This window comes from Acipenser ruthenus, chromosome 13 (assembly GCF_902713425.1).
Source record: "Acipenser ruthenus chromosome 13, fAciRut3.2 maternal haplotype, whole genome shotgun sequence".
NCBI lineage: Eukaryota > Metazoa > Chordata > Actinopteri > Acipenseriformes > Acipenseridae > Acipenser > Acipenser ruthenus.
Genome location: NC_081201.1, coordinates 35000041 through 35144219, shown reverse-complemented (window position 1 = coordinate 35144219; position 144179 = coordinate 35000041). Strand labels below are relative to the sequence as shown.

At 37.4% G+C, this 144179-nt stretch overlaps 4 protein-coding genes across 12 annotated transcripts; 1 reads left to right on the top strand and 3 right to left on the bottom strand.

Annotated features, from left to right (window-relative positions):
- Positions 1-36466: 36466 nt before the first annotated feature.
- Positions 36467-54881, bottom strand: LOC117417648 (proliferation marker protein Ki-67-like). 4 transcript variants are annotated; one of them, XM_034029804.3, is made up of 16 exons: positions 54502-54881; positions 53232-53348; positions 52852-52933; positions 52452-52567; positions 52237-52309; positions 51407-51485; positions 49746-51281; positions 47936-48189; positions 46559-47717; positions 45931-46058; positions 44033-44207; positions 43381-43518; positions 42232-42935; positions 41399-41459; positions 37410-41164; positions 36467-36935 (listed from the first exon to the last, which is right to left on the bottom strand). In XM_034029804.3, the coding sequence occupies exons 2-15, from the start codon at positions 53321-53323 to the stop codon at positions 38100-38102; spliced, it is 7662 nt and encodes a 2553-aa protein (XP_033885695.3). In that variant the 5' UTR covers positions 53324-53348; positions 54502-54881; the 3' UTR covers positions 36467-36935; positions 37410-38099. The 4 variants fall into 4 exon arrangements, with proteins under 4 accessions (XP_033885695.3, XP_058841190.1, XP_058841191.1 ...); XM_058985207.1 differs by having other exon boundaries at positions 51407-51470; XM_058985208.1 differs by lacking the exon at positions 49746-51281 and having other exon boundaries at positions 54502-54880.
- A 1841-nt stretch (positions 54882-56722) lies between these two features.
- Positions 56723-58953, bottom strand: gnrh3 (gonadotropin-releasing hormone 3). The gene is made up of 4 exons (XM_058985206.1): positions 58944-58953; positions 58518-58660; positions 57045-57128; positions 56723-56842 (listed from the first exon to the last, which is right to left on the bottom strand). Exons 2-4 carry the CDS (start codon positions 58653-58655, stop codon positions 56780-56782), a joined length of 285 nt encoding a protein of 94 aa, XP_058841189.1. The 5' UTR covers positions 58656-58660; positions 58944-58953; the 3' UTR covers positions 56723-56779.
- Positions 58954-59612: 659 nt separating this feature from the next.
- Positions 59613-115118, bottom strand: LOC117418159 (receptor-type tyrosine-protein phosphatase epsilon-like). 6 transcript variants are annotated; one of them, XM_034030798.3, is made up of 22 exons: positions 114821-115118; positions 91100-91359; positions 79287-79399; positions 77141-77255; positions 76700-76773; positions 75194-75250; positions 74085-74221; positions 72982-73072; positions 71952-72028; positions 71798-71834; positions 71599-71696; positions 70654-70773; positions 70126-70289; positions 69205-69340; positions 67534-67683; positions 66832-66925; positions 66610-66686; positions 64687-64821; positions 64267-64392; positions 63362-63513; positions 62297-62432; positions 59613-61932 (listed from the first exon to the last, which is right to left on the bottom strand). In XM_034030798.3, the coding sequence occupies exons 3-22, from the start codon at positions 79393-79395 to the stop codon at positions 61858-61860; spliced, it is 2160 nt and encodes a 719-aa protein (XP_033886689.2). In that variant the 5' UTR covers positions 79396-79399; positions 91100-91359; positions 114821-115118; the 3' UTR covers positions 59613-61857. The 6 variants fall into 6 exon arrangements, with proteins under 6 accessions (XP_033886689.2, XP_033886690.2, XP_058841188.1 ...); XM_034030799.3 differs by lacking the exon at positions 114821-115118 and adding an exon at positions 104148-104344; XM_058985205.1 differs by lacking the exon at positions 91100-91359.
- Positions 115119-118142: 3024 nt separating this feature from the next.
- On the top strand, positions 118143-125257 carry LOC117417844 (clarin-3-like). Its single transcript, XM_034030221.3, has 3 exons — positions 118143-118525; positions 120591-120773; positions 122747-125257. Exons 1-3 carry the CDS (start codon positions 118294-118296, stop codon positions 123022-123024), a joined length of 693 nt encoding a protein of 230 aa, XP_033886112.3. The 5' UTR covers positions 118143-118293; the 3' UTR covers positions 123025-125257.
- Positions 125258-144179: the final 18922 nt, after the last annotated feature.

The window sequence follows — 144179 nt, the reverse complement described above, 5'->3', positions numbered from 1 at the left end:
AACAACAAAAAAAAAAAAAACTGTCCCCATAATCTAAAGTGCTACCATCTCACATTTGTTTTTATATCTGGTAGCACTACTGTAGAGTGCGGAATTCACTTCATCCCTTCACTGCCTTCGTGTATAATCAGCTAGCTGCTTCCCCTAATGACTGACATGCTTTGCAACCAGAGACATGCTTTGGCCCCAAATACATGTTGCAAAAGTAAAATAGCCTAGAAAGTGAAACAGCAACAGACTACCTGAAAGCAAGGCATGCAAACTGATGACTTTCTTTAACCTAGACTGTCAATAGCTGTCTTTTTTTTAGATACAAAGTTTGCTTTAAGATGTTTTTTTTTCAAAACTGCACTGATATCTACATAGTGAATAGACATGCATGACTGGGGAGCTGCAATTATTTGATTAGTTATAACCACTTTCAGCATCCCTACTGTTATCCCAAGGATGGAAGCCCTCCAGATGAAGGGTGGATTGTCTTCTGTGATGTCTGTGCTGTGACTGAGAGAACCAAACACTTCCTCACTGACCATCAATCTGCTCTGAGATTATACATGCTTACTGTAGCAACCATAGCAACATGCTCCCGATGTAGCCTTAGAAGAAGATGTATATTCACCTGAGTCAATTGCCATCTAATCAGATTGATATTTTCCTTGCCAAGAAGTCTAGCAATGTTGCATAATGTTGTATAGCAAAGCCAATAAGCATGTAATAGCAATGCATACTGTATAAGAAAGTACTGGGCCCTGTGTTAAATTTAAATAGTATACTGTCCTCAAACTGTTCTGTAATGTCCCAGTGGTAGCCCATATCATTCTTGATGCTATGAAGAGTCTTTTGACTGTGTGGACTGGTGTTAAAACCCAAGCTGGAGAGCAGACCCCCCAGGGATGCAGTGACCTTCCTAATTGGGCCGGGTCAGTCTCGAGGAGTCCCTATAGACACTGCAGACACTTTTAGGGTTAACCGTGGCAAATAAATAGCATCCTTCACCTCTGAGAAGCACCTTTGTTAGATGTCATGGGACATTGATGTTTCCTGCCAGAGCAACACTTGTATTCACTATCCAACTGATCTTCGGACTGTATTTTGTTGTTTTGTGTGTGTGTTTATGAAGGAAAGAGCTGGTTTATGAAGTTGCAGAACTGTAGATAGAAGACACTGTATTTAAACAAACAAAAGAACACTATACGACTGCCCTGCAAATGCATGTTGGAGCTTCATCCGGGTGAAAGAACTTCCACACTTCCAGGAGCATCTGAACATAAACCTGGTACTAACCTTCATTCATAATTTAAAAAGTCAGAATCGGAATGCAAAATTGTTTTTTAGTCTCCCAACGGGGCGATATGGTATTCAAAGCCTGGATGCTCCATACTATATTTAATACTGGAGGAATCTACAACCTACCTTGCAAATGCAATTTAACAGCAATATAATTGGAATTTGAAAGCAAATGTGCATTCGGCACTGCTTAACTGGAGTCTTACTACAATTTGCAGTTAAATTGATGTTTTTCTTACAGGTCAAGTCCAAATTAAAATGTTACTGATGTATAATTACATATTAATTAACCTCAAGTTCAAGCTGACTCCCAGATGAGGCATGAAGCCGAGGTCCTGTCTGCTTTGTTGGTTATCACAGATCCCATGACACTTGTTGAGGAGCAGAGGTTCTGACATCACTGTCCACGTCACTTCTTCAAGCCATCGAAAGGACAGAGCTCCCTTTGAAACGAGTAGGCTGACTCAAACCCTGTATAAATACATTCAAATGATACTACATACCATATTGCATTTCTGAAGATATTTTTTTCGTGGAGTCTGATTGCAGAAGTCATTGAGTGTATACTAATGTTGGGATAGGAAAGTTAGGCCTATTTTGCAGTTATCCAAAACCTTATCATCCAAATACATTCCACGCCACTGTGCACCGTATGAGAATATCCAATGCACTCAATTATCTGAGGTCAAAAATGCTGAGAGTTTAGACATATTAATCTCCACCTTTGGAAAATGGATCTGCACACCCATAGACTCATGAGAGTACTGTATGCCTGGGAAAAAGGTCAAGTCTAAATTCTCTAAATTCTAAAATGTGTCCATATTAGCATCTTGTTTAAGAACAACCTGGATTGAATATTGTATCATTGCTCACATTTGGCAGCTGTTTTCATTTTTTCTCTATCCATTTAAAAAAACAAAACAAAGCACAGTGTAGTATTGTGAAAGCATGTCACAACAGTTGCCCCTCAGTGGTGGAACGACCTACCCACGGATATTAGGACCACCTTCCGGCACCTACTCAAGACACACCTCTTCAGACAGCATCTGTAAACCTCACTACACTGGACTATATGGCACCCAATTGTACCAGTACGTGCATCAGCTTGTACTTGCACTGAACTGCTCCATACCTTGCCGTATTATACTACTGCTCTTAACTGTAACTACTTCCTGTATCTTGTATTTGATTTTACTCTTCTGGGTATATTGCACTTATTTGAAATCATTCTCATCCATTTATCGTAACTTACTACGTGCTCTTACTGGACTTGACTCATCTAAGCAAATATTTTTAGTGTAAGTTAACAATTCTTAGTTGAACCCGCTCTTAAATGTAATTATTTACTGTATTCTTTATTTTGCTCTTATTTGAATTTGATCTTATTTGCTACTGATTTTATTGTACTTTATAACTGCTTTTATCTGTAATGTGATATTCTGTAATGTGATATTTTATAATGTGATATTTTGTGATGCAATATTTTGTAATGTGATATTGTGTAACAGTCGCCCTGGATAAGGGTGTCTGCTAAGAAATAATAATAATAATAATAATAATAATAATAATAATAATAATAATAATAATAATAATAATACAGATAGGCAGGCATGGTGCATGTTACACTAAAAAAAGTATTATCATGATCAAATTGTACTACAATATATGTTCACACTACAATATATGTTCACAAACCTGGATTAAATCAAAATTGGGGGTCTGCTTTATCAATTATAAAGTATGGCCATGACAGCGCCACGAACTTTGATTTTACACAGGCCTAATTGGTATAAACTAAAGTACTGAAATAAACACATAACCTTTATCCCTTTCTTTACTCTTGAACGGTACAGAAGTAAACAAAAAAATTAAAAAATCGGTGGAGAATATAACAAACTTCTTTCTGGTTTATTTCAATCCCAAAGTGAGGATTTATCAAACATTCTTTAATACATTGTGGTTTTACAACTTTATACCCAAAGGAGATTTAAAAAAAATATTTCGGTTGTAATTACTAGAACAAGTTATTGTGTGATAAATTAGCTTTATAGGGGAACAGCAGGAGTCTTAGTACAATAAAACTGAATACCTGTGTTCAAAAACCTTCACAGATATGCATTTGCAGTTTGAACCATTGGTGCAGTGATGATGTCTTCCTGCTCTGAAACATGGCTGAATCTACACGTCAGCCAGGTGAGCATAAGAACCAAACCTGTGACTTTTGATCACAGGACAAGAATAGCCAACAGTGTTGTTGCAGATTTGATTTACAAACAGTGTTTCCAAAAACAAGATTTTCTGTATCTGACTTTTTTCCATCACTGTCTATGTGAACATCAAAGAACAAAATGTGTATCTTTGCCAAACTATGATGGAGAGAATATGCTGGGTTTGCTCTGTGTAAATTACCATAAGCAGTCAACAGAACTGAGATAAATATTACTGACACATACATACATACATACATACATACATACATACATACATACGTACCATACTGTACCTACATACATGCATAGAAGTCATGTCTTGTTTTAACTTCAATACCAAATGTAATTTCATATGAAGTAAACTTTTAATTATAAATTCAACACATGGTAATATTATTTTGTGTTTGCCTGTTCATGTTCAGATTTGGAGTTTAATGTTAATTAGTGTGAAATATATTGCAGTTTACTAAATTCAAATGTGATTAGTAAGTAGCTTTGGCCAGTTTCTTGTAAAACTAAAACAACAAAACAATAAAATAAAATAAAATAAAATAAAATAAAATAAGCAAGTGCATTTTTGTTCTTCTGGCAGAAGAAGGCAGAGCAGGCTTTCTTCATTTGATACAGTGACCTCTCAAGTGCATCATTGCCCTGAGGGCTTAATGCAGTCTAACCACTATGAAGCCCCTTGGGTTTATAATCTTCTCCCACATTTTCCGTCAACACCAGACACAACACCATTAGATACAGCTCCACTGGTGCTCATTAGAACCGATCAATACGGGCAACCACAGGGAATGCTGCTACTACACCTTCTGTTATTATTCTTCAGCGTTATTATATAAGGGTCTCTTAAACTTCAAGGATTCTGCTGTTTTCAGAATTCTGCAACTTGAAGCGTTAAACCTTGGCGTTTGAGATCACTTCACTGATCAAATTGGCTTGACTTTCCTTTTTTTTTAAGAAAAATGAAATCAGTACCCTATAATAATGACTACATTGTTAACCCAGTTCTCAAGCCCTGCTGAACATGTGATACTGCAGATGTGCAGTACAGGGTAGTGCATAAGTGAAACAAAGGATCAAAGCAAATTGCTGTAGTAAAAAAAAAAACTAAAGTCTGCTCTATAGAATACATTCCAGTCATAATATTATCAGATCATTAAACTAGTTAAATGATATAACATAAACATTGTATATGTAGTGTAATATATACTGTACTGTATTGCATTGTTCAATAAATAACAGCTTTGATATTTTGTCAGACTATCTTATGCATGTTTTTTTCACTTGTTTAAAGTCTTGTTTTTTCTCAGGAGACATTCATTATAACATCACAATGATCACCACTGTTAAAATGGTATCAACTATGTGATATATACTTTATATAACCTCTTATTATGTTCATTGGAAGTCATTCCCTTTCGAACTATTGATAACTGAAACCTAAAGAGGTGAACTCTTTTTAGAAAACAGTGATAACCAATGGAAAACCATGCACATTATAATGCACACAGGGTCACAAGAGGAGTTAACATAATTTAACACAAAATATATTTAATAGGTCACTTTAGTATTTATTTTTATGTAATTATTTGTTTGTTTGTTTTTTTGTACATTTCTGTTGCAAGAGAGTATAATTTTTGTAGGCAGATGAAGCTTGATAAATAGGTTTGGAATAACTGTGACAACCTGAATTAAAAATGCAGTCTTATTCAGCCAGACCCTATTTTTGTTTATCATACAACTGTTATTGTTTTTTTATGTAAATTGATTCTATCCAGCACACCAAAGGTTAAATTGTTAAGTTGTTGCCTGTTAAAAGAGAGAGAGATAAAGAGTTATACTGTATAGCAGTAATGTAAGCATTCTTCTCTTTTTAAGGGAGTCTTTTAATCTCTGCAGAACAAAATGAAAAGCGGATCGTTTCCCAATTTATTTGCTTTTAAATTGGTGCTTTGGAGAAATCAGAAAGAAAGAAAAAAAACCCCGACCTGGTGTTGCATGAGTTTGTAGCTGGAAGGTAAGTCCTTGCTTATATTGAAGCAAAGTTCTGAAAATAAGCAAAGAACAGATTTATTGATTTTTGGTGGAGTCTGGGTGTAGAAAAGAGAAAGAATAAAGAAGTGCTCTTTGCCCGCTATGTCCAAATGACATCCCAAGAGGCCTGCTTAATGGTGGGGGAGGGGAGGGGGGCAGGTGCCTACCCCATCTCATGGATAGAACTGCCCTTAGGCTAAGGCTAATGGTATTGGCTGAGTCTGCTGTAAGAAGCTCTTTTCTAATAGCCAACTTTGTGTGTGCCAGAAGACAGACAGATATTGATTGGTCCAAATGCCCTTGAGTTGACAACATCTGAAATGAAAATCCACCAGGCTAGCACAAACTTTCTGCAAGTTATGTTCGTAGAATGCGATAGAGACTGTGCTCGTGTTGGTGTTGGGGCGGGGGGGGGGGGGGGGGGTGTGCGAGACATTGCTGTGGTTTATTAATGGTCAATTAGCACATGCGCCCTTCCGTGACTTCTGAGGAATCAATAATGACTGGTTTACGTAGATTTTATTCCAGGCTCATTGGAGGTAATATTGTAATTTCTGACTCAAACCGAACAGGAAGGTTAGTTACACTGTAATTACCGTTTCCTAATATTGTGTGCACTTCTGTGACTGTGTGGATGGAACGCTGCACAGTAACAACATGTATTTAACATCATGTATTTAACAATATTAAAAACAGTGCTGCTGGCCAATCTGTACTACTGTTACACAATAACAACACCATGAATGAAATTTGTAAATTATCGAATCCTGAAATGACAAGGGAGCACTGTAGAGTGTAGTAAAGTGTACTTCTGAAGTGAATCTAGTATCTTTTTTTTTATCCGTATCAGTAGCTTTCTTACCACATCATTTGAAACACTCGTGGCAATTCTAAATTAAATTAACCAGAGGATTTATAAAAAGCGTTGGCAGAGATGATAGCAAGGATCTACTGCTGATACAAAGCTGGCTTGTACTTTATGTCCATAAGAGACATCGTTATTAGATGCATGAAAGGTTTGAAAGGTTTTCCAAGTCAACAGTTCAATTCAAATGTTTTATTTTTTTTCATGCTTGCTCATTTGGTAGTTCACCCAATATATGGGGAGACATACGTCAGTATATATAATAGTATCATTTGTAAATATTGTAGGGAAATACATGTTCCAATATCATTCTATTTATATATATATATATATATATATATATATATATATATATATATATATATATATATATATATATATGTTGTATTACTTCAATCAGCTAGTAACTAAGTTGTGTGAGACATCAACAGTTCACATTAATGCACACTCTAATATTGTATTGAAGCAAAAAAAAAATCCCATACAAATACATGGCTTGCAAACAGGTATTTTCAATACATTTTCTAGAATTCGTACTGTTATTTGTGTCTCAAAAGTTAAATTATTTGTAGAATAGCTTTTTATTGATTTAGGTACATTATGTTTGAAATGACAGCATCAGACAGAAAGAGACAGCAAAGGAGAACACTATTGTCCACACTCCCCTCCAACAATTATTGAGGGTGTGCTTTTAAGAACTGCCACTGTGTAGACAATTAAGATATTACCCCAGTTTCTAATAATTCCCTTTTTGATCCACTGGTGAAGTAGAGATTAAAGCATTGCAGTTATACAGATACTGAAGGGGGAAGATTGTTAAAAGAATGAAGTACAAGTACTGTTAATACTAAAATACTAGGAACGCAGGCTACAAAAGTTTGAAAATACATCAAAATGTATTTTTATTTTCCTAAGACTAGAATCAGAAATGCCTTGTGCTTTGAGGGTGTCTTGCATCCTGTGACCATCTGTGTGACAAAGAAGCAGCTTCTGGTAATCTATAAATCACTTTACAAATGAACATATTCAAAGAAACATGTCTTTAAATCACAAGGGGATGCATTCAGAAACAGTTACAGGGTTATAAATTGAGTCCTCTCACAATGTCAAAAAAAGTTAAAAAAAAAAAAAAAAAAGAAAAATTTAAAAATCAAACATTGTTGGTTTTACTTTGGTCCCACAGTCTGCCCTTGCAAGTTCAGTGCAAGGCCCGTGCTGTCTCTCGTTCCACATTTCTTAATGGAATTCCCTTGTTCTGTAAGTCCAGCCACTAAGGACTTCCCATGGCACCCTCTGCTGGCCAGTCTGTACTACTGTTAAACAATAACAACAACAACAAATAAACAGGCTAAATATAACCACACACAATTACAGGTTCCATGTATGCTCCAGGTGGTTTGCAGTTCAATTGTGTCCTCCGACCCAGCAGGTGAGGTCACAACCCTCTTGGTTCCTAAGCAAACACTTTACCACTTTGGCTTAAGGAGTGTTTCCACCAGCTGAATAGTAAAAAATAATTTAAATATACTTTCACAGACAGAATCATTTTAGACACCTGGTTTTGAGAGGCTTAAATATACATCAATAAACAGGATAAATGCTAACTTCTCAGGAGACTGGACAAAAGAAAATATCTTTTTGCCAAGATTATTCAGAAAGTATGAATAATGTATCATTCTAAAAACAGCAAATTCTGATCAATATGGTAAAAAGCAAACACACAATTACTGTTCCATTTTTATTGGAGTTTAAATAGAAAAGTATTTATTTAGCCATTAAATAAGGGCAGGTTATGTTACTGTACATTCCACATGTGTCTGCTGTTCCACTTGCAATGGCTCTAGCGTTACAAGAGAACCTTTTTTAGCAGTTCTCTTGGGCAGTTTGTGTTTTTCATGGCAAAGTTCCATGTTACTTGTTTTTTCGTGGCGCTGTAGTCAGCAGGAATTGAGCATGGACCGTTACAGCAGCAAGCTTATCTTGAGTCTGTTGTAATTATGTGGTTTGCCAGGTCTCAGGAATCATTTTTTATTATTATTGTTATTTTTTTTAGCCTTGACAAACAATCAGAACATATTGCTTGAACAAAAGGAGTACAGAATGGTGTGCCGCAGCAACCAGTCATGTGAGGATTCGAAAGCCAGACCTCTTATAGTGTGTATAAAAGACACAACTCCATGCTGAAAGCACAGTAATGACCAACAGTTTAATGAAACTATCTGTATCTGCTTGGTGCCACCCATGGCCGTCACAGCTACATCTCAATTTGATGCTGTTGAGATAAATTAAACTAGGTTGACGGATTGTAATTTTCTGAAGCAGAGATTTACAGTACAGGGTTTCCCATGGCACAGTAACCCATCACTCTTGCCTGTCTCAAGTAGAGGGGAAGCATCTTCATGCCTATTTTGTCGGGGGGGGGGGGGGTCTTGAGTCACACATTTTCTTTTCTAGCCCTCAGAAACGTTTACTGTAAAATATTTGTACTTCCTGTAAAAGCAAAGCAGATTTCTAGAAGGGAAATCAGAAACAGGAAAAGTGCAGAGCAAATTTGTGATGGTTAGGGTGAGGCCTAGTATGTCATGTACATTATCCAGGTAAATAGATACAAGCTGCTATTGATTGTTAATTGGTCTGTGGATAAGGTGTACAACTGTATGGCTTCATCACAGAGCACACTAAACTGGTGGTCTCAGTGCCCCTGTATTGAAAGCATGAACAAACACATGCATGTTGTGGTGTTTTAATTAAGACACGTAGGCTTCATTGCATTTTTAAATGTTTTATTTTGATACAGATATTTTAACACAGTGCTCTCTATACACTCCTGAAGGTTTCTGAATGAAATATTGGATACGTTTGGACAGAGCAGAGATGTCATTGCTGTGGGGTGTTACAGGGAGGCTGATGGAGATCAAAGTCTAGACGTTCATTTTTTTGAACTGATGCAGACTAGCCTTGTGCATGGTAAATTTGCACTGTAATTTTGCAGTTTATCATAGTATGCATTTGTCATGCTTTACCATACTCCTCTGGCTTACTATGCTAATCCACTGTAGTATCAAATTGTACACATCAAGTACAGGTCTTGTATTCATTTTTTATGTTATATAAAGATGAGGTACTAATCAGACACAGTGTTAAAAGTTCCACTTGCAGCCTATGTCTGGCAGGCTACAATATTCACTTACATCTAGCTGCCATAACTTATTACCACACTGCTAGTCCCTGCCGTGTGAAAAAATGAAAAGTAATTAAGAGTGTGGGAAAGAAAATGAGTCTATGATTCTCAGTGCTGCTTCACAACTCTCCTTCTATTAAATAGCAAACTCAATGTGTATGTCAAATACAACAGATTTACTGTCAAGATCTATAAGTCCCTTGTATGCTATCAATATTATACAATCAGATGAGGTTTGCAGTCTGCTACAACTGTGCAACCCTAATTCTGCCTATTGAGACGTGATGTGTATAAAACACATGTGCATGATGTTTGGGTTACATACGATAAAGCAGCCTACCCTGAACTGCGAAAGAAGCAGCTTTTCAAGTATTATGTATTAAATATGCCTTAATGAAGAAGTCCATAAAATTATAATGACAACTAGCCAGTCCCTGGAAGTGAAATGTTTCCGTGATTGCTGTATTTTATAAAGAAAACAATTAACAAGGTAGAACAAATAACAATGTGTGTCTGAACTTGTTTCGGATTTAATTAAATGTTTACACATGAAAATATAAGCTAATTCAACTCTTCTTACTTCAAACATTATATGTTTTTCTTTACTTTTTAAAATGTTTTAATTCCCATTTAATTATCTGTTTTTTGTGTTTTTGCAGATGATAAAATGCCTAAAAAATGCTTTACATGTCTATTTTCACTATCACAATAGCCTGCTTGGTGAACAGATTCTGTAATGTTTCTGTCACTGTCTTTCCAAGCACATTTCTACACATTTAGCTGTGCATATTGCTCTGCTATGAGTTCATAATGGGAACTATATATGCAAGAGTAATGGTGTTTGGCATATCACTTGGAACAGTTTCCAACTGTTCATGGAAAACAAATGGTTCTCTCCTAAAGATAATTAATGCTTAAAATAGTTTTTACAAAATAATTCACAGAGGTACCCTTAAGACCAGCTCTTGCCAAGATGTTAAATGATAAATGTTTATTTCTATGTTTAGATGTCTGAAACTCAGTCCTGACTTTAGATTGCTTGGTAACCGTAGAAAAAACTCACAGCTGCAGTTCTCTTCTCACAACTAACGTGGGTGTGAGACTCCATTCTTGCCAACTGTTCTGCACTGTTTATCTTTTATTTAAATGGCAACACATTTCCACATCAAAAGTGGAGTACAAATGGTATTTATAAGAGATGTTGGTGTTTTCTACAATAAAAACAAGTTAATGAACCTTTCATCTAACAATATTAAATTGTAACTAACAGATTTCCCTTGAGTCACGATTTCTACTTGTTCCTTCTGTGCTTTTTAGCACAGCACATCCTTTAGAACATATTACAATGGCTTTGAAAAATAGCGGCACTCCCTTTTTCTACAGCATAGATCTCTCAAACAATCTGTATAATAAAAAAAAAATACATGTTGCAGCAAACATTTTTCATTTTTCAAATTCATATTTTTTAATGTATTTATACTAGGTTAAATAAATTCATGTTTGCAAACCTTTCTTTCACATCATTGATGATTTCACCTGGAGAGTGAAATTGTGTTCCCTTGAACGGCTTCTTTGCTTTTACACACCAACCAAATGATTCCCCCGTTGACTGCCATGCTTTGCAGCCAATATCTTGCTTTGAACTTGAAGACATTGCTAGCGTGAAATGAACTAGGAAGTGGAACAAACTACCTAAAAGCATCAATACATTTCACAAATACCCTCTCAGAACTATAAGTACCAGAATGCATTGCAATGTGAGTTAAGAACCAAGGTAACTCAAGAATCCTGGAGCCATGTGGTCATCCTAAGACTTGGTCTTCGTGACACAGTGGAATTTATGCAGGTTCAAATGTAGTTCAATCTGAATGAGTTTTGTAGGTTTAACTTCAGTGGGCTGTAGTCCACACCACAACAAAAGTTGGCACAATTTAAAGAGAGAGAGAGACACAGAGATATATGGGCATCCTCACCCCAAGAGGATGGTCCCTTCAGGGCAGACTGAGGCGTGCTCACAGGCAACGAGCAGAGGAGCTCAAAATGCTACTGATTGTGCTATCTGCTTGGTATTCCTGTTCTGTGAATAGAGTTGACTTCTGTATATAAATCATCAAATGAATAGAGTGTATAAGTAAGTAAGGTTTTGATAAGCAATGCACCAGCAGATAAAATGTTTCCTTTCCCATTGTTCCTGCTTGCAACGCAACATGTCAGTGCAAAAGGCGTCACACACGTTGTGACCAGACTGTAGGATACATGAAGAGGGAGCCTATGATCCATGTTGGTGCCCACAGAATACAACACATCCTACTTCTGTGCTGTATAAGAAAAGGTAGGTTTGTATAGCACAGTCATTCCTTTCAAGATCCCTTGCCTTGTAATGATTGATGTCTACAGGTTCTCAACTTAATGAGAGTACTAGCTGTTTTAAAATAGTGCCCTACTGCTGAGAAAACAACACATTTTGCAGATACATTTTTGAAAAATGTTCTTGAAGGAGACAGGAACATCAAATACATTTCAGCTTCAAGCTTCTTCTTTTTACCCTTTGGACCAATTCGGCCTAAGATTGATAAAAAATGAACCACTGTAGTGTATAAGTTACATTTAGCCTGCAACCGAAGCCATATATTTTTATATACATACAGATGGATAGTTAATTGGAAACAAATAGATTTGAATTCTGCCACCCTTCCTTTATAAACATTTTAGTGCACCACTGGGCTTTCTAAAAACTTTTAATGCTGAAAAGGAAAAAGCCATGCAAACCCACAGTTTAAAATTAAAAATTCAAGGCAATTTTCAGTGAGCATTTTCATCTAGGACCCAAATGTTGTTTAATTACGTTATTGATGAGTTGAGAGGTGTACCACTCCAGGCAAATTATTTATAGAGATGGTGTATGTAGTATAAAATAAACAGCATCTCTTTACGATAAAGAACAAATAATAACAGGCTTGTAAAAACTGCACTGTCTGGTGAAATTGAAAAGAAAAAAGAATTCTCAAGATAATTTAGAGATGTAAAATCCTTAAATTGTAAAAATAGCAATACATCACTTAAATGCAGGTGTGTTCAGCCATTTACTGTACCCGGATTTTGTTTGCACTAAGATGTTACACAGTACTTCATATGCCTTTGGGGAAGGGATTTTTCCGCTTAAAATCATTTTACAATACTTAGCATTTAAACACAACTGGCACAAGTCAGAATCCTGATCAGATATTGGACATCTTTCTTCTTGAAGAAGCAAAGTAGAGAAATATGCTTTCTCCCAAGCCATAAGCGTATATTTCTGAATCTAACAGGCGCGCAAAGGCCCAGTGTGAGTTATCTTAAAAGTAGTCAACTCTGTTTGGTCTAATCAAGTTGGAGTATGAACTGGAGCACCAAGGGATTGGCAAGAGAGCCAGGAACAGCATTTAGCACTTTACTGACCTTGAGTCCACCTTTTCAAAAAGTCCTTACGGAGCTAAGATTTTTTCCAGTCATTTTCAAGTGATTTTTCCCCCTCTTTCTCTGGAGGATAAAATACTTGATTGACCAGCACTCTTAGGCCAAATTCCCTCTGAGGAAAGGAGCTGACAGCCATGGCTATGTGAAGAGAAGATATTTAAGATTTCCGTATTGACACAGAAATGCTGAGGCTCTGAACTCCAGCTGGCAAAGTTAGTGTGTTACTTAACCACTGTAACGCAGGGGCCATTTTGATCCAAATGCTAATGTATACAAAATGAAGACTTTCTAGTCTAGCTTTGCAAGCGCAGTCTTGCCCATTTACTCATGAAAATGTTTGAAAAATAGAAAGTTATTTTTTTTGTTGTCATTCATTTTTTTCTCCCTGTGTTTTCTTTTCATGCTGTGTAGGGATATTACTTTTAGCTTCTCTGCAGTCACTTGTTGGGTAACTAAGGGATTAAAGAGTGGTGTTCAGTCAATCTGATTTCTAGTTTTCAAGCCATTTAATTTATGATAATGACTGCTTGTGCTTAGCCCCTTTCCTTCTGGAGATGCTGCTACAAAAGAGAATGCACAGCCGCTTACCCCTGAATTACAGCAAATAACCAACAGGTAGTGGAGATTAGTGTCCTTTTCATTGCCATCTGGTATCTAAAAAAGCAGGGGAGAGTACCTATCTATCTACATGCAACAAGCAATAGAATTATTTATTTAGGCTCTTTTACATGTTGCTTTGCTGCAAAATAAAATGCATTTCATCCCTTGTTGTGTTCATACAATAAAAGTCCTACTATAAAATAAGTATCACTCAGCCTAATAATGAGGAATAATACATTCCCTTGGTAGCCCACAGTTTAGCAATATTAGTATTCCAATTCTAAACCGCTAGTGGAAGTGGCTTGTAAACTGTAGTTTAGTGGACCCAGTTTATGCAAATTCTAACAATTTTATACAATACTTTAGAGGACAGGCTGTGAATATTATTACGTTATTTAGGTAGGGGTTTGGGGGCTTGCCCCTAATAGAAACTGTAACTTACTACAAAAAAGTGCCTCGTTTTTCATTGCTGGCTACGGCCTATATATATATATATATATATATATATATATATATATATATATATATATATCTCCTCCTAAGGAGATATCTCTGAACTGGGCAGATTTATTTTCTCTCTGAGAATATTGTGTTTGGGGATTTTCTAACCTCTCAAAAAACAGCTTGTATAATTAGTATTTAGAAGGAGTTTGTGATCTTCAACAGAAAACAAATGTTAGGGGCAAGAAAAGCACCAAAGGAGCCCTCTCGTCTCTCCAAGGTGCCTGTGCTGTTCTTTGTGACTGGGTTTCAGACGGTATTGCAGTTTGGCCCGATTAGGACTAAATGTTTTTTTTTCTAGATCTGTAGACGCTGTTGCTATTTTCACTGCTGGGGCCTCTGGGCTCACACAGCAATAGGAGTAAATTGGTGTGCACCTGTTCCAACACTCAGATAATACATCTCCAGAGATTTGCTTTAGAGTAAAATAAAATGTACAAAGAATAAACAGAATATTACAGCATTACTAGTGCGAGAGGAAGTTTCTCACACTCATGGGAAAAGCATTATTTTGAACAACAACCACCGCAATATCCTTTTAAGCTTAGCCAAAAACGACCTACTGCATTGCTCTCATACTGGTGTGTTTCTCCTACACACGTTGCAGCTACAGTATATACTGTGAGGGGAACCTTGCTGCTTTAAAGGGTTCATTTCAAAGCATTTGCAATAATAAACAAAAACTATTTTTTTCTTTGTTTACTATAAATGATCTAGGTCTGTAGTAACCATGGAAACTTGACTGGAATCAGCAAGACAAATAGAAAAAAGAAAGACATCTTTAATGCTTCCATGAGCAGTGGGATTTTTGTTTTAAAGTACACATAGAAAGGACATTCATATAAAATATTATGAATATTAATTTATAGATTATATGAATGTATGTACTATATAAATAACAAGGCTTTATTTATTGATAAAATCAATATAAATTAATTTGTTATGAAGCCTAAAATTCTAAGAAGCAAATTAAAAGGAATTGTTTCCCACAGTTTATTAAAACATTAAGGGGTTGTTCTACTTGAACCCTGAGGTACTGAGTAAATTAAAAGAAATTAGAATGACACAAAATACATTTGAAAGGCTGTGTAAGGGTATAGGTTCACCTAATTTAATTAAGCTAATTAAAAAATAACACAGAGGGAGTTTTGGTGCCATTTTCTATTGATTGCACACTCACAGCAGTGCACTAACAAAAGTCTCGCGTTCTGTTTTTTTTTTTTCATTCTTTAGGCTGTTAATGCTTTATGATAAACTCCTGTCCTTTACCACAATGTAGTCCTGAAATTTAAAGTCATATAAAAATAAACCCCAGATAAAAAAACATTTGATCTAGTGTAGAATTTACTTTAATTGATCTATATATACAGTATATGACTTAACATATACATAAAACATATATTTTCTAAGCACAATGTAGTATATATGTAGTATATATACCTAACAGTTTCATTCAGTTCTGCATTGTTGTAAGAGATAAGAAAACAGAAAGGCATAAACTGGTGCAACACGAACAGTCGTTTACGTCAGCCTTGGTGAAGGCGGTGGCCTATATTGTGCTTTCCTGAATATACATTCAAGCGAATGGCTTGCCTTTCCCCTTAGGCCAGGTTTAAAATGGGCTTGTACTTATCGAAATAGTATCAGCAGCACATACACTGGAAAACGACAAAATCAGCCATGAAGCTCCTGCTTCCATGTAAAAAGGGTATCCTGATAAGATCTGAGGTCAGATCCGTTTTTAATAGACAGGTCAAGATGTACAGACCACTTTCCCCCATCGCCATACCCACGTACCTGGCTTCTCTCAATAGCAAAGCCTGCCTTAGCCCCGCCTCTAGTACCTTACTGGTACTTTCTGGTTATTCCATATCTGAGAGGATTATACAGATAATTGTTTTTAATCTCTCATGCTCTAAAACAGGATAAACCCCCATTATGAAATCATATTTAAGAGCATTTCACACCTTCCTTTCCCATTCTTACTGAATACAGAAAGCAGTGTTTTGCTCATACTGTATTGCCACTGCCAAGTGCTGAGAGAGAGATTGGTTTTATTAAATAGGCTGAATGGATTACTATCTCTAATACTAATAATTTTACTCATTGCATTGTATTTCCAATTCAGAAGCAATCTTTTAGGCTGTTGTTGGATCATCCAAACCCATTGACATATACTGTAATTGACTGCTTTTTTGGATCCCTTCTAAATGTTTACTTTAACCATACTTCTTGTGAGTTACAGTTGCTTTGTATTGCTTCCCTATATCTTACCACACATTTACCACACTTCCCTATGCAGAAGTGTTCATTTTTGTAAAAATGTTCTATATCTTAATTTCTGTAATACATAGGCATCCATGTCCAATTTGCATTAGGGTTTTAGGATTAGGGTTAGGATTAGGATTAGGGTTAGGGTTAGGATTAGGGTTAGGGTAATGGATGGTAAATTGACCAGTGTGTGCGCTTTTGCATAATCAAACAATAGTTAACAGAATTTTTAAAAGATCTAAAAGCTCTGGAAAACAAACCAATGTAGACTACATTATCTCCTTTAGATATATATATATATATATATATATATATATATATATATATATATATATATATATATATATATATATATATATATATATACTGTATATATATATATATATATATATATATATATATATATATATATATATATATATATATATATATATATTGTTTGTTTTGTATTTTTCCTCATCATTCTTAGACCAAAGGCATTCATTAGCCTCACAAGATCAATTTGAAATTCCTCTAAATTGCCTTTTCTTTCTTCTCTGCAGCGGAACTGCGTGAACTATTTCCAAATTATTTAATTCTGGAAACGCTAGTGTGACATCTTAAGATCACTTGTGAGACAGGTCTTGCGTGCAGAAACCGCTCAGCTGGTCCACAGATAAAACTGATTGATAACTAGTTGCAAAATGTACCAATCTTTATCTTTGTCTTATATGCAGTGCATATTTCCAAACCTCCTCCTCTACCTTTGTTCTTTACACTCATTCCTTGCTTTTAATTAAACTGGCCAGTTATGTGCCCTGCCTTGGAGCCCTGCTGTAGATCAGGGGCAGAATGTAATGTACCGAGGTAATCTGTCTTCCCCACAGTCATGCACCATCACTGGCTACTGCCAGGCCTGCTGCTTGTATTAACTAGGTTAAAACCAGCCTGATCAAAAGTAGCCAACATAGAGCATGGAGAGAGTGAGGGCAAGGGGAGAGGTGTGTATGCGTATGTATGTAGGGGGTGTGGGGGGCTTCACACTGCTGGATAGTCTGAATGATCCCGGCCAACTTGTGCAGTTGGGGCCCACTGTTTCCAAGACTTGTCTCAAAGCAGAAGGTGGCCCCACCATGGCGATCCCCCACTGACTCCAGGTTTCTAATTAACTGATAAAAACGCACTGTCCCTCCTGCTGTTAGAATCAAGCCAGGGAGATCAAGCAATCAGGTTGTAATGTCCCTGCATTAAACCTCCGACTCCCCATGTAGAGCAACAGCTCAGCCTTTTGATGTGTCTGATTATGTTGTTGCTAAATCCCCCAAGTGGAGGGGCTAAAGGGTGAGGAAGGACTGTGTGTCTCACTGAAAGTGTGGCTTCCCTCTGAGACAGCGTGCTTTAAACGGCAAAGGAGTGGCTGGAAACGCAACTGAAAGGGCCGGCGGCACTGCTGGAGTTGATCCCTGCTGGCAGCACCAAAACTAAAACCATTCCACATTTCCCTTTATATTCGTATATGAAAAAAGAAAAAAAATACTCAGTTGAATTGGTCCAAAGTGATGTAGTTTAACTTGTCTTACTGTCACACCTTAAATACACTCTGTTGAAGTCTCTACCACTTTATTGATAAGGATTCCATATGGTTTTATGTCAACATTTTGGGCTGACTATAGCTCAAAGTAAATAATTTGCTCAAAGAATTCTGAGTTACAAACAGCGTTCCCTTCTTAGAGAATAACGAATGGCTAATAACGTCCAAATCTGATCACACAAAGCAATTTCCCAGCAGAATACATTCAGATTTCAAACTGGTTATAAGTCAAGGTTATGGTAATTTGTTTTTGCTCCTGTGGTTGCTTTAGGGTTTCTGGTGGATATCAGGATAGACTTCTCTCCTCAGATGACATTGAGAGGCCACAGACTGACAACACAACTTGTGTGAACTGATTGGGGTCTGCGTGGCTCAGTGGTTCGGCAATGGGATTATGAAACCTTTCCCCTCTGGGTCACAAGTTCAATTCCAGCCAAGGTTGACAGTGATCAATCATTTGAATGCGGTGGCTGTCAGGGTGAAATGGTTTTGTGGCAGTCTTAGCACAGTTCCCAGTGGACAGGTGTTCACATCCCAAAACCATTGTCACAAGCTGGCACTGAAAATGTACAGCCATACAGGCAGCTTCTCAGAGATGCCCTTAGAAGGGCAGCTCCTCCAGGGTAAGACCGAATCACAATGCCACAGCAATGGGGAAAATGTACATTTAAAGTTAAGGAAGTGTATATCGTTTATTTAAAAATATGCAACTTTTCATTTGTTAAATCTATACCGAAACACTCAACCTGAGTTTCTAACTGCTACCACTGAGGGTTTTTTTCTTTGGGTAGCTAAGTGTAAAATGGAAGCCCAAGTCTAAGATTTTAATTTGCCCAGTTTTTGGAAGAAAGAAGCCACACACTAGATGGGACCAAAATTCTGTCTACAATATGTAGCATGTCACTCCCTGTATTCACAAAGCAATTAATGATCAAGTGCATGTTGGAATTCTGAACATGAGAATTGTGAATGCAGAAATCAGTAGGGTTGACTTAAAAAAAAGCTACCAACCTGATAATGGCTGTTGCTCACTTCAGAACTTGAGAAGAAAAACAGAAAAATCAGGTCCACCATAAACCCCTTGCCCACCCGAGCCTTCGAACTGGAGGAGTGTCAGAAAGAAAATGTATGTTTAAATCTTGAAGACATAATAAAAAAATATACATTCTTAAATCATGAATTTGAAAAGCAATCATGTTCTGTTGTGGTGCCCAGTGTTCAGTGGTTTAAGATAACTGGAACTCAGGTGTGCCTAAACGCTGGGTCCACTCTGAAGTTACATCAATCTAGATCAGATCCGAACAGCTCAATCGCATGGAAAAACCCCTCAAAGGCACAAAGCAAGCCTGAGGCAGCCACTACGGGGGCTCACAAATATGTTCCCATGTTTCAATGTGCAAAATAATTCATTTTACTATTGCTTAATCTGTGTAACCCTCAGCCAGGTGATCAGATAAACAGGAGCTTCATTCTTAACACCTTTTTTGACTTTGCACACAATGGAGATCCCCCTTGGTTTTTCAGCTCAGAAAGAGGGGAGTCAGAGGATCCATGCCCCAGTGGGAACCTTCAGTTCAGAGCTTGAAATTGAGTACCAAAGTAAGGTTTAAACACCACCTAGTTTTATTTTATCTTCAGCAGATGCCAGTACACTTGATTTGTCATCAGCTTTCATACTTCTTTTATATCACCTTTTGCTTTGTTTTTCACTTCATAAACAATGAGGTTCAGACGAATATGTCCAAAGGCAAGACAAATCTGTCATTTAAGAGGATTGTTTAGGGGTATTATTGAATGTCTTTACTTAACCTCAATATTAACATATATGCCATAGAAAATCTGTCTATAATTCATATCTGTGTATAAGTTGTAACCCCCTTTGGTCTACTGGATCATGCCTTGATTGAGAAGTCAAATCAGTCCATAAACTGCATTGCCATATACAATGCATTGCTCTGTAAATTGCTCATCCTTTTCCAGGACCTCAAAACTGCATAAAAAAAGATAATAAATACAAATATATTTTCTAAAACATATCTTTGTTTTGTTTTATGTTTCTGATATTTCATCAAACATCAGCAATAACAACCCTTTGAATAAAGCAAACAAGGACAGCTGTAAATGTTTTACACACTCATCACAGAATTATGATTTTGAAGTTTGATTTCTCCAGTTGCTATCTGCAGGCATTTCATTCTGATGGGATTAGAGGTCAGTTTGGACTAGCAGTGTTTGGATCAGCGAGGGTCTACTGTATACATGAATCAGATATTTTGAGGTATTTGCTCCAGATTGATAGAGTAATTTATTTCCGGTGTACAGTGTCCAGTTGCTGCATTGTGATTTGGTTTGGCGATTGAAATATTAATGAATTTGCAGGGATTCTACAGCACTAACAACATTGTGTGGGTGAAACACACAGACCTGATAGCAGAGATACATTTCAGATATCTGTTCCACAGTCAGTAAGCCAAGTGCTACTCCTTTTCCGCGAACAGACCAATCTAATACTCAGACGAGCGTCACAGACAGGCAGCAGAGATGAGCACTGAACAAGGCTGGCTCTGTACAAAGTCAATGAAGAACCCAGTATGTGTTGCAAAAACTATTGAGGATAGTAAGAAGATGCCTTTAGACAGGAAATAGCTGTAGCAAGATACCTGCCACAATAAAACTAAAAAAGCAACAAGATTGGTTGATTTTACTTACTCTATGCATACCATCACCTGAAAAAAGCAATCTTGATATCAAGAAACAAGGACAACACCATGCTGCATAACATGCTTTTTTTTATTATTTCTTAAAACTCAATTTAAGACATTTCAGAGTAACTCATTGTGTTTTGTTTTCAGGATTTACCTGTATTGACTGACACATTAATATAAATATTCTCTCAATAGCTTGTTGAGGAGTGGTGTGGGGCACAATGTTTGTACGCCGGGGGCAAAAAACGTGACTTCAGCACTGCTTGCTTGCCCCCTCCTACACAAGACTTAAAGCTCTATTTAACTGTTCAGTAACTCCAAGTCCTAACCCTAGAACTAATGCCACCATCCCTTTGTTGTGTAGCCATCCACAGCCCTCCTCACCTGGGCTGGAAACAGTGTGAGCTCACAGGGGAACGCTTCAGAGCTATCTTCAGTGCTGACCGAGCCTCTAACTGGGGGTGCTTGAATCACTTGCATGTTAAAGTCAGGTTGTGTCAAGATCTCCGGAGCAATTCCAATCTGAGGTATCCCGTTTCATATATCGAAAATTGAGATGAAAGAGGATTTTGAGAAGCCTGGAAATGTTTTAATAATATTGAACTTGGTCCTCAATGGAAGCTTGCCAGTCTCTTCTTGGGAGGGTCCAATGATTTAATAGCAAAGACTGTTGTTTTTGTGAGGAAGCCAGATCATGTGTTTATATCTCACAAGAATATTTGATAAAAAAGGGTGATTTTACCTGTGTAAAAGATACATGGAATTTGAACATACATCAGTTTATTTGAAGCATGATTGTAGTTGTTAGATGCTATTTAATCAAAATAGATCCACTGAGATGTGATATTGTGTTTAATTGGATGGAAACAGACAAGGGGATCAGGCATTGAAATTGTACTGACATATACTGGAAGGGTTAACCCATGCGCTTCTTTGAAAGATGTCAAATGTTACGAGACCTCGCCATGACTACTAATAATATAGCAAACCCACTTTGTTGTTTTTCACATTACAGAAACTGTCCATGCACCTCAATCTCAGTTAGAGATCATTTTGGTAATTCTGCATGATCAAATCAAATGCTTATAAGTCATTGTGTTACTTGGTAGACTTGGTAGGGTAATGTTTTTGTGACTGCTCAGAAAACTCCTAAGACTCTTGCATTATTAGTGTCAAGCTGTTACATTGAAAAATAGCCTTTATAACTCTTACAAGTACAATTATACCCTTGTTATCCTTTTTTTTTTTCTTTTTTTTTTTTTAGACAAGGGCGAGTTCATAAAATATTTAATCTAATTGGGTGCTTACTGTAAAATTGCAGAGCGTACAGTAGGGGCTACTGCATTTTCTCTGCTAATGGAGCAGATTATGAGCACTGCACCAACAGGACAGTACCAGGAACCTGTTCAGAAAAAAAGGTCTTAGTGAACTTTAAATTGGGATCCCCAAGGTTTTACTGTAATACCAAATATGGGCTCACATTTTTGTTAACCCTTTTTTCATTGTTTATGAATTAAGGCTTGCACATTTGCATATCATCTATCTAAAGTCACATTAAAGATTTCTTGTGCAATACAATTAAAAACACAGTTGTTACATATAAAACGTTTGTGGTAAGGTAATGCTAACCCGGATTTCCATTACAATTGAGGTGATAATAGAATAATATAACAGTGTCAATGGACCATATTAATGCATAGAGGAATTCAGGTCTACTACTTAACAACTGTTGTCTTTAAAAATAACAGGAGCACACAGGAAACAAATCAAAAGTTTAAAATAAAAAACATGTAACTGATGCACAGCACTACAATGTCTCATTAAATCGTATGTTTTATACTTTAGTCCTGTTTATTATTTTTGTTCAGTCCCTTCAAATTTCACCCAAACAAATATTCTATAGCTAAAGAGTGCCACCTAGTGGGCAAAGGAAATATTGCACTTAAAGCTATAATGCTCTTAACAAAATAACTTTGAACTCTATACCCCGGGCACATATGTTGCTTGAGGATATTATCTACTTGAATTTTAATTTGTTATTATAATACCGGGGTAGGGCCAGAAAGTGTTACATCGTCAGAATGTGTTACACGTACGAAAACTTCACTTGTGTACCGCCAGAAAATGGTACCCTATCAATGCTGTGATTGATTACTGTACAGATCACTACAAAACAAGACAAACTGTAGATCACCCACAAAATCATATATATTTCCAATTTTAGATAACCCAATATGTTGCTCATTAGTTAAAGTCACATACATCCTGCTGAACTGTGAACATTTTTTTATAAAAAAATAAATTTAAGGGCCAAATTCAGTACATTGTACCCCGTTCAGATGGGCGTTTCCTTGTTTTCTGAGCTGAAATCATTTGCAAATGCCCAGGCAAGCGCAGTACACAGTGTACCACTTTTTAATGCTTACCACAAAATAACACCACACCGGTTCCCTAGTAGAATTTGCTTCCTTTTAAAATGTTTGAAATGTTGTTTTACGCATTCTGTTGTAAGCATATGTTTTGTTTTTCATCCCATTTATTTTGTACTTTTGGCTATTTTTCAAAACATGTTTTCTGAAGTAAAAGAAGACAGATGAAGATGCAGTGCCATGGTTTTAAATAAGAGTAAGAGTGCCAAGATAAGTAGCTTCTAATATTGAGAAATATGTCAAGTTAGGAGAAGTTATTTTTTGTTGAAGATAAAAAAACATGTTTATGATATATTCATGAAGTTATTTGTAGTATTTAGTATTTATTCTGTTTCTGTTTACTTTAAAACAAAAAAGAAATATGTAGCATCACTATTTTTTTTTAAATTTTTGGCAGAATTTGTATACTGACATTTGGAAAGCGTTTTTGCTATAACCATTATGTAGGCCTGCATTTATATTTAGGTGTAGACTGCAATGTAATGGTTTACTATGCCGTACAGTAAATACCTAATAATAATAATGGAAAATATGTATTGTTATAGCTTCTTATCATTTTTTTAACACACATGCTACTTTTAGCAATATTACATTTTAAAACAAACTATTAATAAAGTTTTTTTTTTTTTTTGTCCATTAAATAAAATCTGGGTCGAGACAAAATTGAATGAAATTGTTTTTAATGCAGAAGTCTTGGAGATTGAGTTTTGAAACTTGACCACTCTTGAAGCTGTTAATGGACATTGATGACACTGGAATACAGAACTGCAGGACTTCCAGAACAGAGAAAACACATCTCCCATGATTAGAGGTGCAAATCAATCATTAGAATATTTAGGTCCTTGATATCTTCATTTCCCTTGGAGCTTTCTGCTTGTGCCAATGGTTTAAAATGTACCCCCCTTTAGGCGTTTTAGGAAAATCCTATTAAAAATGAACCACGTATTTTACGTAAATAACAATTGCCTTATTACTTTGTAATCCTTGTTGAATTGTTTTTTTTGTTTTGTTTTGTTTTTGCATGATGCCTTATGAAATATGAAGAAACTATTACAACAGCAGGGAATGCTTTCTGTCTGTTTTTTTTTTGTTTGTTTGTTTTAGAATACTAGAATATCAAGCAAAATATTTGAAAATATATGGTTAAAAACTATCCAACATATATATAGCAGATCATTGGTCATGTCAGACAAAAATATATCGAATAAATATGTTTCTTTCAAAGTGATAGAGCATATGGAGTTTACTATAAAAACTGGTCTGATTATGTCATTGTCAGTGGCACAGGAGTAATTGACCTTCACATTGAAAGCTTTTTCTTTTTTGACAAGACAGAAAAGTCTGTTTGAAGTTTGAAATGCTGAATTATTTTAAGCAGTCGTTTCGTTTGCGAGCATTTAGATGAGATAAGTTTGCAATTATGTGTGGATTTTATAACAAACATTACTTTTCATTACAATCCCGAATTCTGACCTATTTTAAAATATATATATATATATATATATATATATATATATATATATATATATATATATATATATATATATAGAGTAATGTCTTTTTGTTCAATAGTTTTAGAAATTGTAACTAACAAATTACAACAGCTTTTTTTTTTTTTTTCTTGGCATCTTTGAATTATTAGTGTTCATTTATACAGTATATTAAATTGGGTTTGTGTATTCCTGTGTGTGTATTAAATGTGCATGAGTCACATTTATTGAAGGGGAAAAATATCTTCAAATCAAATCTAAAATGTCTGCATCTCCCTTCGACAAGGGTAAAGGAATGGTTTAAAGATCACCTGCCTGCATTGTTCAAGTTAAAAAGTCCAGACTGAAAGCCACTCCAGACATGTTTAAATTAGCTACCTCCCTGGTGGACCAAAATCAAATAAAACAGAACAGTTAGAGTCTAAACAAGTTAAAAGAGCGTCCTTGTGGGTTTTATCCACTAAAGCAATAGTAACCAGAACAACCTTCTCAAAGGCTAAAACGTCCCTGTGGCCCAACACTCAATAAAGATTTGGCTACTTAAGAAGGTCGAAACAGCAAGCCAGTTAGGGTCTGACACGAGCCCGACAAACATGCAGCTCATAGACTGCTGGTTTTGCCATCATTCATATTGGGGTAATACGATTTTTTTGATACTTTTCCTAATGCTAGCCGAATGATTTTCTTAGGCTAATGCGAGATGCAAATGTGGACCAATGTGGATCAATACATCTTCATCACCTGAGCTTGTGCTTGAGTCCCTCCTCTCCCCAGAGCTGCCTTTATTCACTTTTACATTGTTTTGCCCACTGTTGAAAGAGTAGCTGATTTCTATTAAGTGAAGTATCAAACAGGCTCAAGATGTAAAAATTGCATCTGGGTGTTCTATTGATTTTAAAGCAGAACTTCTTATTAACCAAGTATTTTGTCCTTTCAGCCTTGTTTTGGTGAATATTTGAAATGAATGGGTCCTTGGTGCCCATCCAGGTTTAGGATTAGATACCCCAAACTGCATAGATTTTGAAAAGGAGATTGCATTCTTAATGTTGTACCATTAGTTTGCTTTACATTCTCATAGAAAACATACTGCAGTCGTCTCTTTGCAATTTCAACTCACCATTCATTTGATGTATGTAAATGATGTCTTTAAAACGACCCAGTTGATTTTTATATTCTGTTTGTTTGGCTTTACATAATGCAGGTAATTGAAAGCTATTGTGAAACACATACCACCACTATGAGAAATACCTTTGTTCAAAGTGTTTATTTAACATTAAAATAACAAACACTGTCTAATATTTTGCTTGGCATGGACAATAAAACAATATTCCAGCACAGTATTAAAGCAAGCGCTCAAAATCGTAAACATTATGAAGGAAGAAGCAAATCTTCCCCCAGTGCTTTGAGATGCCAAGTCGTAATTCAATAACGGGTTTTAAATTTGGGTTTTATGTCTCACATGTCAGTTCACTTATTAGACTATCTCTTATTTTTTCATATATTAGACCCTGACTAGTGGAGTACAGTACAGCAAGTTGCCAGAAGCAATGAAAACCTTCAGTGTTTCTTGAACATTTGACTTTTTTTTCTCTTTTTAACTCAATGAATGTTTTTACTGTGTAGAAATACACCAGACTACCTCTCTTGTATAACAAGGTACAAAAACGTCCCTGTCACTCTTAAATACAAGTAGTTTCATATCAACGATGAATCCTTGCATGTGTACACATGTAAAGTAAGTACAGTGCGCTGTTTGAGCAAGATTGTTTACCCTGTTCCATTTCAGCCTTTGAAACATTTCAAACTTCAGAATAGTTGTGTTGGGCAGCCTAAAACATCCAGATAACCCAAGTTTAGGCATTTTATGTGTGCATTTTACCTGCAAAGTTAGAACAATTGTCAACAATTGTTACTTTCTATTTGGTTCAAATATTTTCAAAACTGTTTCAAAATCATATTACAAGTAGAACATTTTATCTAGTATTATGGACCAGTGTTGCTTGATAAACCCCATATGCCCCACAGTCTTGTGTGATTTATCCTCCTCTTTTACATCAAAGTTCCTCTAAACATACTTTATGCCCTCTATAAGCGGACCTTAACCTCCCCCTTTGGAAATGTCTGCTATAATAAAAGATGTCCCTTAAAAAATGACAGATGTTTAGTTTCAGAACAGGAGCACACTGACACCCTCTTTCTAAGTGGTCCGCTTGATGGTTTGATGCACTTTGGTTGCTGAGAACAAACAGCGATCTAGAAATTTAAAAAAATGTGGTGTTTCTTTAGTTCATTTTGAGTAAAACATAAATTTGCACAATAAAAGATGAATGAAATGAATGTGGGGCAACATGTCTATTTTGAATTGATGATGTGTTCATTTGATCCACTTCAATTCTGCTCCACATTCAGCCCCCACTAAAAAAATGTGTGTGTGTGTGTGTGTGCCAACAGGAACAGATCCTGATCTGTGAATGAAATGGAATGAACTTCTGAACAGCTAATGACTAAAAACATCTTTGTAACTGTCGGACACCTTATCTACCTATCTGCACAATTTTCTGTATTCTATTTTCCTCAAAAAAAAAAAAAAAATAATTCCGCCACTGATTCCTAGCTACGTGTCATTAGTTAATATGTATTGGCTCTGTGTAGTATTTTTTAGATGTATTTAGAAAAGTGTTGCAGGGGGACAGATTACTGGTAATACTCTTGTGATGACTGATACAAAACCAAGCATAAGAATACATTAGTTAACATTACATAGACATTTCACACCAATAAAAAGTTACTCTTTAAAAATCAAATACACACCTGCACTGTTAGAAATGTTAGTTTTCATATAATGGCAAAGGATATTTTAGTGATCTAAATGGCTCTGATTTATATTGATCTACCACTAAAGTAAATGACTTAGATAAATGAAGCTATCTATGCATTGTGTACAAGAATCAGGGGTATGCAGGAAGAATATTACATTCCCCTTAAATTCATGGATACATGAAAGATCCAATTGTCAGATGATTTATAATTAATTCATTTAATTATTATATATATATTAGCTCAAAGACAGATGCCCTACACACACACACACACACATATATATATATATATATATATATATATATATATATGTATATCTATATATATGAGAACATAAGAACATTAGAGGTCTTCTTATGTTCTTATATATATATATACACACACACACACAAAGAAAAACTAGATATGAACAAAAATTGGATGTTAAAAGTTGCATTTGTGTAGTGGGGGTTTATACTGTATCTAGCTATGTTAAAACAAAACTTTCCCATTGTCCAGATATCTGACATCCTTGCATGTTCATTAAAATTGCCTTTAATCACAAACAATAATTTACACCCATGAAATGAATTTATATTGTGCACACATCTATTGTTTATTAATAGTATAACTCTTGATAATAACAAGAATAATAATAATATACTTTAGATAGGACAACTGAAGGAAACCGTTCACCTAATTACAGAGTAGACTTTTTTTTTTTTGGGCAACTGTCTCCAAAGTATAACTGGCTTTCCTTTCACTGTCTCTTCAGATCTCATTTGAATGTTAATTATTTTGGTCACTTTATAAACTATATATCAACCTCATGTTTTTTTTAAGACCCTCCAGTAGCCCCCTTCCCTTCGAGGATTTAAATCACCTTGCTTTTCCAACTTGTCTACTGTTCTTTCATTATACAACAGATGACTTATCAGATATTCCTCTTCTTCTCCAACTGATTTCTTGTTGCCAGCCATCAGCAAAAAAAAAAGCATGCAGTCCTTTTTATCTTCATTCTGCTGCTGTTTCTGTCCTTTTTTCTAAAGATCGTTTGCCAATTGCTTTCTCTGCTTTACCCAGTGGAACAAGCAGCGTCTTCAGAACTGACAATTCAGACTTTTTTTCTGCTTTTTTTTTTTTTAAAGCAATGAAAACCTCTTGCATAAAGACATTGTAAACCTTTTCAGACAAGCTTCAAACAAGGAGGCTTTTTGAAATGAAATACAAGGACTCACTGCCATGCCTTTAAGGATAAGCTGTTGTTGGTACTATAGGTGTGTGCTATTATCTCTCTCATTGATAGATTATATATCTATCTATCAACCGGATTCTAGCAAGTCAACACCTGGGGGGCATAAAGTTGGTATTAAGAAAAGAGGGTGTTTTAATTTAAGCAATGCCATAGCCTGCTCATTGGGTACAATGGGCCAGTATTTGGCATAACATACAGCTGAACCATGTTTTTATAAATAACTAGACAGCAGTATTTCATTTCAGTCCCCTGTAACTATTAAACACAGTCTAACATGTCGAACTTTGCTCATGTGTATTTTTCTGGCAGTGTTTAATACTATTATTATTATTATTATTTATTTCTTAGCAGACGCCCTTATCCAGGGCGACTTACAATCGTAAGCAAATACATTTCAAGTATCACAGCACAAGTAATAATACAATTAAGAGCAAGATAAATACAATGACTTTGGTTCAAGCAACTACTAGTGTGACAAAATACAATTCAATAATACAGCAGATAACAGTGTCAGTGATAGTTACATCAGGATATGATTAAATACAAAATACTACAGATTAAACACTTGACAGATTACAGTACTCTGAAGTACAGGATTAAATGCAGTAAAATAGGGGGCAGATAAGAGCAAATAAACCGCATTTAAGGAAGGGTGATAAGTGTCCCAGGGGAAAAACAGAGGAGTTCTACAGGTGCTGTCTGAAGAGGTGAGTCTTATACTGATGCTTTTGTTTGTTTCCAAAGGATCTTATCTTCTTGGGAGAAAACATGTTGGGATCTATTATTACACTAAATAGAAGCATAGCCTTTCTTTCCCTACTTGTTTGCGAGCACCAGGGTAGCAGAGCAAATTTAAAATCGAGGGCTGCAGTTCTGGCCATTCTTCCGAGACTCTTCCTTTTATCCTAATGCTGTTATCTTCCCTTCCTTGTGTCTAGGATGCCTAAATATCACAAAAAAAAGTCATTCTAAGTACATTGTTCACGATAATTATTGTCAGACTCGAAGATAAGTGTACTTATCCCTCAATGTAAATCCAATGGCATTCGTAAACCTGAACAATAGAAGCCCAAGACACCAGAACTTGGCATTTTGCCAGACACAAGAGCTTTGATTTTTTTGTATTATGATAAGGCACAATCTGGATGCTTTTATCAGGGCTGTAATATTTAAAGATGACATTCTAGCCTGGAAGCCTTGCCTATTGTTTTGACCCTGATTGTCTGCAAATGTTGTTTAGCCCGAGTCGAAGGTTTTTAATGATAGGTCTACTCCCTATTTAAAGGTATGTATCTAAATGCAGTGTCTCATACGCTGCAGTGTGAAAAAAACAAACAACAACAAAAAAAAACGAACAAGCTGGTTAATCAAAAGTTAATTGTATAATTTTCATGCAGATGAGGGTCACTTGCATATGAATCCCTGCCTTCAATTAAAAAAAGAAGAAAAAAAAAACTATAGAAATGCACTGGGGCTCCGAGTCTGGTAAACAATCAGCTAAAGTTTAATTTGTGGTAAACAAAGTGAAAATACACAAGGGGTCTCCAAAGGAGAAAACTACGGCTAAATTAAATTTAGAAACAAAGATACATGATGTTTTTGTGTTGGAGCCATGCAATTATCCAAACCCTTAATGAAGAAAATACCAGTTGAGGTTAATATGGCTGGAAACACTGCTGTGCCATAATAAAAATATTATCGGATAGCATCCATTTGGGGAAAAATTACACAGGTTTGTAAGTGGGGTTAATGCCTGGGCCAAGAAGCATGGGGCCTCCAGTAAAAGTACTGGCACAGTTATTTGTGTTTATTAGAAACCAAACTGTTCAGTTCATCTGGGGACACAAGCATGCCTGGACACCAAGCAGCTGTGGAATACTTCTTCTGCTATGTTTTATTATATACATTACTAGGGGTGGGTATTAGGACTGAGGATCTGTATTGCAATATATTGCAATACTGAAGACAATATTGCGATACATACTAGAATTCAATGCCGAATGATGACGATGTTGATTTTTGGCTACCAAAATAAATCTACATATAAATAGGGCTTGTTTTTTGGGTTTTATTAATTGTATTTTTCAGTGCTTATTTTTAGCTATTTTCTAGTTTTATGTAAATCGTTTTTTTTTCGGGGCTTTCGTTTTTGATATACTGTATGAAAATAGTGTTTTCGGTTACTTTCCAAAATGCTTGAGCGTTTCTTTTTCTGTCAAAATATGGATAGTTAGTAGCAACTTGGTAGTACTTGCACGCTTAAATTGTACCTTCTTTCCTTTGCTGTCTTCCACAACGAAATCGCTATGGTCACGGGCACATTCTTCTGGGGTTTTTGTGTGTAGGCATTTTTGTACATTTCGCCACAACTTTGTTTTAAATCCTCCATATCTTAACTGTAAAACATCTTTAAATCCAGCTAACAAGCCTCGATCCTGATTGTAATCTCGTTTTAAATTTCGCAAGTGGAGTCTCCAATAGAAATGTAGGAATGTGCTGTCACTCAGTAGTTGGGGCGGGTTTAAAGTCTTCAGAACGAATCAATGACAGATGCAAGTCAGGAAGGCGGGACATTGCCCAGCAGCACTGAGAAATATATTTATTATTATTTTTGTAGGTTTTATTTTTTAATTGGAAAAGGGTAAAGTCAACGTGGATTGATTAACCATTTCCAGCTTTTCAAGTGTTTGTTGGCTATCCACCGATTTCATTTTTTTTTTGTATCGGGGGTGTTTTATCAGGTTTTATCGGTTAAAACTGAAAACACTATGTAACACAATTTTTGTTCCTGGGTAGTAAGTGTTATTTCCTAATTGCTTATGCCTCAAAAGTATAGAAAATGGCTATTATTCCCCACAAACTTTGCTTTTGTGACCAGGAGTGCTATTTTGAAATTTACCTATTTCCAATGAGAAAACGGGCGAATTTGTGTCTTTTCGTTCACATAAAGTCAGAAAAAAACAACATATGAATCCAAATTAACATGTATTTATACTAAAGTAATACAAAAATGACTACAAAAGATTTAGAAGTGAGTAGTTTTTCGAGATTTACGATTATACTGTAAATCACTTTCACGAATCAGCCCCCAAATGTAGTCTCCCATCATGTTCTCGTTATACTGTCCTTCATTGACAGCTCATCCAGAAGCCTCAAAGCCGTGCTACTCCATAATGGTAACAAGTACCCGTCTCTTCCCCTGGCTCACTCGGTGCACCTCAAAGAGGATTACAACAGCATCAAGACCTTGCTGGACGCCTTGAAGTATGATGAGTACGGCTGGGACCCCCGGAAGGTGCTGATGCCACCACTGCACATCAAATTGGGCCTTATGAAACAGATAAGGATAAGGAGTCGGCAGCCTTCAAGTACCTTCAGGACTTCTTCCCTAAGCTGTCTGAGGCAAAGGTCAAAGCCGCTGTCGTCGGACCACAGATAAAGAAGATCCTGGAGTGCAATGAATTCCCCTAGAAGCTCACTAGTAAGGAGAAAGCGGCTTGGAACAGCTTTGTCGCAGTGGTTCGGGGCTTCCTGGGCAATCACAAGGCCGAAAACTATGTGGAGCTGGTTGAGACTCTGGTGAAGTAGGATGTCCCTCAAAGTCCATATCCTTGATGCTCATCTTGATAAATTCAAGGAGAACATGGGAGCGTACTCGGAGGAGCAAGGCGAGCGCTTCCACCAGGATATACTGGACTTTGAACGCCGCTACCAAGGACAGTGTAATGAGAACATGATGGGAGACTACATTTGGGGGCTGATTCGTGAAAGTGATTTACAGTATAATCGTAAATCTCGAAGAACTACTCACTTCTAAATCTTTTGTAGTCATTTTTGTATTACTTTAGTATAAATACATGTTAACTTGGATTCATATGTTGTTTTTTTCTGACTTTATGTGAACGAAAAGACGCAAATTCGCCCGTTTTCTCATTGGAAATAGGTAAATTTCAAAATATCACTGTCCTGGTCACAAAAGCGAAGTTTGTGGGGAATAATAGCCATTTTCTATACTTTTGAGGCATAAGCAATTAGGAAATAACACTTACTACCCAGGAACCAAAAAAAAAATAAAAAATTGTTACACGGTGAAATCAGAAGCCCTACATATAAACTGTGCTTTGACATGTTTATGGAATTTCAAGTAATAATATGTAATATCACAAATTAAACTCTCATATGAAATGCCTATTATTTTTTTTGGATCCTCTGAAGTATGTGCATGTGCTCCCAATTTGAAAATTAGGAATGTCATTTTTAAATGTATTTTAATACATTTTCATTTTATATTAAATGTTTTTTTTTTTTTTTTTTTTTTTTAAAGTGCATCCTATGACTGTGGCCATAAACACAGGTTTAAAGCTGCTTTATATATTGGTCAGTGCAGAGACCAAGGGTTTGGAATAAACGACTGACCTTCCTTTTAAGATTTAATATATACTGAGCATCAAAGAAACTTCTCACTTATATTTGAGCATCAAAAGAAACTTATCACTTATATTTGGATAAAATTCACCAGATGCGATCGAAAAATCACAAACCGGTTTAGAGCCGGTGCAGACTTTTTATTGCGTGGATTCACACTTTACATTACGAAGATGCTGCAAAATGATCTGTCGATCTTGGGCAGGTGGTCTTTCAGTTATACCGTCTCACCAGGTTTGAAATTGCTGGCTGTGAGAACCCAAGACAGCAAGCCACAGTACGCTGCCCTAATCCAGCCTCCAACATGCTAATTGCACAAAGGCGCTGCTCTCTTGACAGATGTGGCATATTGTTTTTTTTCTGTGCTTTTCTTTATTGCTTTTATTCAACAGCTGAAACCACTCCATATCCAGTATTTAATCAACTGTCTCACCAATTAGGTGATTAAGTATTACTTGTATTGTAACACTTGAAATGTATTTGCTTACGATTGTAAGTCGCCCTGGCTAAGGGCGTCTGCTAAGAAATAAATAATAATAATAATAATAATAATAATTAAGTGCATATGCTCCAGTCATAATCACTCAAGCATGTCATGGTCAAGGATGAAAAGGAACCAAAAATGTCCATCATTCATATACCTTATTTCTAATAAAAAGTAAATGTGTTATAATAGTGATACGTTTCTTTTGATGCTCGGTATATATTACAAAAGCATAAATCAGTGTTAAACATTAAAAAAATAAATAAATAAATAAATACATAAATAAATAAAAATAAATTTTATACACTACTTATGTATCTGCTTTTTTCTCAGAACTTAACAGTACCAGAACCACTTTTTTTTTTTTGGTTATCTGATGAAATCAAATGCGGTAGGTCCAGGGGGGAAAAAAGAAAGAAAGAAAAAGTAAATAATTTAAATTACACTGATACAGTTCTTAAATTGGTGACTCACAGGGCAGAAGAAAAGCCCTGCATGCAAATAGGGGGAAGGGCAAAGCCCTGCTAAAAATATATTGTTTTAGTTTTAGAACGGGTGAATTGGAGTGCATTTAGAAGCATTGTGTGGGGTTGAAAACACAGGTGATTGCATTGTAAAATAAATGTACTATATTTAAATGTATGGTTTGGGACTATTTATGGGGGAAATACTTGTTTAAATGTGGTCTGGTAGGGGCAGTGGTAGCAGCTCATCTGTCAGACAGCTCGTGAGACTGTGGGGTCAGCCACACAGATATTAAACGTGTACAGAATGTGACCATCTCCAGTTTGATTGATTCATTTATTTATTGCTTATCTGGAGATGGTCACCTGTATAACAAACAGCTTTTGCTGGTCAGGGATGGTGTGTTTGGAAGGAGGTATGCGAGAGCGCGGGGAAAAACAAAACAACTGCTGATGCCGGAGGGACCAGCACAGTGCTTATTTTGTGTGTGAGACTTTGTTTTGTTTAAAGCTTTTATTTTGCTCTGTGAGCAGTGTTTTTGTACCTTTTTATTTTGAAAAACACGCCCCGGCGCTTTACTTTATAGCATATTTTACTTCAGCTTTGCATAAACATACCGCAGTGTTTGATGCTATAAAACCATCCTTTTTACTTTTTTTTTTTTTTTTATTAGGAAATTATTCTACATGTGTCTTTGTTTTACAGAATTTAAGCAGCTCAAAATCTGTGTGCTTCTGCCCTATTTTCTTTTGTGTTGGCACTGCTTGCATTACAAATTCTTGCTGGAATTGATTCTCACGAGGCCGCCATTTTACTGTAGACGTTTCTCTTAATCAGTTTAACCAAAAATACCGGTATTGTACTGCCTGATCAATATCACAATATACCAGTATATATGTATTATCGCACACCCCTATACATTACATACAAACTTAGCTACAATGGACAATGCACATAAAACATGCTGCAAAATACCTACCAACCCTAATTCACATATGCACATCATTATGTTTATAATTAGGACTTGTGTTTCTGAATTACATTTTTTGGTGCTTACTTTCAGCCGTTTGAGTTATATGTAAATCATTTTCTCGAGGCTTTCGCTTTTTATATACTGTATGAAATGATGTTTTATCATGATGTTTTTTTCTGTTTTATCGGTTAAAAACAAAAATCAGAAGCCCTAATTAATGCTGCCAGCATACTGTTCAGTTCAGGTTGCCAGAAATGCCATAGTGCTTCCCCATTTAAATTGTGAAAGCAAATTCTTTGGTCAACACTATAGGTGCACTTGCAACGCAAAATAGACATTGCATTCTGTCAACCAGTACAAGCAGAGAAATAAAAACCATGATTACACTACCTACAAGAGTTCATGAACTACTAGCTATTCACACTGCTGCTACTTTCACTTTCCAGTAAAGATAAATAAATAAAACACTTACTAAGAAATACACTGAGCAATATCCAACAGGTAGGGAGAAATTAATTAAAAAAAAAAGCACATTCAAACAAATTAGAAAGAAAAAACTCTAGTTGTCTCTCATCATTGAAAACTGATTTAGTTATGTAAATTACAGCTATGAATATTAAACCACTGATGAAAGGTTTTTAATGAAGGAATCTTTTGTTGAGGAAATGCAAGAGTACATGCTTTAATATCTTGCTAATTTACTGTTCTTTGATAATGTTCACATTTTCCCCAAAGTGACTTCACCGATGGGTTTAATACTGTGAATACAACTACAGACTAACAATACTGGTTTTGACAAGCCTTCCCCTGTGTGAATATAGATCATGCTTTGCAGCACCTAATGCACAATTCTATTAGGGTGAATTTTGTCTACAGGGCTTTCCCTGAAATTAATTCTCATTTTAATGTTAGCCTCCTGCAGTTTTTAATCTCGAATATGAAATTGCAAATTTTACAAACATAATTTGAGAAAGCCACTAGGACAGAACTGAATGCCAAAGTTTACATATAGTCTAATTAGAACATTGAGAACATCTCGTCAATGTCAAGCTAAAGATCGTGAAAAATCCAATTACTAATCTGAAACACATATTTGCATCATGTTATGTTAACAATGGTGAGAGAAACCTGTTATTGAAAGTAAATATTGCTTATATTTTATTGCATCAGCTGCTGCAATTATATAGGTCCATAACCAAAAATGTACTCTAAAGATGTGTCATGTAGATTGTACATTGCTATACGTCAACACAGTATAGGTAAAGCAATCCATTCAAATAATTGCAAATGTCTTAACCGCTTCAGTAAACACATCTTTACCTGTTTAAGGTAATAAATTCAGTAACAACGAAGCACAGAAATTTCACAAATTTTATTCTGCTAATTGCTACAGAAAACAGCAACTTATTTTTTATTGTATATATATATATATATATATATATATATATATATATATATATATATATATATATATGAACACTTTACCAGCATAAAATTATAAAATTATCACACAACATAAAATAAACTAATGCATATTGGTTGACTTAATATTAAAAAGACACAAGTCTTTGCAAAAATATACAAGTCTTACCACTCAGAAATTGAGTATTACTCAGCTGTATAAAACGGGGGGTATTTAAAATATATATATCAAATGAATTTACAGCGCAGTATGTATTTAAGATAGAAAAGATACAAGCATAATTAAGCTGCAGTGCCTCACATTTAAAAAAAAATATTTGACAGACAGAATACAAATAAGCTACCAATTTTTATAAAAACGCAACCGTTTACATGTCTATCTCCGTCTCGTACTTCTGACTGGTTTCCCTTCTGTTTTTGTGGCTGCAGTTTTCTTATCTGATGCTGCTGCTGCTGCTCCTCTTCTTCTAGATACTTTTCCCTGAGTTACATTATCATCAGCTGCAGCTAAAAAATAAAAAAAAGTACAGTAGGATCCAAAAATGTTGTGTCACATTGGCTAATTAGAAACAATTTAAACTGGTTTAAAACATGTATTTAAATAAATTTATAAAGGATACATGGACCACGGTTTCCATTTACCCTAAATGCACGCAACCATACATACCTCATCTCATACGTTTTACTTCATGTATGAACTACTATACCAATTGTAAATCATTACTATCTATTACATTTTTGAAAGGAAACATCTGAATATTTATATATTTGCCATGTTTGCCATATGTACCAATTTGCCATATTGAGTGATGGGGGGTGGGGGTCTTATTGTACAAGATGTGATCTTGTATAATAAAATCGGCGAGAGAAGGGCAAACTGCAAAATGACTTCTTACAATAAGACATCTGGTACACAATGTCAACGCATTATTCAAATCTGAAAAAAAGTGGTGGTAAACCCTAGAATTGTGCAACACTTACTTTTCAATGTTCTGCTTTCAGCTTCATTTGTTAGATTAGCACGCTTTCCTCTGGTTGACTTTAAAGGACTTAGGAAAGACACATCAGCCTCAGTTTCTGCTTCCAGCTCAAGCTTTCTTTTGCCCCTTCCAATGGGCTTCTTTAATTGAACTGGTTTCCCAGCCTGGGATGCACTCTCATCAATAATGTGATCTTCATTAGTTTCTTTTGGCAGATCCAGTTTCTGCTGTGATGATGCTTTTGCTCTCCCTGCCCTCTTGATTGATCTAGGTTTCACAGTTTCTACTACTGGTACAGCTTTAATTTCAACTGTAGAAGCACTGGGACCTGTGGAGCTCTGTGCTTCCTCATCAACAGTTGTCTTTGCTTTTCCATGCCTACCTCTTTTTGGAGCTACTTCTATTAACACATTTTCTTGCTCTTCAAAATTTGCATTAGCAGACTCTTTACAGATCATTTTTCTTTTGCTTCCACTTTTGCCACAAAGTCCTTCCTTTTCAATTGCAGTTACATTGTTTGAAATAATCTCTAAAGAGGCTTCCCTTTTAGAACTGACCCCAACAGCCTGTTTGCTTCCCTTTTTAGAACTTGACTCATCAGCAACCTGTTCCTGGACCATCTCTGCTTCAGTCATTTTTGGTTTCCTTCCAGGTCGTCCTCTACAAGGTTTTGCTGGTTGCACTGGTACCTCTATGTCCAAAGATGTTCTACAGCATTGTTCTCAGATGTATTATTTTCCATTGTTAGCCCAATACTCCATTTTACTTTTTTTTTGGAAAGATTTTTAATTTCATCCATAATCATTGAATTTTTAGAGGTCTCAAGTTCTTCTGTTTCTGCATCCTTTGCATTTTTCTTTGTGGTTCCTCTTTTTTCTCTCACAGGTGATACTTTCTTTCCACATCTAGTTTTCTGCATAGTAGTATCCTCGATGGTACACCGACGTGAACTTTTGGACAGAGGGGACTTTTTTACACTTTCAGCTCGGCTTTCTTCAGGTACTTCTGTAGAGGTATGTTCTATTTCCTCAAGGTGTTTTACATTCCTCCCTCTTCCAGATTTCTTAATAGGAGCAGCAGATATAGTTTCCGCTTCTGCAGCACCTTTGATTGTGCCTCTTTGTGATCTCTTTATTGAAGGAGAAGGCATTACACTTTCAGGACAGCTTTTCTCAGCTGCAGTTACTTCTATAGACATCTCTTGTGTGTCATTTGAGTTTTGTTTTGCCGTCCTGCCCCTTCCAGATTTCTTGATCAGACCAAGTGATGCAGTCGTCTCCTTCTCTGCAATATCTTTGATTGCACCCCGTCGTGCTCCCTTTGTTGTAGGGGAAGGCAATGCGCTTTCAGTTGCATCAACATCAGCAGATGACTTAAGTGTGTCATCTGAATTTTGTTTAGTCTTTCTGCCCCTTCCAAATTTCTTAGTATCAGCAGGTGATGCAGTTATCGTCACTTCTGCAGCGTGATTGACTACACCTTGACGTGATCTCTTTGTTGTAGGGGAAAGCATTAAACTTTCAGGACAGCTTTTCTCAACTGCAACTACTACTAAAGACGTTTCATGTGGGTCTTCTGTATTTTGTTTTGCCTTCCTACCCCTTCCAGATGTCTTGGTTGGAGCAGAGAATATAGTTGTCTCCACTTCAGCAGTATCTCTGTTGGCACCTCGTCGTGATCTCTTTGTTGAAGGTGAAGACATTACACTTTCAGCTGCAACTGCTTCTACAGGTGTCTCATGTGTGCCATCTAAATTGGGTTTTGGCTTTCTACCCCTTCCAGATTTCATGGTAGGAGCTGGCGATGCAGTTGTCTCCACTCCTACAGTACCTTTGACTGCACCTTGTTGCAATCTTTTTGTTGTAGGGGAAAGCATTACACTTCCAGGGCAGCTTTCCTCAGCTGCAACTACTTTTGTAAACATCTCAGGTTTGTCTTTTGAATTTTGTTTTGCCTTCCTACCCCTTCCAGATTTCTTGGTAGTAGCTGGTGATGCAGTGGTCTCTAATTCTGCTGTATCTTTGACTGCACCTTGTTGTGATCTCTTTGTTCTAGGGCTACATATTACACTTTCAGGAAGGCTTTCTTCAGCTGAAACTACTTTGATAGATGTCTCTTGTGTGTCATCTGAATTGGGTTTTGCCTTTCTACCCCTTCCAGATTTTCTGATAGGAGCTGGTGATGCAGTGGTCTCTAATTCTGCTGTATCTTTGACTGCACCTTGTTGTGATCTCTTTGTTCTAGGGCTACATATTACACTTTCAGGAAGGCTTTCTTCAGCTGAAACTACTTTGATAGATGTCTCTTGTGTGTCATCTGAATTGGGTTTTGCCTTTCTACCCCTTCCAGATTTTCTGATAGGAGCTGGTGATGCAGTGGTCTCCAATTCTGCAGTATCTTTGACTGCACCCTGTTCTGATCTCTTTGCCGTAGAGAAAGGCATTACACTTTCCAGACTACTTTCTTCAGCTACAACTACTTCTGCAGATGTCTCTTGTGTGTCAACTGAATTGGGTCTTGCCTTTCTACCCCTTCCAGATTTCTTTGTAGGAGCTAGTGGTCCAGTCATTTCCTCTTTTACAATATCTTTGACTGCACCTTGTCGTGATCTCTTTGGTTTAGGCATTACACTTTCCGGACAGCTTTCCTCAGCTACTACTTCTGTAGATGTCTCATGCTTGTCTTCTGAATTTTGTTTTGCCTTCCTACCCCTTCCAGATTTCTTAGTAGGAGCTGGTGATGAAGTTATCACCTCTTCCGCAAAATCTTTGACAGCACCTCGTCGTGACCTCTTCAGCATAGGCAAAGACATTACACTTTCAGCAGCAACTACTTCTGTAGATGTCTCCTGTGTTTCATCTGAATGATGTCGTGCCTTCCTACCTCTTAAAGATTTCTTCATAGGAGCAGGCGAGGCAGTTGTGTCCAATTCAGTAACATCCTTGATGGCACCATGTGATCTCTTAGCTGTAGGCGATGACACACTTTGAGAGACGCTTTCCTCAGCAGTAGCTACTTCATTCAACATATGATCAACTTCCTCTATTTTTTGTTTTGTTTCAGGAGGCAAAGCAGGTGTCTCAACTTCTTTAATTTGACCACTGTGTGTCCATTTTGCAGAGACAGCAGAAGCTTTAACAATTTCAACAGTTAAATCAGTGAGTTCTGTAGATGCATGATTTTGTTCTACATTCTGCATTAGTTTGTTTCCTCTTGGAGTTTTATTCACAGGTAGGGATGATATTGAGCTTTCATTTTGCACAGTGTCCTTTTCATTCTCATGTTGTGACCTCCTGGGTGGTGTGGACAATTTTACAGAATCTATGGAAGATTCTTTAACTAAAGCAATTTCGAAGGCAGGTGGTGCCAGAGTATCGCTTCTAGAAGTAACCTTATTTTCAGTTCCATGTGTTGCTCTCTTTGGGATAGGTGATAATTTGACACACACTGTTGTAGGTTTGGAAATGTTATCACTTTTAACTTGGCAAACTTCAACTGAAATTGCTTCCAGAGATGACAATTCAACATCTGATGCTTTACTACCTCTTCCAGACTTTCTAGTAGAAGCAGTTTGGGCTGTGGAAGCTTTAACACACTCAATTGGAGTGTCACTTGAACTTTGTACGGCTGAATGCTCTGCAATATCCATTGTCAGTTTCACCTGCTCTGTTCTTCCACAATTATTTAAGGGTCTAGGCAATACAGATATTTCACAATCTCCCCGACAAGATCTCCTTGAAGGTGGTTGTTGAGCTGCTGTAAAAATAAAAGTGCATACTATATTTAACTTAATTAGGTCACATGCATAGTAGGGATATTAAATAGTTTAATTTAAACCTGAGGAATAAACACATTTACCTTATTTGGAACATGTGTAAAATTGAACAGTTAATTAACTAGGAGATGAGTTACTTTAATATAGTTACTGTGATTTCTGGCAATCAGAGTAAAACAGCAAAGATTTAGATATTTAAGTAATCCGACACTTACCTATACTGGACTGTGCCAGGATGGCCAATGTTCTAACACTTTCATGTTTTTTCGATTCTCTCTACAAAACAAAATGTTCAAATAATCTCAGTAATTTGCACTACAGTATTAAAACTGAAAATCTGATTTTTTTTTTTTATTTAGTGTGCTCCAATCATTTTTGCCCCTCAGCAGAGTAATTCCTCACACATCTCAGGAGAACGGAAGGTTCAGCGAGTGTCCTCCGATCCCACAACAAACCAGCTTCCTGTTTTACACCCTGGAACTTGAGCGCGGATGTCAAGAGAGCTACCAACCTCTGGAGGACAAAGGTTAGCCCTACAGGTGTCCGCTGTTGAGCTCACTGGGTGCCTGGCCAGCAGGGTTCACTGTAGCACGTTGAGGAGAAACAGTCCCTGTTGGATTTGCCTCCCTAACCCACGGGAACGCCACAGCCAATGCAACGCTCCCTTCGGAATCCCCACCGAAGACCAGCGACTTTGCACAGCTAGGACGTGAACCTGCGCTGTATGACCCTGCACACCACCCGGCTGTGCTTTTAACATTAAATGAGATACAGTATAAAATACATAAAAATACACACAAGTAAATTAAATTCAGCACCATTACACCATCTAAATGTATTTTTTACTATTTAAATTCCGGTACAAAAATATTTATAAATGTATCATGGTGTTTGCATGCACCCCTCCCCTCGTGCAATAAACAGTAAACTAAAGCTCTAACCCAATATCAAAATACAAAAGTATTCAGATTGACAAGAGTGTAATGGTTGTCCCAAAAAGTCTTCGTATCCGACTAAGATGGATTTGTTTCACCAATATGGTTATTACCTTGGTCTCTGAAGCAGCAAATGTTTCTATGATTAGTTTTGATTCATGGTTTTGCTTTTTTTCCTCGGGCTGTTCCATAAGTTCTTGCAAAACTGCAAAGCCTTCTACAGGAGCAATCTTTAGTTTTGGAGACTTCATTGTTCTGCTAATGCCAGACATATCTTCAACAGACTCTCCCTTATGTTTAGGGGTCTGCATTAATCTTTTTATTCCGACCATGTCTTCCACTGGTGATGCTTTCTGTTTTGGAGTTGTCATTATTCTCTTTACCCCAACAAGATCCTCTATTATCTGTACTTTAGGTTTTTTGGGTGTTCTCATGAGTCTTTTGAGCCCTCTGAAGTCTTCTATTTGTTTTGACTTCTGTTTTGGTGTTTTCATAAGCCTTTTAACTCCTGTAAGGGCCACCAGTGGCTCAGCCTTTTGTTTAGGGGTCCTCATTAATTTTTTACAACCTTCATCTGTTTCAGCTGCTGTCTTCTCAACAAGTGTTTGCTCACTTGTATCTACCACCTTTTCTGACGGTTGAACTCTTACTTGACTCCCACCAGAGAGATCGATTGGTGCAATAATTTCTTTAGTAGGAGTCTTTACGACACTATAACTGGATTCCTTCTCTTGAAGAAGACGGGTCACTGCATCCTTATTATACCTTCCACGTCTTGTAGTACTGGGTGCGCTTAATGGGGATACAACCATTTCACCTATTAAATGGAGAAAAAAATTAGGTTTAACAAGTGTATTCTGGAGAGTTTAATCACACGACAAGTTAAACTGACCTTTACTACAGGTGGTCTTTTTGTTTATATGTGCCCAACAAACAGTATAATAAGATCAGACAAAAAAATACAAGAATATAGCAAACTATAAAAAGAGGTGCAACACCATAACACTAAACCATACATTTTTTTTAGGACTGCTGGAAATCATCTTTCAGTGCTGGGCGGCACCCTCTACCACATGCAAATCCTTGCTTAGGAATAAAATGTTTGTCTGGTGGAAACAATGAAGTCCTACTCTAACCAAGACCGAGTAAGTTATGGATAGTATATACACTTTGGCTTTGCAGTTAGTGTTTCAGGGAGGGAGAAAATGTACAATCTAAAATTTCAGAGGGAAACCAATAAAGGAGTTGTACATATTACTGACCAGTTTCCTCTGGGGTGTTCAGTACAGAGGCATCAGTTAAAGAAACAGGAGTAGAGCAGACAACCTCAGTGCTGGCAGAGGAGCGCCTTGTTCTCCTTGGTTTCTCATTTACAGGGGTACTAAACATTTCAGCAATTCCTGTAATGACAATTTCAACACATAGGTTTAACTTAAGAAAGAGTAGCTTGATTGAGTTACACGAAACATTACATCCAAAAATCATTACATCTAATAGGATGTGCATGTCACACAAAGGACTAAATCATTTCAAAAGTATCTTGGTCAAAATTATGTAACTACATAAAGACCTGTCTCTAAATACCACTTTAAATAATAAATGTTATAGGCCATTTGACAAACTGACCCGCATCATGAAGATGCACAGTAGCACTGAGGTGGGTGGGCAATGGCTAATTTGAAATGTACGTGCTGTGAGAGACAAAAAAGTTACAACATCCTTTTGCTTAACATACTATGTTCTTACTTGTATATACTAGATAACAAAGAATACACAATGCTCAAGTTAAACCCTATTTGAAATATTAAATATATGTGCTGGTTCATGCACATATCTCAATCAAATGTTACTTTTTCCAATTCAACTACAACCTGCCCCCCCCAAATTGTCAATATTTAAAATCCATTAGTTTACCTGTAAAACTTTCATTCATTTCCATGCTTCTTTTCATTAACGCCAAATTTCTAACCAGCTTTGGAACTTGCCCTGCTGGCTTGACAGCTCTAGCATGGGCTCTGCCTACAACAATGGTCATGGGAGAATCTGCATGTCCAGTACTGAAATGGCCTTTGATTTTCTGAGCAGGGGTCTGTTAAAAGAAATGCAATTGCAATGGTACTTCACTGACAGCCTCCCACCCATGCATTTTTACATAAAACATTTCTAGCACTTAAAAAAAAAAAAATACAATAATAATTAATACAAACATATACATTATTTTATTTTTTATATACACACAGTGGAGTCTATTTGTCAAATTTCATGGTACCTCTAAAAAAAGTTTGACTTATCAGAAATTCAACTCATCCAGAGCTCATTTCTACAAGCAGTTACCAAAATAGTATATTCCTGCTGTAATTTAGTAATATTGCTCAGTTTTATATAGCATTTTCACCTTTGACCGTAAAACACAGGCCAATGTTAAAAAAAGGAAATGGTTTTTACCACGGTTTTCTCCCTAACTTGGATTGCCCAATTATTATTGTCATCCCGGTTCACCGCTACAACTCCCACACTGACTCAAAACGGTGGCAGACACACGTGTCCTCCGAAATGTCTTTGTCGCGCTGCAGGTCTACTGCGAAGCCACCAGACCCATAGTGCCGGAGGACAACACAGATCTCCGAGTGGCTTCTACAGCAGATCCACAGGCACCCTATTGGCCACAGGAATCACTGGTGTGCGGTGAACCGAGGACTACCCTGTTGAATCAACCCCACCAGGGCAACGCTCTGTCAATTGTGCGCTGCCCCTGGGAACTCCCGGACACAATTGGTGATAGGATAACCTGGACCTGAACTAGCGATCCCCAGGCTATAAGGCGCATTCTGCACTCCACGCGGATCGCCTTTACTGGATGCGCTACTCGGGGGGGGGGGGGGGGGGGGGGGGAAATATGCAGAAATATTTTTTATAAGAATATTTTTAAAAGCCGGAGAAAAAAAAAAACAACAACATTACGCAGCGGTACTGTAATTTGTGTTTATTTTTCCATCACAAGAAAATACTGTAAAACAAAAAGTTTGTTTATGCTTTTCTTAACAGTACTTGTACTACTATTGTTATTGTATACATAAGTTGTTTTAAATCCTAACTTATTACATCTTATCTTGTATTGTATTTAATAATACAAACTTGCACTTACTGTAAACGTTTTGTATTTAAATATTGTTCTTGCATTGTAACTTTGTATTGCCCTGTATCACTTGTAAGTCACCATGGATAAAGGCATCTGCTAAATAAACAGTACGGTAAGAAAAAAATGAAAATTTTAGGGCACTCACATTTCGCCAATGCAGACACATCCCCTTACATTTTAGACTAAAAGTCTAGGACAGAGGTTTGCACAACTCTGTGAAATGCAGTTTTCAACAAGTTTTTCAAGTCTTCTCATGAAAGTGACATTTGGTGTTCTCTGAATCACATTCATGTTGCATCATTCCTCCCCCCCCAATTTAACACGCTAACAAACAACTCGCTTTGCACGTAGTGTGTTTTCATTTTACTTTTAAGTATATACCTAAAACTTGAGTTATCAGATAAACTACTATGATGGAAGGTAAGGGGACGCCGACTGCCTTCGAGACATCACAAGATTCGAGGTAAAAGAAGTTGAGTTATCCCTTATAAAAGTAATACACGTGTCAGACTTGGGGATGGGGCCAAAAAGAATTTTGAGGAATGAGTAAAGTTTGACTTGTGGACTCCACTGCATGCATGTATAAATAAATGTTTTACACAAGAAGAAATCTACATAATCCAATTTATAAAGTTAACAAAAAGCTCCTTTATGAATGTTTGAAAAGATTTACCTTCGGCATTTTTGATGTAACCTTCTTAATAGTAACCTTCTTTGCCTTCGTGGCCTGCTTCTTTGCAAAAACCATTCTCTGTGTTTTGGCAGCCCCGAGTTTCACAATATCAGCCCAGGATCTTGCAACTAAAAAATAAATATTAAAAAAATAAATAAAACCACATAGTACAGTATTACACTAATCCTGAAAGACACCTTTAAAATAGCCTTTACCATTGTATGGTCAAAAGTATTTCCCTATTGAATTATGTAAACACCTAAATACATGCTCCTTGACTCAAATAGGAGGCTGTGTGGTCCAGTGGTTAAAGAAAAGGGCTTGTAACCCCGGTTCAAATCCCACCTCAGCCACTGACTCATTGTGTGACCCTAAGCAAGTCACTTCACCTCCTTGTGCTCCGTCTTTCGGGTGAGACGTTGTTGTAAATGACACTGCAGCTGATGCACAGTTCACACACCCTAGTCTCTGTAAGTCGCCTTGGATAAAGGCGTCTGCTAAATAAACAAATAATAATAATAATAAAATAATTACTGTCCAGTAGTGAAGGTTTGAGTCAACGTGAAATATAGCTAACAGTTTAAAAAAGCATCTGATTATTTGTAATAATTTCAAAGTCTAAACCCACCTAGCAAGTTCGCTTTAGATGCCCCACTTCTTGAATGAACTGCATCAAGAACAGAACTCTTTCTCCTAGAAGGGGTTTTCTTTGCTGCAGACTGAATGCTTTTCCTTCTATGGGATGGTTTAGGTGTGACAGCATCACAATGTATTTCTTCAGCAACAGGTTCTGCTTTAGATACAACAGTGCTTTGTTCAGGAATAGGTGAAGGTGTGCTGATGTGGGAAACAGAGAAGCGCCCACTAACATAAGGTGTACCACTTTTTGGTGTTGTAGTTAATACTACAGGTGTGGTATTGGCATTGGTACCAAGAGACTTCCTACCAGTAGAGGGTGTCTTGGTTACAGATTTATTTGGAGAGGGCATCTCGGCAGCACCAGCAAGTGACCGCCTACTAGGAAGGGACATCTTGGCAGCACCAGATGAAGAGGGCGTTTTGGCAGCACCAGTGAGCGACTTTGTGCCCGGAGATGGTGTCTTAGAAAGAGACATAGCTGGAGAGGGTGTCTTGGTAGTACTTGATAAAGACTTCCTGTTGGAAGAGGGCATCCTGGCAGCAGACCTAGCTGGGGAGGGCGTCCTGGCAGCGGACCTAGCTGGGGAGGGCGTCCTGGCAGCGGACCTAGCTGGGGAGGGCGTCCTGGCAGCGGACCTAGCTGGGGAGGGCGTCCTGGCAGCGGACCTAGCTGGGGAGGGCGTCTTGGCAGCGGACCTAGCTGGGGAGGGCATCTTGGCAGAGGACCTAGCTGGGGACTTCCTACCAGGAGGGGGTGTCTTAGTAGTGGCAGTAGCTGGGGAGGGCATCTTGGAAACACTAGCAGGCAACTCTCTACCAGGGGAGGTGGTCTTGGCTACAGACCTAGCCAGTGAGGGTGTCTTGGCAGCACTTATAGGAGATTTCCAGCCAGGAGAGGGTTCTACATCAGCAACATTTGGGGACTTCCTGTCTGATGAAGCAGTTAAGCTTGTCAGAGTAGGGGTCTTGGCAGCGCCAGAGAGGGATTTTCTGCCAGGGGAGGGGGTTTTGGTCACAGACTTAGCTGGAGAGAGAGTCTTGGCAATCAGCTTCTGGGACTTCTTGTCAGGTGATAGAGTATTTGGTTTAGAGGGTGTTTTTTTAGGAGATGCCTTCTTATTGGGACTTGGCTTATCTTCAGAAAATTCCTGCAATGAAAATACAGAATTTATCATTTTTCTGAAGTACATTTCTACAGATTACATTTTAAAATAAAATAGTCTGTGTACATTTTGCAAAAAAAACGAATTACCTCCTTTAGGTGACTGTAGTACACAAAATATTTAAATTGAAATGCTAAACTGACATACATATTTATTACTGCACCGATAACGATACCAAATGTAATTAAAAAAATTAAGTTCACCTTTATCAAGGAATACTTGATTCCTATTGTCGACACCCTCCGTAATACTGAGGGTCCTTTGCTCCCAACTGACAGACTCAATCTGGTTGGCATAGCTCCTTTCCGCAGAGGAGAATCGGGTGGCAAGCGTTTGTCAAACAGCTCAGGGCTCAAGTGACCAGCAAAGGAAACTCTCTTTCTTTTTAAAGGTGGTTCCACTAATTTCTCTTGCAGTTCCCCGCTTCTGCGCTTCTTGCAGGAAGTCTTTTTAGTACCTAAAATTAAGACAAAGAAAGAAAGAAAGAATGATAAAAATGTGTAGTAGTTAAATGCCTGAAATACAAGCCTTTTTTTTTTTTTTTAGTAGTATCTTGTAATTAATTCAGTTCCTACATTCTTAACACATTTTTATCCAAAATACACACAGACACAGTGCTTGGATGAACACAGGATTTTCATGTTCGGATATTTGCTCAATTTAAATATTCATTCGTTTTCAAAAAGTAATAAAAGCCATTATATTGCTCACAATGCAGGCAGAGTCAGCAAGCAGCAGGAGCAGGGGGGTGTGGCTCGTGTGTACCTTTATTTTACAGCTAGACTTTACACTATGTAACACGTTAAAAGTAAAATATTCCAGAAGTAAAAAATAAATTGTGTAGGCCTTACTTTATCCCAGTGAATTAACTACAAAGGATGCCAAATAGCAGTTCAAGTTAAACGTTGTTTTGTTTATTCCCAAAATAAATAGTACATAAAGTTGACACCGCATTTTATTCATTTTTTCTTCCCCATTCCTTGCCATTTACTTGTGCCTTTTTGTAGCTGAACAAGCAAACAAAAACTGAAATTTAACTTTAAACACTTCAAATAAAATGAACGTGGAAATTTTGCAACAAAAAAAATATAAATAATATATACAATCTATACACATTTCCAGCAAGTTGGGCACTGTTTAACCGAGGCATTTCAGAATGATGTACTTGCTTTTTTTTCTGTCCCACACTTGACCGAGAAGGCTTTCCAGAGATCACTATGCATGCACACTCAATCTGGTTTACTTTTGGCTGTCAAACTTTTAAACAAACCACTCCCTAATCCATGTGCATGTGTTTCCTTGAATCCCTACTGTGTTCAGTTTGAGAATTTATCTTATATAGGACTTTGTCAAAAGCTTTCTGGAAATCTAAATAAACCGTGTCATATGCTTTGCAGTTATCCATTGTCGATGCTGCATCCTCAAAAAAAAAAAAATCAAGCAGGTTAGACACGATCTCCCTTTCCTAAAACCATAATTAATTATTTCTTAGCAGATGCCCTTATCCAGGGCGACTTACAAGATATCACATTATTTTTTACATACAATTACCCATTTATACAGTTGGGTTTTTACTGGAGCAATCTAGGTAATGTACCTTGCTCAAGGGTACAGCAGCAGTGTCCCCCATCTGGGACTGAACCCACGACCCTCCGGTCAAGAGTCCAGAGCCCTAACCACTATTCCACACTGCTGCCCTATGAAAACCATGCTGACTGTATCCCAGGATACTGTTAATAATAATACAGTGCAATTAACATTCGTTAAAAAAAATTAATCTCCCAAACAATTAACGTGTTAATCGCAGAAGTTAACTGCAATTGACAGGCCTAATTATATATATATAATCCCCCCAAAACAGACAAATTTAAAAAACAGCTTGATTTTAGTTTTTTTATTTATAATATTAATTTGTCTTTGTGTACTTCCTTTAAATTAATTTGAGTTAAGATAAAAAGCTTTGGTTTTGGTAAAATATGTAACTAATCAGTACATTCTGCTGCAGTACTGTACCTGTTTCCACAGCACCATTTTCTCCACTAGGTGGTGCCAATGACTCAATTTCTGAAAGTACTTCTTCCGCTTTCAGCATTGCTTTTCCAGAGTGCCTTCTTGGAGAGCTATTAGGAGTCTTCTGTTTGGGCGAAACTTCATTTGTTAGAGGACTTTCCTGTGTTTTTGGTGTCACCACTTTTTCTTCTTGTGGCGTTATGATGCCATTAACATTTTTCTTGACTGGATCCTGAGTTTCAAGACTGCCAGGTGAAAGTGATCTACTTCGCCACCTTGGTGAAGAGGAAACTTTCTTAGGAGTAAGCTCTGCTTCAGAAGCTGGTGTTTCAGATTCTATACTTTTCCTGCCTTTTTTAGGTGTTTTTGTTTTTTTTCCTCCCGATGCCATTTCCTCTGCCGAAGACGGAAGTTCTTGGATTTCTTTTAGCACTTCATCTGCACTAATGGATCTTTGCAGTGTAAACTGCCTGCCATTTCTTTTAGACTTTGGAGTTTCTTTAGCTTTGGAAAAACTGTCTTGTTTGTGTTGTGCTTCCTCCCCAGATTCATTCTTTTCTTCTGCCGATTTCACAGGTGGTGTTTGGGAAGACCGGCGACGTCTCTTAGGAGTTTCTTGGTCAGTGCCTATTACATTCTCCACCACTGTGGGTATTTCTTTCGCACTTTCACAAACAGAATTCCCTCCTGCATAGTCACCTTTTAATGGGGACTTTCTTGGTCGACCTTTTCCTTTAGACTTTGGAGTACCATTTACAGAGCTGGCCTCGTTATCTGAAACACTAGGTTCAACAAATCCATCATCTTCATTATCTGCCGACATAACTATACGTATTGAGGACCTACCACGTGATGCTGAACGACGATCATCTTTGGGGGTTAGAATAATATCTGTCATATTGCTTATTTGGGAGGTTTCACCATTTACAGCATCAGACTGTAAATCATTCACTACTTTGCTCCTTCTCCTAAACCTTGGCAAGTCAATTATCTCTTTGTTCAATTCATCTTCTAAAGTATTTTTCTCCTCTGAAGAAACACTGGAAACTAGATTTTGTGACGTTGCCTCTTCAGCTGATTTTTCACAAATGACAAAGGACTTTCTGCCTCTGTTTGGAGTTATTCTGGAAACAGGGACTTGTGGTAATGGTATACTTTTAACTTCCAGTGGCAGCTCATGATTAGCTTTGGATTTATCCTCATTTATCTGAACTTCAACAGCCTGGGTTGGACTAATTTTGTCAGATTTACGCCTTGATAAAGGTGTCTGAGGAGCTGCATCTCCTGATGCTTTCCTTGGTGTTTTCCCATCTTTGCTAAAGGCTTGGTGGTCATTTGTCTGGAATTGGCGTTTAAGCGTTTTATAAAGTTGACTGAAAGGAGACAAACCCTCCAATAACTTCTCCTGATTTCCCCTATGGTTATGGGCAAATTCTGTATCAGATGCATTCTTTTTTCCAGGTGTAGCATTTTTGATGTGTGCCTCACTTAACAGTTCAGTTGCAATAGCCTTTGCTTCTTTTAGATCATATGATGCATCTAATATAAAAAATAGACAGAAACAATACATATGCTCAGCATCAAGATAATATTGTTAATTAGTGTTTAATTATATCTGTATGCAATACATCATAGAAAAAAGGCTTATCCTAAATGTTACCAACCTGAAGTCAAGGTGGTGGATTGCCTTTGATTTCCAGGAGACAAACACACCGTGTCCTTCACCTGCTGAAGATGAAGCACCTGTGAATTTATACAGCATTATGTAAGATCAACAATACATTATTCAAGTAAAGAAACATGTACATTGGACACAGTATTCCAGATTTGTAAAATTGTAGCAGTGTGCATGAGTGTTTGCTGGGGACACACCGTTTTTACACTATTTACTGTATAGATCTTTGTTTCTATGACAGTTTGTGACTCAAATTCCTAAGACTTATGGTGGGTGGAAGGAAGCACACACTTTCTGCTTGGTAACGTTACCACAAAACAACTAATCACTTGACATTAATAGATCTACTGCATCCTTAGGGTTGAGTAATCATTTTACATTATATAATTGTGTATTGTATATGTGAACTTTTTTTCTTCAAAACCAACATAGGGGAAAGAAATCATATAAGCAGTTAAATGTTTTCTATGTGACTGACAAAGGTCTAAAGGTTCCTTTTAGATAAAACTGGTATAGCGTGCATGTAATTATAGATAATTAGTCTGTATATGCATTACTAATTGTATTATTACTTGAACTGTGATTCTTGAAATGTATTTTTGTTTACGACTGTAAGTCGCCCTGGATAAGGGCGTCTGCTAAGAAAGAAATAAATAAATAAATAAATAATAATAATAATTACAGGTTGTTCTCCACAAATGCTACTGCATGAGGATCAAGGAGCCGCACAGCATCCGTGAGTCTTTTAGAAAATACACTTACTCATGTAATGCCATTGGTTCAGTTCCTAGTCTAAGAGGGTCTTTTAAAATGATGTACCTGCAGGGTTTCATTTTTTGCAGATGCAGATAGTCTTCTTTTCTTTGGGGTCAATTCAGGAGGATACTCAAACCTGAAACAGTGCATTAGTCAAGTTAGATTAATGTTATATTTATAACTGGGCAAAAAGATAAAGCAATTTCAGTTTACATTTAAGCTAAAATGTACAATCCCCCAGTACTCTCTTTAATGCTTTTCCTAAAGGGGTCACTTACCTGAAAGAACGATCAATAATAGTGATCACATCTCTGTCCTTCAAAGATTCAGACTGGTGTACAATTTTACCATTCAAACGAGTAGGATTAACTGTACTCAAATTTGTTACAATCACCTAGAGAGAACACAGTAAATTAAAACGTTTTCAAACTACCAACATCAAATACAAACGAGTGATATACCAAAAGCTAAACAAAAACAAAGCACCCTAATGGACATCTAGGAATGGCATTTCTAAAAATGGATTACAATTTACAAATTGTAAATATGCAGTACAATGGATGTGATAACTCATGTGATTTGTATCAATCATGTTCCTGGCTACAATGCTCTGCCACACAGCTATACAGAATTCCTGGGAAGAACCCCGTTAGATATTAGCTACCCTTAAACACTTACCTCTTTATTTTCATTCACTTCAATTTTACAGTGCTCTTTGGAAACATGAGGGAGCTGGATGCGAATGTCACAATCAGGTTTCCTAAATAAATAGATAAGACACCAAATATACACTGTGTATAAGATACTTCTGTCCCCTGCTCTAATGTTGAAAAAGTAATGCTCCCAACTAGAGAATTGTAACCTATTAAATAAGAAAACTCAGAATTATTGTAACAAATTAGCAATCTAAATGTATATTTTAGCAATATTAATATAGCCAAAAAGTAACTAGATGTATCCAGCTACTGTTTAACAATCCACAATACCCAGGCCATCACACAAATAAGCAGTAGGTGCATTTAGGAAAATAAATGCTATGAATAAAACGAAAAACCTACCTTCCAAACAAGCATGATTGTGCAGTTAGAGGGAATTCTGTTCCATCAGCTCCACTCCTTTTGATAACAACTATCTTTCCATGCAACGGCATTTTCTAAAACAAAAAATCTTCTTCCCTATAAACAAAGTTTTAACTTAAGTGTCAAATGTCTAAACTTCTGTACCACGCTCCCCTTATTCTGAGTATCAGCACAGCAGTACTATTTACAAAATGTAACTATTAAACCGGTATATACCATTGAACATAATGGCCATTTACAGGTATGCCACCATTTGCAGCGGTTTATTATTGCTCTAAAAAGTTTTGAGTCACTGCTCAATGCCCGGGTCATGGAGTAATGCGGGCTTGGAATTTATCCAACTACTCAATGACATTCAGACCGACACATTGCAGGAAATGTCAAAACTAAATGTACACAAAAGCAAAAAAGTGTCTGGAATCAGCTAAAATGAGCATGTTGTTGCCTTTTTAGATTTTGCTTTATTATTTTAAAAAAGTACCTAGCTCTACGGTTCACCTTGCTGTTCGTTAACACCAGTTGTATGTATTTAATATAAAACTATTTATTATACTATTATTACATGGAGTAAAATTGTACAACGTAGAAACATCTGATAGTATAAATAGACATGACACTCGTAATACTAATTCCTCACTATGGTTTATAAGTTGTACTTTGAAAAGAGGCTTTACAAAATCTATTTTCTTGAATGTTGTGTAGGTGACGTATGACGATTTTCTTCGTTAAGTCGTACATTTAATAATATACCATAAGATGGTGAAAGATTATTTTTTTTCATTATGTATTACAATACTTAAATAATCGATTGATGTCTTCAATGGCACAGTTGTAACCAACGTGTTCAAAAAAGGGTAACCATACACGAGCACATAGTGACATATATATATATTCTCCACGTCCTTTAAAAAATAAACCAAACACATTTTCACAGCAAAGTTTACACAATTCCTGGCACTACCACGCAACGGTAATGTCTGAATAGACAACATAATTTTACTTTGCATTCAGTACAGTATTACTATCGGTATATCAAAACAAATGTCACAGAAGAGTGCGTGAAAACAAATCATTTTCAATTTTGACATTTCTGTATCCAGGCGACAAGTAGTTAGATGTTGAAACAAAAACATTACAGAGCCATTATTTTTCCTAATGGTATAATAAAATTGGCGGGCGATTGCAGGATAAAAAGATATCGTGATTGTAACATCAGCAACTAATTAAACTTTTTTTTTCAGACACTTACCGGTCAACCTTTAAGGACTTTGACGACGCCTTTAATCCATTGAAAGCCAGAAAAAAAGATATATCTTCTTTAAAATTAAAATACTAAAAGCAACACAAGTCTCCGGACCTGCTCGTCCCCGATACCTGGATCTCATACAAACTTACCGAGCGCAACTGCAACCCTGATTGTAACTCACAATGTGGAGTATCCCTCCGCGTAATGTATCATGTATTATGTTTACAAATCAAAGCAAACCAACATGTTCCTAAAACGTCTTTAACGTGTAGCAACATTTGGCGATACGAATTATTTTCATTCTATTTTCCTGAAGAGTACAGTACTGATAATAACGTGAACTAGTTATGGGGAAAGGCGTAGTAGCCGAATTACCGACTGTGATTCGGAAACTATTTGAAATTCCGCGCGAACGGTTTCTATTGGCAGTCGATGTGCGCGGGCCAAATTGAGGACGGCAGGGTTTGAGTTTAACGAACAGTCAGCCTCTCCTATGAATAACTTAGGAAGGAGGGGTTATTTTTTAATTTCGGTTGAACAAAAACAAAGAACTCGGGCATGAAAATGAAAAAAGACAGAACAGTAAATTGAATCTACTGCATACTAAAACGAAGTAGTATTTGGTGTGTTTCATTTACTGTCTCATTTTTTAAAAAATACCGGTAAATATTACAGTATAGCTTCATGGATGTATTCCTTTGGCAACTTAATATTGTGTTAAACATTTATTAATTTGTGAACACGTGTTACATTTCTGTTTTCCATTGTCCTCCACAGTTTAGCCTTTCGTGCATTTACTTTATCAGAAAGTAGAAATTGGTAGAAGGCGTGGTTGGTAGTTTAGTTATACTTTCCTCTAACAAAAGTTGCACCTGTCCCCTAAATTAAAACCAGCAACACCATGGCAATGAAAATAGCTTTCCAACTTAACAGTAGGTAAACACAGTGGGCGCGTTAAGTAAGTGTAAAATATTTTCAATGTTGTTGTTTATCGTTAAGATAGCTGAATTTAATAAATCAATAGACATCAATCTCTTGACATTTCGTCCACAATTACATCACAAATTGCTAATAAGGCAGCCATTTTTAAAAAGTCGCTCAAAGTCGCTTAAATCTGCTCAGTGTGATTTCTGAGCGGCTCGCTTACTTAACGCGCCCAGTGTTTAGCTAGCGTGATCCCGGTGCAAGTGCATTGGATTTTAAACTGCAAAATAGCATTTTGTATTTATGTATTTATTTTAACCTGGGTTGCGGGCCACCTCGGCAGTTCAGGGCCCTGGACAAATGTCCCGATTCCCCCCCTTAAATCCAGCCCTACATGTATGTATGTAAATACTGTCGAAAAATATAAAAAATATCCAGTTAAAAATTAATGAAGAGTCAGTTTCACAAAACGACGGGTGATACCAACTAAAATGAGGGAAATAAAACTGAATATCTGACAATTGGATCCGACCGAACTTAGGGAAAATGACTGGTATGTACTACAAATAAAATACCAAAACAACGTCTTGTTTAAAATTGCAAATTGATTCGTAGTGCACATTAATATAAACTGGAAGTTATGACAAAACACCTTGATGTCTTCAGTATCTTACATGACAGCAGGTGTTTTCTTTGATTTTGGTGGCACAAAAGACAGTGTAGCACCAATTTTCAAAACAATATTCACCTCTGTGTTTGCTGTATAATCCAGTACGCTGACTTCAAAATGGGGTTTTGGTCAGACCTTTGCTTTACTAACCACTGAAGCTTGTGATCAAAATCAGTCACTTAACCAGATAACAAGATTACAAATGTGCATGCAAATACATGGTCTCAGCAGGGGCTAACTGTTTCTAGTGTGTCACTTTTCAAGTTTCAGATGGATCTTCTCATCCTTAACCTAGCAGTGGTGTGCAATACTTTATAACCTATTCTTTTTTAATAGGACCCCTTGTAGTTCTTTGTAGTTTCTACAGTATACCTACAAATGCATTGCAAACTATGCAGTAAATCTTTAAGCAGACCAAGCAGCACTGTATGTGATGTTAATTGGAAAACTTTGCATTTGTTTTTATTACTTTGTTTCTTGGTAATGATACTGAATCAAGCAAATATACAATTGATTTTAGGGTAAAGAAAAGTGTATTAAGGTACAATACTAGTTATGTTTCAATTGACAAATCAGACACACACTAATTTGTGTGATTCCTGCTGTATTGAAATGTACCAACAACATACATTACATTAATACTTTATTGTACATTTCTATGAAAGTTAAAATCATTTGATTTTCCAGTCATTTCTCTTTGTAAAACACCGATCTCTTCTTTTTGGGAAATTCTCTTACCCCTGTATCTGACTGACAAAAAAAAAAAAAAAAAGTTAATTAACAATCTTATCAATTTGCATGTCACTCAAATATCACGTAAAAGCCAATATTCATAATACATTTGTATTTTTATAATAACATTTTACAAATTATTCAGTGTTTTTGTGTCAATGTTACAAAATGAGAACTAAACAACAGAGAAATTTGATCACAAAACATGCACAGTACTTACTAACTCATATGTGTTCAGTTTTTCAAATATGTAGTGAGGATTGGGTTCTTCGGAGCAGCTGACCGAATCCCCATTATCCATCATCTACGGGAGAGATTTGTGTAATAAATAAACCTATTTTCATTACTGTTCAACTGGAAATAATAATTAAAAAAAAAAGCTTTGTATTTTTCATAAAGGAGTTCCTTAAAGATCTTTACATGCCATTTTCAATGTTGTCTTTAATCAGTTCATTCAACCAAATTAGACGCCTACTGTAGATTTCCAGTTTTACATGACTAAGAAGAAAGTCAGGCAATGTTTAAAAGCAGATTTAAAAATATATACTGTATATATATATATATATATATATATATATATATATATATATATATATATATATATATATATATATATATAGTGTGTGTGTGTGTGTGTGTGTGTAAGAATTAAAGCAACTACACATCATAGCTCTCCATTGAGTCAATTGGTTTTAGTTTAATTTTGTCATTCATTCAAATGCTCTTTCACTAAAAGTTACTGTAACATTTCTGTAAACAATACAATATTATAGTGGTAGATACTTTTTAATAGTTCACAGTCTAATCTGAGTTTTAGCTTCTCTTTTTTAACGTGTGCTAGATGGTTCCTAGTTCTTAAATATAACCAATTTTGCTGACGTATCTGATTTTATTTGCTGCACAGGCCAATAGCCTCCAATAACTTGTCACAGTTGTCGCTAAAGCTACTGTAGTGTTTTCACATGCCTTGTAAAACTACATATCTGCTGTGGTATGTAGTACTAGTACCTCTAGACAAGGATGGAACACATTTAACAAGAAAAAAACTAAAAACTAAAATAAAACAGAAATAACCTTTTCAACTAGATAGCCAAAGCTTGATCACAAACATGACTGGCTGACATTCACGATAGTGATCTAAGCAGCGAATGAAGACGTGTGGTTTTCTACACTTGCACACAATAGAGAAAGTAAAATAAACCTTATTTCACACTAGAACCCTGACAGGTAATTAACTCAACTGTTTCTTTTCAAACGTTACAGTTGTGAGTTAAAATATTTAAGGCGATGCAAACAACTTAAATGACTTTTTGAAGCTGATTCGTTCATCCTTCGAAAAGCAAGATTGTAATCAGTGATCATGTTGTTGAGGCAGGATTCTCAGGATTAATTTGGTTTAAACACTCTGAAGTGAAGGTGGAATTATTTACTGAAACTGCTAAGTGATGTTGCTTTAACCCGTAATTTACAAAGTGGTGACAGGTTTTGATACAATGGTTATTTATTAAGTCAAGTAACAAGTTTTGTGTACTTGTAAACATCTGACACTTCTATTTCCATGTATTCTCCATGAAAAAAGGAGCTCACTCAGAGTTACAGCTTTTCTTTAAGTGGTAAAAAACAGTCTCAAAGCCTTGATTACTATACGCAGCGACAAAGCATGGTTTTCACAGATACCTACACAAGTGCATACCTCTAAAGATGCTTGTAACTCATTAATGCTTCTTTTCCCACCTGGAAGCCAGCCATAAGACCAGTGCTGAGAAGTACAGATCTGAGCGACTAATGCAAGCACTGCAAGGTGCAGAACGCTTTTTCTTGCCAGCGCCATTGGAACTAAAAACAAAAGAAGGTACAGTACCAGTACATCTCTACTCTCTCTCTCTCTCTCTCTCTCTCTCTCTCTCTCTCTCTCTCTCTCTCTCAAAATGGTCATCAATCAACTACAAACTACTTCTAGGTGGTATTTCATTTCACAAAACATCCCCTTAATTTCACATATGTCAAGATTTCCTTAAAATGCAATATACTTTAAGTCTCAATACAACTATCTTAAAACATGTTAACATTAGGCATCAGTAAATCTTTAAATAAAAGGTAAGTATACTAAACAACTTACTGTGCAAGGTCAGCCTCTTCACAAGAAGTGAAGCATTAGTGTTCGCTTACACTTTTATACATCAGTATAGCTGTGTCACTGTGGGACCATACAGGGCCTTCACCATCCACTGCCATTAGAACATAATCCCCTTTAAACAAATCGTTGAAAACATAATTGCCCCCAGGTACATATCCTTCCTATTTGTGAATACCTGAGGGGCATATTCATTTTCAGAAAATAATACCCAAAGTGAAGTGTAATGTTCAGTGCTCAAAATGTATGTATCATGTGTAGAGATAATTAATTTGACATTTCGCAGACTTAAAAATGACTGTTTTTCTAAAATTACATCTGTTGTGCTCTCTGTCGGTTTTAATGCATCCTACTTCTTAATTAACCAGCCATATATTTTCCATTATGGCCGGTCACTGAAGATCCTTATATACCCCAGTCATTCGTTTATATATTAATGATAAATATTTCTAGAACTCAACCACTGACTTTGAGGGGTAATCAATACAAAGGCTTTTCGACTACTTACTATTTATTTTACCTTTTTCGTGCTACTTGGCCTGTTGAATTGTTTATCTTTCCATTATAACAGACTGTGTCCTTCTCACACATAGAGTTTTCATAAACAAATAGCAAAACAATGCTTTAGTCACACAGACTGATGTCAATACAATATGAAATTTCAAATAAATCATTTTAATACTGAAATTTAAATATGCAACATTCTGGTATTTCCATGAAAAAAAAGGCTGAATATAGTTGTGTTTTTTTCTAAATGTAGTTGATATTGCATTCTGCATATACAAAGACACCATAAACTTCCTCAAGACACCAGTTTACAAAAAATAAACAATGGTGCAAGCTACAGTATGATTGTAGAGTAGCAAATATCAAGCCCAATCCACACTCTTATGCGCAATGATAATAATTGCATTTACATATTACCATTTTCAATATAACATTTCAAATAAAGCATTTGTTAATTCACCATCACAAATGCAACACATTTTTTTTTTGTTAGAGGAGTCATAACATACACAAAGCTATGCCTTTTACATGATTTTGGTCTTTTAAAATCTTTTTTTTTTTTTTTTTAAGTTACAAAGAAGACACATTTAAAGTTTTCAAGTTTCAGTCACTCAGTGACCATTGCAAATAAATGCTGATCAGAAATAATCTTTTCTAATCACAATATGGCGCTGCTCCATGCAACATACAAATGTTAAAATAAGTACGAACAATTCTAAAAATATATCTGCAGTTTGGGACCTTAGAACTAGGGCTCTGCTGCTGTAGCATATTAAGAAAAAGTATATACAAATGAACACATCTTTGCAGTAATATATTACACACACAACATGCTTGCTTCACTAGGAAGATTGCCAGCCTTATTACATGGCAGTGTACATCAAGCACTGTGCTTCAGCCTTCATATCTTTAAAAAATGGGTAGAATACAGTACAGTACCAAATAATATGAACATACTTCTTAATTATGTTTCAGATTTACTTTTAAGTACACATCTACACACATGAACAGCCCTGGATATGTGGAATATAACAGTTAACTTGATGTGACTCATTGTAATAACATTCTTTAAAAAAAAAAATTGTATAATAATGTAGCAACACTGGTTTTCAGCATTTGGTTAGGCGTAAAGATAGATGCTTTAAAATGGAATACATGTGCATTGCATCACTTGATACTTGATGGCTAGAGTATTAGGTTTATGATTGGGCTGTTGAAGACAGTGGCTGCATTGAGAGGGACAATAAGATGCATCTCAAGGGCTACCTCAGGTACAGTACTAGCCTAGGGTCCATTTTTAAAAATCTTAAGTACACCAAAAGATGGTATATTAACTGTCTCTTGTTAACATTTGCAATCTTTTTTCTTGTTTGAAACATCAGAGCTCATAGACCCATAAAGACACTGTGATACCATTCTGCTCTATAAATAAATACACACTTTTCCAGTTAAATATTCTGCAATAGTATACATCCCTCTAAGAATTTCCAAGTCTAACTGACAACTTATATATACATATTTAAATGCTGCTGTAATGTACAGTGCGGGGTGGAGTGGTGAAGCAAACAAACACAAGTACATAAACTAATATAAATATTACATAGAAGTGCTTAAAATGTATGAGCACTATTTTAACTTTCTAAAAATAATGGCTTTTTATCTCAGTTGGCAGAACACAGTAGTGTGCAAATAAAAAGTAGCATACATTTAAAACAAACAATGTATTATACAAAATAATGTAAGAGCAACTACTACTGCTACAGCGCTGGCCAAAAGATTTGCATCACCCTGTAGAATGAACTCATTTTGCTTCATAAAGTCGAATGAAACCTGCTGAATAATGCTACGTTAACATATTGAATTACATACCACTTTGTAGTTTCCCATATACTTAATGAAAAACTGACAAATTGAAAAATGTGACATTTCAAAATCCAACATGAAATACTGTACAACTATTCTGGCTTCCAGTGGACTTTTCCAATATAATTTTGTAGTTTCTTTGATTACATGATGTTAAATAAATCTATATTATGTAAAATCATATAATTTTATGTTTAATTATGTCTTAATCCGAAAATTCTAGGTGATGCAAAACTTTTCGCCATAGCTGAATACCCAATTTCATATACATTTAATACTGTCAAATTTCATGACCTAAAATAATTAATTTACATCAGTATCATTTACATCAGCAATTGTTTTTGGCATTTACACAGAAAACATAGGTATAAGACAATATAATACAGCTTTTAGCATTTTTTTTTGTTACATTAAGGACAAGTGCATAGCAAAATATAATTATTTAATACAGTTATAAAAAAAAAAAAACAACAACACACAGATCCTGGCCAATCGGCATTTAAAAATAATATGGTTAAGGCAGAGTTATTCATTTAAAGTTGGCATAATCTGAGAAAATATCGACAAAGTCCTGTACCACTCTATAGCAAAAGTCGTACTGTTCCTGGAAAAGAAATATTCACCATTAGTGGATTCTGTCATCAACACAAGTATCAATAATCTAAAATTCCAAGTTGTATTGTAATGCATTGTGTGTACCTTGAAAGGGAGACATAATCATAATTTTAAAAAGGAAGAAGAAATGGGTGTTTGCCATTTATACTGGCCAGATTTAAGCATTTAAATTAAGCCTGATCTTTTTCCATTTGTGTTTTTTATACACTAAAAGGTAGATTTGAGGGTTCAACCCTTCCAATCCCATTTTCATCTTAATTATTATTATTATTATTATTATTATTATTATTATTATTATTATTATTGGTAGTAGTTGTAGTAGTAGTCGTAGTAGTAGTCATAGTCGTACATACCAGTGTTTGCACCATATGGGGTCTCTGCATGCGTAAACTTTTCACAGTTTGAAACACGTCTAAAAGACCTTCAGCCTTCACTCGCTCAAGGATGTTACTGAGTGCAACAAATGTACCCGTCCGTCCAGCTCCGGCGCTGTAACAAACACACATAGCTGCTCTGGCATTGAAAGATAACAATGTTTCAACACAATATAAAATGTTGTTCAGCAAAGCAACTTAAACAAAACACAATACAAGCCAAGCCAGTAAAAATAAAATATTTCTATCAGAGTTTATATTCTGGCGCTGCATACAGTACTAGCAAAGTATTCTCCAATCCTTGTCTTGCGTGAGGATGAGTCACACAGCAAAGCAGGAGACCCTAAAGGATGGTAGATGTGAATAGGTTTGATCCCAGCAGACATGAGAAAGCCTTAAATGCGACTTAAATGAACAGGTAAGCCTGGGTAACTGCTGTTCCTGCTGTCGGCTGATTTTATCAGATTAAGGAAAACGCTGAACTGCACAACATTTCACATTTATTTGTCTCTAATTGATTCTGGATCACATAATCTTCCAAATCAATCCCAGAGGTACCCTTTTCATTAAAAAAATACTTAACCCAGTGCAACTTTGCAAATAAAGGTACTAAAAATATACCAGCAGCTTTAACATAATGAGAAATAACACTTATTTGATTCAATTTACTTTGCTTCTGTTAGAATTTGAGCAATGCCAACACAAGCAATTTAACAAAAGTTTATTAATTCATCCCACATCTGAAAATGACTACTTAAAGACACTTGACCCTGCTGCAACCCTGTGAGCTACTGCAGGTATGAGAGGTGACTGCAGCTCAGGGTTTTTGTATTTCTGTCTGTAGAAAATAAGTAAAACAGCACAGAGTTATCGTTTTAATTGTTGAAGCATCATCAGTATTTAGAACCCCAATAGACTGAACGTTATTAACCATATTATCCTCTGCCCTTCTCCAATAAAATACATTGTGCTGCAGCAGTATTTGCAGCGACCTGGCTGTGGGGTTACCTGCACTGCACTATGATTGGGTGGCTGTGGTGTTACCTGCAGTGCACTATGATGGGGTGGTTCCCAGACTGCTGTTGTTGTTTCTGCACAGCTGCTATGATGTCGATCATCCCTTTCCCGTCGGCTGGGATCCCGATTTCAGGCCAGCCGTGGAAGTGGAACTGGCGGACCAGCCTCGTCTGTTTCTCCTGGAGAGAAAACACTTCACATCAGATCATAAGCATCAAGCGCCTCCACATTCCATGCATGTATTTATAAACCGAGCAATACATGAATGTATCTCTTACTGTGTTCATTTAGCTGTTTACTGTGTATTCACTTTAGTTTGCAGTATACTAAAAACAAGTACACTGGTAAATACAAAGTTAGAACTACCAGTATCATGAAAATGTAATTCACCACGACCCCTCTATGTGGATGTAAAAATATAAATATAAAATACATATGTAAATAACAACAGATGTCCTAATATCCCCAGATTCTCTCAATAAGTTGTATTTCATTTCCTAAGTTTCATCACAATTTATCGTATAATAATAAGACGTTCTCTTGATAAACTACTTGTGTAGATGTGACATATGTATGTACATAAAGACCGACAGTCAGTATATCCCTAGATAAATGCCCAAACATCTCCAGATAAATGAAAAACTAAATAAGTAATTTGTAAAGCACCACATATGCATGGACGTTCGTATGGGTACCTCCACTATAGCCCTGTCACCAGGAAAATGCACAAGGTCATTTATCACACAAATAGAAAATTGTATTCAAATCTGAATGATCACAGACTCAAAACCACCATACCCCATTAGAGGGCACTGTTAAGGTCTTGCTTTCTGAATAAACTGGGTATTCCAGCTCTGAAAACGACCCAAAAAACATAAACACAAATAAAAAATGCATGCACGCACACGGACACATTTTAAAAGATAACTTACTGGGCTGAATGACAGCATAAAATCTCTCACACTGCAAGTGTCACAGCGAGCATCCCCCTTTATCTCTACTGTCCAGTCTCCATGTGTTACAGAGCCCTCTGACGGCCAGTACTGGAAGCACTTGTCCTGTAAAACGAGAAGGATACATTATATAATTAAAACTTATTCAGTTATGCATATTTCATTTTTTTTCTAGCTGAAACCACACATTGTTTCCTTTCTCTATATGCTTCTAATTTCCACTTGCTTTCCTACTCGGCACATTATGAACAGCTGACAATGTGCATGCTGAAAGGGTTTTCATACTAGCTCTTTTTTTAGTCAAAATGTCAGTAAATAAAGTTTAGAAAGACAGTAAGCTTTTTATGACAGCCTGGAATTTGACTACTGGTCACTAACTAATTCCTTTATAAAACACACCTGTTCTCTTTCTTGTAGCTCTGTGAGCATTACAATAGAATGAGACTTCCATTCCCACACCATTCGCCAGAAATCATCCACTGTCTGTGACAGAGGGCCCTGGGTTGCAATGAAGTAATCCTTCTGTCGATAGCCCTGAACAAACCAAAAAAACAAATTTACAAGCCATACTCTAGAGAAATATTAATTCATATTACAAAATGTTTGTTTACAGAAAATGGCACATCTGCATTTTTTAAAAACACTTCTTCATAAACTCTTAGGGACCATAAAACTGTAAGTTGTAAAACCAAACATTTTATCTAATGTTTTTATCAATGATGTGACCAAACATTCAGGGCTTTTTTAATTTAATCTTTAGCTCAGTTTGTGCGCTTAATCTACTCTCCAACCCACAATAATAATAAAAAAAATAAAATAAATGAATGGGCTTGCACTATAGAATCACATGCACTATAAAATCTGCACACATATTATGTTTGGCCTTGTGACAGGGAGACCCTGTTGCTGGTTCTTGAGTGCATGTGTGCCTTTATGGAAGCAGCTGGGACACGCAACAGGAGAAGCGTTGCTAAGGAACTAATTGAGCTGGTAGGCTTGCCTGTCGCTGAGCTGATCGGGAGGTCCTGATTGGCTGGGGGGCGTGCCCGGTGAGGCTGCGCGCAACTCAAAAGGCATCTGAGCCTCAGCTCGAGGAAACTGCACTGCCATGCTACACAGAGGGGTGCTTTGTTGACATCAAGGAGGAGAATGTCTGCTCCGCAGGATTAACTACACAAAACCCTTCCACTGCAAGATGGTGGTCGTGAAGGCATTGCCCAGCCAAGGCCGTTTGAAGAGGCCGGAGTCACCGTAAGGATGCCGGGAGCTCAGAAGTAGGTCAATTTAGGGGATGTTGATGCCACAGTATAGAGAGTGTTTGCATAGAGAAGTAGGTTCCTGGAGCAGGATGTTCCTTTTAGTGAGACTAGCGCTTGCCTTGTGTGGCACACTTATTTTTAGCTTTGTTTTGTTTTCTTTGCTTTATTAAATGTGACACTAGGGGTACTACTGCTGGTACCCTTGTGTCAGCACTAGTGTTGATTAAATCTGCACACCTGTGCGGCGTGTCAACACTCAATTCTGTGTCTGCCTCTGTTATTCACTGATCACCCTCACACGTAACAAAACCTCCTGTTACAGGCCTGCTTCCACATGATGAAGATAACAGTAACTATGTGTGGGCTTGAAAACAACTAGCAAACAAGCAGCAACTTGTCTTTCTTCGTCAACTAAACAGCAGTTTCACCCATAGCCAACAGGAACAAGAGCACAGTGGCAACCCTTACACTCCAGAGTTAGATTTCCTGTAGAATTCAAGACTCAAATCTGCTAAGAGTTTTAATGGTACCTTCCTGTTGCCTTCCTAAAATGACACCACTGCTTGTCTGCTCACTGTTGATGTGGCTCGCCCTTATGTGCTACATCTCTTTTATTTGTGTAACAATTCTGTATTTTAGATATGTAATCTTTAGCCTAAGCCATTTGAAAGATTTGAATTTTTTTGATTGCACTTTAAAAGCTGCATTGTCCCAATCATGTTCAAATATAGAGAAATAGAATGGCTTGGTGTCATCACAACATTCTACCGCACAGGACTGTATTATTTACAGTTTAGTTTGTTAACAGTTCCTCGTTTTAACTGTAGGGACACAGGCTTCTTCCATCCTTTTAACTATGCTTCCCACTAAGTGACTGTGCAATCCTAACATGTGAGTTCCTGTTAATACAATACCTGCAGCAGTACAGGGTTAGAAGTGAAGAAAAAAAAAAAAAAAAAACTGCAATAAATATGCAAAATAATTACAAATAATACACTTTCCAATATGCACTCCAAAAACACATGTGGGCACTTCGCACTCAGCATAGAAACAATGCACTTACATCTATAAATGATGCATTGATGTAATCTGTATTTTCCTGGCCCCTTTTCATCGAGAGAATCACTCTGTTGAAGTCATCTGTGCACGGAAGTAAAAATAATTAACATTTTGAAAATATATTGAAAATATAAAATGAGCATCAGTAAAGTAAAGCATTCCTTAATGTGTAAAAAAAAATAATAATAACAAAAAAAACTAATATGGCAAGACAGTTATATCTTACATGGAATGATCTGAAGTACCCTGTTTTTCTTCATATTTGCCGGCAGGTTACCCATCCTCATGTTCTCCTTCATTATTCGAACATTAGTTAATTTCTGCAAACAGTAACAATGTAAAAGTATTTTTACTTTGGTCTTCTCTTCCGATATGGAGGTTGATAGATGTGTGTTCCAGGGGCAGCACACAGAGATGCATTCATTTGTTCCCATACCAAATCAAACCATAGATGTTAAATTACTGCAACGTGAACATGAGGTTAACCAAACTGGAGCACATTTGAATACTGAATGTTTATAGCAACAAAGGAAGTCATAAAAAGTGTCTGAGGTTTTGGTATACCTGATATGTTCATTGCTTTATCACTTTACATGTGCATAATGCTTTTCCTATAAAGTTAACAATGCTTGACTACACTTAACCAAGCTTTTAAAACACTGAATAAGACACAATCGTATATTAATAGTATAGAAAACAATAGTTGTCAACATACTTCTGCATTTGTACTGTGATGGTAAGAATTTATTACAGCCATAATCACAGTATACAAGGAACATACTACTTCAAAGTGTTTTGTTTAAAGCAGCATGCTATACTTGAGTAAGGCAGCATTTTATTACAGTATCATGCACACAGTAAGAAATACTACAAACATGTGACATGCTGCTCAAGCTGAGCTGCTAACGGCCCCAAAAGTTGTACTTACTTTAAATTCCTCTTCTAGCCCAATTCTGTCAAATGGAGCCATGGTATTGTGCAGCTTCTGTAAGTGTCCCTCCAAGGAGGAGACATCAAGTTCTGTGTCACCATACAGGTAGTATTCCAGAAGAGCTTGATATATGAAGGAGTACTGCATCTGTGGTTAAAATAAAATCTGCTCACATTGGTAACACAGGAAGACAATAAGCAACTGGTACTGTACAAGGTGTTATTTGTGATATATGTAAGGTATAAACCACGACAGGCTGTGCAGTTCCCATGATATATATCACACCTGGGGAGGTGATATTAACGACCCCAGAAGTGGTATATATCATCGGAACCGCACGGTTTATACAGCTTATAACATGGCTAACTGTCATTTGGGGGGATGAAAAATAATTAAAATAATTAAAACACATTTTAAATTAAGAGAAAACTAGAAACTTTTATTGTGTATACATCCATGCCGGTAATTCGGGGGATGGTTTGTGGACTTGTCTTTATCTGCTTTTCTAAAACTTTTCATGACTGACAGGAATACATTCTTGTTGGTTTTAAACTCGCTGTCAGCAGAGATGTTAAAACTTCTACTGTTAAAATATCTATTTGGTCCAGCTCAGCGTTATAAAACTGGAGACTGAATACTGGTCCTCAGTTGAACTTCTTGCACTAGCATAAAACTCCCTTATGTTGTTGAGATTTTTTTTTACTTATTTCCTTAAAATGAATGTCCATATTTTTTTCTTTAAACCAGTCTTTAAGTACATTAACAGCCCATGCTGTAGTTTTTTTGTGTTTTTTTAAATCTTTGTTTTCTTCTATTTCATTTAGTTATGTGTCTACTCTTCACAGTTGCTGGTGCACTTATTTTATTTGTATTTATTTTATTTTTTCAGGTGGACTGCTGTCTTCACCCAGTCGGTGTACCAGTTACATCCCCAAATATATTAAAGGAAATAGGTGGGATGTCACTCATTTTTGGCAGTGGTTTTGCAACTAATAACAAATAAAACGGCAGTTTGTCATAGAATTTAGAATGCATTGGTACGTAGTGATTTATTCAGTGTGAAGCGGCTCATTGGTATGCAAGCCATGGTATACGCTATATATATACACATGGTATATATAGGGCAGCAGTGTGGCGAAGTGGTTAGGGCTCTGGACTCTTGACCGGAGGGTCGTGGGTTCAATTCCCGGTGGGGACACTGCTGCTGTACCCTTGAACAAGGTACGTTACCTAGATTGCTCCAGTAAAAACCCAGCTGTATAAATGGGTAATTGCATGTAAAAATAATGTGATATCTTGTAACAATTGTAAGTCGCCCTGGATAAGGGCGTCAGCTCAGAAATAAATAATAATAATAATAACACGGTCCTGTGATGCTGTTTAACCAATTAGAGGCTGGTATTTTTCCAAGCTGTTTTTATATATATATAAGAACACATATCATAGTTGGCAGCATGTATCACAATCTCTTAGCTGTCTCTCAACAACAGCATTACCATTATGGTGCCCCGCATTAAGCTTCATGAAGTTATCTATCTGAAGTTCCTGTTGTTACACTGTTTTGCGGGTACATTTGTATGCAGAGGCTCAGTGGTTAGTGCTAAGGCTGTGAAGGACAAATTTATTCCTATACTGTATGATTGTTTTCAATGAGATGTATCTGCTTACATCAGTCTGAACAAGCTGTGAACGCTGCTCTCGTATTCTTGACACTAATGCAAACACGTCCACTTTCTGCTCTGCGTGCATCATGTCAATCATAGCGTCAATCACGATAAAGGTCCCTGTCCTGCCCACGCCAGCACTAGCAGAGGAAGAAGAGTGGAAAGAAATGAATGTATGATATAACACAACTACATCAATATACAATGAATGATCTATACAAAGTATACTGTTATTACAAAGCAAATAACATATAAAACACATGATTATATTAATTATGCTGCTTTGGCTATTTGCATTCACAACCTTGGTATTATTTAGAAAAAAAAAAAACATAATTTGAATTGCCAATGTTGGCCAACGTACATCATATGCTGTGGGTTACTACAAATTAAAAAAAAAAAAAAAATTATAAACCTAAATTAAATCCATCTTTAACAAACATACAATTGAAATTGCTTTTGGTGTATGCATATGTTATCTATTAAAGCATACCATCCAATGTTTGCAGTCTTGTATTTCTTTTCCATGTCAATCACAAGTACTGTTAGATCAATATTGGAGCTTGGAATTGATCAATATGTGCAGGTGAAGCAGTAAAGACAATTCTGGATGCTATATCAGAATGCAACAGAAGATGGTGCTGTTGAGTAACATGCAAGGTTTAGCTGTTTATCCACTGGCTCCATTCAATAAGCACCTGCTAGTTTTTAAAAGCAAAGCGCAATTCAGCCAGACAGCTACCTAATGCTGCAGATTATCTATGTGTAAGTTTACCCTTCCTTATCTTTTTTACACTCTCATTCTATTACAAAACAGTGTTGCAAGTGTGAAGAAGTACATTGTGACAGGTGGGAATAGTTGGGAGACACACCTCCCATTCAGAGAAAATGTAGGCTATACTGGAGCTGGTAACTGTTACTGTACCTGCAGTGAACCACAATGGGGCCGGCAAAGGAGGGGTTGACTGTCTTTACTTTCTTTAGAAACTTGAGCATTCCGATGGGTGTGAAAGGCACTCCAAAATCAGGCCAGCTGGTGAAGTGAAGCTGCGTTATCAATCTGGGGGCTTTGGAGCCCTCACTGGTCTGCTGTATGAAAGAACGTATGAGAGAGAGAGTATGAGGAACAAAGGGATCTCTCTCGAATCTCCAGCAACAAAGCCCTGCATAACCTACACAACATGCTTCTAGTAACACTGCAGAAAAACTGCTTTCAGGCATTGAAAAACAAACGAATGGAAACATGCCGTCAACTTACGTCAGCATTGCAATGTATTGCTATATGTGTATTTATCTCAATGGTGCCTTCATTTCAATGGTGTTAAGAAACTCTTCTTAGAGAGAGCTACTATTTTGAATAATTACTTACTTACGTCTACACAAGATCTGACTACATTAAAGAAGTCATTCTGTTTCTTTGACTGGCTTCACCTCATGTAAGCTCTCTACTTACATACTGTACACAAAACTTGCGTATGGTGTAGTCCACGAGGATTGTGAAATCTTCCACTACAACACGAACATTTCCATACGTCCAGCAGCCTTGGTCAGGCCAGTACTGATCACATTTATCCTGCAGCAATGAAATATATGTTACAGTATGGATTCGTGCTCTGCTGTCATCAGTGGGACCTCCGTGTGAATGACATATTTGGGGAGAGTCAAACTGTTTTGTTTCTAAAACAAGATAGTACTTTTTTTTTGATACATTGAATAGTCTTATTCTAACATGTTCAAACATCCTTAAATTGATCTTTCGGCTATAAATAGTTTTATCGACTGTTACTTAAAAATAAAATACCATCTTTGTTTAAACAACCATGTGCTAAATAATGGAACAAACAGGACCAATTTACAGTATAAGTAAGTCATGTAATATTAAAAGTATATTTTCAGCAGTACAACCCAAAGTATGCATATGCCTTGATGTGATCTTACACAGTACAATACAGACTACAATGTCATTGCAATAATATATACAGCCAACCCTATGGCCAGTCACTGATTTTTATTACATGAGAGAACTGTGGCTGTTTTTTTTAATTCATATTAATATTGGGCTTGGCTGTCGCCAAGATAAAATGAGATAGTAGTGGTGGGGACCAACCAAGAACTACAGAACTGCATTCCATAAAACTGAAGGAGAAATTACTATAAGGAGAGGCTCACTTTTAGTTAGTGTTATACCCTATGTGAGCTGTATTAACCTTTACTTTATGATTGATTTCAAGTCTCCTCTAAGACATTATTAATCTAATCTATATTCATTTTTGCTTACTCGAGCCGTTTGACAAATGCTTTTCTTTAAAAATATATACATATTAGAAAATGTATATATATATATATATATATATATATATATATATATATACACACACACACACACACACATATATACCTCTTTTCTTTCTTTTAAATTTGTTAACATAACAATAGTTGCAGATTTCTGTTCCCAGATCATTCTCCAGAAATCTGCAATGGTTTCTTGCTTCGGACCTGAAATCAGCAAGGAGTTTTACAGGTAGGTGACACATACACAGTAGAAATTGAGACATATCTTTAATTTCTTTTTGGGCAGAATAAATCAAATAAAATACCTTGTGCAGCTATAAATCTGTTCTTTTCCTTGTATCCCTGGTTAATAAAAAATATATATTAATAATCATGACAGAAATTGGCAAATCTTAATCCGATTTCCTTGAGTGAGTAACAAACAACAGATAAGTAACAAACAACAGATCAAGGACTTACATCGATGTAAGAGGCATTTATATAGTCTGAACAAGGATTGCCATCAATCTGCGTCAGAATCACCCTGGAATGGTCATCTGCGAAAATAAAAATAATGTAATAATGTAATGTATTCCAGTTTTCAATGTGAAGCTTCTTGCAGGACTATGGGATCTATTCCCAAAGTTTTAAGGAATGTTTTTTAATAAAATCAAGTTCTGGTTTGTTGATGGTTTCATTAACAACAGTAAAGAACAGTTTCACAAATATCTAATTTATTTCATTCATAAAAACAGACTTTGAAATAAATAAAAAAAAATAAACAACTCATGAGTTAATGCTTTGTGACTAGCGCCCTTTATGTCCTTAGGTAACATTTGATTTATAGTGATATGCCACATCTGTGAAACTAAACGTAAGTCAATAAAAAAGTAAAAGCAACAATAATTAACTTTCTGTAAAATGGATGGCATTTAAAATTACAGGGAAGTAATATTATCCAGAAAAAAGCTTCCTTTGTACATTTAGAAGATTTACTTAAGTTCACACCTAAAACCTGCATTTTCAAACAAGTTATTGTGTACACCCAGATCAAAAAAAATAAAATAAAAAAGCCCCAGGCATGAAAACAGCCTTATGGTTTCTGCATTAGCCATGACGTAACACATTTCTGTTGTGCAACGAAGTCAGAAGGGCTCCAGTGAGTCTTCAGCTGCTGACACTATTGCAGTCCCCGCTAGCCAGCGGATCACCAACACTGAATAGCATTACGAGTTTGAAACAGGGCACAGTATGAATAACAGCGACCACAATCTTGCTGGAAAGAATGATCCTAGAAATGGCATCCTATACCACTGTAGTAAACCAAAGAGTTGATTGGTATAACAACGGTTGTTTGTTCCAGCTCGTAAAACAGGCTGTTTTGAATGGAACAGGTTTTATTTGTGTCAGTTTAAGCTTTGTGTTGATCTGTGGTTAAACCACATGCGTGTGCCTCAGCTGCCTTTTCCTGTATCATTTCTTTTCTAATTTTTTTAATGAAACAACTCACATGGAAGGATGTTTGGATATCTGTTTTTTTCTTTGTTGTCTTCTCTGTTGGCCTCCTCACATGTGCCTTGTGTGTACCCATTTGGCAAAGACTGCAAAGGAACATTAACAAGTGTGTCAGTAAAATACATCCCGCGCCACAGCTATGAATACCAAATTAGAGCTGTTGGCATGGTAGGAAAAAGTAGATAGCTCATTACTGTGGAGTGCCAATGCTGTGAAAAAGAGGGTCGCTAGGTTTAAGGTACTTGGAGTAAAATGTACATACAAATTAAAGTATGTAATTATAGATGTATGCTTGGGCACCTCCACTATACAGTATTCTATTCAACAACAGTACAACTGCCATGCCGATGTCAAATTGGCCAACAAATTCCCGCAAGTAACCAAAGTAAAGAGGTCTAATGCAATTTCTCCAGATTGGGTGCGAGGAAGTATTGGTTGTACTGAATGAAACAGTCATTACCTTATTAGGTAAGGCATTATTAGTGTTCTGTTGCCTTTCCAGGATTCAGATACACTATGGCACAGACCACAGTTTGCGGTAACAATCCAGGTCAAATCAAAGGAAATGCAGATTATTTAAACACAAGTTCTTGGTTATTAATATTACCTCAATACAGTTAAGACAATAGACAAAGTTTCTGATATTTTTCCTCAAATTAAGGCTATTTATACCTATCTCCCTTTAAAAACCCTATCAATAATTTCCAGTAATATGTTTGCATGTTCCACTCTTGCGCCCATAGACAAGCCACTGTCATCCACTGGCAGTCCCTGATTCATGCCATCATTGTAAATTAACCACAGATGTATAATACCATGGACTATGAACACTATTCTTGTTCCTCTACATACAGAGTTTACTTCTCCAAACTAACTTTCAAAGAGGGAAGTTAGCATGTGTAATTCATTGGAAAACTGAAAACCCATAGAATGTCTACTGTAGAAGTCTTTCGAAATCCGGGTAACAGTTTCCTTGTTTTGTCTCTTATCTCCATGACTAAATTATCCTTCGTAAAAGGTATCATCAAGTCAGGTCTACTGAGGTGGACCTGACTTGATGATACCTTTGGTGAAAAGCAATCATTTTAAAACACATACGTTGAACTCCTCCCGGAAGAGTTTTCCGTCATCGGCAGAGTGTATCCTGTACTCCTCCTCCAAGCAGTCAACAGGAATGGGGAAGTATTTCTTAGAAGCAGACGGTGATCTTGTGAGGAGCATGACAGTCTGTTGTTCTGCGATACGGAAATACTGTTATTAGCATTCACGGTAACAAGTGTATGACAAATATAGTAAACACTGTAAAAAAAAAAAAAAAAAAAAAAACAACAACACACTTTATATGATTTCTGGATTTAGCACAAATGAGTGCTTCCTCATTATAACTGAATTGTCTATTATATTATAGCACCCATTAATCCCATAATAACAAGCACCACCTCTGACTACAGGCCAATGAGTTATAAAGGGAGCACTGTTTGCATGAACCCGCAAGCGCTGGATTCATAAAACTTACCATGGGTTTCACAGCAACCTTTTTTTTTTTTTTTTTACTTGAATATAACAAACACACAGTTCCATATAATGTAGGACTCGCAATTTCAAGAATTTCAGCATAAAACCATTCCGCCCTATGGAATTTCTGAAATTAATAGACACCGTTGTTGAGTTGAATACAGTTTAATACAGAAAACCCATAAAACACATAAACCCCCTTTCTTTAAACAGCTGCCAATGAAGTTGAAGTCCTGTATAGCATTTAAGTAAGTAAAGGTTGTTATAAAAGATACTTTGCAGAAAGAATACTTGAAAAAAGTATGTTTTATGCTCATGCTTGTTGCTGTTATCAAGCATACAGTATTAGGTGTATGTCCCCTGTGGATATGAGTAGCTGCAGAGACTGCCTGTGGGTTGCCCTTTTTGTAAGAACTACCTACCTGCCTCTTCAGGAGACTGGGAGGGCAGTTAACCCAGTGACCAGCGAGTCATTCTCTTCTAAAGCTGGCCCAGGGTTCATGTAGAATCGGTCCTGAGAAGCCCAGCCCAGTTAGTACTGAACACGATCCTAAACACCACCTCCCAATGACCGGCTACTACAGCAGTTAGAATGTGGTGAGTGAAGAATGTGAGTGTGAGGCAGCAGAAGGTGTTTTACACAGGCCGAGATGTATTGGTGGCACAGAGAAGGAGCATTGTTTATACCTGACCTTGAGAGCACGGTGTGCTCAGCTCTCCAGCATTGTCCTCCTGAGCTTTAATGAGGTCTAAAACATAACAGCAATTAGAGGAAAAAAATACAGGCAACTAAGGAGCCCTTATCAACTTCAAATCAAGCAACAGGAACACAGTAACACACAGGGGTGTTCAAATATAATATCTCCACACCTTAGGGGGATTGTACGGCACTAGGCCAAGTAGACAAACAGAAGTACATATTTTTGGAATGAAGACCCTAAAAAGAGGAAATTTCAACATGGTATGAGGTCCATCTTCATGACTAATGCTGCAGTAGCAAAGTTTATTATTGGAACTGGTACCATGTGGAGGCAGAAAACGGAAGCAGTGGACGTGCTTAATGTGAACAAGCTCTTCTTTACTGCTGCTGTTGCTGCTGCTGCTTGCAACTGTGGTGGTAATGTCAAAACTCAAGCCGTGGACAGTGATACACACACAGGCTTATTTATATGGTTCTCAAAGTCATCTCAAAGCATCCTCCCGTAATCCAGTAGATACATGGATGTTGAATGTGCAAAAAACATGTACCTCGTAACACTCTAGTTACTGTTATCAGATCTGAAGATAATATAACAGAATTAATCAATCACTGCTAATATCTAACCCTGTCCTGATCAATTTGCACAAAAGTTTGCACAAAAATATACTATTTGTCAATATGTATTGCTAGTTTGAAGTATGAATTCAAATCTTTTTTTTCTTTTTCCTGAATGAAGAGGTGGCTCTAGTCATGGCTGCAGTAGGCTGAGAACCTTGTGATGAGGAGTACAGTACTATCCTAGATATTATCAGTATTTCAAATGAAAAAAGCAGAACCTGTCAAACTGAACCTACATTAAACAAGCAAACAGCAAACAAAATATAATAAATATGGTGAAAAAGAGGTTCCTGTACCTTGTGTACTTTATTTACCTAATTGAATCAAATTAGCTTTATTACCTCATATATATATATATATATATATATATATATATATATATATATATATATATATATATATATATATATACACACACATACTAGTGCTGTCAGTTAAGCTTCCAAATAGCAATCAATTAATTGGGCACACAAAATACAATTGTTCAAAAAATGATCGATGATTGTACCGCCCACAGAAATTTTCGCTCCCCTCTATATACACACACACACACACACACACACACACACACACACACACACACAAATATAAAACACAACCTTTCATATTATGCTCCAGCAGACTTTATTTACTTTGTCTGTGTCTATGTGCGACTTCTGACTAAGCCTCCCCATATAAAACAAGTGTCAATTTCAGTCAGATACAAAGCTACAGAACAAGCTACACCCCACAGGAAACACTATACTTATCTCCTAGATTAAAACATACCACATAAATAACCTGTTTTGTACATCAACCAAACAAACCTTACTTTAAGAGCTCTTTCCTTGTGAAGTGTACAGCTAACCAAACTACTAAATAATTAAGCTTGTAAATCTACCTTGTTCTTCTAAAATGCCATTTGGTATCTTCTTGTCCACAGTAGTGACATCTGCCTTCCTCTGTTTTCTAAACCTACAAGGTAAATAAATCAGAAACAAATATTAACAGACTACATTTCTAACTTGCACAAGGTTAACAGGTCTTACTATAAAATATATGTATATATATATATATATATATATATATATATATCCAACAAACCATCTAAAACTTGAAAGCTTGCTTCTTCTCATCAGAAATCCAGAGTTAGTTGGCTACATACAGTATGTTGTTAACCAGTTGACAGGCTTCAGCTCAGAAAATGCCCTTCCTGGAAGTTGGTTTCAGTTTGTCTCAGAGAGGCTTACTGAGTAATCTGGGCCTCGCCTAGGGGGCGGATACAGGAACAGCACTTGTCTCAGCTAGCAATCCCCATAGCTCTCTGAGAACGCCCTCTTACCTGAGAAAATAGACAGCTGAAAGAATGCAGATTAGAAGCAGCAGGAGCAGCACCAGGAGTGGCATGACAATGTTTGTGTTCGAACCTGTGTTCGAATCTGTGTTCGTTCCAGGATCTAAACACAAAATGCTGATATTAGTATACCAGGAAGAAAAGAACTAGTTTCAGCCACCACTAGCAAGTCAGATTTGAGTCTGGCACTACTCTCCTGGCCTATAAATTGTGCAGCATGCCGGGTTTAAGCTGACACCTGGTTTAATTAGCTGCTACAACAATGTGAAGTTTAGATCCGATACACCTATCATGCCTTAGTTTACATTTACAATCAAACCCCTTTAATATCACTCGTATTAATGTCACCCTCCACTTGTTATGAACAGATTGAAATGTCCTGGCCAGAATATAATGGGAGTCGATGGGGACAAGCAAACAGTTCTACAGATGACTTTGGTTATTCTCAGACTCCCACACCATGTGAATATAAAGTAGTGTAGCACAATATTACCACAATGTGTACGCCTATGTTAACAGCTTTCTGGCTTTGATTATTCCAATGTGTTGTACATGTACAATGTTCCTGTTTTTGTATATTTTGTCAGGTTGTTGGTGAATGTCAACCACGTATTCGGAGTCTAGAAATTATATTAAAACTGTACTTTTTTGCAGACGTTCCTACACTTCCTGTTCTGCTATTTTTCTTTAGCTGTAACCTTCCTCTCATAACCACTCAGACTCGGGAAGGAAACCACGCTGTTCTCAAGAGATTCTAATGATTGGTCCTGCTTCTTTTTTGATGGCTGTTTGCATTCATGGATCTAGTTCTGCACCAGACATTGGCAACTCCATACTAGATCCAGCTGCTGCACATTTTGGTTTATTTTTAATATGCCAAATATGGTAGATCATGCATTACCAATTTGAGCAATCTGAGATATGAATATGTTCCCACATGGGTCAAATGTGCCCTGTTTATGAAACTCTTTGTTAACTTTAACCTATGTTATTTCCAAGTTCTCTGGAGTGCTGTGGCACTTTTTATGCCTATTTTTATTAATTACATTGTTCGTTTTAGAGTGGTTTTCTTAATTTATTCTAATTTTCAAAGCACTTCTTAACCTAACCAGGCCTAATGGTTTGTGTATACTACAATACACTGTGCTAGTATACATGCCAGTTTCTGTTATGCAAGTATTGGCTAACACTGCTGCTGCTGCTACTGCTGCTGTTGTTAGTTCAAAACTGAAGAACTTCAGCAGGGAACATCTGGTTAGAATGCCATGTACTGTAATATATATCTATTATGTATAGTGGGAATTCTCCTCTATCTACGAAAGGGACTGGAGAGCGTCAGAGAATCCTGTCATGTCATGATTTGGAGCTGGTCACAAGGGGAGAGTTTAGTGTACATGCTTTCGGTGCTCTTCTGGGATTTTATGACTAGCTCTTTACCAACACATTCCAAACAGAATATTCCATGGTTCACATATACACATCAGGCTAGGGAATATGCTGTGATGCATATGGATAATTGGTGGGAATAACTACTGTCTCACATGGTGCGGTTTCGTGATGATGTTTCTTGGTATTTCTGCATACTTTCAATGTGCATCATCAGATTTTAAATGGAGCCGACTCAATATGAAGTGTCTGTATTCCCATCATTATTTACTTTGACTCGGATATGGAAGATTATAACCACTTGATAACATTCATTTTAGTTTTACAAAACAAGCATGGAACAAAATGGCAACTGCCCTTCAATTTTGAGAGACTGGAAGTTTGAGTATTTCTTGATGTTTTATTCATGTTACTATAAAGCAGCGATGCACAACTCGGTCCTGGAGAGCCGGTGTCCCTGCAGGTTTTCATACCAACTGCATGGTATGGTTAGAACAAAAACCAGGAGGGACACCGGCCCTCCATGACTGGAGTTATGCAACACTGCTGTAAATGAACTATGTAAATAATGAGATACACTGAACTTAAACTGTATTACGCATGTAGGACTGATACAACTGGTTAGCATTTCCCCTGCACGCATAGCTGAGTCACCTAAATCTCAAGCGTTCATGCTCGTCTGCTATGGTTATGTATGCTACAGTCACGCTGTGTAGTATTTTGAGACAGTCTGAACAGATCTACTCACTGTTGCTGGTGCTGTTTGAGCCTGTGTTGTTTTGGGCCAGTGTCATGGTGGTCAAGGCAGACAGAAAAAGACTCGAAGCCAGCAGTGGCACATGAAACGGGTCCATCATAACTCTGCAGAGAATTACATAAAATGATTAAGCTCCTCCAATTCAAGATTGATTGAGGAAACCATTACGCAAAATAAAGAAACCACTTTTGTAAACACCCTGAATTTACAGTAAACAGGTTTGCAATATTGTACATACATTACTTTTTTATTCCCAAGAACTATATAAGCAATACAAAGACATCACTTAAAACTCTGCTTTCACCAGATATGCTAACAACCTGCATCACCACTACGATTTTATACTTGACATGCTTTTCCTCACCAATTACACTTTTGCACAGTATTTGCAATGCAACTGATAATTCATCCTTACTGTCTTTTCCCCTAATTTTTCTTTCCTGATTTCAAAAGACTTTTTTTTTTTTTTTTAAAAAACAAAGTCTACTATAGCTTAAAAAATGTTGGAGAAATGCAATGCTTTATGGGTGGAAATTGTTGTAAAGTAAAGACAGAGTTCAGGTGGAGAGATATTTTTTCTGAAGTGTGCAATTTCTATGCAGACCCCCAGAGGGCGCACTTAGTGTGTATTAGTTTTAGAACTGTACATGACGTTGATTTATTTAGCTTCTAATGGTGTGTGTGTGTATGTGTATATATATATATATATGTATATATATATATATATATGTATATATATATATATATATATATATATATATATATATATATGGTGATGAACTCCAGTTAGTGAAATGGATGCAAAAGGTTTGATTACTAACTTACACAACAGCCTTTTCTAAGCCGTGTCATTTGCAGAGAAAAGCAATCAGTGCATTCCAAGAAATATTAACATATTGTGCACACAGCCCAGTGCAGTACTACCACGCTTTCTCTGGAAGACATGACACTAGCCAGGAAACAGAAGGGAAAAAACATAATATGCAGCAAGGAATGTTACAACAATACAGGATGTTCCTTACGTCTGTGTACAATAGGGTGACATGAATGTGTGCCAGATATCACTCTGAATGCTTGATATCATCATGATTCATGCATAAAAACCAAATGCAACCAACAAGAACAAAGGGAATCAATTCATAAAATACTGCAGCTCAGATAATTGGGCTACACTTGTTTTAAGCAGGCTGTATGTCCTTGGCATAAACAGGAAGTTTGTGAATTGCAATCTGTTTGCAAACAGGCATTATGCCAGGGTCTGAATCACAACCACTGCTTACACACAAGGCTGTTCTAAAGAAGTCAATAATAAATATATACTCTCCCCTGCAAAATAAACGGATAACAGCTTGTTCACACTGATTGCATGCTGTTTTTGCTCTGTGCTGTATAACGAAGCGATCTACTGTGGTTATATTTAGGAAAAGATCAGAAATGTTGGCAACGAGCTGAGGCTGTGCGACCTCAAAGCTCTTCCTTTTTTTAGGGCAGCATTTCTCCAAGGATATTATCTAACAGAGTCTTGAATGACCCAAATGCTTTATCCTTTACAACCTCATCTCAACACTGTTCCGCGCATTTACAGTTCCTTGAAAAAACTTAACTTACCACTTGCTTTTAATTCACAAAAAAAACACGAATCCCTTTACAAAAGAAAACAGCTGTTAAGAAACTACACAGTAGAACAGATTTGTTAAGCTTTTGTAGTTCTGGTTAACATACTGAATTATATATTTTATTTTTGATAGAAAGAAACACCTGATACCTGCACTTGCATAATCCTAATAAATCCGTCAGTTGCACATTTAACAGTGAGAACTTTCCCATAACCCTTGTTCCAGTAAACCAATAATTCCTTCATGTGTGCATCACATACCACACAGCTGCGGGACTCATGGAATGCAGAAGTGTACGTAGGAAGGAAATCCTGTTAGAATAAAATTAGCTTTCAAGACATCAGATACCAAATATCCTAATGTTACAAGATCTACAACTTATTCCCTGTCTTTTTTATTCTGTTACCGTGACAACAAATGAAATGCTTCAAGATTGTCCCAGGTGTTCTGGTAACATAACCAGAACCCTCGATAAAGTTAGAGTGTTGTTATGTACTGCTGAGTGTACATGAGCTCTTATTTTATTGCTACAACTGTGGTAATTATTTATTCTGCTGCTTAAAGTCATTTAAAGATGACTGCTAAGATGAAGAAAATATACTGGGTTGCATTTTTTAACATGCACCCTCTGTAATACATGCACATAAGAGCTACCTCAGGCTGCATGTTTTATATAAAAATATAAAAAAACACCATATTATATACTGCACTATGTAGGGTGCCTTGTATATAACACACAAGCAGAATACATAACTTTGCTAAAATGGATTGTACTGTGTAAATATTGTGAATATGTAACCCCACTCAAACCTGTAGCAATCTTTGTGCTTTCCATCACCACTGCTAGCTCAATTGAATAATATGTTCTGGGGCTGTTATTAAATTTCCTCTTGCTGGTTCTTCACCAGAACGGTGATTTGAACTGTAATTAGATCCGCTCTTCCTCTGAAATGCCACACTCTCACTCAGATATCTGTCTGGGGCTATATGGATGTTTTGAGGTTATTAGGGGGACTGACTATATTCTGCATTTTAAACTAAAATACATGCAAATAGTGGGACACATCATAAATAAAGAATACAGGAGTTCAATAACACCATTAGATGACTGGGAATTTCACATTAACTTCTTTTCATTCTGAATCAGAAATGAAAAAGCAAGGGTATGTTATACAACAAAAACACCACAGTATACTATAAGGAATACTCCGACACACAGAAATTCTCCTCAAAGGTGTAAAACAATGACAACATACTACTAAAATTACAAATGTGACTTTTCTTAAGAAAACACATGGCTACAGATAGGCCATGGTGTTAGAATGGACAGTACAGGAACCCATGTTAGTGATCTCAGTGGAGCTCACCACACATACAGCTATAGTATAGATACTTTGCAGTGCATATGCTTTGTATACGTTGTGCAGCCTTGTAGCCTTTTCAGCCGTGACCCACATCAGAGCTAGTATTCACTTCTGAAGTACTGGATCATCATTACACTGTGCTTATAGGGCAGGCTTTAAAATGCTGTCGCTTATAACAATGTTACTGCAGCTTTTAGAAACCCTCTAGTAATTATCAATTCATTTTGTGAGAAGCTGTTAAAGTGAACATGGCCCTGGCGGAGCTCAGTGATGTGCATTAACAACTTACTGTACAAGATTATATTTATAAGACAATATGTATCTCTGTTGCACAATAATACTTAATGCGCTTTTCTTTAGTTTTTTTGATCAAGCTGAATGTCGCCTCATGACTGTAATCCACTTACAGATCAGATAAGCCGAATGAAGAGATGTGATAGCACAGTGAATTTATAAAGACAATGAACTAAAACATGTTTCTCTGACACAGGAGTTGATTTAAATAACCTATTGCAAGATGACGAGTTGTTTTTCTATTGTTCTTCTATTTTCTATGTTGCTATGCTCAACGTAAAGGCAAGCTTGTAGAAGGTTACTTATAAGGACACATTCCTTATTTGGGTTTGGCATATTGTACTCTTCTGTACCAATGTCTGTGTAATCTCTTGTAGTAATATATCTTATTAGCAAGAGAGAGAGGGTACAGGAGGATACCAACCTGTAATGGAGAACAATTAACAAAAAAAAAAGAATTGTTGAAGAATGATGGAACCACAGGTTAGGTATAAAAGGGTTATTTAGAGCTCTTTTGTTAGAACTCAGGAAGAAGAGAAGACAAAATTGGTAATGCATTTTTTGTATTGCATGCTGTTCTGTAAGTCTAATTAACAATTGTGTAGTCCAGTAGTTAAAGTGTGATCCAGTGGTTGAAGTCCAGGGCTTGTAACCAGAACGTCACCAGTTCAAATCCCACCTCTGCCACTGACTGACTCACTGTGCAAGTCAGTTCACCTCCTTGTGCTCAATCCTGCAGATGAGATGTTAAATCAAAGTCCTATAGTAAGTGACTCTGCAAACAATGCACAGTTCACAGCCTACCTCTTAAAGCGCTCTGTGATGGTGGTCCATTATGAAAGGCGCTATATAAATAAAAATAAAGATATTATTATTATTATTATTATTATTATTATTATTATTATTATTATTATTATTATTATTATTAGCATTAAACTGACTAATTATTGTATTGAGCGAATCATTCTGGATTAATCCACAAGACACACACCAATGAGCCAGTTAACAAACTTGCTGTCCACTCCACTGGGTATGCCACAGCTGGTTTCAATGAGTCAGTTAACAAACTTGCTGTCCACTCCACTGGGTATGCCACAGCTGGTTTCAATGAGCCAGTTAACAAACTTGCTGTCCACTCCACTGGGTATGCCACAGCTGGTTTCAATGAGCCAGTTAACAAACTTGCTGTACACTCCACTGGGTATGCCACAGCTGGTTTCAATGTGCCAGTTAACAAATTTGCTGTACACTCCACTGGGTAAGCCACAGCTGGTTTCATTTAGAGCTTTTCACAGCACCAGGGAATCCCTCTGAATTGCATCTCAGGATAACCACAGTGTAGGTGGCTGATTCGATCGAGGGTGGTTTCCCAGTGCTATAGGGTGCTCTACATAAATAAAGCTGTGGCTTATCCCAGTGGGGTTACAGGTATAGGTTGATCAAATTAACCGCTTAGTTTCTTATAGCGTTACTTAACAATTTGAGATTGCTAACTGATTTAAAATCAGGCTGTGATGTTTTGATTTGAGTGGAAATGGCCATTATTTTCTACAACTGTCAGCGGAGTACTGGCTTCATTACATCATTACAGCGGAATGACGATACAAACCGAATCTGTCTATTAGATATCACTAATGAATCCTTTCCTCTAAACACTGCTGAAACATTTCAAAGCCCAGTGTTCCATGCTTCAATGTAATTATCAATTACAGCACTAAAACACATTCTATTTTTTGTTTTTGTCGGAACAATGAAAAACTTTCAGTGTTATCCATAAGATAACCCCAAAACGACTGTTCTGAAAAGCCTGTCCTCACTGATGAATGGTGCTTGTGTGTGACGCTACGCAGTACATGGCAGGCTTCTCCATTATTTTACAACACAGGGTCCAGGCATGCTATCAGTGTTTCCAGGGGGAAAAACTGCAGCCTTTAAAACTAACCTCTAAAAACTGACATCCTTGTTTGTAGCCTTGGTTCATTCAACATTTCATTTCATGTATTTTTTTTTTTTAATCTTTGAAACATCTATGAAGAAAAGTCTGTCTATAAGCAGTCTCCCAACACTCTCATGTTGTGTTCTTGAACTATCTCAGTTTCAGAACGACGCAGCAGGATGGCACAGCATCTAAGTTTGCATGTTGGAAAACACCATTAACACCATCCACTCTGAGAAAAAAAAATTAAACAGAAAACGACTAAACCCTGCGCTAACTTTTTATCTGTTATTAACTCCTAAATGCATGTTTTCACTCTGAACTTAACCGCTCCGGTGTTTCACTGTTAGAGTGTCTCCTATCTCGACACAGGTTGGCACCGTTTGAAAACGAATCCATGCACTGATCAAGGGTAATCAAGTACCATTGGGGATATGATGTCATTCCCCAATGAGGAAACAAACCTGGGATTGTAAAGCATTCGTTCCTTCACTTTTAACAGTATTCAGAGATGGGTTGTGTACAGCAATGTGCAACATTAAACATACACCAGAAAAGTGCTTGTAACGCTAATAGAGAGGGGGACACTTGCAGTATCTGAATGGTTCATGGCTCAGTCACATTTATGTGAACCAGTGCCTATTTAAACAGAAGATAACATGCAGGCATCGTATTCTCCTTCACAAGATTAAACCACATGTTTTGAAGTGCAAAGCCAAAGGAAATTTTGTTCTGAAAGGAATAGCATAACTCTAACGGTAACAGAAACAGGAAAGACAGATAGCGACTATAAAATTCCCAACAAGTCCTACCTGTTTCTCTGGCTTGGCTATACGGGGGGTGATGTGGGTAATATCCCCATTTTTTCATATATGCCACATATGTTTATATAATTGCTGAAATGCAGGCTTCTGGTAAGAACCCCTGTTGAGATTTGATCCCACAACCTTCACTCCCCATTAATATTCAAGAAGTGTCCTGCAGTAACTTAAACCCCGAAAACATCCAGGTGACAATCAACGTGCTGCTTAGTGACAGTGAAGAGCTAATTACCTTTCTATTGTTTCAGTCTTTAAATGACAGCAGAAGTAACCTTGAACGCCACTCTAATCTCTCCAGGACAGCAGATCCAGGAAATGCATGCGTTTCATTCTTTAGAAATCTACAAGCTTTGCAGATAACAGTGAAAGAACAGCAGAATGCTAATCACTACCACTGTGCTCTGTGTTTCACTAAGCAGCCAGGGTCTGTGGACCTGATCCTATCAGAATGGTGATTGATTGCAACACCTGAATTAGATATAGGCTATGATCTGATTTCAGGGCTCGAGAATCATTTACTATACAGTACTATATGCATATTACATCAACTCACTTGGCTACTTCTCACTGCTAAATAAACCAATAATAATAATAATAATAATAATAATAATAATAATAATAATAATAATAAAGTTGAAAAACCATCCACAGACAAATTGAGTGGTGATACTGAGTAGGTTTGTATAAACCCTGTCAGTTAAAAATTATCAATATAAAGAAAGACCAACAGTGGCTATATTAAACAGGTAATACAAAAAACACATGGCCAATGGTAAAAGTAATTGACTCGTGTTGTCTGTGATATGAGGCCTCTACTTTCCAACTTTCATTGCTCTACAAATGTTTTTTTTTTTTATCGTTTATTTTAATTTACACAGCAGCACTGTGAAGTGACTTTCCCTGTGTGTGGGGGGGGGGGAGCAGGTATTACTATCAATGTGCATACAAAATTTGAGAAAATGGCCCCACAAAACTCAATATGTCCCTCGTAGCTATGATAACATCTGTATTTTTTTTTTTTTTTTTTTTTTTTTAGCATCGTGAGCTGATTTACTAGATCTGTTCTTCCTTTTAGGATTCAGGTCCTAGTTCCTGCTTTGAAATACTTGCATAAATCTGATAGTTGAAAAAGAAGGCATAGAAGTTTATCATGGAACATCTGAAAAGGGGTGTGGACCCCCTCCTTCTCCTTGACTCAAGAACTTTACTGCCTGAAGTTTACTACTCATCAAACTGACTACCAATTCGAAGATCAATAAAACAGACCAGTATAATCAAACCCTTTTTCTTACGTGATACATACATTTAAGAGACCGTATACGGTGGTATTTAAATGCACCATTCATTTCAAATCAGGGCACCAGCATTGTTGCAGGAGGGAGCATGAACTGGATACACTGGAATAGATGTCTTCAAAACCTGGTTAAACCCTTGATCTTGATGTACCCCCTTTTTTGCTAATAAAGTTCCTGTGCCTCTGTAATTTACTGAATCACTAACAAGTGGCTTTGAGACAATCACTTGAAACCTATTGATATATAACAGCAACCATGGTCGGCTAAAGTAATTGCTTAGCCAATCAAACCTATAATCAAAAGTATGATTTTTGCTGCTTTGACTCACTATCCACTATTCAAATCAGGGCCACTGAATTGGATTGAGATTACTAGAAACAACATGAGTGCAGTGTATTCACGTCACTTTGTAATGAATCTCCTCCTAGCAGCTGATGAGTTAATAATGCAGACATCAACATAAGACACATACTTATCTCTCGCTACAGAGCTTGCTCTTTATTTGAATGGCAAGATGCTCGTCTTTGAACCGTATGGTTTGCGGTCTGCTTTCAGGCCTAGCCTTTCCATTTAATTCAATCAACTGAGATGACAATTCCTTACTGTGGTGTCCTATGGGACAGAATTATATTTTCTGTGGTTGAAACAGGTCATTAAATAACTGTGTTTTTTGCTTTATTATAATCTATAGCTATAGGCTGGCTTCAAAACATGGGATTCTAAAGTCACTCAGAATCTGGATGAGATGCCAGTTCATTACAACTTTATCACCCCAAAGCACAATGGCTCAACCTGAGAGCAACAAGGGCAACACAAAATGTCACTAAACAATCAAGTTATTTGGGGGTACTTAAATTAGACAGTATCCTTTCTACAAAGACTAGGCATTTTTTCTAACATTTACAACACCCCTGAACAGATAAAGAGAACGTCTGTGTTTTCAGGTAAGAAGTGAATCTTATATGCCTGACAGTCTTCACACTGTGTTGTAACTAGTTTACCAAAGATGATATGAGGTGGGCCTGAGTTCACCTGCTCTCCAGGGAATCAGACTCCAGTCTTGCGTTAAGAATGACAGGTAGTGGGTTACGTGTCCAAACAACGTGTTCCTATCTCAAGCTCAGAGCAGCTCAATAGTTTAATCATAGTTACAAAACATGACTTTCCTGTTCGTGTTTGAGCACCTGCCAGGTTTGCACAAACAATGACACATCTTGTCTTTGTGCCTTTTTCCTAACACACAGACAATTGAACAGTCTATCATTATCACACACGTTTCATTAATACTTTTTTTTTTTATAAATGTGGCTTTGTATTGTATGCTCTTGTCAAATTGAATCAGAGTAAGATGACATGGTTCAGAAAGTGAGGTTTATATGGATGTTCCAACTGCAGAAAGGACTTCTCTACTGTTGTATCTATTCCAGCAAAAATGACTATTAAAAATACACCTGTGCTGGCTTCAGCACTCAACGCAACACTTACGCTTCCACTGTAATACAGAGACAAAATAAGTCAGATTCAGTGCTCAGAATTTGGGGGTGTTTGATGGCATCTCTCCGTCTACAGTAACTTATATATGCGTATGGTGCATGTAGGTCTTCTTCATGATACAGATAGTTCTAATTTTGTATTTACAGTCGTGACAGTGATGTATGTCACTGGCATACCTGTTGTAAGAGCTTAGATAGAGATATACAATACATCTTTAGGCTAAAGTGGTTAGAATCATTCTGTGTTGTCTGTTTTAATCTCAAGTTTTAATTGAACCCTGGGATAAACAATGAAATATGTCATCATATTTTACAAAATATGCTCCATATAAATTCTTACCTATATATATATAAGGCTCTATATTTGGTTTCCAGTAATTGAAAACTGTAAGTTATTATTTCCAGACATTTGTAATTCTGTTAGATCAGAGGTGGATACTAAAAACACTACAAATAAATTAGGAAATAAATATGTGCACAAAACTAAAGGGCATGACGAGTGTGCTGAGACACATGAATCTGAAAGCAATGACCAAAATACAGAATGCGCAATCTTGACAGAAATGTTTCAGCACTGTAAAAGTGCCTGTAAATCTGTCTGTTTGCTGGAAAAGTGCTCTGGGTCCTAATTGCAAGAGTTTATACTGTAGATATGAATCAAAGCGCAGTGGAAATGCTGCACAAATCAGTATGAAATGAGACTCGCAAGAGAGGAAGAAAATTACTTTTTTTTTTTTTTTAAGACTGCATTGCATGGAGCAAATACTGTAACTTGGTAACTATACAGCAGTTACCTTTTTTTCATTACAGGACCCCATAATAATATGATATGTTTCACGTAATAATGACATGATCTTACTGCAGTAGAAAAAACAACAACACTGCAATGAAAGATTAGGATATGCTTTTGGGTATGTAAGCACTCGCTGCTTTTTGTGGTTTGTAATATAGATTTCTAGTATAGAGAATATAGTATAGTAAGCAAGCTGGTAACACCACAAGAGGGCTGGCAAAATTTCTTTGCCATAAAATTGTGGAATATCAGCTTATACCAATGTGCCCACTCCCTAAATTTAAATGCATTTTTTTTTTTAACTTAAGAGAAAAACTAAGATAATTCAAACTGGTGTTCCTTTTTCTCACTGATATTGTTAAAAATGATAATTTGATCACAGAACATTATTGTACAACTACTACATGCAAACAACAACTTCAGCCTTCAATTTTAAAAACTCATATCAAGCTATTGTACATGCAATCAAACAGAAAGCACAGAAATAGATGACCCCAACATAAGTGACTAATGGTGTTATTTCCCTATTGGTTACCGACTGATACAAGGTCCACGAATTGAGATGTAAAATGTATATCCTGCAATACTGAAACACTACAGAAGTTGTTGAAAATGTAAGTATTTTATTTCCTTTTCTGCATCTGTCAATCAATTCTTACAGAAAGCCATATTCCTATAGTGAAATGACAATGAAAGGACAAGGCTGATCATTCAGTCCTCGCAAAATTGAACTACTAGTACAGTCCAGTTACGTGGGTCACTTGCACTGTAGTGCTTTATACTCAAGACAAGAGTCTTTTACAGTCTTCAGATTAGATTGGGGTTGAACTACCAAAGTCATTATACAGAAACCAATTTGCTCAGGATGTGCTTTGCACTGCCAATCTTCTATACGGTGGGTTAATCATGGTACATTATTTGACAATCAGTGCCAGAAATCATTACATAATTGCGTAGTTCAAAAGTAGTTTGATACAGCTTGCTTCCTTGTAATTTACCTACTACTGAAAGCCAGCACATTCCTATTAGGCAGAGCTTTCTTTTATATATTTATTTATTTATTTTATTTAGGGCCCCAATGATTTTAGAGCAGAATTGCTGGCATTTTTAATTAGATATTCTTTTCCCTCCTTCAGTGAGGAAATTAATTTGTACTTGTTTTGTAAGCTCTCAAAATGTCTGGTCTGGCCATGCTGCAAAACAGGCAATAGCTCCCCATCTGCTCTGTGCTGCGGACTGTTTCCTGTACAAATAGAAGTCTTCCTGTGCTGGAGTTTTTTTCCCCAACAGAGGGATGAACTTATGCTTGCTATGCAGGAAATAGTCAGGCAAACAGGCATCTGGCTTACAGCACCCCACAACAGAATACAAAAAAATAAAGACACCAGGATCTGCAGTCAAAGAGTTGTGTATCGTCCTTGTCTGAAATCGACACTCCTGGTAGACAATATGCTGTGTTGTCAGTACTATCTTAGGTCTGCAAGCACCTGAGAGGTAATGTAGCCATCCTTTAAATGTATTTGTAAATCTGATGCAATTCAGATCTTTTGCATATTTGATGTACTCTAATCTTCAGGAAGCCTCCAGTAAGCATTGCAGCAAAATGTAAAAAGCTGCAAGTGATTTTTATGCAATTATTTCAGGTAAGAAATTTAAAACAATTTGCAACACCTGAGTCATTTCATACAAAAAAAAGCTCACATTACAAATTTATGATTTTCTGTATTAGAAAAATATAGATTTCTGCTGCTAAAAGTCAATACATTCAGTTGACAAGCTAGGTGGAACCCACACCAAAAGTCATATCTGGTAAAACGGCTAAAGAAAATGAAATCCCATTACGATTACAGTACTCATTTTAGAGTATGTGCCAATATACTTTTGATGTTTAATATATTTTACCTTCTGAATAAAACTGTAGAAGAAAATATTTAAATATTTACCTTAGTCTTTCCAGACAATGCAAGATATATCATATTAAACAATAGGCACTGGGAAAATAATTCAAGTATAAAACAACATAAAAAACATGCGGTAACCCAATGCCAAATCTCTTTACTACTGAACCTAAATTAACCCATGGCGTGCTTTAACATTTAAGATTAAGAAAGCTACAGGAGTATTCAGCATGTTAGCATTTAAGCTGTACTTACTTCAAGCATGGAACACGCAATAACACCCCATGTACTTACAATTACTTGAGAAGTAGTGGTGATTCAGATTAGGAAACCCTCCATACCAAGCGGTTTGCTGTTTGACTTCTGGGTGTCTGATATTCACATAGTTATCTCCCTGCGTGCCTTTTTTTTTTTTTTTATCTGGAGAACACAGCCACTGCAGATTCTGTGGTCCGGATGCCAAGGTTCGATAGCTACAATCCAGTGCTAGTAATTTACTCAACAAGACATCCTGATCTTCAGTTAAGCGGGGATCTTAATGGGATTCTCACCACCTGTGCGAAAAAATGTTAAGGAATTAATTAGGTCCACCATAAACACAAGAACAAGAATCAATTCAGCAACCCCCGCCACCCCACTCCCCTCCTCTAACCTTGCACAGTAGGCATTCACAGCTCCACAATCACACCTTTCTGCACAGGGCTGCAGAGATGTAACCTATACTGTGCAGAATAGCAATGCATTACCCTAAGGGAACAAAATCATTAAACCTGAAAGGGTATGAAGCAAGATACTGAACTGACTGTAGTGCTACCAGGAAACTGTTTCCAATTAAAACAACATGTTCAATATGCTGCTTTATAAAGTCATTTTGAGGCTCAATGCAGTCAGAGAAACAGACACTTTAAAGTGAAACAAGCAAAAAAAGACTTTTAGAACTACTTAAACAAGACCTGAATTTCACTTATAGACAGCTCGTATTTATATTGTTGGTGTGGCACAATTAATAAAGGATCTCAATGAACATGAATACAGTAAGTATTGATCAAAAAATAATGACTCACTGCAAGCACATTAAAAAATGTATAAGAACTGACTGCAAAACCTGTCTTGGTATTAATAGAAATAATTACTGTTTTACTGGAAAAAATGTCCAGTATCATCAACCATTGTGTTTGATTTCTGTAACATGGTATAGTAATTGTGGAAACAATCACAATTTCCAGCTAATGCCACACTCCACCAAATAAAAACAGAAGCAACCCAAACCAGGTCTTAAAAACATTGACTGAGCAAAATATACCCTTATAACAAAGTCATTTTCACTGGTTTCATGTTATAGCCTTCTCCAAACATTACTTACAGTATAGAGATTAAGAAAACCACCATATTTCCTTTCACAAACTATACATTTTAACAATATTTGGAAACTATGACCAATTATAATCTTTATAATATCTCAGCTGAGCTTTGCATTGGCTCAAACAGCCACAATGTATTTATCTACCTGGGAATGCTCTGCAGCAAAAGAATTCAGGCCCTCATGCATTCCAAGCAGTTGCTATGGTGACGGTGTAGCATAGCTGTTTAGGGTTTCTACTAGCTTTCACTGCAGTTGTAATAAACATCCACTGTGTAACATTTAAGACTGTCACATTCCTTTTGCTAAATATTAGCTGTCCAATAAAGCAAGGCTTCACAAAGTAAGCCACTGCACAGAACACATGCACTGTGACATTTGACATAATTAGGATTCATGTTTATGGATTGCTCAGTTAGGAACAGTGACTTGTGTAGCAAAATGACAAAACTTGTGTTTTTGAATAGTGATGCCAGAGAATGAAGGACACCAATGTTTGAATAGTGATGCAAAGGAAGAACATTTACTTGCTTGATCAATGTTTCATTAATCTGTGCAGGGATACACATACACACACTTGTTTAAAGGTCTATGATAGGGTTGTATCATTGCCTTTCTTTCAGTTTCTCAACATATTTGACCCTTGATACAGGGTTAAAGCAGAAACCACTTTAATGAGAGTAAGGTGGTCCACCACTCTCACAGAAAGCAGAGATTGTATTAAGTGGTAGTGTGGCTGGTGCAACGGTGTATTTCACTGCAGACACACACAAAAGAGTCCAGGAATTGACTAACAAACACAGTTTTATTTACAATATTTACAAACAAAGAAAACAAAACACCCATCTCCTTTTGGAAAGCTAACTAACTGTACACCTGTACACAGTTTGCCCTAACTACTACAGGATGGCTAAACCGTTGGCCTGTATCACACAGTTTTTAATCACGTATTATAGTTTCTACACCTTCCTTGGGTGACAACAAAGAGCAGGCTTTTGTACATCCGCAAGTAACAATCAACACTCAATTTAGTATTTTCCACATGTGCAGCTTTACATACTTAAAGCATTTGGTTTTTATCTGTTTATATGTGTTCTTAAGAATCGTTTATTAGCGTTTCTGCATTTATGCAAATGTTTAATTTATGTTTAATAAATTCACCAGAATATTTTATTTCTGGGACAGTCTCTGAGCAAACCAAAGGTGGACCGCTAATTTCATCCACCTGAAACAATGAGCTTGTTAAAGATCTGCAATTGATAATCCCCGACAAACTCACCATTTTAAGTTTACACAAATTGTCTGGCAAGCTTTCTGTCCATATTCAAGTACTCAAACCTGGACTCATGCTAATGAGGAATGCACTCTGCTGCCAGTTATAACCGGGACACATTCTACCTGATCACCATTGTGGGTCATTCGTGCTCATGCAATTTGATGTGGATGTTAAACCTGTACAATAATGTACTTAGAGCTGTGCACAGCAATGGGAGAAAAGCATTATTTCAACTCCCTCCAGCAAGAGTGCAAATAGTTTATTCTGTGTGTGTGTGCATACTTGTGTGTACTGTATGTGCCTTTTATTATTTTTTGTATGTACTATTAATTCTAATATGAGATTGCTCTAATTTCTAACAGTGGTATAAAGAAATATACTCAAAATCAGAGAGTGAGGAGCCTGTCGCAATGATGAGGTGGAGGCTTGGTCTGTCCCCCTCACCCTCCCTGTAATCGGCAAGAGCAAATAACTGTACCTCCCTGTGCTCTGTGTAACGCACACATCCGAGATAAGAAGATTAAGCATATCCCACAGTGGGGCTCAGAGCACCTGCAGAGCTGGGATTTCATCTCACCCCTTGATTCAGAAGACTACTCATCGACATTTTTTTATTTTTTATTTAAAGAGATAAGCTTAAAAATGAAGTCATGTGCGACGTAGCTGTGAAAAGGCAAATTTGCATTTAGCTTTCTTCCAGCTGTAGAAATATAATCCAGCAATGCATACATCATGAAAGCTGCATGAGTTCTCAAACCCACTTTTTATTGTTGCTCGATTGTTTATTTCTCTGGGACAATCAGACAGAGATAGCCTGTCTCATTTCCTGAGTACTGTTTGTTTTTTTTAACAGCTGGGTGGGACAGCGAGATGAAGGAATATGCTTTCGGTATCACTGTAGGTCAGCTGCTGAGCTTTTCTGAAACTCTAACAGTAACAAGCTGTATATGTACATTCCCTTTAGGAACAATATTTAAAGATAAAAGTACTACTGTATTACAAACATATGCCAACTCCACAGGGGAAACCTGCAATACTGTAATGTAAATTATACATTAGCTGCTGAAACATGTTTCTATTTACTTTAAACTGTATTATGTAAAGTATTTGTGTTTTACCAGTTCAGCAGTCTGTTTCTCTTAATTATATTTCAATGTTCATTATCTTCCTTCTTAATCCTCCAAATCATATTTTGTTCTCCAAGTCAAATGAACACATCAGCTGATGAGGTCACAGTATTATTTTGGGGTATAATTGTATTAGCAACTAGATTATCCATTAAATTATGAAAGCACTGCAGCTCTAGGCACATAATAGGAAATCATGAATATCATTTTATTTGTCAAAACAGATTTCTAGCACTTCTGTTTCCACACTTCACCAGGAAGAGATAAAAAAAAAAATACACACTGGTAATTATACAAAGGTCGACAGCAACAGTGAGTGGGCCATTTGCCAAAGTGAACAGAATGTGAAATGGATTTAAAAAAAAAAAAAAAAAACACTTCCAACCTGACAGTTGCAATCCTCATCAAAGTGCATCAAAAGTCATGCACCGAGTTATCGTTTTAAAATGAAATTGTTTTTCATTCTGTTTGCTCACAAAAGAAGCAGGCTTAGAGAATTAAGAGACAACATTGGGTATGTAAAGCAACATAAAACACACACACCACCAGCAAAACTAGAATAAATAAGGGGTATAAAAGATACTTATTATAATTTGATAGCCAGATGCTAATAATGTACTGTATGATGTGTATGTATGTGTAACCCTTACTATTAGTGATTTCCGTAGTCAATGCTTTGTACAAGATGTTCTTGTTGCTTATTCTGAAAATTACTATTTGTGTATCAAAATGCAACAAAAAAAAGGGAAATATCAAAGACATGTACTGTAATAAAGGATGATTTATATAGTATCCTGACAGTTATGGATGGTATTATTATTACCATTGCAGTGTGGTAATAATATTCAGTCAATATTTAAGATAGCACCACACACCATGCAACGATCCCAAAAGAATCATATTGAATACAGAAATGTGTGTATGATGATGAGGCCTGAGAGTCTGAAATACATTCAGATAGGTTATTCTGATGCACACACACCCTATAAAACTGCCTTAAGTTTAGCACAACCCCAACATATTAATGTTTTTGAGCCTGCTGAATATGATACATTTATAAGTTTTCCTTGAATGAGACAGAGATTGATGCATGATAATGCGTCTTAAGATCCGTTTATGTTTTTCATCAATAATACAAATGTTTTTGCCTTTTATATAATGCACAATTGACGTTACTAAACGAAACACAAATTAGATGAAACAAGTTTTAAAACAGCAAAGCCTGTTTTGCAACTTGGAGGATCATTTTGTCGAGTACAGTTTATTTAGAAAAGAAAACTGTTCTTCCTGCCTCAATGGCAAATCTACAGGGAAACAAACATGCTGGTCATTTTGTTTATGTGAAAATGTTACTCAGCTGGATGACTTTGACAGGTTTATCATCCAGTTATTCAGCTATATCAGGCTTTGGTCTTGTGTCACTTTGCATTAATGACCAGCAACTGTGCAAGAACATCCAGTCAAGAAAATAACCAGCTTTGCTTCTTGTTAAAGGAATAGCAGCTCTTTGAGTCTGTGTTTCAATGGGTGGGGAATGGAGGGATTTCACTGCAAACGTCTTTCAGATGACATACCGATTTTGTTCCTTATATTTCAAATTATACTTCCATATTTTAGTTTTAGCAACTCAAAGTATTTGGTGAGTAATCTGTCAAAAGATACACAGTATAGACACTTCCACCACCCGTGTATGTGCATGCTTTATTTATAACTCAACCATCAGAGAGCTCCTTCATAGCAAGACTCCATGTAACAACACTGTCAAAATCCAATCATTCTGATTTGACCGTAATTTAAATCCAGGCCTATGTATCTAATGTGAAAGTAATTAAGACCACAAAAGCAAGTTCTGTCTAAGAAGCCAATTTGTTTTATTTATTTTTTTGTCAGTTTTCCCTGTGGAAACTGAGGTACAGTAAGCAGAGAGGATGTGCTTGTTAATGCAGGTAAACTGACTGTACAAAAACAAAAAATATGAAAAGGAGTCATTTGACCATCTGTGTTATATTAGTGACGCGGCCTACCACTGAGTGGGAATAAAACGTTTAGAAAGGAAATCTGCGTGACGCAGGGCAGCGTGAGAACAAGGAATTCAAACCAACAATCTTAAATGACCTAGGAAAATCATTCATAAACAAATGTCTCTTGCTTATATTAATATTTTTTTTTTATATACAAATACAGAAAGTTACAGCTATGAAGAAAAAAAAAAAAACTATGATATATATCCTGTGGGTTTCCCTGTGAGTTTTCTGTATAAAAACTGTGGTGCAACACAGAACACAACATGACACTACTGTACCTCCTCAGGACAGTACACCCTTGTTTTCTTCCTTCCTTTGACTCATCAACAAGCCATTATACACATGTGACACAAAGCACATGATGAAAGCAGGAGCAGCTAAGACCAAAAAACAAATAGAAGGGAAAAAGGGAAGCACGGCAGCAGAACCCACAGGATGTCGGTACACCCAGGCCTCTGCACATTATTTATTTACAACGATCATCGCATTTTCCATAAACTCTTTATGAGACCCTATGAAAAAGAAAGCAGTGCTCAAACTGTAGTTCTGCTAAAGCTCTCCATACCGGTATACAGTATTATGTAGTATCATTTATAAACTTAAAAGAAACATTAAAACATTACTAGCATTCATTTTTTCTTCATTTCGTCGGTTACAATAATTTATTAACAAAGGCACATGAACTGTTAGGTAGGAAACTATGAAGAACACAGATGCCACCTTTTGGAGGTCATTAGACCGGATGGTGTACATCAGTGACTTTGATTTGCATGGACAGTAGCTTTTCAAATTGATTGTGGTGTTGAGATTATTTTTTGAGAGACTTTAGCTCATTAAAAAAAAAAAAAAAATACATAATAATAATAATAATAAAAACATGCTCCCTGAACTTCAAAGCTCAGCCGAATTAATTTTAGGAGGGGGTTGGTTTCTTTTCAAGTCTAGACTGTAATAGAAATCTGCAACAAAGCTGCTGGGAATTAGAATTTGTAAAATCTGTGGTGCCCAAGACCATCCAGAAAGCTTTAATAGATCCCCTGTGTTCTGACAATCAGAAGGAGGAGGGAGAGGGGTTAATTTATCTTGACCAATTTCCTTCTACCTCACTACCAAACTCCCTTTACAAGCATAGAAATGGCAGGCATTTGGAACACAAATGTCTGACTTACATAGTTTACAAGGCAAGTGTTTTTGTAATGATGTTTCTTGATGGTGTAATTCACAGCCTACACATTCAAGTGTCTGACTCTTTCCAGTTAAAACCTTATTTGCATGACCCGGCCTACTCACTGCTGTCTATTATTCTCTGTGCCGCTTTGGGAAGAAAACAAAACCATGGTACAGACAGGAAAAACACACTGTAATACAAGGGTGTTATGGGAAAACCACTGGAAAATGGCACATCACCAATACAGACAGACTCTAGTCTTTACATGGGGACATATGGAAGATGCAAATGCATGATGATCTCATATGAGGATGCCAACTTTCCCCCTCTATAAAGCTATGGGGGGGGGGTTTATTCAATGAAAAATGTATTTATTATCTGTCCATAATTACTTTTTTCAGCTATTTTCAATATTTCATGCATGAAACAGTTAAACATTAAACCAAGTAAACACATACGATACTAAATTATACATTAAGTACCTCACAATTAAGAATTAACCGAATTAAAATGTAGACAATGTTTCCATGTGCTTACCTTGTACAGTAAATGGAACACAATCCAGTAGGATAAAACATTAACAGGTACAGTGTGGAGCAATAATCGTTGGAACTTTGTGAGACCTTTATGATGTACCCAGGCTATAACATTAGTGTCCAGGATATACAGTACAGTACATGCTTTGTCAATGCCTAACAACAACCTCTAGAAACTTCTATAAATGGAACACCTTCAGGGGAACAATCCATGAATGGCTTAGCAAGAGAATTGTGAGTGTATAGTTCACTGTAGTGACCCTAATTTTATATTATATTACCTACATTATAGGACAACTCTGATGTTATGCTTCACGTCAAACATCTTTCACACTATCATGCCACTGCTATCATACCATCAGCTGCTGGTTTACTGAGCCACTGAACAGATTATAATATGGGCAGCAGTGTGGAGTAGTGGTTAGGGCTCTGGACTCTTGACCAGAGGGTCGTGGGCTCAATCCCAGGTGGGAGACACTGCTGCTGTACCCTTGAGCAAGGTACTTTACCTTGATTGCTCCAGTAAAAACCCAACTGTATAAATGGGTAATTGTATGTAAAAAGAATAAATAATGTGATATTTTGTAACAATTGTAAGTCACCCTGGATAAGGGCATCGGCTAAGAAATAAATAATAATAATAATAATAATAATAATAATAATAATAATAATAATAATAATAATAATAATAACTGTACACAATTTGGTCAGTCTAGCTGAAGTGGATCAAATTCTGAAGAGGTGTTTTCTCCTTTTGTGGTTTATGATACATAAAACCCCATGTGATGGTGAAAAGGGCAGCTGCTGTGTGAATGCAAGAGGAGATGTTATTGACACAACCACCCCCCCCCCCCCCTCCCCACCCACTTGAGCTGCAATGACCCAATAACCAAATATAAAAACTCAAACGTATGTAAAGAAAAGATAATAATACAAACTGTTGGTAGTCTACCAGCATCCCCCAGACACATGCAATGTATAACTTATATCAACAAACATTTTCTGTCTTTGCTTGTCACATGATGTTATAATGCTAGATATAAAAATACCCAAGAATACTTAGTCCTTGTGGAATGCAATATTTCCTCACTCACTGATGCTCAGAACCATTACATATAACCTCAGTTTTATCAACGGCTATCCTTTACTTCATTTGTTATTAATGAAACCACATGTGCAGTTTTACTTTCCTATTGTACAGAGGGAAATCTAGGATGTGGCTTTTTTTTCCAAATCTAAGTAGTCAAGTTAATTTCATGCAACAGGAAATAAACACACTGCAGTGTGGATTTGTAGAATGACTCAATGTTTGTTTTTATAAATCATTTTTAAACAGCTGGCAAGTTCAGCACGATCATGCACAGAGAAAAGCCCTGAAGTGTGTTGACCATATTTCAGTGTTACAGTAAGCAATTCAGTTCAAGTTAATTAAGTTCAAACATAGCCAGACAGATGCAGCCACATTAAACTGATTTAACACAACACAATTAATACAATTAAAACATTACTTTTCTTTCTTTTGGTGATAAATGCCACAAGCATGAATCTATCGAAACACGTTTTGACTGACAGTCAAGTCAAAAAGTAATTTAATTCAAAATTATCTAATATACTTTAGTGTGACTCTCACATTTGGTTAATGGCTGCTTAGTTCAATTTGTTAATAGAAGATACAGAATGACTACCACCATTGCTGACCTATTTGAATGCAAACACATGGCGTGTTTTATGTTTGCAATGTAATCTTTTTTTGTGTGATCTGAATTCGGAGAGATCCGCTTTCCCCACTGTAAGATCCATTAATCTAGTGCAGCATGCAGAAAGGTGATAAGCAATAGAAAATAACTTCTATCTGAAAGACCATAAAGGTCAAATGTTAAATATTGGCAACTGACCTTATCCTAGTTACCAATGCATTCATACAGAATAAGAGCATTAATAACCCATGAGAGGTGACGTTATTTGGCATTTCTGCATGAGACTCTGTATTTACTATCCCTCTCCACATAGATAATGCAATTAGATTTTTTTTCAATATGACAATTGTTTTATATACTGTAGCCTACAGAATAATATATGTAGTACAGAGTAGAAAATAAAACTCACTCCCAAGACTAATTCAATCACAGCCACAACCAGCGAGTCTGAGAACAAGATAACCCAAGGCCTTTTCAGCTGTGACACTTTCCACTGCAGATAAAAATACATATAATGTGATGCGCGGCTTCAACTGCGCGTCTGACAGGCAATACATTGCAATTTTGGGGGGAGAAAAAGAGCTATCGTGCATGCTTCTGGGATAGGTGAACTTATCTAAGACTATTCCACTGAGAAAGCATTCAGGCGGAATGTGAATACCATTCTATGTCAAATGCTATAGTTTTACATTTATTTTATTAACAAATTCAAAACATTTCAATAGTATTTAAAATGATTGCATTAGCTGTGACAGAATGTGTTTCCATTATTTAAACATATTCAATTCTCCATAAAACATTATTTTATAGCTGTAGCACGGCAAATCATCCTTGATGTCCCTGAACCTTAGAAACATGTACGTACATTAACAAGGTATTATAATAAACACACACACACAGATCAGAAAGTAAATAACTATGACCTATATTCTCTGCGTGTACAACATTCTATACAGTATGTATAAAACAAACTCCATACTGTATACCCCCAATTCTGATAATCGTGGTTCTCGAGATAGAATGGCCCTGGTTTCTCTATTAGATGTAACATTGTGACACTGCCAGATACAAAAGTGGTGAAAATAAATAAATAAAATCACACAAGGTTCAAGTTTGACCATTGTATGGCAATAATTTGGCTTTCACAGTATTTGGACATGGTGGGAGAAAAAAAAAAAACACATTCTTAAAGAATATTGTTTGTTTGAATACATTTTTTTCATATCGTTATTTAATGAAAAAGTAGTCAGGACCGGTGCTTAAAATTGAAGATGAAAAGCAGGCTACTAGCCTTGTGTAGCATCTCCAGTCAGCTATCGAATAGGAGAACAGCTGCAGCAATTCTCACTTTTGCTGATATTTAGAAACGGAAGCATTCATTTCAGCACTTTTTAACAGATGATCAATTCAAATAGCATAAGCATCAACACAATTATCTGACAACATGCTCCCTAATGACTTTCAAACATGTCTTGGCCTGATAATGTTATTCTGTCGCCATAGCGATTCGAAGCTGGGGAATTACAGAGACCCTGTGAAATGTACTATTAGCAATGTGTATTACCTCGGTGACAACACAACAGAACAAATGACTACATACACTGAAACAGCAGTTAACACCAGGGTACAAGTGGTCTTGAATACAACGCTATACAATTACAGAGCTTCCCCTTTAAGGAGGCATCCATAATGTACAGTCTAGTACAGTAGTAGCCACTCCATACAGTATAATAGACTATGTGCTGTACTTTCCCACAGTGGAAATCTGTTTCTTGAAGTTTACAAACCTGATTTCAGTGGCATTTGCAGAGCTTTAAAACCAATAACTATTTCAATTATTCCTGGTTTGCCTTGAGGCTTCTTGTTCATTTAAGGTTCACTGCAATCTCAGGTTACGTCCGAGGCATGATCAGCAATCTTGCAAATGCTGTAGAAATGTCACTTCATAAAGTAACCATCACTCCAGACACAGAGAACTGTGCTGGGACCTTCCAGCCGTCCGACTTTATGAAAGCTTAAGAGCCAATAAATTAAGATACCGATCAGGAATTGAGACCTAAATAGGACCCACAGCTAGCTACCCATAGTCTTATCACTTTCTGCAACACAAAAATCCTCTTTGTCAATGTATAAACGCCATTACATTTAATATTGTGAGCACCCAAAAGGAAAACCACTGTAACACCAAATACTGTATACAATTCATAGAAATTAACCATTTTTTAAAAAAAGAAGTATGTATTCTGTTTCTTGGTTGAAAGCAGGGTAGAGCATACACAAGCACTGTACAGATTAACTACTGTAATCAGTTCTGCAGTAAAATCTTCAAATGACCACACAGAGGAATCTTTTTGAAAACATTAATTAATTACAGCCTGCTTAAACTCTCTCCCTGAGGAATACATTCTAACTGGTGCGTTTAATGGAAAACATGCAAACTGAGGGACTACAGTATATTAGAGGCCTAATATACAAATACAAATGTTCCAAAAGATGGGTATAAATTGATAAAGGCTTGTAAAAACCCAATTTTCAGCACCTTTTTAAATTATTTTCAGAGCATATACTGTAGTAGGCCTCATTAAACAACCCTGATGCATCGAGGTTTGTACACATTGCACCAATGTGTAATTTGCATAAGGTCGTATTCAAAACAAAGCCATTGGAGAAAAAGTCGGAATACAAACAAGGGCAAAACCGTTCTGCAATCCAAATGTAACCTTTCTCACTATAGTAGCTGCTGTGTTTCACAGACAGCTTTCTGAACCATTCAATACTGGGAGCTCATACAGTAATGTTTATGACCTTTGTTTACCAGCAAGAGAAGATGTTAGATCCTTATTCAGGAACAAAACCCAAGTTGTTTTACTCCCAGACTATGACTCACCCTCCTTCACCATTGTGATAAATTAGGCACAGCAACAACCCCACAAATAATATCCTTCATAAAGGATAAGCATACAGTTCAAGAACGATGTGTATCGCTGAATAGGACCTTTTGTGTCTGAGAGGATATGTGGCTCATTAAATGACAGTGCACTTCCTTCATACACCTCAAGTCTCATGCTGCTCAAGGGAATGACTTAATTCCTTTCTATTGAAGTCAAATAACCTGAAACTGTTTATATATCCCTAAATGGTTTCATGTTTTTTCCTGATATTATCTACATTTTCAGGACACTGAAATCGAGAAATAAAGTTTACATTAAGTAATATTATCCCTCCAAGATATACATAAGGCATCTGTAAAAACAACAAAACAAAAACTATTTTTGTAACATAATAGAGCTGCTGCTAAGGTTGCCAACTTTCCAGTTTTCAAAAACTGGACAAATCCAGCTATGTGAGCGAATCCCCCTGAGCGGGTGGGGGGGTGGGTGTGCCGAGCACAAAACCTGAGAAAGCCAGTGAAGAGTTCCGGGGGGGGGGGGTTGGAGTGCTGTGTGTGATTTTTCTTTTTTTTTTTTGTGATTCTGACCGGACACTGTACAAATTCCCTTAAAACCCGATTTCTGGTTCAAAACCTGAGTTAGCAACCCTTGCTGCTGCATGCATATGTTTGTGGCAAGCTTTTAGACAGAAACAGGATAACAGAATACAGAACCTTCTGATATAGCAGCACTATACAGCATTACTTATGTACTGGCCATCTGCTTGGAAAGGTTATGAGGTTTTAGCTTATTTCTGCTCATTAATTGCAAATCAGAAACCTCAAGACCAAGGAAACTATTCGGATGTCAGCCTTTATCAGGCAAGCGCATTTTTATTCTTTGAGATAAGGAAAGCAGTTTCCTTTGGGAAGATGTGGGAAAATGACCTCATTATAGCTTTTTTTGGTCCCAAGAACAGTAGCTTGAGTTAACCTTGTCAAGTAAGAAGCACGACAGAATAACAACTGCCTCAAAATACAACTAACTACACTACACTTTATATGAGGAAGAAAAATAAATGCTTCATGGATCATACTCCTTTTTCCAATTAGATGTCCCAGAATCATGGCAATAACAATCCATATTTATAGTACATTATAGATTGAGACAAACATAGCTGACCACCAAACATAAAACTAGACAAAAGGTTAATATGACACCATATTTATATTTTACGATTTAATTATGAGTGTGAAGTTATGGATGTTGAAGTCTTTCTCTTACCTAGTTTTGATGTTCACCCGTTCAGCATGTTGTCATTTTCAATACAGCCCAATATCAAAGCATACTCCCCTAAATCAAAAGTAAAATGTTTTTCCCACCACTATCATGTGTTGAAAAAATATATTTGTCTTATTATCGTGTGCCAGATGTTCCCAGAAGGCGACAAGGAAAGATTCTTACTTCACAGGGGAGGATATGAGCATTCCTAATGGAAACCCTTCTCCTCAATACACAGAGGAACACTGCAGTATTCATTTTCAAACAGGCTATTATTATCATTGCAAGAAAAGTATGCTGGCACAAAATCCTCCTCCCACAACCGTGCGTATTTTGGAATTGTTTTTAACTCTTTGTTCTCATCCAAACCCTATCATTAAATGATAAATTACCTCTTAAAAACCGCTTCAGCAAATAGAGGCTTTAAAGGGGAAAGGGGATGCTGAAGTCTGGTACTTTCAAGCCCAAATCTAAATATATTTAAAAACAAATTAATCTGAAGCAAACTTAATGCGCAAGTAACATTCTGAGTGGGCCTGGGTTCTGTTGCTCCAAAATGGATTTGAAACTTGCCAGAAGCATCCAAAAATACTGGACTGAACAGACTTTCTCACTGAAATCATGTAACAATGTGACCTTTCAAAACTGCCAGAACAAATCTCTCTCTCTCTCTCTCTCTCTCATCGAAAATCATAATTGAGTCTGCACTGTATTCACAGGCTGTTGAATGATGCGGTTTCCTGGTAAAATGAAAGTCATTACTATGAGATAATGGATGTGAAGACATCAGCAACAAATGAATTGGTTTTGTTAAGCACTCATACTGTATCTGTACACAACTAGGACAATCAAAATCCATATAGTCTCTTTTCAAAGCAATAATACAACTAGAAAACTGATTTCGCTGAAACCTACCTCGGGTACTAAACAAAAAGCTTTTAAGGTAAAGGAGCCACCAGGCAGTGAAAGACTGGAGGAGCAGAAGCACCAGGGGCAAATGGATGGACATCATGGATAGGGCATCAAACTCTGAACCGTACACTGCTCCAGAATACTTTTGAAGAGCTGGAATACGTTTCCTGAAGATTACGTGCACAGGTGGTGTGGTGATCACAGTGTTTATATGTGGCTACCCTATCCTCTTCTGTAACCAAGCAGTGTAATGGGGACATAACAATGTGCCTGTTGACTTCAGAATGGGTTTCCTGCCAAGGTGAATCACAATGATACTTTTTTTTTTTTTCTTATGGTGCATTGATTATAAATCACTTTGTACTTAGCCTGAATACATGCTGCCCCTCTCTCATTTGAACTTTGCCTTCAGAACCATCACATGTATCATGTTATGACCTTACTGCATTCTTACACTGCTGAAGGCATTTACTACAGCTGTATTTAAAACAAAAGTGAGAGCTATATGAGGATATTCCTAAATAATTTTGTTCTTGTGAATACACTGGACTGCTATGAATTTATATGCATGCTATTAATGCTTTATGAATACATCAGTGTCTATTTTAATTATCCAAAACAGTACCAGATCTAATTTCTCAACTGTAATTGTTGTGTGTTGTATTTTTTATTTTAAAAAAACATATACATTGAAATCAACACAATTCACTGTCATGTTTCACCTGAGTGTTACACATTTTAAATGATCAAACAACTTGTTCCTGCATTGTTCCAGCACATTGTTTTCATTGTAGGTTGTTTTTGACCTTGTCTCAATCTTCTTTGAATGCCAACAAGACTGTCGCCGCTGCTTTAGTCGAGTTTTTCAACGCTACAAATCTGTATGTTTCGGCTGTTCCAGCAAAAGAATACAATCAAGCCTTGACCAGATAATCTTTCAAATGCATATATTCATCCTTGCTGTCAACTGCAGAAGAAATGACTTGGTTAACATGACCTTTAAAAGTAACCTTGTCTTTTTTAGAATTCCATTATTGCAGGAGCTTAGGGACTGTACTGCTTAGTTCCAGTCTGATAGACTAGATGAGACTTTAAAAGGAAACACGCATGCTATAAAATAAAGCAATATACACCATCTGGGACCATTATCACAATAATAATTAGTGTCTGGGAGCACGAACCTTGGAAATGAACTGTGTTTTGTGTAAAGAATTGTTTTCCACTGTACTACCGGTAGTAAACTTTAAATAAAAAAACAACACAGAAAGTAGGTTATTTTTCTGTGATATGTACGTATTTATCTTTTTTTAGGATTGCTTATTATTGATTTGATTTGAAGTTCCTTTAACAGGAAACAAAACTCCAATGCGGTAGAGTTATCTCATTGTATTAAGGGAACTGGGAGATGGGGATTACCAACATGATGCATTGAACAACACTTACAAATAGAAACTCTACTGCTAACCAAAAGGGAATGTTTATTGCTGATAAGCCAGGACCTTATACCATTTCCTTTTACACAAAGCGTTTATGAAGCAAAGTGTGGTCAGTTGTCTGATTTCACATGTTTTCAGCAGTTCAGAACAATCTTTTTTTGGAAGATTAAATGCAAAGATGATGGCAGTGGGATATAGTGGGATGGATAAGCCCTTGTTATTAGCTGTAATTGTGTTGATCCACAAGATTATTTTAAGCACAACCTACAGTATGCTCAGCCTTCTACCATACAGGGAAGTTTATAAATAGCACATCAGTCTGAGAAGCACAAGACTTTAATACTTGCTGTAACTTTCATTACCCATAATAATCTGCGCATTGGACGGTTGAAAAGATTGTCAAACGAGAGATTCATAGCCCCTAAGCACAAACTAATTAACACATTTACTGAAAGCTAGTTGCTTTTTCAATTAATGGCCCAAAAGCATCTGTGAATGTAAAATAGGAAAGAAATAAATATATTTGTAGAATCTACCTGTCTGTACAGGCTCAACAGTAATACAAATAAAAATGCAAAACTGAAACAAGTCTCTTCTCCCTCTCCCTCAACACAAAATACATTATGCAGGATACAGAATCTATACAAAAGAGATACCAAACCAATACAGAATTCTAAGGGGTTTTAGGACTGCCCAGGGCACAGGAATTTCAAGTAGGTGACTTATCTTGCAGACTCCAAAGCAATAGGTTGACCCAGTAGTATCCCTCCTTCTGGCAAAATATTTCAAGTGCCTTTTTTAATACAGCAGAAAAATCTTTTTGACACATTACTTAAACTGTTCATTTCCTCTTGAAACCGAGTAAATTCAGATGAAGAAACTATGAGGATGGGTTGAAAACATGAGAATATAAGCAAGACATATATGCATATTTAAATAAACTACATTAAATATGCACACAGAATTGACTTACTATATGGAGATGTTTCAGTTCAGTAATTTTATACAGCAGTGTTGTTCCACTTATACTCGTTTTATATCCCTCGATGTGCATCGAGCAGATGCTGCATTTGAAAATGAGAGAGAGAGGCAGTGCTTGTGATTCTTCGTGTTTATATTTAGCAGAAAATTGTAAGAAAACATTTATACTGATGTTCAAAAAGTATTAAAGTACATTTATAAAAGTTAACGTTAATGTTACAAAACATCTTTGAAAATAAAACACCTGTGTATATTCCCTCCTTAAGATAGTATTCTCCTGCTAATGGCATGCAAAATTGAGATATTAATGAGCTGCATGTGGATTGGATTAAAAGCCACACAAATCAGACACACGGTCATTTAAGTGGTTATTTCCACTGCCTCTAAATTAGGGCAAAGCAAAAAGTAAATCAGAAAATTAATCTCTATTTGCGTCACCTTGTATTTAATCCCAAAGCGGGTTACGTTGATTATACAAGACTAACGTGGTTACTGGCCTGAAAAGAAGGTCAAAGCTGGTTTTCCATGGCAGAATGCATCATTTATGAGCTTCTAAACAGCAGTCTTTTAGAACAGCTTTACCACATTACTTCTACAACAAAGTTCAGTATAGGAAGCATACATCTGCACTTGATTTGATCACTGATCAGATGGTAAACTGAAAGTTCAACAAGCAACTTTACCTTGGGACAATCCTACAGAGCACAATAAATCTTTTTAATCATACAATCTACTCTACCAATGCACTTGTTAACTTCAGGGGAACCTCAGGAGGTTTAACTGAATTTACAACTTGCTCTATAGCATTTGCTGAAACCACACATATTTCAGTTGAATGTAAAAACTAAGTGTGAGCAAAATGAACAACATATTTGAAGAAGCGTAAACCTCAGTCCTCAATCCATGTTATGTGAAATACTACATTATTGAGGTGATGGGTTTAATGTCATGCATCTTTACAGCTTTGCACTACACATAATAGACAATCAATAATCATTTTGCACAAAAGTACTACCTTGCTCTATAACTCCATCAATCTGTTATCAAACAGCAGACTTTCAATACAGGTAGGATAAAAAAATAAAAAATAAACCTAGTAAAATGCAGATAAGAAAAACTGTAACAGTAATAATTAATTAATCTAAGCACACAAAGTACACCACTGTAAATGCATCTGTATTTTTGCATATATCTGTATTTTGCAAGACTAGATGGCTGCTGTAATTTGCATTTCATGTTCCAACTTTTAGTCTTCATGCAAATCCTTAAATTCTGTTTCTTTCTGATAAGAAATATTCATTATGCTTTTCCCCCTACAGGAGGATTGTGTTTGAGGCATAGGCTTTTAAAGATCAGTTCAAAAGCCTAAATGTGAGCTACAGTACTGTATGCTATTGTTATACACTCAATGCACATCAACCCATGACCTATTTCTGGTAAGAGATGTCACTTTCTTATATCTAAAAAGAAATCATTTGAATCTTGACAATGAAGAATGCTGTTGCATTATACAGTACCATTTTTTTGTAATACATGAAAACATTGCAGAGAATGGTGTTACAGTAGGTGCATGGCTGAATGCTTGAATGGCCCTCATATCATGCATCTTGATAGTTAATTTATTCACATGCTTAATTGACGTTCTGAACTGCTTCATAACCTAGTGTTTTCTTGAGAATTATTTATTTCTTTTTTTCTGCCTTGAGAAAGGCTGGTAAATCCTGACAGCATGCATCTAGTTTTACTTCAGTTGAGAAAATGTAATGGGTTGTAGCAGACTGTCTTTGTGCTATTGTGTGTTACAATTAGTCTTCTAAAGGAGATATTTGAAGATAAGAACTAATGAGTTATTCTACCTACATCAGCTTGCCTGGCAGAAAGGACATGATAAATGTTTAAGTGGAGAAGAGTGTCAATCACTCCTGTGGGTCCTGTGGTAAACTGCAAGGTCTAATGACTGTGCAGACATTAAAGTGGCACAGGGAGGGGGTTTGGAGATTGCTTCAAATACCGCTTTATAATAAAACCTGTAAAAACAAGAGTCCCAAAGTTCTACAATATAGGGCCAATTAAAGAGATTTAGTCAAGATGGGAGATTTTATTATTATTATTATTATTATTATTATTATTATTATTATTATTATTATTATTATTATTATCATTTGTTTTACATTAGCCTGCGTAATTTTGAAACATTTTTGTTATTATTGGTTGTACAGAACGCCTTTGGTTTACTGTAGGATCTGGATTGATATATCATAGAATATGTGGTTTTAAAACGTGATATGGGAAGGTAACCAAAACCAACTCAAAACTACACCGGAATGTAAATGACTTTGTTGCTCGCAAGCTTTTTTTTCTTCAGAGTTAGATTAGCAATATGATAAAGCACTCAATTTTGTCACACAAGCATTGTGTGTCAACTCCCTGTGAATACAAATGTGACATTTAGCAGACTCTTGTCTTTGCCCCTACTGCAATTTCCTTTCTCATTCCTTTCAGATGAAATCCCAAAGATTAGTATAACAAGTGATAATCTGGAATCCAAATTTTAAAAAACATAGTGATTTTTTTTTTTTTGTGAATTTAGTGTTTATAGTTCTGGAAACACCCCACAATTAAGACCTGAAAATCCCTGCCACCAGACACATGCCTCTTTCAATCAAAAATTGCCACATGTTGGAATCTATAGTATACTAATCTATACACTACATTTCACACAAGTGGCAGACTGACAAAACTCCATCTTGCCAAACAAATATTTTAGAGTATAAACGTGCCATTCACAAAACTGCAGTTAATTTTTTTTTTTTCTTTTTTTTTTTTTAAATTTAGTCGTCGCCAATTATTTTTACCCCGGTTTTCACCCCAATTTAGCATGCCCAATTATTATCTGTATCCCCGGCTCACCGCTCGCAACCCCCCCGCCGACTCAGGAAACGGAGGCTGAAACACGCGTCCTCCGAAACGTGCTCCTTCCAAGCCGTCATTTTTCGCACTGCAGATCCACAGCAATGCTACCAGACCTATAGTGCCGGAGGACAACACAGATCTGGCGGCTCCGCTGCAGAGCCACAGGCGCCCTATCGGCCACAGGGGTCGCTGATGCGCGGTGAGCCGTGGATTCCCCTGCCAACCTAAGCCCTCCCTACCCGGGCAGCGCTCAGCCAATTGTGCGCCGCCCCCTAGGAACTCTCGGTCACGGTCAGCTGTGACATAGCCTGGATTCGAACCAGCGATCTCCAGGCTATAGGGCACATCCTGCGAGGAGCGCCTTTACTGGATGCACCACTCGGGAGCCCCCTCACAAAACTGCAGTTCATGCTCCCAGCTCGTGGTGTCACAGTACACCTGCTAGTTCTGAGACATGAATTCTTATCTCTCTTGTCGGTTGTGTCTACACATTTTATTATCCACATGCCAGATGTTAATAATTTATTTTGGTAAAACGGCAGGTGTTGCTGGGATAGAGGTAAGTTTGGATATAAAATGACTGGTGTAACTCTTTTTTCATTCACCACGATTACCATCAAAATATTTATTTTAGGTCTTAGAAGTACAGTAATAAACAAACAAATAAATAAAATGATGATTATATATTTTTAATAATCTGACTTATATTGCAGTTCTCTAATACAAGTCAAATCTATTTTGATGGTTACTCTGGACTTTTACCACTTGAAACTGAGACAATCCATTTTCAGGACTTCAATTTACAGGAATAATTATTTTTAGAAATTCAATTTCGCCTCTTAATCAAGTCATAAAGTAATTAATTTGGCATGGTAATTATTTTTGCCCAAGTCCCTGGAACAAATATGTACATGATTTATGTTGTGATCACTGGATTATGTCACTTATGTAATGCATTTTAATTCGTGATTTTCAAAATAAACTAAACTAGAAACATTGTGGCAGCTTATCTTGTCATTTTTTCTCAATTGAGCAGCATGTACTGTAACAGCTGACTGAATATAATGCTTACAAAATATTATTTCTCCTTGTACACACAGCTAACAAGGATGCCTTTTGCAAAGCACACCGAGTATTGGTGACACAAGTTAGTTCCCTGCCTGCAAGTCAGTAGCAGAAAGATAGCTGCTTCACTTTCGGATGCAAATACATCAGTATACCTTTACACACATAATCCACATTCATAAGCAGGGTTGATAAGGGGCATATCCAAGTAATTAAAGAGAGGACCAGGAATATAAATATGTAACTGAGAAATTTTTGTTTTTGTTTTAAATGTATATGTCCCTGGGGACACCTTAAGAGCAGAATCTAAAGCCCACACTGGCATGCTCCACCTGGGTCAGAACCTACCCGGGTAGGAACCGGGGGTCACGCGGGTTGGGTTCGCGATTTTACACTGCTTTTGATAAAGCAGGGTTGACCTCAGGCGACAGAGGCAAGCACTCAAGCATTTACCCTCTTTTGAAAGACAAGCTAGGAACCGAAATAAATGAAATAAAATAAATGATATAAAAGCTGTCAAGCTGGCTAGCAGGGTTGTACATTGCAATTGCTCTCAGATTAAAACAAAACCAACAGACTAAGTAATGTTGACAATAATACCATCAGGGTGCAGAAGCAATTCTGAATGAAATACCATTTTAGGTTGTTTCTTACCATGGACAGTAATAGACCTTTACAGCTATAAAGCTCTGCATGCTGATATTTAAATAAATATTTAATTTAGCAAGGAATTATACACAGTCCTGCTATCACTGTATATTATTAAGCCTCCTAACTTGGTGCTTTCTCCTAAGGATCTAAACAATAAAAATTGGGGTTAGAACGGCATTTGAGAGTGACCCGATTGCGGATGCACACAGCTAGCAGATGATAAAGACCCCACACACAATGGAGCTGGAATTGAAGGCGGTGTGTTACAAACACTGCACCTTTTCAAATCCTAAAGCTGAACATGGATTCTGTCAAATGGAAGTGTGATGGAATGGATGAAAAACAGGATGAGCTGCAGCCTACATGACCTGCATGGAATGCTCTGGAACAGGTTAACCCCACAGCAGTGAATACCCAGGGCACCAACCGATAACCAGCACACACTTTCAGACTTAGCTATTCACATTTTTCTAATGAACTCATTGATGCCAACAGATTCCACCAACATTTGTCTTGCAATGTACAACGTACATACATCTTTACCATTACATTGGTTGAGGAATATGTTTGGCTTGACATTTGACCATCAAAATATTTTCCGGACCATTTATTTTAGGTCTTGGAAGTAACATTATATTGAAGCCATCACTGTGATCTAATGACTTGAACTAAATGATAAAAAGGTGACTTAAAAAGCAAATAATTAGACAAAAATAAAATAAAACATATGGGTTTCATGAACCTCCCTATTTTTTATGTAGTGACAACTTAGAAATAAATACTGATCTGCCTTTAAAACCCCCCATGTCTTTGGAGAAGTAACACTACTGATCCTTTATAATTTAAAGAGAAGCTACTTTACAGCACCTAACTCCTGGTGCACATAAACCATGAACTCTATAGATTCTTAATGCGTTATAACGTTAAATTACGAATGTAATCCTGGTTCCCTGAAAGAGAAGACGAACAACAACCAGTACTTCTGGGATATGCCTGCCACAGGTGAGGTATTTACTGAGCATTTTATGTCAGAGCTGCCGATAGGCCGCTCCGGTGATTGACGTCCTCGGAGTCACTCCACGAAGCTCACTTACTCTTTTGCATCCAATCCGCGAAAGCGACCGATGCGACTTTGCAAGGTTTGGTGGTCAGGGAACCAGGGTTACATCCGTAACCTAACATTCCCTTTCAATTCGAAGACGACCACCAACCAATATGCTCCGTCATGATTGGCGTGCTGGCCACTGCTCCTTCCCTCGACTTGGAACAGATCAACCAGTGGTCCAGGTAGTTCAACACCCTGATCCCCTGCAGCTGCAAGGGGGCCAAAACGGCATCCACGCACTTAGAGAACGTGTGGGGGGCTAAGGAGAGGCCGAATGGCAGCACGGAAAACTCAAAGACGCTTCCCTGAAAGTCGAAGCGGAGATATTTCCTGTGCGCGGGACGAATAGGGACGTGAAAATATGCATACTTTAAGTCCACTGTAGTAGAATGTGACAGTGTGTGACCATTTAAACACACACAACAACAGATGCTGCGGAGTTAGAAAGCAGACTACAAATCGCCAAGCGATGCAGGCTGTTGAAAAGAAAAAGAAAAATATAAAACAAAGCGCCGTTGCGCAGCATTTTAGCTCAGTCTCAGATGCAGAGTTTCTGATTCCGGGGAAGTGGTGCAGGGGAACTCCAGAAAAACTCGAGTGGGTGCTCTTTCACAGACTCAACCACAGCAACTGGAGAGGTTAATATACTTACCTTACCTACCTGATGTGAGAAACAGAGGAAGTGAGCTCCGTTGGTTCACTCGAGAGGCGGGACCGAGGACGTCACTCCCTGGAGGGGACCTATCGGCAGCTCTGACATAAAATGCTCAGTAAATACCTGACCTGTGGCAGGCATATCCAAAAAGTACTGGTTGGTGGTCCTCTTCGAATTGAAAGGGAACTGTTCCTGTGTCACATACACTTGTATCTCATACACGTATTCCTTATCTGTCAAATACAGTATATTAAATACACTACACATTAAACACACGCACACAGAGCAAATCAAATGGCGATTGCAATGCATGTATTATGTTGGGGTGTATACAACAAGCACTTCAAATGTGAATACTAATATTTGCCAAATGGTTGTATTCTGTTCCTGGTTTGCGCAGATTGTTAAACGCGACAGCAAGCGGGCTAGTAGTACAGTCAGAAATCGGACGTGATACATCTTCCAGGCAGCCACCTAGTTTTATAGCTAAGTTTTTTCTATTTATCCTTTAATAAGAAAAATACATTAATGTGAAAACACAATATATACCAAGTCACACATACTGTAGCTTACTGCTTGAGATGGCGATGCAAAAATAAAATCAGTTTCTAGTTTTGTTCACTGTGAACCATTAATACATTTAACCTGCAGACAAGAACAGTCTACGTATTGAAGAGTGTGTTTGCATTTATACACACAATATGAACAATACCGTTCCACAAACATAACACTCAAAATTAAACTAGAAAATGACACGACTGCCTGAAACATCATCACCTGTGATGCAATTAATTGCGTTAACACAGCCTTGAGATTACGTTCCTTCTCAAACACGATGAACATTTTCATTTTACTTTAATAATCATTCTTTGTTATTGTATTCTACAAAATAAATAATAATTATACGTGTATTTTATAATGAAATAAAAACGAGAGAGGTTCAACACAATAATCTTACCGCAGTGGATTCTGTGTTGGAGAGAACACTATAGGCTGCGCCACGATCAGTTTCCAAGCAAAAAGGAAATTCCGGATAAGCTGTTTTCAGTAAGAGATGCAGGTTTTTGAGACCGACTTGTAATTTATCAGAAAGGGTCAGGAAATCGTGTTTCGTTCCCTACTCTGCTGTCAAAATCGCCTTCCCTTTGCTTATATACGAGAGTCTTAGCCGCCTGGCGCTGTATTTCAGAGCAACATCCATCCAACACAGCGGCCCCGAAGCGCTCAGGAAATGCAAGCCTATATTACATGGCTCTGCAGTGTTGGTTAAAAAGAACCGTTTCCTGGTGGTAAATTTTGAGGAAATAAGAACTCAGACATACTTGAAGTGGGAGCTTAATATCAGCACTATCTCGTGTGTGTATTTCTTTATGGCTACATTTGTGGCTCGTTTCATTTATTTTTCATACATTGCCACAGTTTGAGAGTGTTGAGAACGTGTTTTGTACTGTTTGATCGTGGATCTCTCTCTCTCTCTCTCTCTCTCTCTCTCTCTCTCTCTCTCTCTCTCTTTTTGTTTTAGGTTTACATGCTAAGATTAAAACCAGTTGGATTCAGTAGATTTTAAAGTGGCCTCTGAGGACGCGGTGATGTAAATTACATAAATATAACTGCGAAACAAAACGTCTGTTAGTTATTGTTTGTTAGGATCTAAGAACAGTAAAACAAACCCTTGCATACTTCTAATATGTATTTTTCTTGTTTTGGCTTGGATAATTATACGTGTTTACATCAGCTGGCACTAGCTGTTCATATTACAGTACTGTCATTAGACCATAACTACAGGGTGCTTGTTTTTTCATTCAGCATATAACACTGCATCAGAACAAACAACACATCAAAAATATTCAGAAGATTCACTTTTCAAATTCATCAGTTTGGTCATTATGCCTGGATCCGTATTTATGTATTTATAAATACACAATCAATTGTACTTTACATTATCTATATACTTTTAAGTTGAATTTTATTTATAGCACAGTCTGGTGGCTGCAGATTGCATTTGCGCTAGTTTTTTTTTGTTTTTTTGTTTTTAAAAAGAATTGCAGTTACTCTAAAAAGGGATGCGAAATCACTGTTTCATTAATTTACCTGCAAAATAAAAATCACTATTGCCAAAAAATACATTGTGAGGGTTTACTGCTATGGTATTTGCTATTTGTAAAGCTTAATATTACTACTGTTTTTCAGGTGAAATGCTTGGAAACTGAGGGACCCAGGGAATGGACACCACAACTGCTATGACAAACTGAGAACCGTGTTAGGGCCACCGTATGTAATGCATTGCATCAGGATAGTTAGGCTGCAGGCCTGTCTTATCTAGTGCTTGTAGTCAGGGCTGAAATAATTTCAGCAACAGGTCTAAGCTGCGGTACAGGTGTTACAATATATACCCTACAGGTAGAGCGCAGTGCACTTGAATATACTTTTTATCAGGCAGGACAATGCATACAGTACTCACTGAATTTCAAGCTGAATAACTACTTGTCATACATGGAAAAGTAACACACCACTGGAATGCACTTTCTTACGTAACATTATGCAGTGATGGAGCATTCATTTGTTACCTTTCTGAAAAAGCAAATGACATGATTATGTAACACAGGTTTGCTCAGCAAGACTTAGAATGCAGAAAGCATTTGAAACATTTACTATTCTATAAAATGCTACCCTCTGGGTTAATTGCAAGAACACTAGCATAACAACATGTTTTTTTTTGGTATGCTATGTGGTGGCTTGGTGTGATTTTCACAGCACACTTTACAGTAACTAGCAAACTATTATTAGAATTGAATTTGCACAGCTTTTGGGACTCTGTTCACAAAGCTCTAACTCATTTCACACGTTTTTTGAAAGTTGTTTTTATGGCCAAGTTTGACATCCACTTCTTTAACAACAGTTTAATTTATAACTGTATTTTGTTTATTTTTATTTTTATTTATTTTTTTTGTGGAAAAAACAATCAATGCCTGTTATTGAGTATTTTGTATCTAGAGTTTAACAGGACGAGACCTGCATTTTACTGTTATGATCAGTTTGAACTTGTCCACAGTCTAACTACAGTATACCACCCTTATCAGTTCCAACACTTTTATTACATCAAGGCAACAGCTGTTGAAATGTAAGGAATTATGTTAAGAAACACTAAAATAGACTAATAAATTCAATGCCAAACTTTTTTATACATATAATATCTTCAATCCTGTTGAAAAAGACTTCTAGTCAAAACGTGTGTCAGAGAATTAAATTAACATATCTTTTAAAGCAAGGTCTGAGTTTAATTGAATGGTATCAAATGTAGGCTGTCATTATAAATGAGTGAGCTATTTGTTTAGAAGTGAGGGGTGAGAGGCTTCTGAGACATGTGTAATGTGCTCTGAAGAGTTCAAATGAATTCTAATGAGCAAAATATTCCATTGTAAACAGGCTGAATAAAACCATGAAATGCACGCGACAACTACCTTGGCATTTGAGGAATTATTATTATTTGTTTATTTAGCAGACGCCTTTATCCAAGGCGACTTACAGAGACTAGGGTGTGTGAACTATGCATCAGATGCAGAGTCACTTACAACTACGTCTCACCCGAAAGACGGAGCACAGAAGGTTGAGAGAGGCTATTGGATTTACTGCTTCATTGCAGTTATTATATGCCACACCTTATGTTTAGTTTCCATGACTCCTTGGTGTTGCTTTGTAATTACTTATATGAAATTTATTGTCATGACGGTGACATTACCTAGACTATAGGAGGATGTGGTTCTACAGTCACAATCAACAAAACATCCAAAACATTGTGTGGGGCCTATAAAAGATTAATTTTATAAATATTTACTGGTAGGTGTTATTCATATTTGTCATGAAATCGATTTGATAATCTATGGAAACGAAGCTTGAAAGGTAGGTATTGGTTCTAAAAAAAATACAATTTTCACTCCTGTCCCAATCATTAAGGTGAAGTTAATATGTATTTTAGGCATGTAATTATAATCGGTCTTCATGGTTTTGTGCCAGAGAAATAGAGAGAGTGTAATATTGGAAAGGCTAAAAGGGAATTCATAAATGATGCTCTGCGCTTTATAAGCTTATCTAATGCCAAATTCCCTTTACTGTAAGTCTGATGCACCCGATTTGTGTTCAGATGTGGTGTACACGTTAAACACTCCTGTGATGTTAACTAATAAACAACAACTCACGCACCACTTGACACCTGACCGAAGTCCACGTTTAGACACTTTATTGCTGACACTCTTAGTCCAACGTTCAGTTTTTACAACTTCCTGGATTGAGAGTGGGCCGGGTCTAAAGTAGCTGAAAGATCTGGGCAGGTCAGGGGGACACGGCGGGCAGAAAGAAACTGGGAAAAGAAGCAGAGGCTTGACATTTTTTTATTTTTTTTTTTAAACTGGAGATTACATCCAAAACAGCAAAATGCCAACCATAAGAAAAACAATGATGTTCTTAGGAGGATCCCTGGCCAACGGTGGTTCCCTTATAATGATATGTGCTGTGCTGGCAACCAAAGAGTGGGTCAACAGTGTGATTACATGCGAGGGGTCGGCCAATCAGACTGGGTCCGTCACGCTTGAGTATGGGCTTTTTGAAGGCAAGGGGAAAAGCACCTTCTGCCCTAATATTGGGGTGGACATTAAGCCCTTCAAAGGTAATACATTTTCATTTGCCTTTTTATTTTCTTTTGCAGTGTCATTTGGTAATACTGGATGTTAAGAAATACTAAAAGAAAATTCAATGACAACGTCATTGAATTAACTTATTTTAGTATTTCTTGATTCCACACTATTGAGTGTTCAGTAGTTATGCATACTGCGAAATGTTAAACAATGGGGTTGTTCTCCTCCCTAGCTACAGTATATCATCTTCAACTTTAACACTTCATATAGATAGCTAGATAACCAAAATATATACATTTCTATGTCATGTCAACGAGACACAAAAGCATGAGGCCAAAGCTGTTAATGTTACAAAAAAGAGTGATCTTTCTACTAGTTTTATAGCATCTTCATGTAAGAGTGGTAATAATGGTGAATTGGTTATTATTATATATGTATGTATGTCAGTATGTATGTATGTTTGAATCTGATTATGACACTGTGATAAAGCAAAGACATTGCTTTCTGCTGTACAGCACAAGCAAAACCAAAACCACGTTTGTAAACTATTTCAAGAGTTTGTTTTATTATTGTGGAGGTTGTATTTAATGGCTATGACAGTAATATATGTTTTAACGAACAATTTTTGAGTGTTAATTAATCCAAAATGTTTATAAGCATACGCTAGTCATTTTACATGTCTGTTTTGATTATATACTTGATTATATGAAAAGGGAAGAGCGGGTTAAGAGAGTACCATTAATAATTACATATTCAAAATTATTACCCAACATTTCAAAAACTAGTTTGAAAGAATTTACGTATACTTCATAATTCAGAAAAAATGAAGCTTTTAGAAGGCATGCGAATTTGGCTGGCATTTTAGTTCACAGTAAACATAAAGGGGTCATAGATACATTAAGGGAAACCTGTAAAGCTCGTGTAAAGTGTGCAAATATATTGATGCAGATAAAAGTGAAATCGCAAACAGTGAAAATAAATATTCAGTCTTAAAAAATCTGTCCTGCAAGGATAGCAACCTTGTATATGGTATATTTTGCATAAAATGTAATAAAATAAAATATGTAGGAGAGACAGGTACATCATTATATAAAATAATGCAGAACCACCAATCAAATCTAAGAAATAAAAAAGCAAACTTTACAAGGAAAAGACACACCATGGATGAGCTAAAGTTTGTGGTTTTAGAAAAAATGAAATTAGATAATGTACAGCATAGAAGAATAAAAGAAAATAAATGGATAAATAGAGTAGATACCATGATGCCTGAAAGTTTAAATAAAATGGAACAGTAGATTGTTACATCATTAGCTATATAGTGAATGACATCACAAAGACATTAGATTTAAAGAGAAATAAATGTGTGGTTACCATGGCATCAAAAGCCTATAAATACCTCCAATGTTTGTTTTCAAACATACTTTCCCTTGACAAAGGTATGTTAAATAACCCAAAACATATATAATTTTTATTTTTCAATAATCAACCGAGTGGTTAACAACTCATATGGTCTTACAGCCAATAGCAATCCTCCAGTCGACCAATGGGAAAAAACATCAAAACAAACAAATATCAAACAATTACAAAGAAATTAGAAGCAACATGCGCCAAAAGTAAATAGATTAAATCCTTAACAAGCAATAGTGGAAGAAATCAGACAATTGTGTAGATGTTTTATTTTCTAAACAAATACATATCAATTTTACAGCTGTGTAGCAATTAACTGTAAAACAAAGAATTCCCTACCATATAGTGTGCATTCACCAGCAGAAGATTATATTGGGGAAATGACCCGAGACACTGATGAACTGAATGAATAATGTTTGTCAGGTTCAAGTTGCAAGTCAAGACAGAAACATTTCACTGTTCTGTTTAATCCTATTGAAAGCAGAAGGCAGCACTGGATTTCACAGAACCCTTTTATTCCATCCAAATACAAATCTTTTCTCTGGTGTTCCAGGATTTTCTACCGTGTATTAAAACTGATCTTAACATATCTATTGGTAATAATATATTTATATAATGCGATATTTCCAGAAAACCCTTGAAAGCTGTTGATTAACTGTAATTCTCACATCTGAACCTTTTTCTTTCAAGTCCTGGAATCTCTGGAACACTTTGGTCCTTCTAAATCTCTACACATCACGGTTATAACCTGCCTGTGTCTCGGGCTTTTGGGTTCAATATGCAGCTTTGGAATCACTCTATATAACAGCTTCAGCAGCCCTTACGAAACATACCTGGGACCTATCGGTGTTTATGTCTGCAGTTCAGTAAGCGGTAAGCATGCCCAATGATGTTTATGTCATGCTCTACAGTTTAATGATCTCTTAAGATTGCTTAAACCCAAACTTATGTATTGTATTGGAACCTGAATTATTCATGTGTACCATATTAGTGTGCCCCACTGCAGCTGTCTGGTCTAAGAATGATTTCATTGGATGAGGTTAAATGTCTTTTACACTGCTGTCTACTCTTATTGGTAAATGAGCTAATTACAATGATGTCTGGTTAGTCCCACCCGAAACAGGCCGGGGTAGTGTGAGCATCTCAACACATCCTTCATGGACCAACCAAACTAGAAAGAAATGTGGTTATTACTGAAATCAAGAATCATGATCTTGGTAACTCTCTCAAATGAGAGATATTCAACAGAGCACAACCCATCAGGTGGTTCTAAAGACGTATATATGGTACATATACAAGTACTTAAAAGTGACAACTGCTAATCCTAAGAGACTGCCAACTGAGATTGCGTGCAGGCTGGTTTGATCTAAGAGAAAAATAACACCAAGGTCTTTAATAATTAATCTGGCGCTGTGCTTTGTTTTAGACAGTCATCCCTGCTGGCTGCAGTCTGTTTATTTGCTGGCTATTACTAATTCAGCCTACACACCCCTCACATCTACAGATATGTAATAACTGTGTCAGGAGTGCCTCCTCTTGGGCAATGGAGCTGCCAATGCAGATGTTGTGGAGAACACTCCCAGTAACAATGTGCCAGGGAGGGGATGAGAAGATGCTTATTTACCAACGTCAGCAACTGAAACACAATACTGATACATACAGCTCAAATTAAATGCTGAGTCGCAAAATACTTAGTATGAAGCAATACAGCTTTACAACTGAAACACTGTCATTACCACATATATAGGATGTGCGGCTATAACTGTGGATTGTCTATGAATCACCCCATTGCTGGAACTTCTTCGTCACCATAACAAATGATAGAAGTTGAGGTGTTGGGGGGGGGGGTTAGACACTCAGAAATGCCTGCAATTTATAAAAATCCAACATTGCTAAATTGCTTAAGGCATCTGATGTACTTTATGCACAATTGAATATAAAAACCATTTCCTCCTGTATCAACACAAGATGTTTAGCCTATTTCTTGGGGTGGTCATGGTTGGCCTTATGAAACTCAGAGCGCTTGTTTATTTGGACTGATCTCCACAGTGGAGGTCTCCTATAGTTCACATATATATTCACAGTTCTTATGGGGTTTGTACCTGCTTATGACTCCCTGCTGTAAACAGTGGCATGTGAATAGCATCAAACATTACACTTCTTCAGTCATATGTTACAGGTAGAGGATGGACACCACCTTCCTTCCTGGTACAGTCTTGCAACTGTCCAAAGTGACTGATTCCCCTGGACTAGTGCTTTTAGAGCCTGTATCCCATTTCCTCATCATCACCTCATGTCTGCAACACTTTCCGTTACACTTACATGCTTGTGCATGCTTATTATAGAACGTACATGTATTGAACAGAACTGTGAATACCAGAAACAGGCTAGCGCTTCTTCTGTATGTTGGACAAAAGGACTTTGTTAGAATCACACCATGAATTCATGTACATTATTATATAAGAATACCTTAGAAATCAAATGTTAGTTCATATCTAATTACATGTCAAGTAGCTGTAAACAATTTCAATGAAGTCATTGTTTATTTAAGATAAAGCACATCAGAATATTAATATTTGCAATGGATTTCCTCATAGTGGCTGACAGGTTAATAAAACTGATATCACACTTACTTACCCCTCTCGACTTGAGAGTGGGCTGCTTAGTTGAATGGTAAAACGTTCACTTTAAACTGTATGGTTTGCGGTATACGTCCAGTCCTTGCCTTTTCTGCTAAACTGAATGGGCTGAGATGCCAATTCAGTACAATATAAAACAACCTTATTCCAACATTTGCTCATATTGTTCATAATCTTGCAATAATCAACATTTTTTGTTTCTTTCAGCAATTTTCATTTTTTTCTCAATCGTTTTATTCGTGGTGAACACAGAGGTATATCATTTATCAGTAGAAATGGCTGACAACCAAATTGGGATCCAAAGTGTGATTCTGAGTGATGCCAAGAATTCAGTCGGATACTCGTACTACCTCATGATTCCTGCTTTTTTCTGCAACCTGTTTGCCATTATCATCGTCTACGTTTACCAGCACGCCAACTACACTCAGAGGAAGGAGCAGCAGAGACCCACGGAAGATGCCCCAAAAGACATCCTGATGTATTAATGGTACTTCTGCAGTTAAGACTTTTGCAAAGGGTTACAGTACCTCATAGCAATGTTCCCCAACAGAAAATAATTTAGATTCTTAGTAATCATTATGTTCTATTCATCGTGTCCTCTTTGTCTCTCTGTTTGTACCTGTTTAAACTGCCCTTGCGTGCACTTTCATTTTCCCTAAAGATGTTAGCTTCAGCCACACTACTCCAAAACATTTAAGACCTGGGGCAAAGTTAACTGTGGCTTTGACCTTTTTAAAGCCCTGTGGAACAATATCAAGATTGTCAAGTCCGCCTTTACTTCCGTCATGCTTGTTTTTATTCATTTACTGTTTATTATATTTACAGATGAGTTACAATAGTAAATGATCAAAGTGAAATTTGAATAAATGGTTACAAACTAAAAACATATCAAAGCAGCTCCATTGACTCAATAGAAAATCTTCTCCCAAGCTCTCTATATTGCACAACCCTTTCCACGCAGTGTGACGGATGTTCTTAGAAAATCAGTGGTTAAGTATCTTTGGCCCTGTCCACACTATGCATTTAAACCATATTAATTGCCTTTAAATCAGCTTAAAAGTGCTAAATACGGTTAGTGTTTACACTGTGCAGCGTTTAATACTGTATTCGAGAACACCTCGGGGTAGTCTCAAGTCCAGTTCTAAATTATATCCGAAGTGTGAACGCTGTAATACCGAACTACATTCTGTATCCTCCAATATCCCCAAATGCTTTCTGATATGTTTTGGCACGTGAAATCAAGGCACATTGATATCTGGAGCAATGAATTCACTCAAGGAGAACTTCAAAACGAACGAGAGTTCAAAACAAAACGCACACACTATGGTAAAATGTACCCAGTGTTTTTAAGAAACAAAGCTACAACATTTATGCTAAGAAGCGATATGTCTTCCATCGACACAGGCTCCATATTTGCTGGGTTGTAAACATAAAATCCAGTGCATGGTGGGATAATGTAATATTAAGCTGACAGTCCATTGCCCTGCTAGGAACTGTAACCGGGCTATTATAATAGTGTGTGTATGCATTAAGGCCGAAGGTACTTTAGTGTGGACGCTTTGAGCTGGATTAAATAAAGTGTTTTTGAGTATGGTTCTCTAATTGGTTATGTAGTGTGGATAGGGCCTTTGATGCAGGTGTATCGATAGAAACCAGCTTAAACGTGGACAGGTATATCATAACAGTGTCGGTCTGGTGTTGAACAGTGAGTTAGGACAGAAATGCTATCGTATTGGTATATATTCTAAACCGAAACACATTTTACCAGTATCATTCTATAAGTGTGAATAGGGTATTAAACCGCTTTCCTGCACAATACTGACATCCTTTGAAACGTTGTTCTGTGTCTAAGAATATGACAGCAGTTAATGCTTGTGTGACTTGTTTTGCATGCAGGATGAAGTGTTTTAATGTAACATTGCTGATGTGATTGAACTCTGGAGCTTGCCAGTCCATGGCAGAAAGTTAAAAGTTCCTAGACCCAATCTTGAAGCAACTGCAAAGGCAAAGCCACATTTTCAGAGACGAATACAACTTTTAAAAGAACAAAATTACTCAACAATACAAAAATAACTGAACTGCTTCTTCCTGCATAAGTCATGTATTTACAAGTGTATACGATTATAATTATGATTAGAAGAGTAAGACAACCTCTTGGAAAATGATCACCCAACAACCAAAACTTAAACGTGTGCTTTCAGATTAATGTGTTCAAATGAATTCTACAGTGGATCACCTGTGTCCTGCTTCCCAGTGTAAACATCATGTTCTCCATCGATATGCAATTCAAATTAAATATATTTATGATTTATTTTGTTCTGTTTTGGAGTGCTCAATACATAAATATAAAATTAATGGTTGCTTTTTAAATATTGGTTTTATAGTGATTACTATATATACTAATAATATATATATATAATGATTTCTAGCTAGAAATGTAATTAGGCTGGAAATGTAAATAATGGTAAATACTTCTATTGTGGGGCTCAAGAGCCATGTATTGGGCAGTTAGATCACTTCACAATTCGCATAGATCATTTATTCATTTAGTTGTGAAAGCATAGTGAAGCACAAACAAAAATATGTATGGTAAAGAAAACACAATAAAGCATGGTAAATTTGTAGAATAAGCATAGTAATCGCTTTTGCTTTTTGTCAGTGTATTAGTGTATCTAAAATACAGCTTCTTAAATAAAATTGATGATTTATTTGACTCAATACAGATACTTTTATTTTTGCACTATGTGGTCTGTCTGTAGTAGTGTTTGAAGAGGCGGTGGCATTTATTTTCTCAAGTAGAGAATTGAATTTGGCAAGGTGAACAAATGACATAACATGTTCAGTGTCATCCCAACACTGCTGGGTCTGTATTATACATTTTCTTCAAACCCAGCCGTGGTATCTCATGAATTATAGATCTGCTGAAATACCCAAAACTGGACACTCAGTGCTATCTGACAGGTCACTGTTAGTGTGGATCATTGTCTGCCTTTGGCTTGAGCGCTGAAGGGTACATCTTAATTATCATGAAAAATACCACACACTGAAGCCAGATGGACCCATTCATTAGTATATACAGCTTTGGAGGGGTGGGTTATGTACAAACTTGATTGTGTTTAGGGGGGGGGTGTAGGTTACTATACCACTTACTGGTTATTAAACTCTACACACGTTAATGCCATTAATCATGATGATTAGTTATTTGGGAGCATTCAAAAACAATTAATGTCTGCCCTGTGGAATAAGAAAATAAGATTATATTCGACTGAACAAATGATGTGAAGCTGCTTTCAGTTCATTGAATTAACTGTTTTTTTTTCAACAAGCTGTTTTCTTAATTTAGATTGAGTAACCATGCAATATAACAACAGCCCTGAGTAAAGTCCAGCTGGGATCGGTGACAGCTTATTTCTGAACATGAAATACTGCACACAGCTCAGCTGGTAGAGCCAGTCCTTCAACCTGCTGCACAGAACATTTTAGGTCCTTAAAAATGCCTGGCTCACTTATCATAACACTTTTCAAAACTATATATATATATATATATATATATATATATATATATATATATATATATATATATATATATATATATATATATATATATATATATATATATATATAATCATTTATTTTAAACTTTTTTTTTTTTTTTTTTAATACATTGAAGCACATACGTAATTACATTCCCATATATCTTAGATAAACACATCTCCAGCAGTGTTCTGTGGCTTGTTGCTGTTGTTTCTATCATACAGCAGGTGAAAGTCAAGAACTATGACACTTTTTGAAGCTGTCTTCTTTACCACAAGAGGGCAGCATTAGCTTTAGTGCCGGCTTGTGAATTACATTTTTACAGACGCTATTTCAATGGTGCCCTCTTCTGGCAAGCCTGTAACATTACAATCATACCTCGCAATCTGCAAGGTATGTACTGTACCTATAAGCACAGTCAGTACAAGAAGATACAAAGGCATGAACAAGATCCTCTTATGCGTTTTATATGGCTGGACCCTGGAGATATCACAAAGATTTAATGCAGCACAAGAGGCCTCTGAAAAATGAACTGCATTGCATGTATTTGTTAGGCCTGTAGGGTAAGTCCTAGATGTGGGTCTTCTTAGTTCTGTAAAGGAGAACCTTCCTATTACTAAGGGATGAGGCACAGTCAGGGGAAAATGAGCAATACCATGTTAGCATTCAAGTACTGTGTGCTACCATATCGGTAACACTGCTTTATTTCGTTAAAAAAAAAAAAAAAAAAAAATAATAATAATAATAATAATAATAATAATAATAATAATAAAGCAGTGCTGTGTCTGTTACCTCGTCTGTAAGGGAGTATCTGAAATGTCATTAAAATGATGTCTGTTTTCTGGGCCCCTGCCCAAGATGTGCCAAAATACTGTCCCTGTACTTTGCAGCAGATTCATGTATTTATAAACATCACACACAACTGCTTTTTTTTTTTTTTTTTAAGAAATCTCAAGAATTGAGTGTGGAGATACTAATGAGTTTGCAGTGACCAATCATGTTGTCATCACCATGACATTGTACTGTCCGAGTTTCTGTTTTCAGATCTTATCCGAGTTCTGTCAATCCCTACAGACAGTACATTCAAACGATAAGCTTCCTCCAGTCACAATAGGCAAGCCACAATTTGAACCCCAGTGAATCATGCCTGCTTATCCAAATCAATTCCTCACAGGATGTTTAATCCATGTCAATTCAGCACTCTCTTGAAGGATGACTCCACCCTCACTCTATGTATTCATTTACCCCTTCCATTACTTCTGCTTGTCTTCAGAAAGCTCAGACCATAACGCATGTGTTGAATTCTGAACTAATGCCACCGAACCTGGAATATCTTACAGCCATGTTTGAATTATACAGTAAAATACATAGGTATCTGTTTAATACATTCCCCATAGCTGAGCTTTCTGTTTACTTAATCAGAAAATAGACCTTTGTGTACATTCCCCAAAGGTGGTTTAAGCTGTATCGACTCAAACTGCCTCCCCAGTTGTCAGGCCAAATAATCATGGACCTGCTATTGCAGCAGTATGTGGTAATTAATGATATCTCTTAGCTGTTGTAGCTTGATAAATTAAAACTTTTCAAATGGTGTTTAGTTATACAGATAACATAATACAGAAAATATTTCAATGCAAGCTCACAACGTAGCAATATTCTTAAATAGCGGTATGTAGCAGTGGGATATTACACCTTTAAGCCATCGCTTTAAACGTGATAGAGATCTGGACCCTGAAGCTTCCTCGGCTGTGCTGTTGTACAGTGTGTAAAAGGCGGATTAGGGAGATGTGAGTGTTTTCCAATCCTCTGTTTCATCACCATGGAAGAGGTCTGTTTACGCAGCTTCCTCTAAACATCTTCATGCCTGGAGAGTTACCCTGCAGAGCTCCTCTTGATTGGATTACAGTGCCTTTGAAAATGAAACACTGCATACTGAAGTGACCCCTCTCTGGAATCATTGCTGTGGATGGCTTCTTAACTCCCCACCACAACAAAGTGAGGAGACCGGGGCCACAAGGCCTGCCATTTCAGGTACAGTACAAAAGGAAATAAGTCTTCAGATGAAACAAATACCCAATCCGTGAATGAACTGTCAGAAAGACGTGTGGTGACAGAATGACATCACTTGAACTGTATCTTTTTTTTGTTGAATTCACACAGGGGCACGGTCTAAACAATGATACTTTTATGTATAGAGGTATAGAACAGAGGGAATTACCAGTGATTACAGACCATTTCAGTGAGCTATGAATTCTAAGCAAAGCGAATTGTGGCCTTTTATGCTAAACCAGTAATCCTGGTAATTTGTGATACAGAGGGTCTAATTATATGGGAACGATGACAAAGAATATATTTTTTGGTTGTTGTTGCTTCCTTCAAGGGACATTTCTTAGCCCAATACACACACATTATATATATATATATATATATATATATATATATATATATATATATATATATATATAGATATAGATATAGAATGCCACGGGAGGGAGCCAGGATGTGGTTCACCTGGCACCAGTTTCAAGAATTGTTTTTAATCGTTAAATGGCTCAGCTGTCCGATTATAGTTAAACCTGAAAACAAGAAGTTTAGTTAGCGCTCCAAAACAGAGTTAGGTTTTGTTTTGTTTTAGTTCATTTGTCTTATTTCTGTAATTAATAAAAAGGCATGAAAGTGCTATTTAAAACTGCAAATTCTTGTGTCTGGGTCTGATTGTAAGGGGCTACAAACCTTAAAATTAGTGAAATCCTTCACATTTGGTGGCAGCGGTAACAAAGCCCTCCGGACCCAGCACAGTTTAAAAAAATGGAAATACAAGACCTGATTAAGAGGCTGCAGCAGTTAACTGCTGCACAGCGAGAGACAATGTGCTGGATGGAGGAAAGCCACCAGCAGTGGAGACAGGAGATGGGGTTGCCCACGTGGGAAACAGAGGTGCCTGAACCAGAGATGTCGGAGTTGCTGCAGGTGCTGGTGAGAGTGTAGTGGCTGGTACCAGAACGAGAGAGGCAGCTGACGGAGCGAGAGGGGCAGCCAACGGAACTTGAGGGAGGGTGGTTGTGTTTTGGGGGGTGGCCTTGGAATGGCCGGGTGTGTTTCACACAAGGGGGAGGATGAGTGAATAGGGGTAGAAAGGAGAAAAATTGTAGTCTAAGGAGGGAGCTGCAGGACTACAACCTCCAGAATGCCACGGGAGGGAGTCAGGATGGGGTTCACCTGGCTCCAGTCTGTAAACGTTATCACCTGCCTCCAAAGCACCTTTGACCATTATTCCATAGTCCAACTTCTGTATTATTGTGCATATTTTAGCCTTTTAGTCTTGTTCCCCTTCCTTAACAGAGGTATTCTTACTGCAACATATCCTTTAAGTCCTGATTTCAAGAGTGACCTTCCTACTGTTGATTTGATGGATGACGACACCTGTGCCTTCTGCCAATTCTGTTGTCAATTCAACGCTTGCCTTCTTTCTATTCCTTAAGAATATTATCTACAAGTATTGCCCATCCTTATTAGACAGCTTTTTGGGTCTTCCAGTCCTGGTTTTGTAAATTACAGATGATGTTTCTCTGTACTTGTTGATTATGCTTCGGATACCACACCTTGAAAATCGAGTGATGCGAGCTATTTCACTCAAAGTTTTTCCTTCTATATGAAGTCAAGGTTGTTGTAATAGTAGAAAATACTAGTGGAGGCTTTGAGTAAATTGTTGATGCTCATAATGCATCAGAGTAGAAAAATGCAACATGTCTAAGACTTTTGCACAGCAGTGTATATATGAGTGTATTTAGACCACTATCTCTGGGAAAACTATAGTAAAAGTTTACTAGATTACTATATTTCACAGATACTTTTGCACCAACAATAGTTTTACTATTGTATTTATTGGGAAATACAATTTGCTTCACTACAAGACAGTCCATAGAAAGGCCTTCCACAACAATGAAATAATGGTTCAGTTGAAAAAATAAATCACTTTCACCTAAGATAAATAACTTCCACCTAAGTGGCTATTCACTTTATTATGATTATCAGAGAAGAAAGAAAGTTGTAGGTTATACAGATACAAGTGTTTGAGTTGACAGATACGTGTGTTTGAGTTGAATTATAATAAAAAGGTTAAGTTTTTACTGAAATTAAGGTCAAGAAAACTGTGAAAATAGGATAGCATTATAACTGTTTTTATTTTTTCCTTCTGAGGCTAATAAACCAACAATTGTTGACAGCAACCCCCCCTCCCCTCCCCACAAACACCACCCTAAAAAAACAGCTGCCGTCGCCTCATCTCCTGTGAGTGTCTCGCTGCTTCCTCCTACTCTATCAGGAAAGAGCAATTAGGCCTGCCGCTCTCACAGGATGTTGTGGGGGAAAAGTCAACTGGTTTCCACAGATTCTTCTATCAACGGGTTTGGCAAGTGCCCTAATGCATCTGCCCAAGAGCTACAACTTAGGTTTCCTTCATGGGTGGCACTGCCTGAGAAGTAGCCATGCCTCTGGCCATGTTCCTCTTCTCACAGGTTCTGTCTGATTTCATCAGCAGGCTTTGACAGCCCCCTTCTCTCTTTAGCAGGAGAATAAACAGCACGAAGACATGACAAGCCCCGGCCCAGGAAACTTCTAGTTTCCTCGTTACGTTTGTTTGATGTACCTACGTATTTGATGTATGTATGCTATTTTGTAGAACCTTTTTATCATGCCTATAAAAGTAAAATGAAGAGATTCTCAGATGACATATACAGCAGACAGGGCTTAGGTGCTGTGGTTATATTATTATATTACCATCTGGAGATAGTGTGTCCTGTGCACAAAATCCCAACAGAAAATGAGTATAGATATAGGTTCTTGCTCTGAAAATACAAATGCTCAGAGGAGTTTTGAATCTTAACATATGCAACTACCATTATATGACGTTGAAGATATAGTAAATGTAAATGTAGAGACATGTTGAATTTAGTTATATATTTCCAGACTTACACAGGAGGAGATACTGAGGTACCAGGCTTTGATTTTAATTAGTTTTATTAAAACCAACCATCCATTGATAACCTTTGATATTCCTTAAAAAAATATATAAATTAATGTTTTAATCTTAAATAATTTTCTTAACCTTAACCTTTAAATAACCTTGTGATTGACTGTTGGGACAAAGGCTTGCTTTGTTCACGCACCTGCTGTACAGCACTTTCCTCGCCTCAATCACCCTGAAGTAAACATGCTTCCTGTGAAATCTATGCCAAATATGTTAAATAGTTCAGAAACAATACTATGCGACAGTTCAAGGTACTCCGAGGCAAAGGCAAAGCAATATCAATCTGTTATGTCCACAATGCTGAATTGGTGATATTATGCTCCTTCGTTTAAAACTCAAAGTATGGAATCAATTGCTACCATGGCAACAAGATTCCTATATGATCTTATGCTTCTTTACAGTTTTGGTTAACAAATATTGTTTGATTGCAGGAAGAATTGTGCACTACAAGTCAGGTGAGTTTAAAAGGGGAATTCTTTATTAGTCAGGGATACAAAGGGAGCTTGTAAAACTTCCAAACGAGAGATTTTGTCTGCTTGTTTTGCACTTGCGGTACATGGCACATCTGTGTTTTTTATTGTTTAACAGACAAAAAGAGCACTCATTGCCACAAGCAACTACTGCCAAGAAAGAAACAAAAACAAATTGATTACCCTAACCAAAGCAGCAGTACCTAGAAGTAAGACCTTTCAAAATTCAAGTATGGGACATTCTCCACTATAGGGCTACATAAGTGGTCAAAAGTCTGCCAAAGTAACTTCTGTTTATAAAGAAAACAATTTTTAACTAAGAAGCAAAGTCTGGAATAAAATACGCCACAAATAGTAAGAAAACACATTAATATGTTGTAGATGGTCAAAATTGTTTTACGTTTATGCATTCCTTCAAGTTAAGGATGCGTCGCACCATAAAACATGGAATGGATGACAAAAGGAAAACAACCTTTTTTCTGCCACATGTCTGTGTGGCTGTTGCCTGTAACTGTGTTATTGCAACCCTGCTGCTTTTGCCATGAGGGGGCCACTGTACACATGGGGGCTCTGAAAATATAAATAAATAAAAAGGGAAATTAAGGAAATCATGCCATATCTTTTGAATATACAAGCAATGTACAGTTAATATATTATGCATACAGAAGCATTGCTATCCAAAACAATAACTCAGTGTTTTGATAGATAATGGACTCTAGCAGCACTTAAGTTTATCAAGCTAATTACAAGCACACTTACTGAAAATGTATGTTAACATGAACTGAGAAATAGATTTGGTGTATGGGAACGTTTCTATGATACTGAGATCTGTGACCTTTATACAGTTACCTATTCTAAGTTTAATTAATAGCATGTTTAATATCAGTTATTTGATTTCTTTGGAGGTGCTCCACCCCAACACTCAGTCACGCACTCACTCACTCACTCACACAAACTGGCACAAACTGTTTTCATACCAGAGAAACCCCATGGCTGTAATGGACACTTAATCACACAGAGCAAAATAAAAGATCATTTCTAAACACCCATCCTCCCAGATTAGTGACACCACTCTTATGAAGTGAACCGGCGGAGGCAGTGAATTTAAATGACAATTGTAGTGTTCCTTTTACGTTTACATTGTCAACAAAGGCTGAATAAAATGCAAATATCCCACTAATCTCTTCCTCTTTTCCTCTTCACTTCAGTTGAAGATAACACCAGGATTAGACAGACCTAAAGGGGATTTCTGCCCTGGGTGTTTGATGGGATTTGAAGGGGACACCTTTGTACCTTCTAAAATCCACTTCCATTGCTTGAAATGGAGCTGTGTGCATGTGATAAACGTTTTTTGTGACAGGAAATTTACAACAACCTGAAGTGATACCACAAGAGGCTTTAAGCAGACATGCTTCTTCTAGTAAAATGATTAGCAAGCACATTGAGAGATCGTGGTTCAAAATGTGTCTGACAATACTTTACCAGCCAAGTCATTTGAAGCTATTAGAAGTCTAATTGCCATATCCATTAAATTACACGTCATGTCAACTGGATTGACTCAGTGATTGCACAGAGACCACCATCATTGATATCAACTAATGAGTAGAACATTATAATATCTTCCCACTTTCAATTACAAATGTGCCTCTTTTGTATTAGCCAGTGCCATCCAGAGTTGAGATTTACATAATAAAATACAAGCTGGAGTTAAGGGGGGAAGGGGGGTGTATAATACTGAGGATTTTTTTGGTTGTTACGAAAAAAAAATGCACATTGATTTACCATCTGTACTGATCATCCATACTAATGGTTGATTAAGACCTACTGCACATACTAGTATGTACAAGGTTCCATACTAGCCCATACAAATGGGATGCTATTCCTTGATAATGTTGCATTCAATGACAATCACACGTAAAGATTCAGGGTATACGTCAGCCCACTGTCATATAACTTTCCAATCACTAAATGAAATGTCATGCCTGTGCACCTATTTTACAAATGTCCCCAGAATAATAACAGATTTAACTTTTAAGATGTTTGCAGTCATTCTGAGTAGTTCTTATTGCAGTTACTCAGATATTATGTGCAGGTGTTTTCATCTGGGTTCAGGAGTTGCTCTTTCATTCTAGTTGCCTGCCATAGAAATGTGTATCTTAGGCTATAGAGTCAGCACTAGCACAGCAATACTCTAGAAAGTGCTGGTGTCTACGAACATAAAGACATTTTGGCTGATCTAGCCAACTTCACATATGTCTACAGTATGACAGGCAACTTGAAGTCAAGAGCAGCTCCTAAACACATAGTCAACACATCTTTTCAAATAATAGAAAGAAACACTGGTTATTGGGTCTATTTATACTGTACCAGAAGACTATTATGATAACTAATTATCACACATGTAAAAAACAAGAAATGATAATAAATTGGCTTTGACGGGACATTTTTGTACTACAAATTGTTTCTGAGTCAGAAAGAAAGGCGAGTAACTAACAGATGGTGTGTAGGGTTCATGGCAATCATCATACATTACGTGTAGTATGTGATGTTTTTGACAACTAAAATGGTAAAATTGCACACCTTAGGTGTGAGTCTCTGCTTTGGCCCCAGGTCTCATCCCACCCTGCACAGCAATCACTGCATTCTTCCTCAAGCTTCCAGAGCACACAGTGCCAAACCTGTGTGGCGAGGACAGTTTTGATTGCTGTGGACCCCAGACTCAGAACCAGAGTGGTCAGGCTGCATTCAAGTGCTGTGCCTGTTACTTTGAACCTTCAATTGTTCTCTAAGAGTCTCCAACAGGGTCAAATGCTATCTCAGAAATAACTGGACTTGTGTAACTTGTATTGTATTGCATTGCAATCTGAACAAAGGATAAACCTGCTGCCTGTTGTTGTCCTTCTAAAGTTTCTTAAATCTCAAGAGGACTTTCCTGGTTTAATAGTCTCCCCTTTTTTCAATGTAATTATAAAAGACATACCTGTCGTCCTCCCAGGACAGCAGTACATTTCATTTTAAAACAACGCCTTCACAATACAAAAATCATGGGTTAACAAAATGTTCAGCTCAACCAAAATAACCAGTTTTCAACTCAGTCCAGAAATGACAAATAACTAACCTAGGGGGTCATTTGATCAGCCTATAACCGGGATAAGCCACATATAAAAAACAATTACAGCATTACACATCATCCCACACCGTCAACCATCTATCAGGGATTATCATTAAAAATAAGCAGTTCATGCAATCCAGGGGCATTCTCTGGTATATATACATTCCAGCTGTGGCTTATCTCAGCAGAGTATAGATTTATATCAAATCAATACCGCAAACACTGCAAAGAGAATGCAGTTTGAATGACAACACTGGTGGGGAGGTCCCTAATGTCCTGTCATGTTTAATGTGGATTGATAGAATCATTATATCTAATTGCACTAAGCAATAACTCTCAATAAATATAGGAATAAATGTTTGGACCAAGACTTCTGCAATCGTACATTTGCATTTAAGATGCTAAGATGAAGATCCTGTCATGATCTTTGTTGATGACATGAATCGGATGTCAGGTTATTGAGATGGGATTTTACTGTCCTGAACTATCCATATAAACTGGCCACCCAGTGTTTAATTCTTTCTACTGAAGCAATAGAACAGCTCACATTACTGGGAGCCACATTTAACAAAATGACTTAATTCCATAACCTTCCATTACAAAGTCTTTTCAACATTGGTGGTCACTTTAACCAAAACAGATTTCACAGGACCTTTTATTATTATTATTATTATTATTATTATTTATTTCTTAGCAGACGCCCTTATCCAGGGCGACTTACAATCGCAAGCAAATACAAATACATTCAAGTGTTACAATATAAGTCATACAATAAGAACAAGAAATACAATAATTCTCAAGTGTGACAAACCACAATTCAATAATACAGCAGATAATAGTGAAAGTTACATCAGGATATGATTAAGTAGTGATAGTTACATCAGGATATGATTAAGTACAAAATACTACAGATTAAACACTTGGGAGATTACAATATTCTGAGGTACAGGATTAAATGCAGTAAAATAGGGGGCAGATAAGAGCAAAATAAAGCATATTTAAATGAAGGGTGATAGTGTCCCAGGATACAACAGAGGAGTTCTACAGGTGCTGTTTGAAGAGGTGAGTCTTAAGGAGGCGCCGGAATGTGGTCAGGGACTGGGCAGTCCTGACATCTGTAGGAAGGTCGTTCCACCACTGCGGAGCAAGGGTGGAGAAGGAGCGGGCTCGGGAGGCAGGGGAGCGTAGCGGAGGTAGAGCCAGTCTTCTAGTGCAGGCGGAGCGGAGAGGTCGAGTGGGGGTGTAGGGAGAGATGAGGGTCTGGAGGTAGCTGGGTGCAGTCTGATCAAGGCATCTGTAGGCTAGTACAAGAGTCTTGAACTGGATGCGAGCGGTGATCGGGAGCCAGTGGAGCGAGCGGAGTAGTGGAGTAGCGTGGGCGAAGCGAGGTAGAGAGAACACCAGGCGAGCAGCAGAGTTCTGGATGAGCTGGAGCGGACGGGTGGCGGACGCAGGGAGGCCAGCCAGGAGGGAGTTGCAGTAGTCTAGGCGGGAGAGTACCAGGGCCTGGACCAGGAGCTGGGTAGCATAGTTGGTGAGGAAGGGTCGGATTCTTCGGATGTTGCTCAGGAAGAATCTGCAAGTGCGTGCCAGAGTGGAGATGTGCTGGGAATAAGAGAGGCAGGGGTCCAGGGTGACTCCAAGGTTTTTAGCTGAGGAAGAGGGAGAGAGTGTGGTAGATTCCAGAGGAACAGAGATAGAGAGATCAGAGGAGGGGGAGGAGGAGGGAAAGAAAAGGAGGTCAGATTTAGAGAGGTTGAGTTTGAGGTGATGCGAGTGCATCCAGGAGGAAATAGCAGACAGACAGGTAGAGATACGGGAGGAGATGGTGGAGTCAGAGGTGGGGAAGGAGAGGAAAATCTGAGCATCATCAGCATAGAAATGGTATGAGAAACCATAGGATGCGATGAGGGGGCCCAGGGAGCGGGTGTAGAGAGAGAACAGGAGAGGACCCAAGACTGACCCTTGGGGGACTCCAGTCAAGAGAGGGTGAGGTGTGGAGGTTGCTCCACGCCAGGTTACCTGGTAAGTGCGGTTGGAGAGGTAGGAGGAGAACCAGGCCAGAGCAGTGCCAGAGATCCCCAGGTCAGCAAGAGATGATAGTAGAATAGAGTGATCAACAGTGTCAAAGGCAGCAGAGAGGTCGAGGAGAATTAGGACAGAGGAGAGAGAGGCAGCTCGGGCACACTTAAGTGAGTTGGTGACAGAGAGAAGGGCGGTTTCAGTGGAGTGAGCAGAGCGGAAGCCAGATTGGAGAGGGTCAAGCAGAGAGTGGTTGGACAGGAAAGCAGAGAGCTGGCGGTGTACAGTCCGCTCGAGGGTTTTGGAGAGGAAGGGTAGGAGGGAGACAGGACGGTAGCTCTGGAGGGAGGTGGGGTCGAGGGTAGGTTTTTTGAGGAGGGGAGTGATAGAGGCTTTTTTGAAGGCAGAGGGGAAGATGCCAGAAAGTAGAGAGGTGTTGAGGAGGGAGGAGATGAAGGGGAGTAGAGCAGGAGCAGCAGCTTGAAAGAGGTGAGTGGGGAGGGGGTCCAAGGCACACGTGGTGGGTTTGTGACCCTGGAGCAGGGAGGAGAGGTCAGAGTCTGAGAGGGGCAAGAAGGTGGAGAGGGAGGGCGAGTTAGTAGGGGATGTAGTGGGTGTAGGGGTTGGAGCAGGAGGGGGTGCGGGGGAGGGAGAGGTGTTAAAGAGTTTGCGGATATCTGAGATTTTAGAAGAGAAGAAGGAGGCAAAGTCGTCAGGGGAGATAGAGGAGGGAGGAGGAGGGGGGGGAGGGTTTAGGAGGGAGGAGAAGGTAGAGAATAGTTTACGTGGGTTGTTAGTGGAGGCTTGGATTACAGATTGGAAATAAGCACATTTAGCAGAGGAGAGAGTAGAGGAGAAGGAGGAGAGAAGAGTGCGGTAAAGGTCTAGGGCAGCAGGGAGTTTGGTTCTCTTCCATTTCTTTTCAGCAGATCGCAGTGTGATTCTTGCCGAGCGGAGCACAGAGGAGAGCCAGGGATGGGGAGGGGAGGGGCGAGCGGGTCGGGAGGTGAGGGGACAGAGGGAGTCGAGGGAGGAGGTGAGTGAGGAGAAGAGGGTGGAGGTAGCAGAGTCTACGGAGAGTTGTGAAAAGGAGTCGATAGGAGGGAGGTGAGAGAGAGCAGTGGAGGCAAGGACAGAGGGGGAGAGAGAGCGGAGGTTACGGCGAGAGGTGACAGTGGGGGTAGGAGGAGCAGGGAGAGGGGGGAGAGACAGAGAAAAAGAGATGAAATAGTGATCAGAGAGGTCCAGGGGGGTGACAGAGAGGTTGGAGGGGCAGCAGGCCCTGGAGAAGGTGAGGTCCAGTTGACGGCCAGCTTTGTGGGTAGGAGGGGACGGAGAGAGACAGAAGTCGAAGGAGTGAAGGAGAGGGAGGAATCCAGCAGAGTGGCTGGGGTTGGAGAGATGGATGTTGAAGTCACCCAACAGGACAGTCGGGGTAGACAGAGAGGGGAGGGAGGAGAGTAGATAGTCGAGTTCATCCAGAAAGTGAGTGAGAGGCCCAGGGGGGCGGTACAAAACAATGAGCAGGAGTTGACAGGGAGAGGTTAGTTGGACTGCATGAAATTCAAAGGTAGTGACAGAGAGGGAGGTGAGATCAGAGGGGACAGAAAAGAGTAAGGAGGGAGAGAGGAGAAGACCCGTCCCACCTCCCCGTCCGGTGAGACGCGGGGTATGGGACAGGACGTAGAGAGAGGACAGGGCAGCAGGAGTAACAGTGTTATCAGGGGACAGCCAGGTTTCAGTGAGAGCAAGGAAATCGAGCGAGAGGTGGGAGGCAAAGGCAGAGATGAAATCAGCTTTGTTAGCAGAAGAGTGACAGTTCCAGAGTGCACCAGAGAGTGTGCGGGAGGGGGGGAGAGGCAGAGAAATGAGGTTAGAGGGGTTGGAGGAGCAGTAGCGGAGGGAGGGCAGAGGACGAGGACGGGAGGACAGAACAGGGATGTGAGAGACAGTCATAGCAGGACAAGCAAGACAAAAGGCACAGTAGGAGCAGTGGGGTGGAGGATACAGAACTGACTAGTAGATGGCTTCTTCCAGAGCGCTGGTAGGTTCGGATCTAGTCGAACAGCGTCTCAGCGCAGGCCTCCCCTCGCTGGACTCCCACAGCTAGACTCCCGGCTCTTTTGTTGAGGCTCTTCTGTTGGCTGGCGCTTCGTGCTGGCGCTAAAATAAGCTGCTTGAATAAATGTTGTTACCCCTGCTTGGCAAAAGAACCAACTAAACTGTGTGGAAACCAATCAAATAGCAAAATCAACTGCTAATCAATTTAGCCACTCACCTGGTACTAATCACACACAAACTCAGCCAATTCAAACACCACCTTACAATGTCACCAAATGTAGTAGTTACAATTACAAAAAGCAGGAACTTATCTATCTGCCTCTCTCCCTGGTTCCCTGAAGACTGAACTAATTACCAGATGCCCACTCTTAAATAACTCCCTTCACTTAGCAAGGGAACTAGCTGCTAACTGCTCTGGAGACAATAGTTTCACACACTTTGATGGGATCACACAACTGCAGGAGCTGTGTGGAGACCAATTCAAATGCAAACTGCTCTAATCAAGTTAACCCACCCTGATTCAAATTTACAAATTACAAATTAAGTACTCAAAATAAGCACACTGCCTGGGATAAAATCACACACTCCTCCCCAATTAGAAACACCAGGTAATACTATATAGTTAATGGAAAAATTACTAGGAGCAGGATCAAATACCTATCTTGCTTCAAATGCTGGTTACCTGGTTACCTGGTTACCTGTCGACTCCCACAGCTAGACTCCCGGCTCTTTTGTTGAGGCTCTTCTGTTGGCTGGCGCTTCGTGCTGGCGCTAAAATAAGCTGCTTGAATAAATGTTGTTACCCCTGCTTGGCAAAAGAACCAACTAAACTGTGTGGAAACCAATCAAATAGCAAAATCAACTGCTAATCAATTTAGCCACTCACCTGGTACTAATCACACACAAACTCAGCCAATTCAAACACCACCTTACAATGTCACCAAATGTAGTAGTTACAATTACAAAAAGCAGGAACTTATCTATCTGCCTCTCTCCCTGGTTCCCTGAAGACTGAACTAATTACCAGATGCCCACTCTTAAATAACTCCCTTCACTTAGCAAGGGAACTAGCTGCTAACTGCTCTGGAGACAATAGTTTCACACACTTTGATGGGATCACACAACTGCAGGAGCTGTGTGGAGACCAATTCAAATGCAAACTGCTCTAATCAAGTTAACCCACCCTGATTCAAATTTACAAATTACAAATTAAGTACTCAAAATAAGCACACTGCCTGGGATAAAATCACACACTCCTCCCCAATTAGAAACACCAGGTAATACTATATAGTTAATGGAAAAATTACTAGGAGCAGGATCAAATACCTATCTTGCTTCAAATGCTGGTTACCTGGTTACCTGGTTACCTGTCGACTCCCACAGCTAGACTCCCGGCTCTTTTGTTGAGGCTCTTCTGTTGGCTGGCGCTTCGTGCTGGCGCTAAAATAAGCTGCTTGAATAAATGTTGTTACCCCTGCTTGGCAAAAGAACCAACTAAACTGTGTGGAAACCAATCAAATAGCAAAATCAACTGCTAATCAATTTAGCCACTCACCTGGTACTAATCACACACAAACTCAGCCAATTCAAACACCACCTTACAATGTCACCAAATGTAGTAGTTACAATTACAAAAAGCAGGAACTTATCTATCTGCCTCTCTCCCTGGTTCCCTGAAGACTGAACTAATTACCAGATGCCCACTCTTAAATAACTCCCTTCACTTAGCAAGGGAACTAGCTGCTAACTGCTCTGGAGACAATAGTTTCACACACTTTGATGGGATCACACAACTGCAGGAGCTGTGTGGAGACCAATTCAAATGCAAACTGCTCTAATCAAGTTAACCCACCCTGATTCAAATTTACAAATTACAAATTAAGTACTCAAAATAAGCACACTGCCTGGGATAAAATCACACACTCCTCCCCAATTAGAAACACCAGGTAATACTATATAGTTAATGGAAAAATTACTAGGAGCAGGATCAAATACCTATCTTGCTTCAAATGCTGGTTACCTGGTTACCTGGTTACCTGTCGACTCCCACAGCTAGACTCCCGGCTCTTTTGTTGAGGCTCTTCTGTTGGCTGGCGCTTCGTGCTGGCGCTAAAATAAGCTGCTTGAATAAATGTTGTTACCCCTGCTTGGCAAAAGAACCAACTAAACTGTGTGGAAACCAATCAAATAGCAAAATCAACTGCTAATCAATTTAGCCACTCACCTGGTACTAATCACACACAAACTCAGCCAATTCAAACACCACCTTACAATGTCACCAAATGTAGTAGTTACAATTACAAAAAGCAGGAACTTATCTATCTGCCTCTCTCCCTGGTTCCCTGAAGACTGAACTAATTACCAGATGCCCACTCTTAAATAACTCCCTTCACTTAGCAAGGGAACTAGCTGCTAACTGCTCTGGAGACAATAGTTTCACACACTTTGATGGGATCACACAACTGCAGGAGCTGTGTGGAGACCAATTCAAATGCAAACTGCTCTAATCAAGTTAACCCACCCTGATTCAAATTTACAAATTACAAATTAAGTACTCAAAATAAGCACACTGCCTGGGATAAAATCACACACTCCTCCCCAATTAGAAACACCAGGTAATACTATATAGTTAATGGAAAAATTACTAGGAGCAGGATCAAATACCTATCTTGCTTCAAATGCTGGTTACCTGGTTACCTGGTTACCTGTCGACTCCCACAGCTAGACTCCCGGCTCTTTTGTTGAGGCTCTTCTGTTGGCTGGCGCTTCGTGCTGGCGCTAAAATAAGCTGCTTGAATAAATGTTGTTACCCCTGCTTGGCAAAAGAACCAACTAAACTGTGTGGAAACCAATCAAATAGCAAAATCAACTGCTAATCAATTTAGCCACTCACCTGGTACTAATCACACACAAACTCAGCCAATTCAAACACCACCTTACAATGTCACCAAATGTAGTAGTTACAATTACAAAAAGCAGGAACTTATCTATCTGCCTCTCTCCCTGGTTCCCTGAAGACTGAACTAATTACCAGATGCCCACTCTTAAATAACTCCCTTCACTTAGCAAGGGAACTAGCTGCTAACTGCTCTGGAGACAATAGTTTCACACACTTTGATGGGATCACACAACTGCAGGAGCTGTGTGGAGACCAATTCAAATGCAAACTGCTCTAATCAAGTTAACCCACCCTGATTCAAATTTACAAATTACAAATTAAGTACTCAAAATAAGCACACTGCCTGGGATAAAATCACACACTCCTCCCCAATTAGAAACACCAGGTAATACTATATAGTTAATGGAAAAATTACTAGGAGCAGGATCAAATACCTATCTTGCTTCAAATGCTGGTTACCTGGTTACCTGTCGACTCCCACAGCTAGACTCCCGGCTCTTTTGTTGAGGCTCTTCTGTTGGCTGGCGCTTCGTGCTGGCGCTAAAATAAGCTGCTTGAATAAATGTTGTTACCCCTGCTTGGCAAAAGAACCAACTAAACTGTGTGGAAACCAATCAAATAGCAAAATCAACTGCTAATCAATTTAGCCACTCACCTGGTACTAATCACACACAAACTCAGCCAATTCAAACACCACCTTACAATGTCACCAAATGTAGTAGTTACAATTACAAAAAGCAGGAACTTATCTATCTGCCTCTCTCCCTGGTTCCCTGAAGACTGAACTAATTACCAGATGCCCACTCTTAAATAACTCCCTTCACTTAGCAAGGGAACTAGCTGCTAACTGCTCTGGAGACAATAGTTTCACACACTTTGATGGGATCACACAACTGCAGGAGCTGTGTGGAGACCAATTCAAATGCAAACTGCTCTAATCAAGTTAACCCACCCTGATTCAAATTTACAAATTACAAATTAAGTACTCAAAATAAGCACACTGCCTGGGATAAAATCACACACTCCTCCCCAATTAGAAACACCAGGTAATACTATATAGTTAATGGAAAAATTACTAGGAGCAGGATCAAATACCTATCTTGCTTCAAATGCTGGTTACCTGGTTACCTGGTTACCTGTCGACTCCCACAGCTAGACTCCCGGCTCTTTTGTTGAGGCTCTTCTGTTGGCTGGCGCTTCGTGCTGGCGCTAAAATAAGCTGCTTGAATAAATGTTGTTACCCCTGCTTGGCAAAAGAACCAACTAAACTGTGTGGAAACCAATCAAATAGCAAAATCAACTGCTAATCAATTTAGCCACTCACCTGGTACTAATCACACACAAACTCAGCCAATTCAAACACCACCTTACAATGTCACCAAATGTAGTAGTTACAATTACAAAAAGCAGGAACTTATCTATCTGCCTCTCTCCCTGGTTCCCTGAAGACTGAACTAATTACCAGATGCCCACTCTTAAATAACTCCCTTCACTTAGCAAGGGAACTAGCTGCTAACTGCTCTGGAGACAATAGTTTCACACACTTTGATGGGATCACACAACTGCAGGAGCTGTGTGGAGACCAATTCAAATGCAAACTGCTCTAATCAAGTTAACCCACCCTGATTCAAATTTACAAATTACAAATTAAGTACTCAAAATAAGCACACTGCCTGGGATAAAATCACACACTCCTCCCCAATTAGAAACACCAGGTAATACTATATAGTTAATGGAAAAATTACTAGGAGCAGGATCAAATACCTATCTTGCTTCAAATGCTGGTTACCTGGTTACCTGGTTACCTGTCGACTCCCACAGCTAGACTCCCGGCTCTTTTGTTGAGGCTCTTCTGTTGGCTGGCGCTTCGTGCTGGCGCTAAAATAAGCTGCTTGAATAAATGTTGTTACCCCTGCTTGGCAAAAGAACCAACTAAACTGTGTGGAAACCAATCAAATAGCAAAATCAACTGCTAATCAATTTAGCCACTCACCTGGTACTAATCACACACAAACTCAGCCAATTCAAACACCACCTTACAATGTCACCAAATGTAGTAGTTACAATTACAAAAAGCAGGAACTTATCTATCTGCCTCTCTCCCTGGTTCCCTGAAGACTGAACTAATTACCAGATGCCCACTCTTAAATAACTCCCTTCACTTAGCAAGGGAACTAGCTGCTAACTGCTCTGGAGACAATAGTTTCACACACTTTGATGGGATCACACAACTGCAGGAGCTGTGTGGAGACCAATTCAAATGCAAACTGCTCTAATCAAGTTAACCCACCCTGATTCAAATTTACAAATTACAAATTAAGTACTCAAAATAAGCACACTGCCTGGGATAAAATCACACACTCCTCCCCAATTAGAAACACCAGGTAATACTATATAGTTAATGGAAAAATTACTAGGAGCAGGATCAAATACCTATCTTGCTTCAAATGCTGGTTACCTGGTTACCTGGTTACCTGTCGACTCCCACAGCTAGACTCCCGGCTCTTTTGTTG

What these genes read in the sequence shown, in the direction of transcription:
- LOC117418159 (XM_034030798.3), bottom strand. Translation starts at nt 79,395, where the DNA reads ATGATGGACCCGTTTCATGTGCCACTGCTGGCTTCGAGTCTTTTTCTG. An exon ending in CAGATTTATAGCTGCACAAG is followed by an intron (nt 71,697 to 71,797) that starts GTATTTTATTTG and finishes TGCTGATTTCAG; the next exon opens with GTCCGAAGCAAGAAACCATT. An exon ending in CCCATATGGTGCAAACACTG is followed by an intron (nt 61,933 to 62,296) that starts GTATGTACGACT and finishes TTTCTTTTCCAG; the next exon opens with GAACAGTACGACTTTTGCTA.
- LOC117417648 (XM_034029804.3), bottom strand. Translation starts at nt 53,323, where the DNA reads ATGCCGTTGCATGGAAAGATAGTTGTTATCAAAAGGAGTGGAGCTGAT. An exon ending in ATTATTGATCGTTCTTTCAG is followed by an intron (nt 52,310 to 52,451) that starts GTAAGTGACCCC and finishes GCACTGTTTCAG; the next exon opens with GTTTGAGTATCCTCCTGAAT. An exon ending in ATCTAAAGCGAACTTGCTAG is followed by an intron (nt 46,059 to 46,558) that starts GTGGGTTTAGAC and finishes TTTATTTTTTAG; the next exon opens with TTGCAAGATCCTGGGCTGAT.
- LOC117417844 (XM_034030221.3), top strand. Translation starts at nt 118,294, where the DNA reads ATGCCAACCATAAGAAAAACAATGATGTTCTTAGGAGGATCCCTGGCC. An exon ending in GGACATTAAGCCCTTCAAAG is followed by an intron (nt 118,526 to 120,590) that starts GTAATACATTTT and finishes TTTTCTTTCAAG; the next exon opens with TCCTGGAATCTCTGGAACAC. An exon ending in TGTCTGCAGTTCAGTAAGCG is followed by an intron (nt 120,774 to 122,746) that starts GTAAGCATGCCC and finishes TGTTTCTTTCAG; the next exon opens with CAATTTTCATTTTTTTCTCA.
- gnrh3 (XM_058985206.1), bottom strand. Translation starts at nt 58,655, where the DNA reads ATGGCGCTGGCAAGAAAAAGCGTTCTGCACCTTGCAGTGCTTGCATTA. An exon ending in AGTTACAAGCATCTTTAGAG is followed by an intron (nt 57,129 to 58,517) that starts GTATGCACTTGT and finishes TCTCTCCCGTAG; the next exon opens with ATGATGGATAATGGGGATTC. An exon ending in AACTGAACACATATGAGTTA is followed by an intron (nt 56,843 to 57,044) that starts GTAAGTACTGTG and finishes TTTTTTTGTCAG; the next exon opens with TCAGATACAGGGGTAAGAGA.